The sequence below is a fragment of the Bos taurus genome, chromosome 2 (genome assembly GCF_002263795.3).
Source record: "Bos taurus isolate L1 Dominette 01449 registration number 42190680 breed Hereford chromosome 2, ARS-UCD2.0, whole genome shotgun sequence".
In the NCBI taxonomy this organism is placed as follows: Eukaryota; Metazoa; Chordata; class Mammalia; order Artiodactyla; family Bovidae; genus Bos; species Bos taurus.
This window is the reverse complement of record NC_037329.1, coordinates 103,352,029-103,496,207: the sequence shown is the minus strand read 5'-3', so window position 1 is coordinate 103,496,207 and position 144,179 is coordinate 103,352,029. Positions and strand designations below refer to the sequence as shown.

Below are 144,179 nucleotides of genomic sequence, written 5' to 3'. Positions count from 1 at the left end.
AAGGGGTCATATGTAATAAAACCCCTGTTGCCCCATCTGATAAACTGAGAAGGGCAATAAATGTGACTTTTCTAATTTTAACTACAGTATAATTATAGGATAAAATGAGTTGTGGGTCCAATTTCTTCTTTGGGACTTTTGTTCTAGACATGTTTTCCTTAAGAAACTTGGGAACAAAGGGTGCCCGTGAACTAATGTGAACGCAGATTCTGATGAGTGTAGAAGGCCATGCTTGGGTTAGCCAGTGATAAAGAGACCAACCACACGTCCTGTTGTAGCAACATCACTGCTACTACTACTTGGTACCCAGACGGTGCCAGCCTGATGGGTATGTGATGGCAAAGTCAGTGGTTCAGACACCCTGTGCTCACTGAGCACATGTGCTCAGTCGTGTCTGACTTTGCGATTCCATGGACTGTAGCCCGCCAGGCTCCTCTGTCCATGGAATTTTCCAAGCAAGAATACTGGAGTGGGTTGCCATTTCATTCTCCAGGGGATCTTCCTGACCTAGGGATTGAACCCATGTCTTTTGCGGCTCCTGATTTGGCAGACAGTTCTTTACACACTGCGCCACCTGGGAAGCCCACTGAGACTCCACATATATCCCCATATATGTTGTGGGTAAAGGCTGACTATGGCTGATAGAGTCTGAGACTTTCTGCTTCCAAACTGCAATGTTTAGAGTGCTGACTGCCCTGTGGTAGACCTGCTCAACTTTTCTTCAGCTTTTTATAAATTGCTATTCCAAATTTTTCAGAACTTGAGAAAGGGAGGTTTGAAATGTGTGTGGAAAAAAATGACTACTGGGTGATGTACATCCATCACCTTATTTTGTAGAATGACAGTGCTACAAAATAATAAGCAAAGGTTATAAACTCTGCTCTGGAAATGGAACAGGTCCTGTGTTTTAAGTGACTGTTCTAGAACAAATAGAAAGAATTTCTGCCTGGGTACCAGCAGTCTGGTATGCACGTAGAGTAGAACTTTCATGCATCGTTAGCAAATAAAAATAGAGGACCAAAAAATAAAGTTACCTGACATGGTGCCTAGCTACTTGTAGAATCCTAATCAGTGTTTCTTGGATACATGGTAGAGTAGATGGCTGGATGGAAGGAAAGAAGAGAGAAAGAAAGAAACGATTACCCTCACCCCAACAGTTTGGGAGTCAACATTTTCATTACTATCTAGAATAAATATTTGCCTTGGAAATCAAAGGGAGAGGTTGTGAGAAGGGACAACTGTCCTTCTCCAAAATCCTGTTTCTCTCCATGTTCACTAACCCCAAATAAGAGGGTGCCTGGGGTGGATGGGTTCAGGATAAGGACAACTTGGGGGAACGGTAACTTATAGAAAATGTTCTGAAGGAAAGGGCTTGAGGTTTGGAATTTGGATCTCAGATATTTCTACCTCTCTCTAAGTAGTAGAGCGACAGATTCCACTTTGTTTGCAAATTCTAGCACATGAAGGGCAGAATCTTCAAGAATGGGAAGCCACTTAAACAGCATAAGCTGTTCAAAACCTATTAGAATGAGGGCGAAGGACTGGGAGATAGTATTTGAGGATAGTATTTGAATAGGACTCTGAAGAATAAATTGGGAGTCTGCCACTCAGACAGGAGGGCAAGGGACATTACCGATGGAGAGCTATATATGCAAACACACAGAGGCATAAATGATGGGTCAGGTGTAGAAAATAACGAGCCCATTTGTCCTTTCAGAATTTGGGATGATGGCACAGAAGCTAAGACTGAAAAGAAGCTGTAGCCTGTGAAGGGTTATGCATGCTAAGCTAAGGAGGCTGGAGTTAATCCTGTAAGTAATAGAAGAGAGAGATGTTCAAAACTTAGATGCTTTTTAAGAAATAAGAAATGACTTTGCATCATGTACAAGCTGTAAAAGCATTTCTTCTTGAAAGAAATTGAAATGGTCTATCACCGCTAGAACCACTCATCATAATTCTTTGAGATCAGAATAATTTATATTCTCAGCAACTATGTTATGCTTAGAGAAATATTTCTATTTCTCCTTAAAACATAGTGGAGGAGAGATGCTATCTCATAAAATTGGGAGTTAATTTCTGAGATATTCAAAGCTGTGGAAAAGTCTAGCTTCAATAAGATGGTAACAGATTTCTCATGACATCTCTGAATATTGCACTAAGAAGTATGCATGTGTCTTTCTACCTATATCCAGTCCAGTCACTGTAGTACTCCAAGTTAGAGATGAACCTTTTGCTCAAAAGAAAAATATAGAGGAGATACTTGAGGTCTTAGTATCACTGAATAAATTGTGCATACTATCGGCTTCCCAGGTCGTGCCAGTGGTAAAGAATCTGTCTGCCAAAGCAGCAGATGCAAGAGACCTGATTTCAATCCCTGGGTTGGGAAGATCCTCTGAAGAAAGAAATGGCAACCCACTCCAGTATTCTTGCCTGGAAAAATCTCATGCTTAAAGGATCCTGGTGGGTTATAGGCCATGGGGTTACAAAGAGTCAGACATGACTGAGCACTTGTTGGCAGCAGCATGGACTAATTTTACTCTTACTAATGCTTCATGTTCAACTCTATAGAGATTATAAAAGGACTCTGCAGAAAGACCTTAAGAAGTTCACATATGTAGTATTTGTACTTAATAAACTTCTCAGTATCTTTAAGATAATAAACAAAAATTTGCCTTGTTTATTAATGTGTGTGCGTGTGTGTTAGTTGCTCAGTCATGTCCGCCTCTTTGCAACCCCATGGACTGTAACTGTAGCCTGCCAAGCTCCTCTCTCCATGAGATTTCCCAGGCAAGAATACTGGAGTGGGTTGCCATTCCCTTCTCCAGGGGATCTTCCCAACCTAGGTATCAAACCCCAGTCTCCCACGCTGCAGGCAGATTCTTTACCATCTGAGCCACCAGGGAAGCCCTGTCTTTTAATAGTTGATCATTAATGTGGCTGTAGATTACAAATTATCAATGATCCAAAAGTAGTTTCAATTGTTTTTTAGAATGTCTGTTGTTTTTCAGATCCTTGAATTTCCTAGAACTCTAGAGCTTTTTCCCCAGAGATCTTACAAAGGCCCTATATCTAAATATCAATCAGAACACAGAAATTACTCTAGATGTTTCCAAAAGAGGAGTTTAATACAGTGAATCGCCACACTGTATATGGAAGCTCACAGAAGGCAAGTAAAGGATGGTGACAAAACCAGAGGTTAGAAAAGCAGTAGCCACAATCGCTAGAAGGAGAAAGGGAGATATCAGTGTTACTGAAGTTCCGAAGCCAAGTCCCAGTGCCCAGTGGGACCATGGTGGGGAACTCAATGGAAGCTAGCGCCATAGAAGAGACAAAGAAGAGACAGATACGTTGCTCAAAGCAGAGAGAGAAGAGAATATCTTATTTTCTCCCTTTCTCCTAATCTCCAGTCTCTTACTTGTGTTTTCTATCAGCTAAATCTCTTCCAGTCGCAGAGTGCAAAGGAATCTGAGAAGTGGAACTCCCTCCAGTATGTAGAAGGGCAGGGAATATATTTGAAAACAAAACACACAAATGACTGGAGAAAGGCACTAATATTTAAGCAATATGTCAGTCGTGGGCTCAATCAGAAAGCCTGAACTCAGAGAAAAACTCATAAATAGGTAGAGAAGAAGAATCTTGTTTTCACAGTTTCCCATAACCACTGATAATGATAAAATTCTGATGTCTTTTAAAGAAAGGGAAAAAAATGCTGATAATCTCATAAAAGGAGAGCATGGTGGGCATCCAAATAATGAGGGAATTTTTGGAATGAGCACTTCCATTGGCGCTTTCTTGGGTTACCCTATCCGGCTATCAGCATGTTGCCAACTGAGAGAAGTATTATGTGCAACACCAGATGTGATCCAAAGCCAAGCAAAACTGACCTTCCCTGGGGCTCCATACTTCCTACCGTCAAGTCTGCCATTCCTGGGTTGCTTCATAACTTATTGGAAATACCATTCTATGGGGCTGGTCTCAGAAAAATGTTGCTTTCTGGGATGTTGTATCATCATTCTCTTTCCAGTCAAAATTGGTCTCTTATGTTAAGAATAAACCACAATTTCCTATTAATTATTCTTCAGCTTATGTGAAGATGCTATGCACCATAAAAATAATAACAATGGTGGCTAACTTTGAGAAGTGCTTCAAAGAATACCACTGACATCATGAGTTCATTCCACAAGTCAAAATCTCCCAGCTGCTCAATTTTCTTTTTTTCTTTTTCTGATTTTTTTTTAAATTATAAAGCTATTTTATTTATTTATTTTCATTTTTATTAATTTTTATTGAAGTGTAGTTGCTTTACAATGTGGTGTTAGTTTCTTGATTGAATCTGTTATAGGTATACATATATGTCCGTTTTTTCCTATTTCCTTCGCATTTAGGTCACCATAGAGCATTGAGTGGTGTGCTCAATGTGTGTGCTCAAAAACAGAGTGATAAAAATCACAAATGCACAACTAACTACAGTTCTGTAACTACACTGTTAGCCACATTTGACATGATTCTGAGGGAGCCAGACTTACAAGTCCCCTTCTCCCGCAACTGAATGAAAAACAAAGTCAGCATCTTTTAAACCAGTGGCCACATAGTAAAAACTGTACATTGTTGTCCATTCATTTAAAAAGCAAAGTCACTAGGATGGTATAAAAGTGATAACCAGTGCCTTTGTAACTGATGATGAACACTTGTTCTCTAAGGTTGAGAATTATCTCCCCTCTCTCTGCATAACCAGGGATAAGATGCAGAAAACCAGGAGGAGGTAGGGCCAGGCCCCAGCGGGGACCCCAGCGCTGCGGGCTTTATTGTTGGCACTCTTCCCAGAGTGCTCAGCACATTATATTCACACTCCAAGGGACATTAGTTATCTATTTTATAGGTAATTAGATAGATGATAATTATTTATAGATAATTAGATAGATAGTAATTATCTATAGATAATTAGATAGATAGTAATTATCTATAAATAATTAGATGATAGTAATTATCTATAGATAATTAGATAGATAGTAATTATCTATAGATAATTAGATAGATAGTAATTATCTATTGATAATTATCTATAGATAATGATAGATACATATAATTATCTATAATTATAGATAATAACTAATTAACCATTTGTTATCTATTTTATACATAGCAATATATATGTCAGTCCCAATCTACCAATGCATCCCACCCCTCTTACCCTCCTTGGCAATCATCACTTGTTATCTATATCTGTGACTCTATTTCTGCATTGCAAATAAGCTCATCTCTACCATTTTTCTGATTCCACATTTAAGAAATACCATACACCATTTGTTGTTCTCTTTCTGACTTACTGCACTCTGTACGACAGCCTCTAGGTCCACCTGTGTTTCTGCAAATGGCACTTTTCTTCCTTTTCACGGCTGAGTAATATTTTGTTGTATATGTGTGTTACATTTTCTTTATCCATTCCTCTGTTGATGGATATTTAGGTTTTTTCCATGTCTTGGCTATTGTAAATAGTGCTGCAACGAACATTGGAGTGCATGCATCCTTTCGAATTATGATTTCTCCTAAGAGTGAGATTGCTGGGTCATATTGTAGCTCCATTTTCAGTTTTTAAGGTACCTCCATACTGTTCTCCACAGTGACTGCACCAATTTACATTCCCACCAATAGTATACATTTTCTCCGCACATTCTCCAGCATTTATTTTTGTAGAGTGTTTGATGATGGCCTTTCTGACTGGTGTGAGGTGATACCTTATTGTAGCTTTGATTTGCATTTCTCTAATAATTAGTGATGTTGATCATCTCTTCATGTGTTTGTCGGCCATCTGTATGTGTTCTTTGGAAAAATGTCTATTTAGGTCTTCTGCCCATTTTTTGATTACTTTTTTTCACCAACACAATATAAACCTCATTTGAAGTAATACAAATATAATACAAACCTAATTTGATTATCATTATCACGATATACACAGTGTGGAAGACACATACTTGGTGGTCATGAAGTATTCTCTACTTGCCTAGAGTATAACGAAAATAATAGTATGGAATCTTAATGTCCACAGCTGTCACAGGACATCCCTGGAGAGACTGTGACACTTCCAGAGAAGGTGCTGATGATAAAAATGTGCTTGAAGCATATCTTCTGCCTGAACAAGTTTCATGATTAACTTCACAGAAGCCTAAAATGTTTTACAATGGTAAAAAAGGGGAAATTCTTGAAGAATTCAAGACACTCAACCATTCATTCACAAAATAACAGTTACAGTTAACATTTCAGTTCAGTTCAATTCAATCGCTCAGCCGTGTCCTACTCTTCGCGACCCCATGAACCATAGCACACCAGGCCTCCCTGTCCATCACCAAGTCCCAGAGTCTGCTCAAACTCATCTCCACTGAGTCAGTGATACCATCCAACCATCTCATCCTCCGTTGTCCCCTTCTCCTCCTGTCTTCAATCTTTCCCAGAATCAGGGTCTTTTCCAATGAGTCAGCATCAGATGGCCAAAACACTGGAGCTTCAGCTTCAACATCAGTCCCTCCAATGAACACTCAGGACTGATCTCCTTTAGGATGGACTGGTTGGATCTCCTTGCAGTCCAAGGGACTCTCAAGAGTCTTATACAACACACAGTTTAAAAGCATCAATTCTTCAGCACTCAGCTTTCTTTATAGTCCAACTCTCACATTCATACATGACCACTGGAAAACCATAGCCTTGACCAGATGGACCTTTGTTGGCAAAGCAGTGTCTCTGCTTTTGAATATGCTATCTGGGTTGGTCATAACTTTCCTTCCAAAGAGTAAGTGTATTTTAATTTCATGGCTGCAATCACCATCTGCAGTGATTTTGGAGCCCAGAAAAATAAAGTCTGACACTGTTTCCACTGTTTCCCCATCTCTTTCCCATGAAGATGGGACCAGATGCCATGATCTTAGTTTTCTGAATGTTGAGCTTTAAGCCAACATTTTTATTCTCTTCTTTCACTTTCATCAAGAGGCTCTTTAGCTCTTCTTGGCTTTCTGCCATAAGGGTGGTGTCATCTGCATATCTGAGGTTATTGATATTTCTCCCAGCAATTTTGATTTTAGCTTGTGCTTCTTCCAGCCCAGCGTTTCTCATGATGTACTCTGCATGTAAGTTAAATAAGCAGGGTGACAATATACAGCCTTGACGTACTCCTTTTTCTATTTGGAACCAGTCTGTTGTTCCATGTCCAGTTCTAACTGTTGCTTCCTGACCTGCATACAGATTTCTCAAGAGGCAGGTCAGGCGGTCTGGTATTCCCATCTCTTTCAGAATTTTCCACAGTTTGTTGTGATCCACACTGTCAAAGTCTTTGGCATAGTCAACAAAGCAGAAATAGATGTTTTTCTGGAATTCTCTTGCTTTTTCGATGATCCAGCAGATGTTGGCAATTTGATCTCTGGTTCCTCTGCCTTTCCTAAAACCAGCTTGAACATCAGGAAGTTCACGGTTCACATATTGCTGAAGCCTGGCTTGGAGAATTTTAAGCATTACTTCGCTAGCGTGTGAGATGAGTGCAATTGTGCAGTAGTTTAAGCATTCTTTGGCATTGCCTTTCTTTGGGATTGGAATGAAAACTGACCTTTTCCAGTCCTGTGGCCACTGCTGAGTTTTCCAAATTTGCTGGTATATTGAGTGCAGCACTTTCACAGCATCATCTTTTATGATTGGAAATAGCTCAACTGGAATTCCATCACCTCCACTAGCTTTGTTCATAGTGATGCTTCCTAAGGCCCACTTGACTTCACAATCCAGGATGTCTGGCTGTAAGTGAGTGATCACACCATCATGATTATCTGGGTCATGAAGATCTGTTTTGTATAGTTGTTCCCTGTATTCGTGTCACCTCCTCTTAATATCTTCTGCTTCTGTTAGGTCCCTACCATTTCTGTCCTTATTGAGACCATCTTTGCATGAAATGTTCCCTTGGTATCTCTAATTTTCTTAAAGACATCTCTAGTCTTTCCCATTCTATTGTTTTCTTTTATTTCTTTGCACTGGTTACTGAGGAAGGCTTTCTTATCTCTCCTTGTTATTCTTTGGAACTTTGCATTCAAATGGGTATATCTTTCCTTTTCTCCTTTGCTTTTCCCTTCTCTCCTTTCCACAGTTATTTGTAAGGCCTCCCCAGACAGCCATTTTGCTTTTTTGCATTTCTTTTTCTTGGGGACGTTCTGCAGACTAAGAACTGCTGTATACACCGCACATCAGTTAACTTTTAAACCTTACAGCAACTCTATCATTTTCATTTTAAAGAAACGAGGAAACCAAGGCAATAAAAGACAAATTTTCTTTCTTTTTTTCTTTTGACCGTGCTGTGCAGCTTATAAAATTTCAGTTCCCTGACCAGGGATCAAACTTGCACCCTTGGTAGTGAAAGTACAGATCCCTAACCACTGGGATGCCAAGGAATTCCCTAGATTAATTTTCTAATCCTAGGAAATAAAAACTTGCCCTAGGATCACACAACCAGTGTCAGATACAGGAATGAACCCAGGAAGACTGGTCCCAGAGTCCATACCATTAAATAGTCTGCTGCTGCTAAGTCACCTCAGTCGTGTCCGACTCTGTGTGACCCCATAGACGGCAGCCCACCAGGCTCCCCCGTCCCTGGGATTCTCCAGGCAAGAACACTGGAGTGGGTTGCCATTTCCTTCTCCAATGCATGAAAGTGAAAAGTGAAAGTGAAGTCCCTCAGTCATGTCCGACCCTCAGCGACGCCATGGACTGCAGCCTTCCAGACTCCTCCATCCATGGGATTTTCCAGGCAAGAGTACTGGAGTGGGGTGCCATTGCCTTCTCCGATTAAATAGTCTACTCTACGCCTATTTCTTCTAAATGGTTATTACGTTGTTTTGGCCAGCTTATTAGGGCACTTTCAGAGAGTATTTGCCTGAAAGCTTTGACCTGAAGTTTTGCCTGATGACCTGAAATTGATTTAGATATTACAATTGTAGATTACATTGCTGCATGCAAACCTCCTTCTATCCTATAGGGATTATCTTTGCTCAGTAGTCCTTATGGATTTCTCAGGACCAAACTAGGGGAAGAACTATGTTGTTGACTTCTAAAAACACCTGGAATTAGCTTTCAGCCATATAAGCTAGTTGCTATAGATTGTTGTAAACAATTTACCTTAATCAAGCTTAAGGGCTTTTGTGGACAGGAATCTTACTCAAGCTGCCAAAACTGGAGAAAGCCAAGCTGAAATGGTGATGCTGACCTATAAGTTAACTAAAATGTTTATCTGAGGAGTCAGTCCACACATCCTGATGGATTTCTTCAGCTCATTCTGTGACTCCAAGGTCAACCACATGAGCCATTCTACTGCATTACAAATGAGAAAATAACTCTAAACTTGCTGCAACCATATGCTTTCAGCTCACATGAGAACTTGCTCAATAAATAAGAATATTACTTAGTTAATACTCTGTCTGTGTATATTGCTTACTCATCTACCCCCTAAAAATTATTTTTTTAGAATTACAGGGATAGATCAAGGTAAGATCTGGCTCATTCTTGCTTCATAAAAGGTACACAGGGGTGACATTATGTTACTAACTATCAAGATGTTCTGCCAAGAGCAGACCTAAAGGAAGCATTTTACTACAAGCTAATTAGTTATTTTCTAGTTCTAAGGACTCACAAAAATCATAAAACAATAATTCTCTGGCCACTTCCTGTTCTGAAGTGGTCTCACTAGTTTCTCTTCTCAAAGCAATCACAAAAAGGGAACTCCACATTTAATAAAAAGGGAGACATTCTAAGTATGCCAGGAATTGTTAGGGCTAAGCATTAGTTTTTATGATGCAATGGAACTCAAATTACATGGCAATGTGATTCTTACAGTGTCAACTGTCTTGTTGAAGGCTGTAACAGTTTTCTATGGGTATACACTAAACTACTCCAAAATATAGAGGGTTAAACAATGATAACATTTATTTTGCTCACCAATCTGCAATGTAGGCAGAGCTCAATAAGGATAGCTCATCTCTGCTCCACTTGACATTAGCCTCCTCAGAGGCAAGGGGGCTTGGAATCATCTGAAGACTCATTGAGTCACATAAGTGGTGATTGATGAGAGCTGTCAGCCTAGCTATTAACTAGAATTTTAACCAAGACACCTACACGTGGCTTCTTCATGTGGCCTGGACTTCCTCAAGACAAGGTGGTTGATTCCAAACAGGCAAGTGCCCTGAGCCAGAGAGAGATAGCAGACAGAGGCTGGATTTCCTTCTCTGTCCTAACCTTGGAAGTCATGCAATGTAACATCCATCACATTCTACTGACTGAGGCAGTTAGAAAGATGCATCTAGGTTCAGGGGGAAAAAGTAGGTCCCACCTCTGAAAGGGGGAATGCCAATGCCCCAGTGTAAGAAGAGCACATGGAATGGAACATACATTGGCAGCAGTCTTTGGAAAAAATAAACCACAAAGGCCTACTAGTTTTTTTGCTCTTTTTTTGAGTCCGCCCAATCAGAGCAATGCCACTCTCAGGAAGACTTGCTTCACAGTTTCTACTGCTTTGAGGATGCCCATCAAAGTCTTTTTTCTTCTCCTTTCTGGATTCAAAGAGAAGATTAAGTCTTTTTCTCTTCCTCTAACATTGGCAAAACTCCATATAAAATATTTGAAAGACTGTAGGGAATATGTTTGGCAGCTATTTGTATTATAGATAAAACCTTATTTTATGTCTGTGGTCTTTAAGATAATTTTTGTAATGAACTAAAGCGGAAATATGAAGCATTATATGGAGGGTTATATAAATTTATAATAAAGGTTATAAATTTTAATATGATTCATTAGCTTTATAATATTGTGAAAATTATATTACAAAACACAATTGCTGGATGCCTATGCTTTCTTGTTTGGAAATATGGCTATTATCCTTTTCCTCATATCTTTGGAATGTTGAAAATATGATAAAGTTAAAAGAAAACCTTTGCAACTAGAGGATAATCATTTTATCTTTAAATTTGCAGGTGATAAATCAGATTCTACCATAGTCAACATTTGTTGACAATATACACCAACTAAGATGATTTGATGAGATTCAGTGTATTGACAGTCGATTCCCAAAAAGCACAAGAACCCCAACAATGCAGTCATCCATAGAGGATTGGTCCCAGAACCCCCATCAGTTCAGTTCAGTTCAGTCGCTCAGTCGTGTCCAACTCTTTGCGACCCCCTGAACCACAGCATGCCAGGCCTCCCTGTCCATCACCAACTCCCGGAGTCCATCCAAACCCATTTCCATTGAGTCAGTGAGGCCATCCAACCATCTCATCGCTACCAAAAATCCATGTATGCTCAAATTCATTTCAGTCAGCCCTCCATACCTACAGGTTCTGAATCTGTGGATTCAATCAATCCTGGATTTCATCCATATAGATGTGGAACCCACTGGTAAAGAGGGTTGACTGTATTTCAAATCAATACTGTGTTTATTTGAAGATAGGATAATTACAAAGCTTCCATGCCTTTTGTAAATATTTTGCTTCTATCTAGATTTCACTGATTGAGCTATATCATTTTCTATCAAATATTCTGAATTAAGAGGAAAAAAATTCATGGAATGTTTTAAGAAGATGAGGTGACTCACACAAGAGTAAATCCAACTGAAGAAACCATTGTCTACTCTTAATTCAGAAACCATTACTTAGTGGAAGAAAAAAAAAAATCTATTAAAAAGGAGGGTCATTAATTCTAACACCTAAGCAGAGAACCTCAAAAAAAAAAAAAAAAAAAGAAAGAAAGCAACAACATTTTCGATTTATGGGTATAATTCTATACAACTTCTGACAATAGTAAAATTCTATCATATTCTTTAAATTGGTAATTTTGTAAAGAAAGAAAGAAAAAGTAGAAATTTCTCTAATTTGCTGCATTGGGGGAAAATGCTGCTTGTTTTAAAGAAAACATGCTCTGAACATTTGTTGACAAGACCCAAAGGAGGTTTTTTGTCGAGGTTACTTTGTTTTTGTAGTGTCTGTACTTTTGTCTTTGTAGTGTCTGTACTTTCAAAAATTCCCCTGGTAACTGAATTTTAAAGACTATTGCTCAAACCTGGTAGATCTGAGGCAAATTGTTTATGAGAGTGTTGTGAAAATAAGAAGACTTGAATAAAGCCATCTTTAAAATTAGCAGCTATGAATTGGAGTGGTTGGAAATTAGAAAAAAAAATTATTCAGCATAGCCAAAATTGTTAGTGAGTCAAGATAATTTTTGCAAGTAGGTGTCTGAATTTGCAGGAAGGAGTGAAAGAATAAACAACTGAGGGGCTCAATTATTACAAATTAATGCAAAATAAATAGCCCGACTGGAATAACCATTACCCACCCACATACTTGCACATATTAGTAATGGGACTTCTGTCAATACCAACCTATAAGTCATTTTTACTCTTTTACAGTTGAACTTTGTCCATGAAGGAATAGGAAGCAGGCCATAAAATAATAACTTAGGACTCCATGTTTCAAATATTGTTTTAATCTCATATATATGTATATATATATATATTTTTCCCCCCCAGGATTGAATCCGTGTTTCAAGAAATCGTTCCACCTAAGCATTTAGCTAAACTAATAGAATGGCTATGATCTTTAAAGAAAGAAAAGAGAGATAAGGAAGAAGGGAGGACATAGAATAACAGTGAAATGAAGGAAGGCCAAAAAGAGAGAGAGAGAATGATTAGGAAATACAGAGGAGAAGAAACAAAAAAAAAAAGGAAAAAGGAAGAAGCAAAAAATAAGGATACATGAGTCATACACTGGCCCACTGCAGCCCACACCTGCTGCTGCTGCTGCTGCTAAGTCGCTTCAGTCGTGTCCGACTCTGTGTGACCCCATAGACGGCAGCCCACCAGGCTCCCCCATCCCTGGGATTCTCCAGGCAAGAACACTGGAGTAGGTTGCCATTTCCTTCTCCAATGCATGAAAGTGAAAAGTGAAAGAAGTCGCTCAGTCGTGTCCGACTCTTAGTGACCCCATGGCCTGCGGCCTACCAGGCTCCTCCGTCCATGGGATTTTCCAGGCAAGAGTACTGGAGTGGGGTGCCATCGCCTTCTCCGCGGCCCACAGCTAGATCCAGCCTATTTCCTGTGTGTGTTCTTTTTCTTTTGTATCTTCCCTAGATAACATGTGACAACGGACATAATTGTGTGTTCCAATAAGATTTTATTTATGAGCACAAGTTTCTATATAACCAGTAAAGTTTTATGTATGGACACACCAATTTTATGTATCATAAAACATTGTTCTTCTTTTGATTTTTCTCCAACCATTTACAAAAATGTAAAAGCTATTCTAGGGTGGTTTTTGTGATGCAAATAGAGAGAGTAGTTGTGGCAGAGACTCTATAGCCATTAAAGACTAAAATAATCATTACGTGGTCCTCACAAAAAAAGTTTGCAGACCCCTATAAATATTTATTAAATATAGACTGTGTACTCAGCACAACCCTCTATTCTAAGGAGGATACAAAAGAAAAAGAACAAAGATATGATTTCCATCCTTTGGGACTTACAGGCTAGTTGAAGAAGGGGAAATGGATCAAACAGTTGCCCTGGTAGTTGATTTTTAGGGAAAACAAAAATGGCATTTATGTATGGTTTATTTCTTCTTATTCACACTAAACTTGATACCTCATAAACACAGTATTAGAACGCAGGCATTTAGAATACAATTGCATCCTTAAAACCCCTATTTATATCCTTAACTTCTAGTTTAACATTATCAGCTACCTTTTTAACAAACATACAGAATTCAACAAACATGTAACACACAAAAGCACAACAGACGTACAAAATACCACCCAAGTTTGTACTTGAATTGACAGTCTAGCAAAACCAGTGTCTCAGTGGGACAATTCTAAAAGAGAGGAAGGTTTTGGCAAAAGATGTATGTGAACATCTGAGGATTAAACATGACTCTTATGTTGGGTTGCTGATTCAAAGGGGACAATATGGGTCACTCTCACTTTCACTTTTCACTTTCATGCATTGGAGAAGGAAATGGCAACCCACTCCAGTGTTCTTGCCTGGAGAATCCCAGGGACAGGGGAGCCTGGTGGGCTGCTGTCTATGGGATCCCACAGAGTCGGACACGACTGAATCGACTTAGCAGCAGCAGCATCACTGGGCTAAAAAAGAAATAAAATGCCCTAATGCTCTCCTTAAGTATTTTCTTTAAAAGTGGCAAATTTTCCATACTCAACAGTTGCACTGTCTGATACAGTAGCCATTGACCATGTGTGGTTACTGAGCGCTTGACATAGGCTAGTCCAATTTGAGATGTGTTGTAATTATAATACATATCCCATGTCAAAGACCTATTATGAAAAAAAAAGAATAAAAAGTATCTAATTAGTATGTTTTTCTAGATCTTGATTACATGCTAAAATAATATTCTGGATATATTTGGTTAGAGTTAATATTTTATTCAAATTAATTTTGCCTATTTTTTAGACTTTTAAAAATGTAGATACCACAAAATTTTAAATTACCTCTGTGCTTGCATTGGACAGAGATGCTTTAACATGTTGATTGACCGAAAAGATCTGTGTGAAAGAGGTAGATGCATGGCTCATTCCCTCAACTCTGTTTTTTTTCAAATGTCATCTAATTAAAAAGGTCACTAAATGTCAACTGTTGTTGTCATTTAGTCACTAAATCATGTCTAACTCTTTTGCAGCCCCATGGACTGTAGCCTTCTAGGGTCCCTTGTCCGTGGGATTTCCCAGGCAAGAATAAGAATGGTTTGGCATTTTCTATTCCAGGGCATCTTCCTGATCCAGGGATGGAACCTGCGTCTCCTGCACTGGCAGGCAGGTTCTTTACCACTGTGTCACCAGGGAAGACTCTAATATCAATTACAATTCCTAAATTCCTGACCTCCTTACCCGGCTCTATCTCCTTTCAGTTATATTGTTTCTGGTCTCTTCCCCTTGCCTCTACTTCTATAAGGCAGAACTATATCTGTTTTTCCTCACTGATGCACCCTTAGCGCATAGAACAGTGCCTGGTACCTAGTAAACAAAATTTTTTAATACGATGAATGAATGAAAAATATTCTAGTGAAATATCTAGTATGGAAGGCCTTTAGGTAAGGTTGTCAAAGGTGGTGCTTTTTAAAAAAATATTTTTCACCCCTTACCAGAGGTTTTATTTTGTTTATTTATTCTTACTTTTTAGCCAGGCCTTCAGGCATGCAGGATCTTATTTCCCTGACCAGGGATCAAACCTGCGCCCCCTGCAGTGAAAGTATGGAGTCCTAACCACTGGCCCACCAGGAAGTCCCTGGTGGTACTTTTTAAATCTGCTCTCCTATAAGCTTATGGCCTCCAATTTACACCCAGCTATATGCCTTCCTCCTCTGCCCCTGATGCTGAGAGCTCACTGTTCTTCACTTCTGGCTTCTAGGCCAGCTCAGAGATTTAGGGTTGAGGGTACAAGAGATGGGATTTTGACCCTGGAGGAATATTACTGAGCTTCTCCCATGCAGATGAATTGATACATAACATCTTAATAAAGTATTTCTTTGAGGCAATGTACATGCCCTTATTTAACTGGATTAAAGCAAATATGACTGATAAAGTTTGAATTGAAAAGTATTCTCAGCAGAAGCTCTGACGAAATGGTATGTAAAACACAGCTGAGAGCTGAATTAATAGCATCAAATACACAATAATGCAAACCATAAGTTGGGCCATGGGTTATAACACATCAAGCTTTTCCTATTGGGGAATAAAAAAGACTATGGCTCTGAAAATGGCCCAAATCATACAGCAGTCCTTGATTTTATCAAAAGCTCATCAAATTCCATATTGTTTTTATATTTCTGCTTAATTTTTAATATGTTGATGGCAGTTTAGTCACTAAGTCATGTCTGACTCTTTTGCAGCCCCATGGACTATATAGCCTGCCAGGCTCCTCTGTCCTTGGGATTTTCCAGGGAAGAATACTGGAGTGGGCTGCCATTTCCTTCTCCATTAAATCATGTCTAAATCATATCTAAATGGAGATTGCTCCTGTCTAGAAAGAGCTATTGTATCTGCTCATTTATTATATCAAAGTTGCTAATATCTATGCTACCTTTTCCCCCCATTTTACCAGGAAGAGAAATGGTTTCATTTTGGCATAATCTTTACACTAAGCCTACTATTTAGTTTCTCATTGTAAAACTTACATCCAAGTAGAGCTGTCAACTCTTATCATATGACCTAAGAGTTGAACTTGTTGTCTAGTAATATTTCCCCAAAGGAATTTCCAGACTTTGTGGATGATATCCTCACCATTAGAGAGTCATTCCTTTATTTATGCTGTATAATCTGGGACAAGACATTTTTATCTTAGAAGTCTTCATTAAAAGTCATTATTCTGTGAAATGCAACACATGCTTAAGGCATTATTAGAGATTTATACCTTAGCATTAAATTAGTGTGGGCTTCCTGGTGGCTCAGTGGTAAAGATCTGTCTGCAATGCAGGAGACCTGGGTTTGATCCCTGGGTTGGGAAGATCCCCTGGAGGAGAATGTGGCCACCCACTCCAGTACTCCTGTCTGGAGAATACTATGGACAGAGGAGCCTGGCAGGCTATAGTCCATAGAATCACACAGGACACAACTGAAGTGACTAAGCAGCATCAGCAGCAGCATAAATTAGTGTATCAAATTGTTTCTCTATTTAATTGCCAGTTGACATTGGTGTTCTGAGAGAATGGGGCATATGAGATGAAAACTGATTCCCATCAGGAGATGGGAGAAAGTGCTATATTTTAGAGTATTGAACTTAATCCCAACTAGAGAGGATTCCTTGGAGAATGAAATAAAAGACTTTGGTCAGTCATGAGGAAACTGGGGACCAGAAAAAGGGAAAGAGATCAGGATGATCAAGTAGAACTGGGAGATAGGAAGGGGCTGTGTAGAAACTGCAGTTAGTGCTCCATGGCCCCTTTACTCTCTCTTGCATATGTGCATGCATGCTAAGTTACTTCAGTTGGTTCTGACTCTTTGCGACACTATGGATGACAGCCTGCCACGCTCCTCTGTCCATGGGATTCTCCAGGCAAGAATACTGGAGTGGGTTGCCATGCCCTCCTCCAGGGGATCTTCCCGATTCAGGGATCAAGCCCACGTTTCTTAGGACTCTTGCACTGGCAGGGGTTTCTTTACCACTAGTGCCAGCTGGGAAGCCCTTACTCTCTCTTACTCATCTCTAATATTGGTCAAAATGCTTCTTTTTATTTCAAATTACTGCTTACTCAATGATCTGGTTGAAACCAAAAGGTACACTTAAACACCGGAAAATTTGAGGAGCATTTAATTAAAACCATTTTTTTGCAAAGGTGTATTCCGGGTTTAAGGGAAGTTAGAAGGCGTGGTACAGCACCTTGGAACTAGCAACAGAAGGGAACTGTGACCAATCCTAGGTCTGAAAAAGCAAAGGGAGAGAAAGAGTATTAGAACTCAGATACAAAACTAGACGGAGAGGTTCCCCAACATGAACTGTGGCCTTTGGGAGAGGAACAAAGCCAGCCCTCAGCAACCCGGCAGACAAGAAGTTGGGAGGATAAATACAGGACGTCACACTCCTTTCATCCTCCAATTTCCTACTGTGGCCTCCACTGGCCAGATCCAACCTTTAACAGGAAGTCCTGTTGCAAGGGAGCCTTACCTATTTTTAACAAGACAAGAGAAAGAAACTGCTTTGGTCACCTTTTTATAGAATATTATATTTTTAATAAACTATTCTTTGTTTCAAAGTGAATTCATGCTTCCCTCATCCTCTCCGTTGTTAGTCAAGGCTTCAGAGTTTTTACTGGCACTAAATTTTGGGTTGAAAATAATGCATCGTATTGAAATCAATGGAGTGCAAATGTAAAGTGCCCCTAACTTATAACAGATTTTTTCAGTTGTTGCAACTGTATTCAATCAGTTGTACCCAAGCAGCTGAACTAAACTATTCTAAGTCAAAGCCAAAAAAATGACAGGCTCATGAAAAAATTATTTTGGAAGCTGGAAATATTTGTCTTGGTATCACACTCTTAAAGTTACTTTGGTGGTATCACACTCTTAATGTTACTTGAAAATTTTGTACATGGAGACAGACGTAGGATACCCACATGCACAGACAAACAGACACATACTCCTATAGCCAGCAAGCTAACTGGTGCTCAGTTTAGCTACACAGTTCACAGCTAAATGAAAAAAAATGAAAAAAAAAAAAAAAAAAAAACCACTGTTGTCATGCACAGATAGATAGATGAACAATTGGGATGATGACTATATGCCAACAACCTAGGGATGATAAAAGAGCTGAAATGAGTGACAAATAAAAGAATATAATATAGAACTTAGAGGCCTTAAAAATTAAAATCCATGCCTTGCATAGGAAAGAATCATTCAAAGATTCACTCTTTTCAAAGTTCCAAGCCAAAGTTCACTACTTTGCCAATTCCAACAGTTCTCGTAAAACAAATGCATCAATTAATCAATAATTTCCTGGAAGTAGTGGTTGTTTTGAGTTTGGGGGACTTATTTGCCTATTTATTTATCAGTCTTTGCCTATTATAGCAAACATGTTTTTTCTTAACCAAAGAACTTGAAACGGAAAGAACAAAGTCAAAGCAGTAGTAGATGATGAGTATGGGTTTTTCAGAAAGGCTTTGCTTTCATTCCTGAAAGAAAAGAAAATGACCATGAGATTAGCTCTTCAATAGTTCACAGAAATTGCAACTGCTTTCTGTCTTTGATGCCAACACTAAAGCTTCAGAGGCTTTGCAGCTCCTATGTTTTGAGCACTGGTAACCTAACAATCCAATATAGAAGATAATAAGTCTCTATCTCTTTATTTGCCTCAGCTTAATGACAGCAAAGCAAAGACAGCTAATTTTTCACCCACTGAATATTTATCACCCCCAAAGCCACTGTTCTCACTGAAAAATTATCAGATGTTAATTAAAATAATGGAATTCCCCCCCAAAAAAGGAATTTCCTTTTTAAAAAAATGTAGCAATTTAGGAATTATAAATTCCTACTTTACCACCTTTGATTACCATTTATATCTAAGATACTGTTACTTCTGTATATACGAGAATGCACATATGGGTTGTTAAGAATGGTGGCCTTTCTAATTGCTAAATCCTCATAATGCACCAGTTATGACATATTTAGAATATTATGCACTTTTTATATCAGACAGCAAAACCCCATGCCATCAATAAACTAAATACAAAACTTATGGAAGATGAGGAATAGAACCGTTTCATATCTCCTCCCACTCCACACCACATTTTATGAAAATGATTCAATGTTTATGATCAATGGCAACTGATTTTTCATATTATTTTTCTCTCTTAAGAATCAATTTTTACATTTATGCTAGGTTTTATAAGCCTATTAATTATTTAGATAGCAAACATGTTTTCTGGTCTTGGTATCACCCAGAATCTTTTTAATTCCTAATCTTCCCCCTTTTTAAAGTTACATTTTATATCTTTGTGTTGATTCATTTCTTGATAGGATGGGGAAATACAGGAAGGTCACTTGGGTAACACACAGGAGAAGAAACCAGGTTTGGGAGGCCTGAAACTTTAGTAATTTTAGGAATTCTATCTATTAAGAAAAACACACAGTTATGAATGCTCATTTTATGGTATGTAATTGTAACTTGATAAAAAAAATTAGGTATGAAAATAAACTTTTACTCAGGATGAGAAATAAATTGCAAAATCTTAAAGTATGAACAAATACTACAAATGGCATAAAATCCAGAAAATAACACAGCATTGATATTAATTGACTGCTACAGTACATATTTTTCTACATATTTTTAATCACATCTTCTTTATTCACCTCGTCATGACAATTTTTTAATATCATTTTTATATGGAGAGGCAAAAGGAAATTCCTAGAGCATAACTGACCAAATTTTCCTTCAGATTACTGATAGTTTCAAAAATTACTTTTAATTTTATAACTTGTTATTGATAGTGTGACATAATCTTTTTTGCATCCTTGTCATATTTGGGAAAATCACTATCTGGTTTCTTTTATATAGAGCAGAGTAGTAGTTGATATATTTGCAGACTCACCTCAGCTTGAACATTTCAAACTCTGTTCTCCACCACTCAATCACGTTAGGGGTTGGGGTCCATCCCATGAGGACATAATCTCTGCCTTTGCATCTCAATGTCAGGATACCTTTAACTCTCTACTTAAAGAATTTCATCTTTAAAATTCAGAAATTTTATGCTTATGCCTATGTGTGGGTTTATTAAACAATATGCCTGGTATTTTGTTAGCCTTCTTGTTATAAATACCAAATCTTTATTGACTCAGATCTGTGAGTTTTTCTCATCAACTCCTGAAAATTCCCACACATACACTGAACCACTCAGATCTCTCTTCCAGGTCAGTTGTCCCTTCTTTCTTCATATTTATTTTTTCAATCTTCTCTCTGTGCTGGGAGAATTCCTGAGTTGTTTTCCAATTTATTGGCTTTTATTCCTGCCATTATGTTTTTAACAATAAAATTAATGATATATTTTATAAAATTTTTTTGTTGCACTGTCCATTTTATCGGGGATTTTGTCAAAGACTGCATAAATCCCAGCAAAAGTCTTTCAGGTGAGAGTAACAAAGTAAAACTTAGATTTTTTTGCTTTCTTGTATTTGCTGTTGTTGCTTTCTGTAGTCATTTTAAAAGATCAGCCTTCTGAGGAAATAAAGAGTGTATTTCCTTGGTAACTTAGATGATAAAGAATCTGCCTGCAATGCGGAAGACCTGGGTTTGATCCCTGGGTCGGGAAGAACCCCTGGACAAGGGCCTGACAACCCACTCCAGTATTCTTGCCTGGACAATTCCATGGACAGAGGAATCCAGTGGGCTATAGTCCATGGGGTCACAGAGTCAGCCACAACTGAGTGACTAAGCGCATACACCGAGTTAGAAGGCATCACCCTTGATTTGAAGTCTCTTCTTAGTAATTGTGGCAGTCTACCGTGGTCTCATTCAACTACTGGCAATAGCTAATCCTTTAGCTATTACAGAATCCTCCTTCTTCGTTGAATACAATAAAAAGTAAACATTTGGTCCTCCTCCCTACTTCCTGGCACACAGGTCCTAAAACCCTTGTGATCTCCAGTGATAAAAGTATGTTCCATATGCTAATGAGAAGATCTGTGGCGGGGGAGGTATCAGTAGCTGGGAACCCTTAGATACATTCTGGTCGCCAGAAAACTCAAAATTAAAGGGTTGGAACTTTCCTTCCTACCCCTATACCTCCAGGAAGAAGAAAAGGGTTGTAGGGGGAACTAAATCACTAATGGCCAGTGATTTTTTCCCTGGTGGTAAGCATCACTATGAACAAAGCTAGTGGAGGTGATGGAATTCCAGTGGGGCTATTTCCAATCCTAAAAGATGATGCTGTTAAAGTGCTGCACTCAATATGACAGCAAATTTGGAAAACTCAGCAGTGGCCACAGGACTGGAAAAGGTCAGTTTTCATTCCAATCCCAAAGAAAGGCAATGCCAAAGAATGCTCAAATGACCACACAATTGCACTCATCTCACACGCTAGTAAAGTAATGCTCAAAGTTCTCCAAGCCAGGCTTCAGCAATACGTGAACCATGAACTTCCAGATGCTGAAGCTGGTTTTAGAAAAAGCAGAGGAACCAGAGATCAAATTGCCAATATCCATTGGATCATTGAAAAAGCAAGAGAGTTCCAGGAAAATGTCTACTTCTGCTTTATTGACTATGCCAAAGGCTTTGACTGTGTAGATCACAATAAACTGTGGAAAATTCTGAAAGAGATGGTCATACCAGACCACCTGACCTGCCTCTTGAGAAATCTGTATTCAGGTCAGGAAACAACAGTTAGAATTGTACATGGAACAACAGACTGGTTCGAAATTGGGAAAGGAGTACGTTAGGGCTGTATATTGTCACCCTGCTTATTTAACTTATATGTAGAGTACATCATGAGAAACACTGGGCTGGATGAAGCACAAGCTGAAATCAAAATCACCAGGAGAAATATCAATAACCTCAGATATAAAGATAACACCACCCTTTGGCCAAAGTGAAGAAAAACTAAAGACCTCTTGATGAAAATGAAAGAGGAGAGTGAAAAAGTTGGCTTAAAGCTCAACATTCAGAAAATGAAGATCATGGCATCTGGTCCCATCACTTCATGGCAAATGGATGGGGAAACACTGGAAACAGTGGCTGACTTTATTTTTGTGGGCTCCAAAATCACTGCAGATGGTGACTGCAGCCATGAAATTAAAAGACGCTTACTCTTTGGAAGGAAAGTTATGACCAACCTAGATAGCATATTGAAAAGCAGAGACATTACTTTACCAACAAAGGGCCATCTAGTCAAGGTTATGGTTTTTCCAGTGGTCATGTATGGATGTGAGAGTTGGACTATAAAGGAAGCTGAGTGCTGAAGAATTGATGCTTTTGAACTGTGGTGTTGGAGAAGACTCTTGAGAGTCCCTTGGACTGCACGGAGATCCAATCAGTCCATCCTAAAGAAAATCAGTCCTAAATATTCATTGGAAGGACTAATGTTGAAGCTGAAGCTCCAATACTTTGGCCACCTGATGCGAGGAACAGACTCATTTGAAAAGACCCTGATGCTGGGAAAGATTGAAGGCAGGAGGAGAAAGGGACAACAGAGGATGAGATGGCTGGATGGCATCACTGACTCAATGGATATGAGTTTGAGTAAACTCTGGGAGTTGGTGATGGACAGGGAAGCCTGGTGTGCTGCAGTCCATGGGGTTGCAAAGAGCTGAACATGACTGAGCAACTGAACTGACTGACTGACTGGCTAGTGATTTAATCAGGTATAGCTCTGTAATGAAACTTCCATATAAAGCTCTAAACAATGGGTTTGAGGGAGCTTCCAAATTGCCAAACACATCCCCATACCACGAAGGCGGTGCCTCCCCAATCCATGGAAGGAGAAGCTACTTCATTCATTATCCCTCTAGACCCCACTCTATGCACCTCTTTATCTGGCTGGTCATTTATATCCTTTTTCATAAATAGATACACCTAAGTCAAATGTTTCCCTGAGTTTTGTGAGCTGTTCTAGTGAATTATCAAAATACTTCTTATCTTTTCCTGCATTATAGAATATTTGAAATAAAATAAAAAATACCCATTTCTTTACTTTACTACTAAGTATTAAGAGCGTATCTGTCAAGTTGTCTCAGTCCAAAACTATTTTCAGAAGTAAGCTCTCTGAAAAGCAGTTGTGATAATCTCTAGGTTTGTAGCCAAATCAATTTGTGGGTAACCTGGGGACCTGTGCTGTGGCTGGCATCTAAATGCGGGTACCTTGTAGACAGACCACTTGAACCTGTAGGTAGTTAGTAGCAGAAATGAATTAATTGTGGGACACACAGTTGGTGTCAGAATTAGTTGGTGTCAGGAGGAAGAAACACCTGACAATGCCCCATCCCAGAAAAGTATACTACTAGAATGAAAGCCATTTCCTATGTTCTTTGTGTCACAAGTATATTCATTTCTTGAGTCTCAGCTTAACTTATATGTGCATTTCTCTTAAGTGCATCAGTGCTTAACTTTGCTTCCAACTCCTGCCCCAGGAGACTTGGGAAGGCCAGTTACCTCATGGGTGGTAACTTAACCCAATAAACAGAGTAGGAAGAAAGTTACCTGTCCAAGGGAAACAACAAAGTAAATTACCAAACAGAGTCATGTATTTAAAATGTCTTAGTGGGGTTCACTTACTTAGGTCATTGCTCTCTTCAGTCCTTTAGTTATATGTAATTTACCTGTTTGACTTGGTCACTGACCAACTGCCCAAATCTTAATAGTATAACCACTTTTCAGTTGACAACTTCAGGATTTTATAGATTATCTTTACAAATAATGATAATCCTAACAGGAATGCCTTTACTGTTCAATTGTTTAGCAAAGTGTTGGGTGTATGCTTCAGATAAACATTCTATCTTTTGGGGGGACCTGTCATTCTAATCTCTAGTCTGAAGTGAAGAGGTCAATTTTTTGTTACTTGTTTTTAATGAACTGGGCCTTTTGTCATAAGATGTTTTTTCAGAATCTATTGACACTTCAATGTCAAATAGTTTGTCTTTGATCTATTGATTAAAAATTTTATTAACCTAGATAATATTGAAACAGGCTTTCAGATTAAGAATAAATCTTACTTGCTTATGGCATAATGCTGTTTTAGCATAATACTAAAACAAATTGCTATTGTCAACTAAAAATTGGCACTTGCCAAGAGCATTGCCAGTGACTAGACAACAACAAGAAGGACATTTGCCATCTGTCTGCACTGCTGCAGCAGCTGACCTTGGACACTCCCTTAAAGGAATTCAGGGTGGAGAGTGAGGCACTCTGTTCTCCAGAGAAAGTGGTGAAACAGGTCTTTAGATAGTTGGGTATTTTTAGGAACTGATTTCATAATCCCAGTCTTTGCATATACTCATATCTAGAAAAGCACTACATCCCTTCATCAAAGCCTTGTGTAACTCAATGAATCTATGAGCCTTGCCCTGCAGGGCCATCTGAGATGGACAGATCTTGGTGGAGAATTTTGACAAAATGTGGTCCCCTGGAGAAGGGCAAACCACTTCAGCATTCTTGCCTTGAGAACCCCACAAATGGTATACAAAGGCAAAAAGATATGACACTGGAAGATGAGCCCACCCAGTCAGGTGTTCAATATACTCCTGGAGAAGAAAGGAGAAACAGCTCCAGAAAGAAAGAAGAGGCTGGGCCAAAGCAGAAAGAACACTCAGCTGTGGATGTATCTGGCAGTGAAAGTAAATTCTGATGCTGTAAAGTACAATATTATATAGGAACCTGGAATTTAGGTCCATGAATCAAGGTAAATTGGACATGGTCAGTCAGGACACAGAAAGAATGAATATTGACATTTTAGGAATCAGTGAACTAAAGTCGAGGGGAATGGGTGAATTTAATTCAGATGGCCATCATATCTACCACTGTGGGCAAGAATCCCTTAGAAAAAATGGAGTAACCCTCATAGTCAACAAAAGAGTCTGAAATGCAGTACTTGGATGCAAGCTCAAAAATGACGGAATGCTCTTTGTTCATTTTGAAGCAAACCATTCAACATCTGAATAATCCAAGGCTATGCCCCAACCACTAATGCCAAAGAAGCTGAAGGTGAACAGTTTAATGAAGACCAGCAAGACCTTCTAAAACTAACACCAAAAAAAAAAAAAAGTCTTTTTCATCATAGGGGATTGGAATAAAAAAGTAGGATAATCAAGATATATCTAGTGTAACAGACAAGTTTGGGCTTGGAGTACAAAATGAAACAGGGCAAAAGCTAACAGAGTTTTGCCAAGATAACGCACTAGGCATAGAAAATATCTGCTTCCAACAACACAGGAGACAGCTCTACACAAGGACAGCACCAGATGGTCAATATCAAAATCAGATTGATTATATTCTTTGCAGCCAAAGATGGAGAAGAAGCTCTATAAAATGAACAAAAACAAGACGAGGAGCTGACTATGATTCTGATCATGAGCTCCTTATTGCAAAATTCAGACTTAAATTGAAGAAAATAGGGGAAAACACTTGACCATTCAGGTATCAGTCAGTCAGTTCAGTCACTCAATCATGTCTGACTCTTTGTGATCCCAAAGAGTGCTGGACTGCAGCACGCTAGGCCTCCCTGTCCATCACCAACTCTCAGAGTTTACTCAAACTCATGTCCATTGAGTTGGTGATTCAGGTATGATCCATTCAGTTACGATCTACATCAATCGTATATAATCTATATACGATTATACAGTGGAATAATAATCTACGATAATAATAATAAAATAATAATAATAATAATAAATTATTATTTATAATAAATATATTATATATTTATATATAATATATAAATTTATATATATAATAAATAAATTATTTATTATTTATAAATTATAAATAAATAATAAAATAATAATAAAATAATAATAAAAATAATAATCTACGATTATACAGTGGAAGTGATGAAGAGATTCAAGGGATTAGATCTGGTAAACAGTGAGTGAAGAACTATAGACAGAGGTTCATAACATTGTTCAGGAAGGTGATCAAAACCATCCCCAAAAGAAATGCAAAAAGGCAAAGTGGTTGTCTGCGGAGGCCTTACATGTAGCTGAGAAAAGAAGAGAAGTAAAAGGCAAAGGAAAAAGGGAAATATATACCCAATTGAATGCAGAGTTCCAGAGAATAGCAAGGAGAGATAAGAAAGCCTTTTTAAGTGAACAATGCAAAGAAATAGAGGAAAACAACAGAATGGGAAATATTAGCAATCTCTTCAAGAAAATTAGAGATACCAGGGAATATTTCATACACAGATGGGCAAAATAAAGGACAGAAATGGTATGGACCTAACAGAAGCAGAAGATATTAAGAAGAGGTGGCAAGAATACACAGATGAACAAACAAAACAAATTGTTTGTTACAAAGAAGAAGATATCATTATTACCATTTTTTTTTAAAGGATGCCTTGGTAAAAAAGATCTTCATGACCCAGATAATCATGATAGTGTGATCACTTACCTAGAACCAGACATCCTAGAGTTTGAAGTCAAGTGGGCTTTAGGAAGCATTACAATGAACAAAGCTAATGGAGGTGATGGAATTCCAACGGAGCCAATTCAAATCCTAAAAGATGATGTGGTGAAAGTGCTGCACTCAATATGCCAGAAAATTTAGAAAACTCAGCAGTGGCCACAGGACTGGAAAAGGTAAGTTTTCATTCCAATTCCCAAAAAAAGGCAATGCCAAAGATTGTCAAACTACCATACAATTGTGCTCATTCCACATACTAGCAAGGTAATGCACAAAATTCTCAAAGCTAGGCTTCAAGAGTACGTAAATTGAGAACTTCCAGATGTTCAAACTGGGTTTGGAATAGGCAGAGGAACAAGAGACCAAATTGCCAACATCCACTGGGTCATAGAAAAAGCAAGAGAATTCCAGAAAAATATCTACTTCTGCTTCACTGAATATGCTAAAATCTTGGACTATGTGGATCACAACAAACTGTGGAAAATTCTTAGAGACAGGAATACCAGACTACCTTACCTGTCTCCTGAGAAACCTTTATGTAGGTCAAGAAGCAACAGTTAGAAAATTACATGGAGCAATGGACTGGTTCAAAATTTGGAAAGGGGTACATCAAGGCTGTATTTTGTCACCCTGTTTGTTTAAATTATATGCAGAGTACATCATGCAAATGCCAGGCTGGATGAAGCACAAGCTGGAATCAAGATTGCCGGGAGAAATACAAACAACCTCAGATACGACACCACCCTCATGGCAGAAAGAGAAGAGGAACTAGAGGGCCTGTTGATGAAGGTGAAAGAGGAGAGTTAAAAAGGTGGCTTAAAACTCAATATTCAAAAAACGAAGATCATGGCATCCAGTCCCATCACTTCATGGCAAATAGATGGGGAAACAATGGCAGATTTTATTTTCTTAGACTCAAAAATCACTGCAGACAGTGACTGCAGCCATGAAATTAAAAGATATTTGGTCCTTGGGGAAAAAAAGCTATGATAAACCTAGACAGAATAATAAAAAGTAGAGATATCACTTAGCCAACAGAGGTCCATATAGTCGAAGCTATAGTTTTTCCAGTAGGATATGGATGGGAGAGTTGGACCATAAAGAAGACTGAGCACTGAAGAATTGATGCTTTCACATTGTGGTGCTGGAGAAGACTCTTGAGAGTTTCTGGGATAGCAAGGAGATCAAACCAGTCAATCCTAAAGGGAATCAATTCTGAATATTCATTGGAAGGACTGATGCTGAAGCTGAAGCTCCAATCCTTTGGCCACCTTATGCGAAGAGCTGACTCATTGGAAAAGACCCTGATGCTGGGAAAGTTTGAGGGCGGAGGAGAAAAGGGTGACAAAATATCAGATGGTTGGATGAGATCACCAGCTCAATGGACATGAGTTGAGCAAACTCCAGGAGATAGTGATGGACAGGGAAGCCTGGCATGTTGCAGTTCATGGGGCTACAAAGAGTCTGACACAACTTAGCAACTGAACAACAACAAAAATCCCTTCATGGTGACATCAGATCCTTTTGACTAGCAGAAAACCTTTTATAAAATTAATGCTTGATAGCACTGAACTCCCCTTTCACCAAAATCTTTTGTATTGACCTTCCCCCACTGCCTCTCTGAAGCATTCTCTCAGAGCTATCTGAGGTGCTGTCTCCCAGGCTGCAGTCCTCATTTTGCCCCAAAGAAAGTTTAACTCACAACTCTCACTTTGTGCATCCTTATAGTCGACATTACGATTTGTAAAGTTTTGCATTGTATTCACAAGTAAAATTTGGCTCGTTGTTGATTTTTTTTTAGCTCTTCATTAGGTTTTGATATACAGAGATCTGATGGTTGCATAAGATGGATCAGTACACTTTTTCTCTCTTTTCCTGCATTACAGAATATTTTCAATAAAATGGAAATTGCCCTTCTCTTTGTTAAGTTTTAAGGACTCATCTATCAAATTTTCCTAGTTGACACTTTTTTAGAAATAAGCTTTCTAACAAACAGTATTTACTTTTTTATAAGTCTATAAGGAATACATGTCCATTTATGTTAAGCTCTGAAAAAATTAAAAACATAGCTCATCATAAAGAAGTTTATAGTATCATTTTATCATCACATTTAAGAGTGTATATTAACTGTTTGCCTATTATTTTATTGGCCCACAATTGTCCAGTATTTATCTTCTTGTCATTGACAATGTTCACCTGTGCTCTTTAGGCAAATACATAAACACAGAGCCTTGACTTGACTGTTTTGTTACCTGATTTCTTTCTCTCACTAAACCTAGCAGTATACTGTGAAAATCTTTCTGTGTCAGTAAAAGTTTCTAATAATATCATTTTTAATGGCTACCACTTTTTGTGGGGCATTGTAATTTATTTAATCAATGGTGAAGAACGAACTTTTAGACCTTTGGACCTTATCTTTTATGATCATTGTCTAACAAGAACATCTTTTCTCAGAATCATTCCCTCCTTTGGACAGCTGAATGCACTTCCCTATCTAACCTGTTATTTATCTCTGTTTACAAGCCTTCTTACAAAAGCAGGAAGAGGTTTATCCATTGTTGTGGGTTAAAAAGGCTTTCATCAGAAATTTCAAGTGTACCTGTTGAAATGATTCATTAGGAGAAGAAAGAAAAGGAAAGGGAGGGAGGGATTAAGGGAGGGAAAGAGAAAAGAAGAGAGAAAAGAGGAAACTCAGAAAAACGTGCACGTCTTTCTCAGATTTGGTGGCCCATTAGCTTGTGGACTAGGACCTAGGACAGGAACTCCGAGCCAAAAGCCATTAGTCCCAAGAGCTCTCTTCAGTTAGGGAGAATTCCTTTTCTCCTTGGTGAGGTAACCAGCCAGCTGAAGCAGTGCTTCCCTTTTCTAACTGGCATAACTACCCTCATTAGAAGCCAGCTAAAGGAGCTCTGGCTTTTTGCCTAGGAATGGCCATCTATATCAAGTGTGAGCTCAGATAACTTGCTCTGAGCAAACAAATATGGACATGTTTTCCTTATAGAATCATGCTCTGTGTGTGCTATGGCCACTGTCACGGATATGTGTACTTCAAAGACCTCCCATAGCCCTCCTCCTCCTTTTCATCTAACTCGTGTGCCTCTGAGATATGAAGTACTTGTGAGATTTATCCCTTTGCTTGTACATCTGACTTCTTAATCAGTTAACCAAGCAATGGTTGTTTGGCCCATCATTCAACCCAATCTATCTGCATAGCATCTCTCAAGAATTCTATTCAGTTTGAACATGTGGCCTCAGCAATGATCCAGTTTCCTCTGCATTTTCATGGGAATTTGGAGAAAGAGGGATCCAAACATATGAGCTCAAAATGCCACCTTGAAATGGAAGCACTGTATTTTTCTTCTATAAAAAAAAGCTTGAATAATATGTTTTACAAGCTAAAAAACTATTCTCTGAAAAATAAAGATTTCTCCTACATTTTTCTCCTTGCCTGTTGGAATTGATTACATACAAAGCTCTGACACTTCATTGTTTGAAAGCAAGATGGAGGGTACTCGCTATACTGAAAGGTGATCAGAGACTGTGATCTTTGTACCTCTAGTACCTCTCATAAAATAGACGCGTCATAATTACTCTTTGATGAATAGAAGGAAAAGCTGTGCAGACAACTGCTTCTCTAGCACTAGATAACATGCAGAGTTGATGACAACCCCAATAAACATTGGAACAGAATGACCACATGTAGCACTACCATATCCTTTCCAAAGGTGAGAAGAAAAAGTAATATTCTTCAATTACACGGGCAGGAAGTGGAAAACCATTAATCCCACGTGGGACACAGGGTCATAACGATAAAATACATCACAGTAGATTTCATAAAAACCAGAACATAGCACATTTTCTCATTCTCCTCTACTTGAAATGTGAAAAAGACAATGTAATAGTAGGGAAGGAGGGAAGAAGGCAATTATTTTAAGTTGATTTACTTTCCCTGGATCTATGAGAAACATATTTTGGAATTCTCACTAAAAGACTTCAGGTCCTTAGATTTGAAGTTATATGAGTTCAGGAAATTGATATTTTGCCAGGAATTTAAAGATTGCTTACTTTATTAGGTAAGAACATAATTTCTGAATTTTCTAATGCTTTTGGAACATGAGTTTCTTTAAGAATCTAAAATGTGAAGACTATTTTTTCTATTTCAGAACACTTAAAATGCAGGAGTAGAGTTTGTAAATGAAGCTGCTAATATTCGTCTAAAGTAGCTTTTAAAAAAATCAATAATAGAGTACTGCCAATTGTCTTACGTTTGAAAGAGCTGGAAAACTAGGAAAATAAATTCTTTGTTACAAGAAAGAAGATATCATTATTACCATTTTTTTTTTAAAGGCTGCCTTGGTAAAAACAACTAAGATGGATTTCCCTAGAGGTCCATTGGTTAAGAATGCACCTGCCAAGGCAGGGGACACAGTTTCATTCTCTGGACCATGAAAGTCCACACTCCACAGGACAACTAAGCCCGCACACCACAGCTACTGAGCCTGAGTATCCTAGAGCCTATGCTCTGGAATAAGAGAAGCCACTGAAACAAAAAGTCTGTGCACCGCAACTAGAGGGGCCCCCGCTTGCTACAACCAGCAAAAGCCTCCTGACAGCAACAAAAACCCAGTGCAGCCAAAAATAAATACAATTTTTTTAAAAAAAGTAATGATATGATGTGATACTTTTTAATGAAAAAAATTCCTTTCTTTTGACAACTAAGTATTGAGGGTCTAGGATATGGCAGATACTGTTCTAGATGTTAGGGATCAACAGCAAACAAAAATATTCCTTAGAATCATGGCATAACATTGTAGTGGGTAGAGGAGAAAGTAAAGAAATTAATAAGGAAAACATTTAGTGTATCTTATGGTGATAAGTACATGGAGAAAACTAAACAGGTGAGGGAAATGAAGAGTTCAGAGGTGGGTGGTGAGGACTGTATTAGTTTCCAGAGCTGTTATAACACATAACCATAACCTGCTGCTGCTGCTGCTAAGTCGCTTCAGTTATGTCCTACTCTGTGCGACCGCATAGACGGCAGCCCACCAGGCTCTGCCGTCCCTGGGATTCTCCAGGCAAGAACACTGGAGTGGGTTGCCATTTCCTTCTCCATTGAGTGAAAGTGAAAAGTGAAAGTGAAGTCACTCAGTCGCGACTCACTCGTGGCGACCCCATGGACTGTAGCCCACCAGGCTCCTCCATCCATGGGATTTTCTAGGCAAGAGTACTGGAGTGGCTTGCCATTGCCTTCTCCATAACCATAACCTAGGTGGCTTAAAATAACATGAATTGTTTCTCTTACAGTTCTGGAGTTCAGAGGTCCAAAATGGACTCCACTGTGCTAAAATTAAGATGTTCCTTCTGAAGGCTCTTGGGCAGAATCTGTTTTCTTGTCTATTCCAGCATCTATAGACTGCCTTCATTCCTTGGCTTGTGGCCTCCCTCCAGCAATCATGTCACACCCTCCGCTGCTTCAGTCATTCCCCACTCCTCTGACTCTCACCCTCCAGCTCCCGGTTTTAAGAACCCTTGGGATTATATTCAATCAAATCGATCTTGTGCTCAGTCGTGTCTGACTCTTGGTGACCCTATGGACTGTAACCCACCAGGCTCTTCTGTACATGGGGTTTTTCAGTCAAGATACTGCAGCGACTTGCCATTTCCTTCTCCAGGGAATCTTCCTGACCCAAGGATTGAACTTGAGTCTCCTGCATCTCCTGCACTGCAGGCGGGTTCTTTACCTGCTGAGCCAGCACTGGGACCACCCAAATACTCAAGGAAAATCTCCTTGATACGTTCCTTAACAGGCTATGGATTCCAGGTAACTAGCATTGACTAATCAACATTGGTCAAGGCTAAAACTAAGATTTTCATCCACTCCTCCTGCTGTAGACAACCCAAGTCACTGTAATGCCCTTTGGCAGCCATAAACACTCAGCACTGTGCACAGTCTTACTGGGAATGACTGCTCTAGGGGCTTAGACATCTTGTTTCTATAAAAGATGGATGTGAAGCCAGTGCTATGGAAATCTAATGTATCCTACTGACTTTTGGCATTTTTAAGAAAATGATAGATTTGACATTAAAAATACAACTTCTGAGGTCCTAAAAGAACTACACTCTCCTGAAAAAAATCATGCAGGCTCTACATGGTCAAAGAACCTCCCCCCTCCCAAGGTACCTGCAGCCCCATATTCCAAGACTAATATGCTGCATAGTAAAGCAGTGAGAATGGCTTTTGAGCTTTTAATTCTGTGTAAACATTTTGAACCTTGGGCTTTTAGTTCACAAGGACAATGACATTTATTGTAGAATTCAATGTTTCTAGATTCAATATCTAAGTATTTGCATGTAAAAGAGGGCTTTGTTGGGACTTCCTTGGTGGTCCAGCTATTAAGCCTCAGGCCCAGGTTTGATCCCTGGCCAGGGAACTAGATAACTGACCATCTTATCTGTCTTCTGAGAAACCTGTATGTGGGTCAAGAAGCTACAGTTAGGACCCTGTATGGAACAACTGATTGGTTCAAGATTGAGAAAGGAGTAACAACAGGGCTGTCTGCTGTCACCCTGTTTGTTTAACCTATACTGAGTACATCATGAGAAATGCCAGGGTGGATGAGTTATAAGCTGGAATCAAGATAAGCAGGAGAAACTTCAACAACCTCAGAGATGCGGATGATACCATTCTTATGTCAGAAACCCAAGAGGAACTAAAGAGCCTCTTGATAAAAGTGAAAGAGGAGAGTGAAAAAGTTGGCTTAAAACTCAACATTCAGAAAACTAAGACCATGGCATCTGGTCCCATCACTTCATGGCAAATAGACGGGGAAACAATGGAAACTGACAGACTTTATTTTTTGGGGTTCCAAAATCACTGCAGATGGTGACTGCGGCCATGAAATTAAAAGACGCTTGCTCCTTGGAAGAAAAGCTATGACCAACCTAGACAGCATATTAAAAAGCAGAGATATTACTTTGCCAACAAAGGTCCATCTAGTCAAGGCTATGGTTTTTCGAGTAGTCACGTATGGATGTGAGAGTTGTACTATAAAGAAAGCTGAGCACTGAAGAACTGATGCTTTTGAACTGTGGTATTGGAGAAAACTCTTGAGAGTCCCTTGGACTGCAAGGAAATCTAACCAGTCCATCCTAAAAGAGATCAGTCCTGGGTGTTCATTGGAAGGATTGATGTTGAAGCCGAAACTCTAATACTCTGGCCACCTGATTCAAAGAGGTGACTCATTGGAAAAGACTCTGATGCTGGGAAAGATTGAGGGCAGGAGGAGAAGGGGATGGCAGAGGATGAGATAGTTGGATGGCATCAACGACTTGATGGACATGAGTTTGAATAAGCTCCAGGAGTTGGTGATGGACAGAGAAGCCAGGTGTGCTACAGTCCACGGGGTTGCAAAGAGTTGGACACAACTGAGTGACTGAACTGAACTGAAGATCATGACACTTGTTCCCCTTCAGTTCAGTTCAGTTCAGTCGCTCAGTCATGTCCAACTCTTTGCGACCCCGTGAACCGCAGCACACCAGGCCTCCCTGTCCATTATCAATTCCCGGAGTTCACCCAAACCCATGTCCATTGAGTCAGTGATGCCATCCAACCATCTCATCCTCTGTCCTGCTTTTTAATATGCTGTCTAGGTTGGTCATAACTCTCCTTCCAAGGAGTAAGCGTCTTTTAATTTCATGGCTGCAGTCACCATCTGCAGTGATTTGGAGCCCAGAAAAATAAAGTCTGCCACTGTTTCCACTGTTTCCCCATCTATTTCCCATGAAGTGATGGGACCAGATGCCATGATCTTAGTTTTCTGAATGTTGAGCTTTAAGCCAACTTTTTCACTCTCCTCTTTCAGTTTCATCATAGGCTCTTTAGTTCTTCTTAACTTTCTGCCATAAGGGTGGTGTCATCTGCATATCTGAGGTTATTGATATTTCTCCCAGCAGTCTTGATTCTAGCTTGTGCTTCATCCAGCCCAGCATTTCTCATGAAGTACTCTGCATATAAGTTAAATAAGCAGGGTGACAATATACAGCCTTGACGTACTCCTTTTCCTATTTGGAACCAATCTGTTGTTCCATTTCCAGTTCTAACTGTTTCTTCCTGACCTGCATACAAGGTTCTTGTCCCCCTTACTTCATGGCAAATAGAAGGGGAAAAGGTGGAAGTAGTGACAGATTACCTCTTCTTGGGCTCTAAAATCACTTCAGATGGTGACTGCCGCCACGAAATTAGAAGATGATTGCTTCCTGGCAGGAAAGCTATGACAAACCTAGACAGTGTGCTGAAAAGCAAAGACATTATTCTGCTGACAAAAGTTCATATAGTCAAGGCTATGGTTTTCCCAGTGGTCAGGTACGGTTGTAATTGCTGATTGTAAAGAAGGCAGAGAGCAAAAGAATTGATACCTTTGAACTGTGGTGCCGGAGAAGACTCCTGAGGGTTCCTTGGACAGCAAGGAGATCAAGCCAGTCAATATCAAGGGAAATCAACCCTGTATACTTGTTGGAAAGACTGATGTTGAAGCTGATGCTCCAGTATTTTGCTCATCTGATGCAGACAGCCGACTCATTGGAAAAGTCCCTGATGCTGAGAAAGATTGAGGGCAGAAGGAGCAAAGGGCATCAGAGGATAAGAAGGGTGGATGTCATCACCGACACAATGCACATGAACTTAGGCGGAACTCTGGGAAATGGCGAGGGACGGGGAGGTCTGGCATGCTGTAGTCCATGGGGCCGCAAAGAGTCAGACATGAATGGGCAACTGAAGAACAACAACAGGGAACTGGACGCTGTATGCTGCATCTAAGATCCCATACACAGCAGTGAAGATCCTGTCCGCTGCAACTAAGCCCCGCTGCAGCCAAATAAATAAATGAATATTTTTTAAAATAAAAGAGGGCTTTGTTTATGGGCTTTATAACTTCTTTCTAGAATTGTGATCATTGAAAGGATATTATACTTACATTTGGGAAATCTTTAAATGGTTGGAATTTTACTAGCAGAATTTCTATGCATTTTATTAATGGGGTATATTTATATTATTTGATCTCTGAAAGATTATTTTGAATGACTGCAGATATTCATGTGGGTTGGGAAGGAGAATAACTGAACACTGAACCTTGGATACAAACTGGCTTTATAGTTAACTGAATTAATGCATTCTTTGATTCACTTCAGAGCTTTCTGGGTCCTCAAACTACCTTGCCTACTGAAGGTCCCAAAGGGATTTTCAATGGAAGGGAAACTAGTATTGGGGATGGCCCTATAAAGAGAAAGCTGGACAGCGGCTGCCCATGGGTTTAATGGTTAATTCAGTTCGTGAAGAGACCTAGGAACCAGAGAACATGAGGTAGGAACTTTCTCCACATTCCTGACATTTCCTTCCAGATGAAAGCTGTTCCACTAGCTATGACAGTCCTGGCCTTTCACCCTCCTCACTCTAGCCCACAGAGGAAAAGTGACTTACCCAACGGATACATTTGAAAAGAATAAATTGGGTACATTCACTGGCCAACCTACTCACAGTGCACACTGCCTGGACCCAGGACTGGGTTGAAAGGCTCCCCAATTCTATGGGTTCATATTCGGAAATCCGACTGGCTCTAATGCCAACTGACAGCCCCCATGGGTAATAAAAGTGGTATCTGGGTTCCTTATTATTTGCCTTATTTCTCAATTGCCACAGAAAATAAAGAATGAATGATATTTACTAAGCCCCAGAAAGATCATATCAATCCAAAAAGAGGCATCCATTCTGCTAGAGTTTCAAATTATTAGATTAGGAGCCTGAAATCGCTGGTAGACATCTTATCACTGTAATCGCTGGTAGACATCTTATCACTGTATTTGGGGTGGGCAGTGGGGGCGGCCGGGGTGCAGTCCTTCCTGAAAACAAGCCAATGAGAAGAATACAGAGCCAGGGGTATTGGAACGAGACCATGTCCTGATGACACACATTGATCATCTGTGTCCAGCTGTATCTGATGCCTGTGAACTCTGCCCTTATAAGAGCCAACACATTCCCTCTTTTTCTCAGGCCAGTTACAGTTAGATTTTGGACTCTTGCGCTGAAGCTGACCAATATTGTTTAAGGATGAGCTGTTTTTCTTACATCTTAGTCACGAAAACATCTGCTTCTTAATCTGTTTCTAAACTGGATAAAATGTAAATTTCAAAGTTGCAAATCATTAGCTTGAGTTGAAAATATTGGGCTGGCAGACGAAGTTAGTAGCTGCTCCCAACCTTATCCCTTTCAGAGATGCTCTTGTCAGATACCTGGAGCGTACAGGTGGCAAGTATGACTGAGGAATAGAATGTAACTTTCCAAAATAAAAGGGCTGCTTGCTGGTTAACTACATTATGTTATACTTTCTGTTTGGGTTTTCTTGTTGCTATTTTTAGCTTTTGTAGTAAGTTAATTTTCTTCACACATGAATATATGTGTGCTTAGTTGCTCAGTCGTGTCCGACTCTTGCCACTCCATAGACTGTAGCCCGCCAGGCTCCTCTGTCCATGGAATCTTCCAGGCAAGAATACTGGAGTGGGTTGCCATTTCCTTCTCCAACATATATTTGATTTTCAAATGTCTCGTGGCAATAGCTTTAGTAGCTCACATTTGAAAGTTTGGAAAGAGTGGCACTTCTCATTCAGGGAATGTTAATGGAAATTAAAAGATATGTGATAAATTAAATATGCTTCCTTAAAGAAGATGTCAGAAGTAAAGGCACATTAATTAGAAATTAACAGCATAGAGAATTTAAAACATTTCATGTTTGTCTTATTAACATTTTAGGAGTACAAATATGCCTGTCATCATAAAAGAATTTCCTCAGGACTCCCTTATCAAGACTCAATTGTAAAGCTGAGACAATTGCTCTAGGGCAAAAAAAAAAAAAAAAAAAATCATGTCCAACAGGATAGGGTGGGAATTCTACTAGAAATGTTCTCCACTAGGATGAGAGCCACTGGGTTGTATCTCTGAAATGGGATACTCACTGTGGTGTATAATTTGTTGATCACAAGGGAAGAAGTCAACAGGGCTTAAGAGACCAACAGGAAATCTAAACAGACAATTCAGTTCACTGTGAAACCAGTTGCTTCATGGTTGGTATGTCTAGACTGAATCCATACACAATCATACATCAGAACAGGAAGAATTTACCAAGAAATGGGGGTGAGGAATAGGTTACACTTATGACTGAATTTATGAGGAGAAACCATGTGTAAATTGAACAACCCCTCGAGTTAATTTTTTATGTGCTTTTATAGGCTTTCTTTCTTTTATGTCTAGTAAATTCTTTAGGTTATTTACACACTGTTGACTCTACCTCTGAAAATCACTGTCAAAATTGAATGGTGCCTCCTTCGATTCCAGCTCCTGGTGCTTTATCTACTGACCCGTCAAACGTCCTGTGGGCCTCACTCATGCCAGGTTTCCTGTTGTCCCCTCTGTCAGGCCTCAGAGGCCCCTTCCCACACCTCCTTCCCAACACCTACTTCAGATGCCATTCCCTCTGGATACAACTCCTGTCTCCTGCTTACCCATTACATTCTGCTTGTTCACTGACTGTTTCCATGACGTCCATCAGCACCATACACACTTTATGGGAACTTCCATGGCAGTTCAGTGGACTTCCAGAAGTCCAGAAGACTCTGGGATTCTACTGCAGAGGGCACAGGTTCAAACCTTAGTCAGGAAACCAAGATTCTGCAGGTCATGCAGATGGGCAATAATAATAATAAATTTAAATACAACTACACTTTATTGATAACTGCAGCTTCATACACGGTTTGGAAGTTGAGTAGTATTTGTACTCTGTGTTCTTCTTCAATATTTTGTTGTCATTTAAAGTCTAATGTAAGGCATTAGATTCTAAAATTATTTTGTTTATATCCAAATAATAACCTACTAGGGTTTTGAATGAAATTGTGTTGAATCTGTGGACAATACTGAGAAGAATGAACATCTTAAAAATAATGGCTCTACCTATTAATAAATGTGGAATATATCTGCATTAAAAAAATGAATGACTTCACTTCATTAATTTTGGCAAAACCTCTTCATAAATATGTGTAGTAAGATGCTTTTTATAGAAATGATGCCATCTCAATCTTAAAGTGAAATGGAAAATTAATCTACTGAAGTAATACAAGTTAAGAAATATATCTCTTATTCCTTATTCTAAAAAAAAAAAAAAAATGGAACTCATGTAAAACAAGAAAAAGCTAAGTAAAATGACATAATTTACTCTTGGGAAACAGTATAGCTAATTTGTGCTCTATTTATACCTACTGAGGCAAAATTTTAAATATTAAATAACTTTAAAAGTTGGCTTCCCTAAATACTCAGAAAAATAAAGGCTTTTACTGACTGTAAAAATGAGACAGCAAGTTTGACAGCTTTTTAGTTTTTTAACTATATGTCTATCATATGTGACTTGATATGTTATAGTAGATATTTCTTTCATAAAATTCATGCATAGTGTTGACACTGGGACTTTTTTTCCTACACAGTCCATAATTTTTACAACTTTTACTTTTAATTACAATGAATATGACCTATTTTAAAGAGAATGCTTTACATTTCTTTTTTACCTAAAGAAAATGCTGTATAATCTTTCAATGCTATAAACTCTCACAAAGGCCTTGCAGGCCAGGCAACTCAACATACTCCTAAGGGGGATGCAGTATTAGGAAACACTGGACATTTTGTTCTGTTTCTTTATTCAATAAATTAAACTGAGTGCCTATCTTGTGTAAATCAGTGTCATCTTCATTGTTATTTCCACATGATTATATTAGACTTTCTTGACTGCAAGCAGCAGCAATAAATCAAGTTGACTGCTGTAGGTAAAAGGGAATGTTTTGGAAGAATATCAAAGTTTCTTAGAATCAGCATGAAACTAGACAACTGGGTTTAGGGCCAGACTCTTCTCTGAGCTCCAGATCTGTAACACCTACAACTAGATTCCAGGAAGACATTTTAGGATCACTCCCTCCCCTTTCTAGATGAACTTCTCTCCTTCTGTAACTCTCCATTGTCCTTCGTATAATCAAGTACACTCAGAGAGGCCTCCGTCACCTTAGCCAATCTTAAGTGTGTGGCCTGTTCTAACTCCGCCTTTCCTACCTCTCACTCACCACCCAATCCCCTCTAATCTGGTCCTTGTCTACTTCATCAGCATCCTTTCATGCCAAGTTCTCTCTTGAATGCCATGCTTGAGATTCCCAACTGGTTAGCCAAGACTCAAAGCACTTCCACAAACTGATGGCACATATACCAAGATATCGAGGTCTCAGAGGCACAGGCTGGTCCACTGACTGTCATGTCCAGTGATGTGAAAAATACCAGGAAGCATTGCTCTACTCCAGCTATGCTGATCCCCTTCCAATCCCACAAATGCATTAGCTTCTCCTCCCCTTCAGGGCTTTTATTAGTGATGTTTCCACTGCCTGGAATACAATGCACCAACTCTTCACTTAGCTCAGCCTTTGAGATTTAACTTTTACATCAGTTCTTCTAGGCCTTCCCTGAATGCCCACATTTGGTTAGGACACCCTAACATTCAGTGCCAAAGAGCTTTCTACTCTGCCTTTTGAAATATTTGTGGCACTTAAAATTACTTTCATCAATGTCTGACTCTCCCACTTGATGTCTAGTGGAGCAGAGACCCAGTCTGGTTCACTACTAGAACCCTAGCAGCAATTTATTTGAATAATTTATTGAATGGACAGTCAATAAAATTTTTGTGGCTGAATGATTGTTAGCAATCTTAGGTAAATAAAAATAAGAGCAACTACTGTCTTATGTAAATAAAATTTAGGTAAATAAAAATAAAAGCACTCACTGTCTTATGTATGGGCTCTTTTAAAACTGTTTTATAATTAAAATCTTTTCTTATTTGGAAATATTTTAAAAAGTGAAGCACTTAAAGCAAGAAAATCAATATCATGCTCGTTAGCCCAACACACTCTGGAAGATCAGGAATGAGATTTCGGCTTTCCCACCTCTCTCCTGTGTTGATTAGAAGACATCTGAGAAAGCTTTGGGCACATCTCTGACTTTTTAAGACTGAAATTCTGTAGGGTGATTAGAACTCTATTTGCAGAAAACATACATGACTGCCACAATCAAAGATAGAGTTTGTGGTAGCATGATGTATCAGCCTAACCCATTTTAACAATTCCCACATGCTCATATCTCTTCCTGCTGGTCTGTCAAAAATTTCAAGCATTAAGAGAGACTTGGTTATAAAAATTCTTGGTTATCTGTCATCAACTTTGCATTTAGATTTGAAAATATATCCCCAAATGGGTTGAATAACCAGATGGGGGGATCCTTTCACAATGTATACAGATATCAAATCACCACAATGCACACTTTAAATATCTTAAAATATTGTCAACTATGCCATCATGAAGCTGAAATGTAAAATAAATAAATGTGATGAGAGAAAACTTCCTTGGAAAAAAGAAAGAAGAAAAAGATGGAAGGAAGGAAAGAAAGAGAGGGAGAAAGAAAAAATACACCCATAAAGATAAGGAAAAGTTTAAAAGATGCTCTACTATTGTGATGGTTAAACAAAGTCTTTTTACAGTTTTGTGAAGTTTCTGGCTCTTCAAGTGGATATTTTTGGAACAATTCCTCATAATTTGCAGAGGTAACTAACAGAAGGAAAACACTTCTGGTAAGAAATATAAGGAGGTAAATATAGCAGCCATGTGTAATTCTGAATTCTTTTCAATACATCGTGTGACATTTGTGATTATAAATTGATCACAAACGAGCCTTGGTATGAAAAATGTACTATTATGTAATGCAGACATGCTATTCAGAGCAATATGCCAGATGGAAATGTGAGTGCTTTAACTGGAAAGTGAGTTATTTGGTCTTTCCATTTTGTGTAAATCTTCAAAGCATAAATTAAAAGCAGAAGATGAATTGTATGGATTCAGGATCTGAAGACCTCTACTATACTCTGTAAATCTTTCAGCAGCATGGAAGACAGCATTTTCGACCGGCCAGACGCACACTCTTATCTCTTCCCTAAGGTTGTTGTTCTACTTTGAGATGACAGGGATAAAAAAAAATGTACCCTGAAATGGGTGTTTCCCACTCTAAATATTCAATATGAATCCTATGGCCAGACAGGGCTTATTTTCATTTCTTTTTGCAATGCCCTGTGTCCTGCATCATCTTGAAAGCTTTTTCATTCAGAAAATATTTCAGTCTTTCATGGTTCTGCTGTGTCTATATGAAAGAGAACTCAGGACTCACCAAAATGACTCATAAATGGCCACTTGAACTGTATTTATTTTCAAATCGCCTGAATAATTTGTGTAATTTATGTTGCTACACGTGGAGAAGAGGAACTGAGAAGCTAATTTTTTAGAAAGCTGTATTCCTCCATAAACATCAAGATAATACTCAGAATGTCTTTATAAGCAATATAATAAATTAAAAGATGAATATTTAATATATAAGCAGAAACAAAAATTCACACTTACATCATTGCCATCTACCTCAATGAATAAAAGAACTACAGATCATGAAACTGAAATGTCAAGATGACAAAACATCCAAAGGGAAGCAGCTCATCGGCCAAGAGTATAAATTATTTCTACCCTAAATATCAACATGGGAAACCATACAGCTATTTTAAATTTGAGAAGAGGAAAGAATTTTCAAGTAGCATATGTGACAGTGACAATGGAAAATATTGTCTATGCTGCCTTGTCCTTCCATAACCCATCTACCAGTAATTGCCAGAATAACCTTCCTAAAAACCATAGGTCTGAACACATTGCACCTCAGGTTAAAAACACTCAAACAGTTAAAAAAAAAAAAAACACTTTTTCTAGATATATGTATTGAAATCAATATAGATAAATTGATATTATGACCTGATTTGTTTCAAAATAACCTAGGGGCCTGTGAAGGGAGGGAAGGAGTGGAGGCATTGATGGATTCAGATTGGCCATGAGTTGATCATTGTTGAAGATGGGTTCAAGGGGTTCAGTATCAGATTTTTCTCTATTTTATAAAGTTGAACAAAAGAGACTCAATATTAACTTTCAAATCTTCTTATAAATTGGGCCTAGTGATTTACTTTTCAGGTTTATAGTCAATTTTGCAAGCATCCAAAGCCGTATCAAATCATTGTTGAACTGTTGTCCCTGAGCTTGTGTGTGTGCGCAGTCACTTCAGTCGTGACCAACCACAATCCTCTGTCCGTGGGATTCTTCAGGCAAGAATACCGGGGTGGGTTGCCATGCTCTCCTCCAGGGGAACTTCCCGACCCATGGATGAAACCCGAGTCTCCTACATCTTCTGGGTTGCAGGTGGATTCTTTACCCACTGAGACACCTGGGAAGTCCATCCCTGAGCTTCCCAGGAAAGCTTCCCTGAGCACCTCCCTTTTCTCAAATCACTGACTTTATTCAAGCTGTTTTTCATTCCTGAAATGCTCTTCTCTCTTAACTTTACTTGTTGGATTCCATTTTCTGAGTCTGAGTTCCTTCTTCTGTAAAATGGTGGGGTTGGACCAGATAACTTCCAAAGTTTCTTCCATCTTATAATTATTGAGCTAGGTTGACCACTCACTTCTAAGGAAAAAGATCTACTTAGGAACAAAGTCTATAAACAGGGGACCCCACCAGACATAGTCTGAGTTAAGATTTAAGTACAGCAAGATCACATTGTTGAGGGGATTCTGATTAAATTAGGTTTCCTTCCCTTTTGTATGTTTCACTCTTCCTGACTTCTTGGAAACATGATCCCAAAAGAAAGCTATTCTAAATAATCTCTACCATCTACTTAGCCATAGATTAGATGAGTACATGGAGCAAATGTGCCTTAGAAAGAGGGGGTAGTTAGAGACTGAGAATAGATCTTAGAACTGGTTGTAGGAATTTGGCTAAAGAGTGAGACTATGAGACACGAAAAGGAAGGATGACTACATTGGTCTGGCTTTCCACATACCATATGAGCACTAGTCCCCTTATTTCAAATGACATAGAGGAAACATTTTTGCTTCACACATTTCCATTATTAAATTAATATTTGAAGGCTAAAAACTCCTAGAAGCCATTGACTTTAACAAAAGAGAAATTTTATTTTTTTCTTTCTTTAATAAATATTCTGATTATAAAAGTTATAAACCTTTTAATTGTTGTAATTTATAGTCATTAGAGAAAATTCCCTTTTATAATTACTCTTTTCCAAAATGTCCTTAGAGATTAAACCAAATGACTTTTTGACATGCACCTCTGTCTCTCTTTGAGAGCACCACCTCTCCTTATCCACCCACCAGGGTGAACCCCAACAACAGGCATGTTTGTGCACCATGAGCCTGTCTGATGCTCAACACAGTTGACTGGACCAGAAGGTAAAGATTCTCTCCACCAGGATTCTATAATTTGGAACTAAAATTAATTAATTAATATGGATGGTTAATATGGAAATATTAAATCTCTGTTAGAACTCTTTTGGTTGATAGTGCCAGAAATGAAATTTTAAATGTGCTTTAAAAATACAAATAATTTATTGGGCTCATTAATTTAAAATGGAGAAGTAGGATTGTTCCTGATGCACTGGATTCATCATGCAGAGGAATGATGTTATTACATGACTGGTTTTAAGTGCTCAGATGACATCTTCAGGGCTGAATCAATCCATTTCTGAGTTCATTTTCTTGGGGTTGTTTTCATTCAGAGGCAGCATCATCCTCTACAGAGGAAATCATCCACCATTAGCTTCACACCTATAATCCACCACTTTAGCAATTCCCTAAAGGAAGCATCAGAAGCTTCCCAAATGGCTCACACAGTAAAGAATCCACCTTCAATGCAGGAGACCTGGGTTCCATCTCTGAATTGGGAAGAGCCCCTGGAGGAGAGCATGACAACCCACTCCAGTATTCTTGCCTGGAGAATCCCCTTGGACAGAGAATTATGGTGGGCTACACATGGGATTGCAAAGAGCTGGACATGACTGAGTGGCTAAGCACAAAGGAAGAACAACTATTAGTTAATTCTACAGAAATTCTTAGGAAAGATTTTGATTGGCCTAGTTTGGATTGTGAGTCCTTGAACCAATAGCAAAGTAGCTAGAACATGCTCTCATTACCCAGACACAAGTCAAAATCCTACCCTTGAGGTGAGCCATGCCCGAAGATTAGGGGCTGAAACTGGAGAAGGAATGCTTCTTCAGAGGAAAATTGAGGTGCTTTATTACGTTATGGGGTCATATATTAGGGGGGGAAAAGGGTGAGCATTGATTGGTTAATTGGTTGCTGGTTAACTGATCTGTGGATTGATCATCTAGGAGCACTCTTGGATTGGTCAGTTCTTGGATGGGAAGTATATAAATGCAAAGTTGTCCACAGAATGGACTGACTGGGAAGTTATAAACCCAGACTTTTTTTTTTAAATCTCAATGACTGTGATGCTTTCCCATTGTTCTGACTGAAGGTTGAGCCTTAAATCATTTGCTGTTGTTCATCTTAGCTTGGTTTATGTTGGAAGGGCATGACTAAGGTACTTGAGCCAATCAAATGATGATGAAAAAATATACACCAGGTTCCTCCCTAGTCAAGCTAAATATTCAAACTCAGTTTAGCAAGTTCCCTGGAGTGAGCCCAATGCGTCAGAAACAATCCTGCTTCTCCAGTGGAGCCTGAGGGCCTATTGGTCCAGTGTGCGTTGTTTGGTTTGTTTGCCTATTGCTATGGTCTGAATGTCTATATTTCCCCAAAACTTGTATGTTGACATCCTAATGCCAAATGTGATGGTATGGGGCCTTTGAAAGGTGACTAGGTCATTAATGCCCTTATAAAAGAAAACTTAGAGGGCTTGCCAGCCCCTTCCACCATGTAAGGACACAACAAGGAGGCAAGTCTGCATTCCAGAAGGCGCCTTCATCAGAACCCAATCACGATGCCACTCTGATCTTAGACTTCTAGCTTCCAGAACTGTGAGAAAGGAATTCTTTTGTTTATAAGTCATCCAGGCTGTGGTATTTTGTTATAGCAGCCTTAATGGACTAGACACCGGTTCACTTATCCTTGAACAAAATAAAATTACACAGACCTGGTATTTGCCAAAAGGCTGAATGTATGGCTTGTCTCTAATCTCAGTCACTGTCCAAAGAAGCAGATATCATCAGTTTCTCACTTCCCAAAATAAAAGCTTCATATCGGCAAATTTGAAATAATTGAGAATGAATAGATTTACCCTCTTTATCAATTATAAAAATTCTATTTAATTCAATACAAGTCAGCTTTCATCTCTTTTATAAATCTTCCCTAAATCATTTTGCCTAGTTCAGTTTCCTTCCACTTCTTTTTCCTTCCATCTTCCATGCCTTCAGCAGTAACAATAAGTGCTACTCACTGAGCAATTAGGGTTTCCCAAGTGGCTCAGTGGTAAAGAACATGCTTGCCAATGCAGGAGACGCAGATTTGATCCGTGGGTCAGGCAGATCCTCTGGAGGAAATGGCAATCCACTCCAGTATTCTTGCCTGGAAAATTCCATATACAGAGGAGATTTGTGGGCTATAGCCCATACTGTCACAAAGAGCTGGACACAACTGAGTGACTAAACCACCACCATCACCACCAACAGAAAACTAATGCAGGGACTTCCTTATTTTTGATGTCAAAAAATTCTATTAGAGGGACTTCCCTGGCAGTCCCATGGTTAAGACTTCATCTTCCAATGCAGGGGATGCTGGTTGGATCACTGGTCAGGGAGCTAAAATCTTACAAGCCTTGGGTGGCAAAAGCTGAAAAGTAAAACAAAAGCAGTGTTGTAACAAATTCAATAAATAAAGACTTTAAATCTGCATAAAAAGAACTTAAAAATAACTAACGCAGATTTTTATTGATTGACCCACATGAAATTGACAATATTGTCTATTTTTGCTCTATAGAAATAATGATTTCATTTGGTTCAGCCTAATATTATTTGGGTGTGTTCCACTTAATATTATTTGGTTGATGAGTTCTTACATCCTTGACATCTTAGGAAAACTGCAGAAACAAATGTTCACAGACTTTACTCACTCCTTTGTTCTTTACTCCCCCAAATGCACACACCAAAAAATGGATAGATGTTGATCATTGCTTGAGTTCTATACTAGAGAAAATGTCTCCTATGCTTAATCGTTGTTGTTTCTAACTGTTACCTAGTGGCTGTTCTCAAATGTGATCTTAAAGTGTTTGAGGTCAGAAAGCATATCTTTATTACCCATACAATTTTTTGTACATACTCTGTTAACAAACAATACAACATTAAGGTTGACAATGATGGCTTTTGACATGTAAATATTATCTGATTCAGTTATGAAGAGTGATAGACAGGGCTTTGTTTTGCTATGACCACTGGGGAGAGAGAAACTGTTTTACAGTTTAGACCACAGATTGAGACTTTTGACCTTTTTTTCTTCAAAATGAAAGAGCAATAGAGGAGTGTAGAAGTTCCCATGCACAGAAACAAGATGCTGATGATTGACCGGAGAATTCAACAAGTCATCCTTTCAAAACAGCTCATGAAAGCATTTGAGAACAAAAATGGGTAGAGGAATCTTCACTGGCATAAAAGAATCCAACAATCTATTACTCAGCCATAAAAAAGAACAAAATTGTGCCATTTGCAGAGACATGGATGGACTTAGAGAATATCATATGGAGTGAGATGAGTCAGAAAGAATAATATCATATATTACCAAATTAATATGGAACCTACAAAAATGGTATAGATGATCTTGTTAGCAAAGCAGAAATAAGAGACAAGATGTAGGGAACAAATGTATGGATACCAAGGGGCAGAGGGGAGGGGGATGAATTGGAAGACTGGGATTGACATATATACACTATTGATACAATGTATTAAATAGATAACTAATGAGAATCTACTGCATAGTACAGGGAACTCTACTCAGTGCTCTATGGTGACCTAAATGGAAAGGAAATCCAAAAAAGAGGGAATATATGTATACATACAACTGATTTCTTTTGCTGTACAGGAGAAACTAAAACAACATTGTAAAGCAACTATGCTTCAATAAAAGAAAAAAAATTTTTTTTAAAGAAGAAAAAAAAAGACCCCAGAGATCATGCTTTCACTACAAAACATGTATTTTCCTTTACCATTTATATATGTAACCCAAAAGACACAAAAGTGAATTCAGTGTAAGTAGGTACAATGTTTTGATTCCACAGAGAGGGTGCTGAGACAGAGTAAAGACTGAACAGCTCCTCCTAGTTGTCATTGAGAGTGTGGCATTTATTAACATATCAGGAAATATGTTTCTAGTGAAGGCTAACTCTAAGATGGAATAAAGAACTTAGTCATGCGTCCTGACCATTGTTGCCTCAAGGATTGTAACTCAGTGTTGCTTCATCTATCCAGATAAGAAACTGTGATTAATTATAAATGATGGCTGATTCACTAGAATGAATGCTTCCAAATTGTTAGGACCACATTTCCAAGTCAATACGATCCATTTTGGGGGCAGCTTTTGTTATTGAGTTTCCTCTTATAAATTTTAGAATCAGGCAAGTAATTTCAAAAAGATGATTTGTGAAATAAATGATCCTTCATTACTTCATTACTGTTGAAGGAGTAATATTTTCAGAACTAGCTAAGGAACACTAATAGACTAAGACCCTTCATATACACAAGGATCCCTTTAAAATAATTTTTGAAAAGAGATATGGTTCTCAACACCTTAATTTGTAAAGAAATTATTTCAAATGGTCCCCTTCTTCCTTATTTTAAATGTTTCTGGTTCTCTTCTATTATTATTAGCAGAAGTGTGCTGAATAGTCTTCGTATATTTTATTAGCTAATAAAAAAACTTTGAAAGGGCTTGCATGTTTCAGTACCTCTCATAGAATATTAGAACTGAAAGAGAATTTGGAAATCAAGTTCAATATAGCCCAGTACAATACAGCCATCAATGAGTCTGCTACAAGTACCATAATCAAGTGATTATCTAGTCTTTGATTACTGCAGTCTGTTTCAGTCTTGGATAGCTCTATTAGGAAGTTTGTCTTTATGTTGAAATAAAATCTACCTCTATAATTTCTCTCTATTGCCATAAAAGTCAAATTGTACTTAAGATTGTAGCTGTTTTGTTCTTATCTTGCTAGTTATTATTTAATTACAGGTCTTTATCTGATCACAATGAAAATTCTGCTAACATACTCATTCTATCAAACTACATTGTACCTCAATATGTATTTCCATTGAAGCAATTTCCACAAGTAGGATTTTAATTTCAAATGGCATGATCTTAAACTTTGTCTCAATGGGCACTTCATTACTGAAATTCACTCAAAGCCATTTCTGAAGTGTCTTCTAAAACACTCACATGAACTCATACTATGACAATGAATTAAAGCTCCTTTGAGGTTGTGTTTTTTTTAATTCCTCTAAATAGAAATGTTAAAGCTCAAATGTCAAAGGAAGCAATAGTAATACTCACACAGTTAATATCAAAGGTAAATGTTAAACATGCATGCATTTCTTTGCAAAGAGCATCTGCAAAGGTAGAACCATGAAACATTTCATTATACACAAATCTGCTTGAAAAGTTGTATCAAATTATTTTACATGCCATATCTTGGCATTCTTTAAGATTTAAAATTTTTTTTTCAAAGGTTTATTTCTAGAGAACATAGCTATTAATGATTATGATAATAGTTTAAGAAAGGGGACATCTTGGGGACTTCCCTGGTGGTCCAGTGGCCAAGACTCTGAGATCCCAATGCAGGAGGCCTGAGTTCAATCCCTGGCTGGGGAACTATATCCCACATACACGAAAATAAATAAATAAAAAGGGGACATCTTTACTCAGTACCTGATAAGTTTCCATAAGCACAGTCCTGGTAACTCTCTGAGCTTTTTCTGATTTTGTCTCTCCTCTGGAGAAGTAAAATGACTTACTGAATTTGTAAATATGTAAGAATAACCAGACAAGGCTGCACTCTTTTCTCTCCCCTACGGATGGAGCTTGGCCATTGAAATTTTTGTTTCTTCTCTGTTCCTCCGTGCAGTTGGCCTTTCTCAGGCTGTCACATGCCCTGCGTGGGTCATTCCAGTCCAATGGGACCTATAATAGACAGATGAGACTCCCTAATTCAGGGCACAGTTAGCAGGCTTACCTTACTCTCATGCTGAATCACTTCCTTCAGCTTTGCCCCTATCAGTCATCTATTTAGAACTCAAGCAGGGAAGAAATGGATTTATGAGCTGCACTTCCTACCTCCAGGGATCCCAAATGTGGGACATCATGAAGTAGAGCAACAAAGATCTTTGGATTACTTAAACAGAGAGAAAAAACAATATGTTTATTCTTACAAGAAGTAAAGCTTTAGCTCCTGTGTGTGCTAAGTCACTTCAGTCATGTCTGACTCTTTGCAACCCCGTGGATTGTAGCCCACCAGGCTCCCCTGTCCATGGGATTCTCCAGGCAAGAATATTGGAGTGGGTTACCATGCCCTTCTCCAGAGGATCTTCCCAACCTAGGGATCGAACCTGGGTCTCTTATGTCTCCTGCATTGGCAGGCAGATTCTTTACCACTAGCACCACCTGGGAAGCCTTCCTTAGTAACAAAAGCAAGTTGACAGTCTTCCCTGGTGGTCCAGCAATTAAAAATCCACCTGCCAATGAAGGAGACATGGGTTCGATCTCAGGCCAGGAAGATCCCACATGCTACAGGACAACTAAGGCCTCGAGCCACAGCTATTTTGCTGCTACAAAGATGATTAAAGAATAAAGGAGTGTATTTTTCCTGCAATAGTTCCAGGTCAAAGGTCCAGGTCAGTGGAAAAACTATGTTCACTATGATTCACTAAGACATTTTTATCATTTTCTTGGTAAAATCTGGGTGCTTTCCATGCCTGCATTTCAGCTGGTGGGAAGGAATAAAAAAATTTGGGACAGGCACGTTGAATGAATAAAATCCCAGACCCAGAGTAGGGAGACATCACTTCTCACATTCCACTGGTGAGAACTATTTCCACTGTGATGCCTAGCAGCTAGAGGGGCTGTAAAATGTGATCTAGTTGTCCACAGTGGGACTAACTGTGGAAGAAGAAAATGGATATGGCTGGACAACCAGCAGTCTCCACCATACACCTTCAAGAACTCCACAGGATAGAAATAAAACAGCTTCTGCTGGGGCTAAAGTCAGTGCCCCAAATCAAAGAGTATATAGTGTTATTGGGCAGAAAAGAATTGGTGTAAACTTCTTTCAGTGGGCTATCATGATATGAAAATGCAATGCAAGAGACACGGGTTCAATCCCTAAATCAGGAAAAGCTCCTGGAGAAGGGAATGGTTACCCACTACAGTATTCTTGCATGGAGAATCCCCATGGACAGAGGAGCCTGCTGGGCTATGGTCCATGGGGTTGAGAGCAAAACCACTCTTTGGGCTTCCCAATCCACGTGCAGTGCAGGAGACCCAGATTTGATCTCTGGGTTAGGAAGCTCCCCTGGAGAAGGCAATGGCTGCCCATTCCAGAATTTTTGCCTGGAAAATCCTTATGGACAGAGGGGCCTGGCAGGCTACAGTCCATGGGGTCGCAAAGAGTCGGACACAACTGAGCAACTCAGCACATGGAAAAGAGTATATGTATAATCAAAATGAGGAGAAGAAAAATAGCAGGTTGGCCCAGAATACTCAGAGACCTATAATTATTACAATTGTCAGTAATAATCATCATTTTCCTGGTGGTTTTCTCACTTGCACGTGGAGATAAGCACCATTATTAGTAACAACTTCACAGAGAACACATTTATATCATCTTATTTATGTACTACTTACATAAAATGATAATAGATCCCATAATTACCTGCCAGGTAGTTTAAAAACCATTTAGTTCAATACCTAGAGACACTGTGGTTATAATATTTGTTTCCTGTGGTATCTTTCTCCCTGTGGATTCAAGCTGAAACTTTCCTTCAACTTCATAATTTGATATCACTTCCCAAGAGAAATAAAATTTGTTCTCAAAGAATAGACTGGTACAAAAGGATATAGTAAGCTAAAAGGAAATATTAAAACAATAGTTAAAAGTTATATAAAAAAGATCTCAAAAGTAATACTTCTATTGGGCACAAAATAAGAGACACGAAACTGTCTAAAAATTCCAAGTTATATTTGAAGCAAGATGTTGGCTTAAAAATCAACATTCAAAAAACTAAGATCATGGCGTCCAGTCCCATCACTTCATGGCAAATAAAGGGTGAAACAAAAGAAAGAGTGGCAGACATTTTCCTGAGCTCCTAAATCACTGCAGTTGGTGACTGCAGCCATGAAATTAAAAGATGCTTGCTCCTTGGAAGAAAAGTGATGACCAATCTCGACAGCATATTAAAAAGCAGACATTACTTTGCCAAAAAGGTCTGTCTAGTCATAGCTATGGTTTTTCCGGTGGTCATGTATGGATGTGAGAGTTGGACTATGAAGAAAGCTGAGTGCCGAAGAATTGATGCTTTGAGCTGTGGTATTGGAAGAGACTCTTGAGAGTCCCTTGGACTGCAAGGAGATCCAACCAGTCCATCCTAAAGGAAATCAATCCTGAATATTCATTGGAAGGACTGATGCTGAAGCTGAAGCTCCAATCCTTTGGCTACCTGATGAGAAAAACTGACTCACTGGAAAAGACCCTGATGTTGCAAAAGATTGAAGGCGGGAAGAAAAGGGGATGACAGAGGATGAGATGGTTGGATGGCATCACCAAGTGCATGGACATGAGTTTGAGTAAGTTCTGGGGGTTGGTGATGGACAGGGAGGCCTGGCGTGCTGCAGTCCATGGGGTCGCAAAGAAGCAGACACGACTGAGAGACTGAACTGAACTGAAGATCTCAAAGAACAGGATTTGTCATGTTGTTGATTAGTATCTTTAAAACCTTGAAAACTGAATGGAATTCTTACTTCCAGGTAAAAAAGAGTGCTGTTGTTGTTTAGTTGCTCAGTTGTATCTGACTGTTGTGACTCCATGGACTGGACTGGACTAGGCTCTTCTGTCCACGGGGATTTTCCAGGCAAGAATACTAGAGTGGGTTGCCATTTTCTCATCCAGGGGACCTTCCCAACCCAGGGGTCGAACCCCCATCTTCTGCAAGTCTCTTGCATTGCAGATGGGTTCTTTATTGTTGAGCCACTAGGCAGCCAAGATAGAGTACTAGAGACTAAACTTTTTATCTCACTTGAAACAACCAAAGAGAGGGAGGGAGGAAGGAGAGAGAAACACAGAAACAGAGACAGAGAAACAAAGACGGAGAAGTCTCTAGAAAAAGCATATAAAACCATGGTCTTCAAGGCACTGAACATCAGGCAACAAAGGACAGTTATCTTTTAGAGACACACAAAAAATTTGATAAACTGTACTTAACCAAAATAGAAAACTCTGCATTTCCGAGCAGCTTCCCAGGTGGCTCAGTGGTAAAGAATCCTCCTGCCAAGCAGGAGACACGAGTTCGATCTCTGTGGCAGGAGGATCCCTTGGAGGAGGAAATAGCAACCCTGTCCAGTATTCTTGCCTGGAAAATTCCATGGACAGAAGATCCCGGCTGGCTACAGTCCATGAGGTCTCAAAGAGTGGGACATGACTGAGTACTCACACATGCAGGAATGTGTGACAAAAGACATTATTAGGGAAAAAAAGACAAGCTACACACTGTGAGATATATAAAATAACTACCTAATAAACAACTTGCATCTAGAATATACAGCATTTTCAAAAAACTCAATACAAAATAAATACCCAATGAAAAACAAGCAAAAGACTCAAACAGCCACTTTACAAGAGGAGACGCACAAATAGCAAAACACACATGAAAAGAGGCTCAACGTTACTCATCATTAAGGAAATGCAAATGAAAACCACAGAAAAAGGAATTACACACCTGGTACTATGACTAAAATGAAAAACACTGATTAAACTAAGTGTTGACAGGATGTTACGAAACTGGACTCCTCGGACATTGCAGGTAGGGAGGAAATGGGACAGCTTGTTAGGATAACTATTCTGTATATTCTCAAAATGTTAAAAAATACACTTATGGTATGATCCAACTATTCCACTCCTAGACATTTACCCAAGAGAAAAGAAAGTATATGTCCAAAGACTCATACATAATTTCTACTGTACTTTTGTTTCTAGTCACTAGAAACTACTCAAATGCCCATCAGCAGATGAATGGATAAACATATTGTGGGATATCGAATGGAATACCACTCAGTAACAAAAAGACTGAACTACTGATACATGTAACAGTGTGGGTGAATCTCAAAATAATTACACGGCTTGAAATTCAAATGATTATATGCTGTGTGGTTCCAATTATATAAAAATCTAGAAAATGCAAATTAATCCTTAGTGACAGAAAACAGATGAGTGGTTGCCTAGGAATAGGTAAATCAGGAGGGTGAGATTGCCATGGGGTGCAAGGAAACTTTGGGGGGTGATGGATATTGTTCACTGTCTTAACTGTGGTAATCATTTCTTGAGTGTGTGTATATATATATTAACATTTATCAAACTGTATACTTGTTTGCACAGTTCATTATATGTCAACTATAGCTCAATGAAGCTGTTTAAAAAATTGGAAGGGAACATTTTAAAGAAAACAATATATCCATATCCATGTTTTTACATTTTTAAAATTGCCTTTTATGTTGGGAACAACTAGAATCACAATTTGCTAAACTTTTCAAATTAATTCTCTAAGTTGTAACTTTAAACAATTTTCATTAGTCTTTAATTAAAAACCAAATTTTAAAAAGAGCAATTAAAGGACAAGGATTTTCATGAGTAAAGGAAAATACTTTTGAATTTGATATATTGTGTACCTATATTGAAAAACTCAGTTCTTAAGAGAGGTTAAAAAAAATCAGAACTTGATATTCTAATGATAATTCTATACTAACTCTGTGTTGTTCTTCTAAACTGAGATGGTTAAAAATTTGGGTCTATAAATATCTGTATTATTTTACTTCAAAATAATGAGCAAACTTTCCTTGACTTTACAGGCTCTCAGCTAAATATTTCAGTATCTAAAATGAATAAAAAATAAAACTTGTATTTTTACATATGTAAAAAACATATAAAAATCTTTAACTTTTACCTACATGACATTGTAGATTTATGATGGACTTTTAAAAATATTTTGGATTCCTGATTCCTACTTCTTTTCATGAACCAAATACTTGGTGGACAAATCAAATTATTTCCAAGGTAGTTAAGAGTTTAAAAGTAGTTAAAACACACACTGCATGTGTGTATGCTTAGTCACTTAGGTCATGTCAGACTCTGTGTGACCCCATGGACTGTAACCCACCAGGTTCCTCTGTCTGTAAGATTCTCCAGGCAAGACTACTAGAGTGGGTTGCCATGCCATCCTTCAGGGGATGGTCCTGACCAAGTGATTGAATCCGCATCTCTTAGGTCTCCTGCATTGGCAGGTGGGTTCTTTACCACTAGGACACTTGGGAAACCCAAGACCGTATTATATACTCACAAATAAAATCCTGGTTTCTTTTTTTTGTCATGTTACCATCACTAGGTCATTTTCTCCTGTCATCAGAGTATTTTACTCTGAGAAATTTACAGTGTTCAATATATGCTGGACATATATTCAGCAAAGAGAATGAGAAAAAGAGAGAGAGAGCTATTCAAGACATTGAAATACAAGGGCAAATCACTGAGTAATGACAGTTGCTAAGTCTGGAAAATAATTCATGTGTCCCAAATCTATTTTGCTACAATTTACAACTAAAATCATAGCTTATGTGAACTGTTCATGTCACAGTTAAGATTGTTAGAATCTAGACTGTCAGGGGTTCAACTGGAAAAAATTCAAATGATTTCCAAGGAAAGCCTTTGGTGAAGACATGGTTAAAAGGGTGTTGGCACAGTTGAGGGATGGAGAAGGAAGGATGTTGAGACTCCCAGGGACCAGCAAGGTAGGAAGTTTTATTGCATCTAGGGCTGCCATTCAGAAAACTAAGACCATGGTATCTGGTCCCATCATTTCATGGGAAATAGATGGGGAAACAGTGGAAACAGTGTTAGACTTTATTTTGGGGGGCTCCAAAATCACTGCAGATGGTGACTGCAGCCATGAAATTAAAAGATGCTTACTCCTTGGAAGAAAAGTTATGACCAACCTAGATAGCATATTAAAAAGCAGAGACATTACTTTGCCAACAAAGGTTCATCTAGTCAAGGCTATGGTTTTTCCAGTGGTCATGTATGAATGTGAGAGTTGGACTGTGAAGAAAGCTAAGCACTGAAGAATTGATGCTTTTGAACTGTGGTGCTGGAGAAGACTCTTGAGAGTCCCTTGGACAGCAAGAAGATCCAACCAGTCCATCCTAAAGGAGACCAGTCCTGGGTCATTGGAAGGACTGATGTTGAGGCTGAAACTCCAATACTTTGGCCACCTCATGCGAAGAGTTGACTCATTGGAAAATCCCTCCTGATGCTGGGAGGGATTGGGGGCAGGAGGAGAAGGGGACCACAGAGGATGAGATGGCTGGATGACATCACCAACTCGATGCACATGAGTTTGGGTGAACTCCGGGAGTTGGTGATGGACAGGGAGGCCTGGCGTGCTGTGGTTCACGGGGTCGCAAAGAGTCGGACACGACTGAGCGACTGAACTGAACTGAACTGAGGGCTGCCATTGTTGGAGGGTGCATGGGAGAGCTGGCGCTTCAGAGAACAGCCTGGCAACAGCCACTGATCCAGAATTATGTTCCTCCCCACTTCTTTTTAGTTATTATTCCCACACCCATGAAAAAAAATCAAATCTAATTTAAATTCTACCTGATGAAATATATTAACAAGTAAGGAATAAGATTTAAACAGGTAGGATTGAGTTGGCTTTATTTTTTTCTTTTTACTCCCTACTCCCCTAGCCCGCCAACGACGGAATTTTCACCCTCTTGGGGGCAATGTTGCTCCCACTGAGCACGCATGTTCTACAGAGAGGCAGCGGCCACCAGAACTGTGGCCCTAAAGCTTGGCTTCAGAGGAAACACCTTGACCTTTTTGGCTCCCTACCCTGCAGCAGGCAGAGGAGTCTGCCATACAGGACAGGGTGTCAGATGTGGGAGAAGAGCAAGGCAGTGAAGAACAGAGCATGAAGATCTGAGGGAACAAAAAGAGTAACCCCCAGATAATTTTTCCAGATTTCTTATAACTTAATTATAAGTTATAATTAAGGGGCAAAAATCTGTTTGGGGAAAGCCTTGAATGGCTTAGAAAGAACATGAATTTTGTGTAAAGAAGATGTTAAGTTTCAGCTTTGTTCCTCTTTCACTGAAGAGGCTTAAGGACTACCTTTAAACATTCTGAGTCTCTGAGAGTAAACTGGGGCTCTGGATATCTACTTCTGGCAGTTGCTTTGAGGATAAACTAAAATAACATACTCAGAGCACTTACTAATGTGACCGTCTGGATAAATAATCACTAACTGTGAATTTGAAAGTTTTGCATCTGCCCTTCTTTCTTTTCATTCATAAGTGCCAAGACAAAGACTCTGGCCCACCAAACCTGCAGTCTATAGAAGGGTCAGAGGTATTAATCAAAATGCCAAAACACATTCAAGTTGTTTGAAGGAGGGCTTTTTGCATGCTTAGTTGCTCAGTCATATCTGACTCTTTGCGACCCCAAGGACTATAGCCCTCCAGGCTCCTCTGTCCATGGAATTGTCCAGGCAAGGATACTGGAGTGGGTTGCCATTTCCTCCTCTAGGGGATCTTCCAGATATAGGTATTGAACCTGTGTCTCTTGCATCTCCTGCATTGGCAGGCCGATTCTTTATCACTGAACCACTTGGGAAATCAATTTGAAGGAAACTGGTTCACAAAAGAATGGCCTTGGTTAATACTGCTATCACCTACATCTTCACTAGCAATCTGCTTAGATAATCAAGCCCAAATTCCCCAAAGTTGCTCCTCCCAAAAGGCAGATCTTTCTTTAGTGGCCAAAGGTTTTAGAAGAAACCTGAAATGCTCATAAATATAGGTTCAAAGGAACCTCTTCTGAAAATATATATATTTATATTATCTCAACCTGGGATGTTAAATCTCCTTTAAATTATAGCATATTTATCTAGAACTGGCCTCACAGAAACTTTCCAGAAGAGTAAATTTCTGAAGCAGTGCTTATTCTGGCAACAAAAGAGAAATTAGCATTAACTAATCTTGCTGCATGTATCCTTTAGTCAGCCATTTATTTTTTATTGAGTACCAGACCTTGTGCCATAATATTTAAGCTTTAGACTATCTTTGTATTGTCTGACAGTGACCAATGATCTTATTTGACCAAGTGTTTTGAAACTTTTTGACAAACTACCCAAATATGAAATTTTAATTTAGTTTCTTTTGAACTCCAGCTAACTTTGGAGTTCATTAAGGGAGCCCTTAAGATATCTCAAGAGGAATATTTGATTAGTTTTATTTGATATGTTGAATTACATGGGAAGTATTGCCAAAGGAGTGATAAGTTTTCTAAGATTATACTATATGGGTAAATGTTACTACTATAGATCTTCTAGAAATCAAAGTTTCTGAATTATAGATGTTTCCTGGTATAACCTATCAGCTATAATTCTGATTATTTCACAGCAACTTGATTAAGCTTCTTTGTCAACACATTGTGATCAAATGTTTAACCTTGCCTTTTCAGTCTTTAATAGACAGGAAATGGCAACCCACTCCAGTGTTCTTGCCTGGAGAATCCCAGGGATGGGGGAGCCTGGTGGGCTGCCGTCTATGGGGTCGCACAGAGTCGGACACGACTGAAGCGACTTAGCAGCAGCAGCAGCAGCAAGCTGATGCTTTGCAAAAGGACTTCAAGAATATTCATGGGAAGAACTTTTAAATAAACATAGATCAGATTATACCGCTGAACTTGGTAAGAAATTTTTAGCACACTGGTAAGGGAAGCACATCTTCCCTCTCATTGACAGCCATTATGGGCTCTGAGGCTGTCTGCAGCAGTCAACAGAGTGGCAAAACAATCTTACAGTGACACTCACACCTGAAGGGAAAGGGGATTTTGACTGTGCTATATGCTAGTATGGGTGTCTCTGGTGGCTCAGAAGGGAAAGAATCTGCCTGCAATGTGGGAGACCTGGGTTTGATCCCTGGGTCCAGAAGGTCCCCTGGAGGAGGGCATGGCATCCCACTCCATTATTCTTGCCTGGAGAATCCCCATAGACAGAGAAGCCTGGCAGGCTACAGTCCATGGGGTTGTAGAGTTGGACACAACTGGGCAAGCACAGCACATATGCTAGTATTCAGGAATGAACAATGAAAGAAGAACTGTTAACTGCTTAATTAAGAGTTATGAGGTACTGGCTTTGGAAAAATCTGGTCTTCATAAAACATAATGAAAGTCTTAAAAGAGAAAAAGAAAGAATGGCCTTGGATACAACAGAGAAAACTGCTAGCATGTCTGTGTGACACCTACTGAATGCATTAGTCTCATGTTGAAAAAGTCATCCACAAAATCTTTTAGTCAATTGCTTTGCCCAGATTTTTATTCCAGAAGGAGATCATTAAGTGATACCACAATTTCTACAAGGCTGGTGATTCAGAAAGCTTCATTTGTTTGTTTCTAAGTTTTGTATCCTCATCTGTACCAATAAGAGGATAAGAGTACATATCCAGAGGGTGGTTGATGGTTGAACGAAAAAATGCATTGTTGTTGTTTTCTTGCAAAGTCATGTCTGACTTTTTGTGATCCCATGGACTGCAGCATGCCAGGTTTCCCTGTCTGTCACTCTATCCTGGAGTTTGCTCAAATTCATGCCCATTGAGTCAGTATGCTATCTAAATATCTCCTCCTCTGCTGCCCTTGGATCCTTTTGCCTTTACTCTTTCCCAGCATCAGGGTCTTTTCCAATGAGTCAGCTCTTTGCATCAGGTGGCCAAAGTATTGGAGCTTCAGTTTCAGCATCATCCTTCCAATGCAAATTCAGGGTTGATTTCTTTTAGGACTGATTCCAGCTTGTAATTCATCCAGTCTGGCATTTCGCATGATGTACTCTGGACATAAGTTAAATAAGCAGGATGACAATATACAGTCATATCATACCTCCTTCCCAATTTTGAACCAGTCAGTTGTTCCATGTTAGGTTCTTACTGTTGCTTCTTAATCCACATACAGGTTTCTCTGGGGACAGGTAAGGTTGTCTGATTTTCTCATTCTTTTAGGAATGTTCCACAGTTTGTCGTGACCCACACATGAAAAAATGCATTAAACTATTTAGTACTGAGTCTGGCTCAGAGAAAGTGTTTAATAAAGTCTGGCAGTTTAAATGAATTTCTCTTAATTCTCTTCAGATACTCATGTCATTATGAACATGTTCACTACATGCTTAAGCTTACCTTAGTTTTTCATGTTTACTATGAAACATTACTATTACTGTGAAAACATAGTAATAATTTGAAATATCCATTTCATTTCAGTAAAATTTTCACAACTAATGAGAGAATATATTAAATTTATCAAGAAAATGGTTCAGCACAAATTTAGGAATAGTAATAATTATCCTTCCATTGCTGTAATTCAGGTGAATAAGTCCTTAATTTTTAATAACTAATTTAATCCATAAAAAAAGTGTCTATTGACCACCTATATCACAAAAGTCTATTGTTGGTATAAAAATTTATCCAAGAGATAAAGTTTATGGTTGTTTTTAAGCATCTGAGGCAACTTTAAAAATTAGCTGCACAAAGCTTCCCTGGTGGTAGAGGTGGTAGAGTGGTTAAGAATACATCTTGTGAGGCAAGGGATGCTGGTTTGATCCCTGGTCTGGGAAGATACCACATGCCATGAAGCAGCTAAGGCGTGTGCCATGACTACTGAGCCCACGTGCTACAACTACTGAGGCCGGTGCACTTAGAGCCTGTGCTCCACAGTAAGAGAAGCCAACCCACCGAGAAGCCCACACACCACCATGAAGAGTGGCCCCTGCTCGCCGCAGCTAGAGAAAGCCCATGTGCAGCAACGAAGACCCACCAGGGCCAAAAAACAAATAAATGAATGAATAAATAAATAAAATTAGCTTCATATAAGATGCTTAGGAGACTTCCCTGGGTGGCGCTAGTGATAAAGAACCCACTTGCCAATGCAGTAGACAAGAGGTGCAGGTTGATCCCTGGATCGGGAAGATCCCCTGGAGGAGGGCATGGCAGTATTCTTGTCTGGAGAATCCCATGGACAGAGGGGCCTGGTGGGCTACAGTCCATAGGGGTGCAAAGAGTTGGACACAACTGAAGTGACTTAGCATGCAAGATACTTAAAGTATGGAATGTAAGAAAGATAAAAAATAAGTAATACCAAAAATCTTTCTAATAATTTTTTCAGCCTTTCAAAACAAACCTTTAAAGCCACCTACATAAAATAAAGCAGAATTGGAAAAAAGGAGCAACAGCACACAAAAATAAATATTTTCCAAGAAACTGCTACCTATCCTAGAAAGCTGAAATGTTCTGTAATAGAGTTCTGGGTGAGTGGTCTAGCCACCGAGTAGTTGGCTCCATGCTACTGAATGAATAAGACATCTTTGCAAAGCCTTTTGGGAGGTACATCACTCTAGTGAGGAAAAGGGCACTCCTGTTAAGCAACAAAGGGCACCGATTAAGGCTCTTAAAAGTGCTGATTAAACAATAAAGTAACTTAAAATACAAACAGAATGCTGAGTAAGTGAAAACCGACTAGCTTTCAAGGCATAAATTAATGTCCTTATCAAGTATTTCCACCCCACCCACCCCTCGCCCCTCCACAGTTGCAAGGCCCTGTCAGTTCTAGACAAATTGTCCAGACATTCCACCCATGGGGCTGCCCATGGGGCAGTTTATTTTTCCTTCTCACACCTGTGCTTAATGAGTAGCAGTTTTGCAAACTCAACTGTTTTCAAGAGAAGATGTGAAGGACTTATGCCCCAAAAATAAAATCAAGTTAAGAAACAAAACCTACCCAGAGAAGACTGTGAAACAGTAAAAGACACTACAGGCTCTTAAGGCAGAAAATTCCAAAGGTCACCTAATCAATGGCCTCCCCTCTAACAGAACTGAAAGAGATTAAGAACAGGATAAAAGCCAAAGGTTTTCAGGAAAAACAGCCCACCTTCATTTAAATGTAACCCTTGGGGTCAAGAAGTTATTTCTTATCAGGGATAAGATTTTGTTTTTCAACAGGAAAGGGATTTGACTAGGATGGGTATTGTCTGTCCTGTGTGTATTCCCGTTAAAGAAGTCATTTTTCACTTAGGAAAAAACTGCCTTTTAAAACTATTCCTTAAATTGTTTAATTTCAGTCTTCTCTAAATGACTGGCTCTGATCAATTCCTTTTGTGCTTAACCATAATGTTCAACTCAAATGAAGTCAATTCACTTCAGATTTCCATAATTGCCCATGTTCCTCATTAGCCTTCTTCAATAATAAAATATCCAAATGATACCCCCAACACACAAATATTTGTGTTCCTTTTTGTTACTGAACATGTAATTTGACCTAAGTTCTGAGAAAATCTTATCTCTATGGCAAGTCCAAGAAGAAGCCAGGCACAGTTGTCAATGAATATATGTTCTGTCTCTACCACACACATGACATCACACCAGTACTAGGTTTGGTAACAGGTTGCTGGTGTAGAAGAAAGAATCTACTACTGTATTAATGGCAAATTTCCTATTAGAAAAATGAAGAAATGAGGCTAGCTTGTATATGCTGCTGCCACTTGAGTGCAAATGTCCTTGAAACAAAATCAGAAGACGGTACAAGTAAAAATGATTAAAGATATCCTATGTTTTAATTGATATTTTAAAAACAACTTCGTTGGGGTATAATTTATATACCAGGGCTTCCCACATGACTCAGTGGTAAAGAGTCCACCTGCCAAGGCAGGAGATGAGGGTTTGATCACTGGGTCAGGAAGAATCCCTGAGGAAGGAAAAGGCTACCCACTCCAGTGTTCTTGCCTGGGAAATCCTATGGACAGAGGAGCCAGGAAGGCGCCAGTATATGGGGTCACGAAAGAATCAGACACGACTTAGCAACTAAACAATAATCAACTCACATATCATAAAATTTACCCATTTTAAGTTTACAACGTGGTGAATTTCAGTAACTTCATCAAGTTGTGCAGCCATCACTACATTCTCATTTTAGAACATTCCTTTCCATCACCCCTTCAAGATGCCTTATGCCCATTTACAGCTGATTCCCATTCCCAGCCCCAGTGCCAGCCACCTATCAATCTACTTTCTATCTCTTTTTGTCACATTTCCCTCTCCAATTCGAGATGAGAAAAAGAAATCCAAAGATATGTTCTATAAATAGGAGGACACTGTTTGCTGAAGAAACAGTCCTTGTCAAAATAAACTTCAGAATTCTTACGGGAGTGCAAGAGAACCTTGGACACCAGGCGTGGCTAGTTTGATCAGGGTTAGAATGGAGAGATTTAATTATCTCTCCAGCTAGAGATAACAGACTTACACAATTACAAGGGACTCTGATAATGAAAGAATACTACAGCAAGCCTTACTGTCTTAACTAAGAAAATGCTTCTGTCTCCAAGGTTAAAAAAAAAAAAATCCACTTTTAAGTAAAAGGGTAAACTGTCAACCATTTCTATAACATTCAGTCAGAATATTGTGTATTTTTGCTTGTAAGACTTTACAAATATACCATATCCTTAAGCAGATTATATTTCAACAGACTGAAATATCAGTTTCTTCTGAAATGTAAGTCACTTAGGCTATTTCCTCCAAGCTCTCATGTGTATATTATTCTTATGTATTTTGAGTACAGTAAATATGTCAAACTATTATGGTTTTGGTTGGCAAAATACTTTTTAACCACCGATTTCCTTCCCCCAGAATCTGTATATTTTAAGAAAGCATTAGCTTCAAGTTTATCTTATTTACATCCTGATTTCCAGGTACCCTTCCCTCTGGAAGGAACATCGGCTTCCCAGAAATTTACAGGGGCCCTTTTATGTGTGAAAGAGAAAACTGCTTTGTCAAGTGATGATGAGAAATTGAAAAAACAAACAAACAAAAAAAAAAAACTCTAACCCAGACAGGACTCTAAATTTGGGGAAATTTGTGGCACTCTTTCAACTTGCAAAATTGGTCACAAAGTTGCCTTAGGAAGTTTTACACTTCTTGTAGGAAACTGATATTTGCTGTTTTTTCCCCTTTAAGTCCCTGTGTTAATGAAAACAAATGTTAGTTTTATGCCTTTGATGTTCGGCATTTTATAGACCAGAGTTCGAATTACCTATGGCAGTTACCAAAGGCGAAACTTTTTCTCTAAGTATGTGCAGAAAAAGACAAACCTGCTTGCACCCTTCATAGATTCTCAAAGCCAAGGGGAGGTCTGCACTACTAACAAAACTAGCGAGGCAAAACTTTGAGTTTAGATCTTTCAGGAGTTGCTCAAGAAAGTTGAAGACTCCTTTTGAAGATCTTTAAAAACCAAGTGTGACTTGTGTTTCTCTGTAAAAAGAACTGATGTGATGAGTTGCTAAATGCTAGCGACTTCTCAGATTCCCTTTCTACTCATGCCTTTAGAGGGAAAGACTGGGAAATCTTAAATGGGAACTTTCCACATTTCTTAGACTAAGTAACACTTGGAAAAAAAAAAAAGTCTGGCAGCGGGGCTGGGGGAGGGGAATTCTATGATGAAACCTATGTCTACCAAATGAAAATGCCAAATAAAAGCAAGGAAGCTACTGTAAGAAGGAAAGACTGGAACTGGTCTTTTCTCAACTTTTAATGACTCAACGATTTCTGTTCTGTGTAACGGTGAACATGGGCAAGGACATTACGATCTTTCTCTCTCCCAGGTAGGTCCAACTTTACAGTTTTCAGCAGTCATCCCATCCCCAGGACAAGAAGACTTTCTTGCATATTTGGGGAAGAAAAAAAAAAAAAGGGAAACGGCTGCTCTGTCCTTTCCAAAGAAATCTCGTTCTCCGAGTTTCCGTCTAGATCCGCCCCGCGGAATTCCTGGTACATAGTAGAAGCTCATTAAAGGGATCCTTTCTCCCTTCCGCCCTCCGTTGCCTTCCTCCCTTCCCACCCCTCACCCTCAGTTAAAACGTCCTCAGAACCAGCAGATACTGCGTTTAGAAAGGCGGAAGACTTGAACAGGAAGCTGTGAAGGCAAAGTGAGTCCCCAGTCATTGCACAGACCCAAGAGAGGGAACCGCAGGAAAGCCAGCCAGCCGCTCCCCGGGACGGCAAAGTCTACATTCCTACAGCTGCAAGGTGGTGGCTACTTTATGGTTTTTCCTCCCCGTCGAAGTACACTCCAGTGAGCGGAGATTTCCCCCCTACCCCCAGCGATGACGCAATCTGAACTCCCCCCTACCCCCCCCCCAATAAAATATTTAAAAAGGGAAGCGGCGGGGGGCGGGGGGGAGAGGGAGGATGGACTTGCTATCCCTTGGCTACACGGGACTCCAGCCCCTCCCTTTCCTCCCAGACTACCCGTTTCCAGACGCTTCCCATCCCTCCCCTTCTGCCCCCCAAAAGTTTGACGACCGCAAAGGAAACCGAAAAAAGTTCTCTTGTCCCAATCCTGGCGGGCGATCAGCATCTCTTTTGTTCAAGGCGAACCCACAGTTCCCCTGACGTCACCCGGAGCCTGGGCCAATGGGCGCGCGGTCGGCGGCGGCCGCGGCCGCAGGAGGGTGGGAGGGGGTCCGGCCGGTCCCTCCTCCCCGGCGCCCTGGGCCTCGCGGGGGGCGGGAAGGGACCGTCCCATATAAACCCTGGTTCTCGGGGCTCGGCCGCTCGCGCCGGCTGCGCTTTGCAAGGGGAGGAGGGGGAGCCCTAGTCGCGAGCGGGGACGAGGGGACCTGCAGCCACAACTTCTTTCGTCCTCTCCTTCCCCTCTGTCCCTCTACCCTTCCCCTTCCCCATCATCCAGCCCTGACTCTCTTGGAGGTACTGGAAGGGGACTCCGCCCGCAGGTTGCGAAGGGAACCAAACTTAAGCGGCAAGTTGCCTCACCGTCTCAAGATGCTCGGGGGTCCGGGGCCCGGGCTGCTGCTGCTGCTGGCCGTCCTGTCCCTGGGGACAGCGGTACCCTCCGCGGGAGCCTCGAAGAGCAGGAGACAGGCGCAGCAGATCGTTCAGCCCCAGTCCCCGCTGACTGTCAGTCAGAGCAAACGTGAGTACTGACCCCAGTGGGCTGGAACAGGCTGCCTCAGGACGGGGCCAGAAAACCAACCAAAGTTGTGATTTAAGTTTTGTGCGCGCGCGCGCGCGTGGCGTGTGTATACTCCTAAATGAGAGGGGTGCATTAAAGACTGGCTTTGAGCAGGCTGGTTTTGTGGGCTTAGGTAAGATAAGGCGTTGGAAGGCGGAGCTCAGCGATGCCCAGCAGTGCTGATACCGACTCAGGTCATCCTCCTTTGAATTAACCAAAACTCGTTTTTAAAGAGAAAAATGATGCACCCCTTTAAACTTTTATTTTTGGGATTAGTGTGGTCCTTACGCTTATTTTCTTTGTTACTAAGTAATCGGTTAAATACTTTCAAAATGGGGATGAGGGGAGAGTAGCTGAATAATTGTGCTGTGCCTACTTTGAATGAGATGTAATTGCTTCAAAATGCTTTCTCAGGATGCTTCTCCAAGAACAGAGATTGGAATTCCTCTTCCAGTTTCTCAAAGACACACCCTCCCTTTTCCTTGGCTAATGGAAACTGCTTAGCATTGCCCTTCTTGACTTATTACCCCCAAAGAGCGCTGAAATTCCTTGCACATTTTAAAATGTAATTCCCAGTTATCTGCTTTTCAAAATGTTTCCATTCCTTTGGTGCAGACCCATGGCCAGATGGAAATGACATCATTGTATAACATTTAACTCAGTCAAAAGAAAAACAAAAGGAATACCTAAATATCTACGTGTGCAAATGTGTGGTTAACTCTTTAGATATCTAGTTGCTTTTAATTCTTCTGATGCTCTGATGATTAACTTTTTTCCCCTTCGTTTGTTGCTTAGGCTCATCAATTTAGTCATGCAAGAAAATTCCATACTTTGGAAAAAGGAAGGATCCAAATTTAATGACTTTTTTCTTCATTTCTTACAGCTGGTTGTTATGACAATGGAAAGCACTATCAGATAAACCAACAATGGGAGCGCACCTACCTGGGCAGCGCCTTGGTCTGTACCTGTTATGGAGGGAGCCGGGGCTTTAATTGTGAGAGCAAGCCTGAACGTAAGTGATGGGGAGCCTGCCTAATTCTTAGTATCTTCTACTTATTATAGTTATTAGAATCTAATAGATAGAGAAGTAGGGCTTGTTGATTAAATTTAGGATTAGTAGTAAAATTACATATTCCATTTCCCTAATAGAATTATCTTTAAAAAATGTTTAATAACTGCTTATATTTGCTTTTCAAATTATATTGTTCTTTTTACCTTTAAAATAAAAGAACAAATATATCCCAAAGTAGTTTCTAGGGTCTTCTTTCTGTTTTACTTTCCCAAAACGTTTGATGAAAAACATGAATGAAAAAAAAAAAAAAAAGAAAAACATGAATGATGTGTCTTCTCCCTTCAAAGAAAAAGAATTGCTTATAAAATTCTAATTTATTAGAAAGTAATTCCAAATTTTAGACTGTAAGATTATGGGGCAGAAAGCACTTTGGGCAGTACATTATCAAGCGATTTGTCAGCTGCAGTTCAACGTAAAACCACTGACTACTTCAAAGTTCTCATTCCTTTATGACTCTTGATCTATTTCTTGTAAATTATGGCAACTCCTGCAGAGAACCACTGATGAGGCCAAAATGGAAATAGTAGGATTGACAAGGGCCAGTACTGGGGTGGGGGTGGGAGCTCAGATTGTTCAAGTGGACCTTGGTTTGATTTTCTGCCAGAGAGAGGAATCTAAAGTCCTTCCTTCACAATCTAGCTGGTCCTAAGGTTGTGCTTTATAGCTTTTTCCTAAGTGCCTGAGAATCCTTTCCAATGGAAATTCGTCACCAGAAAATTAGAAAACTTGTCAAAGGTTGAAAACTGAGGCTTTGTTAGACCCTAGGGTAAAATTGAGATCTCCTACTTCAAGTTTTAAAAACTTTCCACTGTCCCTTGCTACTCACAGAATAGAAAAGAAAGGTTTTCCCTTGGATGAGAGGAGTGGAATAGAAACGGTTTTCCCTATTAAGGTTCACATGGACTTTCAATCTTCCCTCAGCTGAAGAGACTTGCTTTGACAAGTACACTGGGAACACTTACCGGGTGGGTGACACTTATGAGCGCCCTAAGGACTCCATGATCTGGGACTGTACCTGCATCGGCGCTGGGCGAGGAAGAATAAGCTGCACCATTGCAAGTAAGAATGGCCTTCTGTCTAGGACCTGAGATAACAGTGTGAGCTTTTCCATTCCCATCACTGTCACTTTCTGTTATCCATGACCGGATATTCCTAATGTGGGGATTTATCCCAGGTGAGCAGACACCCTTCTATGGCCACACAGCTGATTCCTGTGCCTCTGTAAGGTGGCTCTGAGCACAGGTGGAGGCAGTGTTCAGTCTGTTTGCATTTATGAGAGACAGAGAGAGTGTGTGTGTGTGTGTGTGTGTGTGTACACATATGTATGTAGCCTAACCAAGCAAATCTCTTGGGTTCCATCCCATTCTTAGAGGAGTTGCCCATTTTATGTTATCTGGGCATCTTCAAGCCAGACTGCTCATGTGGTGATCTGCAGTGATTGGAAAGATGGTCAAGAAGAATGAATTAGCCGTTGTGTGCTCTGCTAGTCTTGTTAGCAATGTACACACTGCTTGGATCTCACAGAAACAGTCTGGTTTCTTTGTAACCAGTAGTTTATAACCAGGAAGCAGAGCTCTCTATTCCTAGGAATAATGTGGAATGAATTTTCCAAGGTACTTAGGGATCTGGACTTACTCTCAGCAATTCTAGTTTAGCTAAGTCAAACTTTCCAGTATGATTCATTGGGTTACCAATAGCTTCTATTAACACAGCATTTAGTGTTTTTTAATCCATCGTTGTATAAGTCTCTTAAAGGCTCAGTCCAAAAGACAAATCAGACTTCCCTGGCGATCTAGTGGTAAAGACTCTGCGCTTCCACTGCCGGGGGTGGAGGTTCAATGTCCGGTCAGGGAACTAAGTGGCACTCCCCCAAAAAAGCATGATGTACAGCCTTCTGGAAAAGACAAATCAGTCTCTTGTGAATAAGCCCAATCAGCCTGTCCTCCGTTTAATGTTAGAGTTTATCCAAGATTATTGGTATATGTTAAGAGTCAGTGTTCCGTAGTGTTTACATAATGTTTACATAGTGGACAGTTTAACCTTTGTATGTGCCCTTGTGTTTAACCAGATTTCCACACTTGCTATGTATACATCTATTTGCTTTCCATCAAAAAGACATTTGTATCCTAGGGTGAAATACGGACTCTCCGCATCCTGAAAGCTGGAATTCTAGGTCTAGTGTGCCTTTTGCATTGAATTAGTCTCAGGCTAAACCCACTATGTGTGTGTGGAGGCCATGCCTGGCAGCCTTTCTTTTCTACTTTAGAACTCAATTTCCTGTGATCTCTCTGGGGATCCAGGATTTATGACTCCTTTCTTTGCTATTCAGATTTCCTCTGTGGTTTACCATTGTGCTTAAACCAGACATTCAATTGAAGGACCCCAAATGACCAGACCTGTTAACTTTTCCCTTGTCCCCGATGGGAAAGCTGCTCTCTTTGGCTAACCAAAGGGGTTGGAATATGAGACTTTTTCTGTTTTAAAACTATTTTCTGTCCCACTGTCTGTAACATTTGCTTTTTATCTTGAACAGACCGCTGCCATGAAGGGGGGCAGTCCTACAAGATTGGTGACACCTGGAGGAGACCACACGAAACTGGTGGTTACATGTTAGAGTGTGTGTGTCTGGGTAATGGCAAAGGAGAATGGACCTGCAAGCCCATAGGTGTGTGACTTGGGGATACATGGGGGTGGGATACACAGTCAAAATGCTGGGTTCAGTCAAAATTGACATGACAGGATACCTGCCTTCCAATAAAAAAGATAAGAGACTGAGAATTTTATTTAAAATAATCAAATGTGTAATCCATAGTCTTCTTCAAGGAATCAGTTCAAATTCCCAACCATGTATAGAAGTCTTAGGGATTCCCAGGTGGCGCCCTGGTAAAGAATCCGCATGACAATGTAGGAGATGCAAGAGATCTGGGTTTGATTCCTGGATCTGGAAGAAGGAAATGGCAACTCAAACAGTATCCATTATCCTTGCCTGGAAAATTCTGGGGACAGAGAATGCTGGTAGACTGCATACAGTCCATGGGCTGGAAAAAAGTCGGACACGACTGACCATACATGTATCAATAGAAGTCTTAATTTTTTTTCAAAGCTTAAGATAGAGTTGAAAGATTTAGGAAGAAGTCATTTGTTTTCTCTAAGATCTGTTCTCAGATTTCTCCTTGGTCAAGATGTAAATTTTTTAAAGGTAAAAAAAAAATGAGACTTTTAACATCTTTCTTTATTGGAACGTGGCAGATATAAACACCATATGGTGTGTGTTTTATCATCTCTTGGTCATTTTTTGTCAAAATTGCTGTTTCCTTTGGTGTCGATCTTCAGCTGAACTCTATAGATACAAATCTAAGAGTTTCTGGCTATAAATTTTATTCTGATTGTTCTCTAATACAGAGGTTTTTTCTTTGTGTTGCCTCTATATTTACAGAAATCCAAATTTTAAATAGCTTTCTTGTCATTTTATGCAGGCATTCATAATTGGTCATTTTTAATTAAGATTGGAATTTTGCATATTTAGTCTCAATATGCAAGAGATTCATAGATCCACAGGAGGCACATAGATCCTTTTTGCTCAAAATACTGGTGTGAAGAACGGTGCTAGCTGAAAATGTCCAATCCATGTACTTACTAGGAGAACAGAATTTCTGCCTGCCAACTTGGCTAGAGCCTCCTTTCACTTCGGTTACTTGTTCTGTGCTTAGTTACAGGGCGTGCCTTTCTTTTTGAAGAGAGTACCACTTAAAAAAATGTGGTTGGGTTTTTGCTTACACAATATACTTAAAATTACAGGGAGACAGCACAATTTGAAATAACTCCTTTTTTTTTTTTTCTGTTTTTCCTTCCAATTTCCCTACAGCTGAGAAGTGTTTTGATCAAGCTGCTGGTACTTCCTACGTTGTCGGGGAGACCTGGGAAAAGCCTTATCAAGGCTGGATGATGGTGGACTGCACTTGCCTGGGAGAAGGCAGCGGACGTATCACTTGCACCTCCAGAAGTACGTTTTAGATCTGTATGTTAAAGATGAGGCCAGGCATTGTATTCTGGATTCCTAGAGAGAATTGTCGTACGATATCACATACAACATCTGTTCCTCCAACATGCTAACATTTGGATGTCAAGAAAGATTTTGTAACCAACTTATTCTACTTCGTCAAAGAAGACTAAATTAAAATAAAACAGCTTAGTTCAATAAGGTCTTAGGTTATCAGCTACTGAGAAAGAACCTTAATGTTCATTTCAGTGCCAAATGTGTTGCAGACCCAAAGATAAGTTGCAAATGTTTCATCTAAGTGATCACTGAGATATTTTCTAAGTAGCAAGGAAATCTTTAAAATAATAGGCACATGCATCTTTGGGCATGTGAATGCTCTTGACATAGAGAGGAGCAAAGCTCTAAAGTTTTGGGCTTCCTTCTATGCTTGACATTTAAGGCATATACATTAGCAAAATTGATAAAAATAAAAGGTACTTATCCCATAGGTTAAATTATGTTTAACCCCTATTCCGGGGTTAAGGACAGTGTCTCTGTAGGTTTATTAGTGCTGTGAAGAAGCTAAACTTTGAAAGTTTCTGAAAGAAACACTGTTATCTCTGTAGCTCCTTCTAAGATTGCCCCGAGGCCTTACTTTTTGCCTTAGGGATTCAATGCTCCTTTTTTGAAATGTCAAACTATAAAGTTTGTGGAAGCAAAACAGCTATCAACTATCAGTGTTATACATTTAAAATCAAATCTAAATATTTTGAACATGTCTTATCTAGCTGGAAGTTTTAACCATCTCATCATGTTCACCATCCAAATTTGAATTCCTTCAAACAAAAAATAATCTCTCTTAAATAGTGATAGCAATTTAAACTAAATGTTTTTGAGCACCTTGCCAGTTCTCTTGCATTTAACATTTTATTATGATTATCAGACTTTCAAGACCTCGGCGGCAGTGTTTTAGTTTAAGACAAGTTAGATGTTTGACTCAAACTCTTATCTAGTATTTAAAGCTCTTCTAATAACAAGTTGGGAAAAGCTTCTCAAAGAAAAGTCATTTCTTCCATGAAATTTTTTAAGTCCCTACTTTATTCAAGATGGTGTAGGGATGCAAAAATGAACTGGACATTAGCCGACTTGTCAAAGAGAACTTAGTAAGTAGGTCAGGATGATGAGAAAGGCTTATATATATCATCTTCTACAAAGCACAGAATTAAACACTTTGAGACAGATACTGAAATAGTACTATGGAGGTTCAGGGGAAGACAACACTTGGTTGGAGATTTGGGAAAAAGTGTCACCAGCAATGCTATCTTTTATTCAGACTTCTGCTGTGGTGGGAGATCAATATGTGTCTGTATTTGTCTGAACTTAACATGAACTAATTATTTTTTATCTAACCCAGTGTAGTTCTGTTTCACAAACCAATCAAATCCTCTCTATCACATTACAGCATATGGACAAAGCTGGATTATAATTGAAACAGTTTATTTGCCAGATAATCATAGACTGATGGTAATTTAGTTACAAATTATCATTTTATTTTCTTGTCTGTCTAATCCCATGGACAGAGGAGCCTAGCGGGCTACAGTCCATAGGGTCACAAGAGTCAGACGTGACTAAATGAACTTAAACAAACATTATTTTATATTAATAATCTCACTTTCCCATCAAAGAGTTAACACCATGAGCAATTCAAGAGATGCCATTTTGTTAGTAATGTTAAATAGGTTTGTATTTGGTAGCGGGTGGGGTGGAACCAGGGGAGAGAATATTTTAGTTAGAGAAGTTGGTGGTGCCTTGAATTGTTTTACATAACAAATGAAAAAACAGATGCTGCTATCTTTTAATAGCTCCTTTGGGGCAGTTAGTTGAGACCCTATGAGACCTACTTGCCTCCCTATTGTTTCTAGTTTTCTAAAGAAAATCCCCTATGATAAGGTAGGTTGTAAATAGTCATGACTCAAAGCCAGGAGAGCCAGAGAAGGATACAGAGGGAAGACTAGAAAGCCAGGGGATGAATTTGGTCAAATAAACAATGTGAAAAAATGTAATGAATGAAAGATTTTTATCAAATTTAATGAACTGAATGACTAAATGAAAATTTGATGAGTGAAAAATAGCATTCTGGCAAACAGATGAGTGGAATTAGACTACATTCATATCGCTTCCTTCACACTGATTTAAATACAATCACATCTTTCAGAAGTTTACCACCCATGGTACCACAGCTGAATATAAAGGTATCACCCAAAAACAGCTTACCAAACTTGAAGCAACTGTATTCTCCTTTTTAAAAAAAAACTTTTTATTGGAGTATAGTTAACAGTATTGTCAGAGAAGGCAATGGCACCCCACTCCAGTACTCTTGCCTGGAAAATCCCATGGATGGAGGAGCCTGGTAGGCTGCAGTCCATGGGGTCACTAAGAGTCGGATACTACTGAGCGACTTCACTTTCACTTTTCACTTTCATGCACTGGAGAAGGAAATGGCAACCCACTCCAGTGTTCTTGCCTGGAGAATCCCAGGGACGGGGGAGCTTGGTGGGCTGCCGTCTATGGGGTCGCACAGAGTCGGACACGACTGAAGTGACTTAGCAGTAGCAGTGACAGTATTGTGTTAGTTTTGGGTGTACAGCAAAGTGAATCAGTTTTAGATTGTTTATTTATATCATTTAGCTCAGTCGAAAGAATCTGCCTGCAATGCAGGAGACGCAGGTTCGATTCCTGGGTTGGGGATATTGGAGAAGGGTATGGCTACCCCCTCCATTATTCTTGCCTGGAGAATCCCATGGACAGAAGAACGTGGCAGGCTATAGTCCTTGGGGTCATAAGAGTTGGACACAACTTAGCGACTAAACCACCACCATTACAGACTTATTACAGAGTATTGAGTAGAGTGCCCTGTGCTATACAGTAGGTCCTTATTAGAAGCAACTCTATTTTTATTTTAGGTTTGCATCAAGCACTTGCCAAGCTCAAGCTGATTTACATGTTTTAACGCTCCCTTTCTGACACAGACAGATGCAACGATCAGGACACTAGGACATCCTATAGAATTGGGGATACCTGGAGCAAGAAGGACAACCGGGGGAACCTGCTCCAGTGCATCTGCACGGGCAATGGCCGTGGCGAGTGGAAGTGTGAGAGGCATACATCCCTGCAGACCACATCTGCAGGTGAGGCACGGGGCCCCGGGGACCCAAACGGGGGCACCTTGCACTAAGCATTTCCGCAAAGCCATCTTTCCCTTGGTGTGCCCTTGAAGGATGATGTGGCTATGAAGCTGAGTTCCTTTGCAGACTGTTAGTTAAAACTTTGTTTACTATCAAGTTTTTTAAACTTAAATAAAAATGAAACTAAAATGGATCTTGGGGGAAAAAAACTAATTTTAGTTCCAAGAGGTTAAACTGGTGGGCAAGAAAAATTACTAATATCATGAAACCTACATGATTTATATACAAAGATATAAATAAATATACTGAGATCTGTAGATCGATACACATGTGAATATTCATATATATACCCTTGTATATGTATGTTGAATATCTAAAGTACATTTTAATGGAAATGAGAAACTTTTGCTGAGTTACATGATCCCTTGATTCTTCTGCTGGGAAGAGGGGGAAAAGTACATTTGTTCTTTCTCAGCATGGCATATATCTCCTTACCCTGACATTCTATTCTTTTTGTTGTGAAAACAATCCTCTATGTGTGGTTTCCATGCTCCAGCAAACTCTGTTGCATTCCATAAAATAATGCACAGTCATTTTCTTCATGTGTTGGGTTTCACATTTGAAAAATTCAGAGGAGTCCTAGACATGGGAAGGAATGACATAATAATATAAGCTTTTTTAAAAAAATAAGTTTTAATTATTTCTAGTACAAGACTAGGATCTTTGCATTATAGCTTGTTTTGTAAGAATCTAAAGAAACAAAGAGGGCAGTCAAGAATGGGTACTTCTGTTATTATTCTTGCTCTATTTTGTCAAGTTTTCACTATACAATGCACTAGCATTATTGTTTAGTCTTTCATCTAGGTCATTTAGCAAAAAGTATTAATTACTTACTTGGATTTGCCTCCTTTTGATGAGTGTTCATCTTGCCATGAGCACTTCAGAAGGAGAACAAGATTGGATTTGATAACATTTTTTGTTATTTGATTACTTTCAGTAAAATTGCTGCTAACCTAAAAAAGAAACAATTACTAATCTCAGCTTACTGAAACAGTTTAAATTAAAAAGAGTAGAGGTTAATGGGGAGTAAGCATTCATTGATTGCTATCTATTTTTATTAGTATTACTAATATTAATACTGAAATGGCTCTGTTCAAAAAAGTCTGAGAGACATGGGGTTAAACCAATAAAAACTTTCTTCTATAGGAGCTTAATATTCCTTTGCATTGTGACTCTCCCAAGTGGGGTGTATGAAAACAGATGCCATATTCCCCTGATATGTGTGACCTTGGGACCATTGCCTATGAAGTATTTGGGTTCCATTGTTACTCTGAAAGGAAAAATGTCTTAAGAGGATTGCCTTAGAGAGATGCTGAATTCAGTCTACCAGTCATTCTAGCTTCAGTTCTAATTCTGCTCCTCCTTGGGCCTGACCCCCAAGAGAACAGATTTCTATGTGTAAAGAAAAGATCAGCATATTCTGTTGTCTTACTCTGAAATGAAAGCTGTCTTAAGAGGATTGACTGATTTTAGGGAAAAAACCACAACAGAATTCCCAAATAATCTTTGGAGACACGAAATGTGGAAGGTGGAGGGCTAGTGAATAGGAAATCCAATATGGGTGCCCAGGGCATGGTCTGAGGAGCTCAGAGTTACATCGATGGCGAGAGGTCTGCTGCAGAGCTGCAGAGACTTCTCAAAATAATATCAGGAAGAGAGATGCCCAGATATTTTGGGCTAGTGGGAACTGCTAAGAGATGGTGAGACAGACCATTACAGGCCAAGGGAAAAGCCTGGGGACAGCTCAGGGTACAGGAAGGGATAATGAGAAGCTCAGTGCAGATGAGGCATAGAACAAAGGGTAAAGTGGTCTGAACTGAATGAAATGGAAAGAATGAAGTGAGCTGATCAGAGGTTAGGTGTAGAGGACTGTAAAGTCATGGGCTTTGGCTCGCTGAAATGAGTAAGCAGTCGTTGGAGGTACCTGCTCTGTGGAGTGGCAGAATAATGTCGGTGATTTGGAAATACACTCTTGGTAGCTCCAGGTAAGCTGGAAGGTAGAGAACACTGGGTAGCCTCTTATGGATTATTTCTTAGGCTGAGTGCCAAAGCTAATGCAAAGAGGGAGGGGCATTTCTTTCCAATCCCAGCTCAGTAAGAAGACAGATTGTAGAGTCATCTGGATGAGACCTTGAAGATTCTGGAAAAGTACTCCAGGAAGTAGCTTTCCCTTAACCAGCTCTGTGACTTTTCTTTCTCATGTCCTCAGGATCTGGCTCCTTCACTGATGTCCGAACGGCCATCTACCAGCCCCAGCCTCATCCTCAGCCGCCTCCGTATGGTCACTGTGTCACAGACAGCGGTGTGGTTTACTCTGTGGGGATGCAGTGGCTGAAGACACAAGGGAATAAGCAAATGCTTTGCACTTGCCTGGGCAACGGAGTCAGCTGCCAAGAGACAGGTCTGTGTTATCTTTTTTAAAAAGGGGACCAATGACTTTCTTATTATTTAGACTTTGAAAGGCAATACATTCATTTACCAAAAAATGTAAAACAATAAAACAAGAAAAGTTTATAACCTTACCAGCCTATGATAACAACCATGGTTGGCATTTGATATCTATTTTTTCAGTCTTTTTAATCTATGTGTTTTCTTTCCTGTAGTAAGTATTAAGCTACTGTGTATTTTTTATCTGTCTAAAATGTTACAAGTGGTTACTTTCTGAGTAAACTAATCCGTCCCTATTTAGTACTCTAAATCCCAAAGTTCTGAACCTTTGTGATGTAAACTTCTTTCAACAACCTGGTGCAACTCTTCCGGGCTATAAAAGTGGTAGAAATTGTAGCAATAATAATTGGTGCACTTGACTTTTCCCCTAGTACAGCTTCTTGTATTAATTCTTACAGCATCAACAGAGCCATATATACCCCTGCAGGATCACTTGAGCAGCATCCTTAATTAACCTGTAGTAATATTTTGGGTTGGCCATAGTTCATTCGAGTTTTTCAGTAACACCTTAGAGAAAAACCCGCATGAACTTTTTGGCCAACTCAATAGCTTTGCAAATGGGGAACTGAGGCATGGCTGCTGAGGTGGTAACAATGGATGTCAGAAGAAGAACTCGGGTGTTGTTCTACCCACAAAAAAAATGTGGCTTTCTGAGTAAGGTATTTTGATAACACTATGATCTGGTTAATACTTATAGCTAGTCATATTCATAGTACTTTTTCCCCCCTTTGAGGACACAAGGTCAGCCTCAGTTAAGTGGAAAATAAGGAACAATAGTGGGAGACAAGTGCAACTCTGTTTCCTGAGACCCTTTTGGTTATGCTTGTAGCTGTAACCCAGACTTATGGTGGCAATTCCAACGGAGAGCCGTGCGTCCTCCCGTTCACCTACAACGGTAAGACTTTCTACTCCTGCACGACCGAAGGGCGGCAGGACGGACACCTCTGGTGCAGCACAACTTCCAATTATGAGCAAGACCAGAAATATTCTTTCTGTACAGACCATACTGGTGAGTATCCCAGGGGAAAACACAACAGTGAGAAAACCCCATTTCTCATGCTCTGTTTTTATTGGCCAGCAAGCTGGGCGTTCCTTTCAAGGCTACACTTGAGAAGTACCACCTTTGTGTTATCTGGACCCAAGGGACATGGATGGAACTAACTTTACAGTTAAAGATCCTCCCAAGTTTCCCAGTCGTCTTGGGAAATGACACCAAGGGGAAAGCCCTCCAGTGCGTTTATTTTTGACACATTGGGATCATTATGTGATTAAAGATGCTTGTATGGGAAAATCAGTAGGCACTCCCCCAGGCTGAAGACTACATAGAAGGCAGGCCTGAGTGCTCTTGCTTTTGTTTTGGCTAAAACCATGATTTTTTCAAAGCGACTATTTAATCTTTTTCTTTTTGGCTGGAAAAATGAGAGCAAAATTGGATTTAAATCTGCTTGAAAGGTGAAGGTGAATACACTAAGGAGGCTTAGAACTGTATTATTAGACATCTTTTATTCTGAGACACACTCTGAGTTAGTTGCAGAAACTTGGCTAGTCTAGTCGCAGTAATTCCCCACTGTACATTGGGAAGCTCAGTTGCAATCTTTTTCTTCTGACATGTGTGTTGTGTTGGACAGTTTTGGTTCAGACTCGAGGTGGAAATTCCAATGGTGCCTTGTGCCACTTTCCTTTCCTGTACAACAACCACAACTACACGGACTGTACTTCTGAGGGCAGGAGGGACAACATGAAATGGTGTGGGACCACGCAGAACTATGACGCTGACCAGAAGTTTGGATTCTGCCCCATGGCTGGTAAGACGAAGCCCTTGTAGGCAGTCGTTTGTGGTGTAAGACCGAAGAATAATGTTTGGCTTACTTCTGTTTCACGCATTAAGACTTAATTTTTAGACAGCAGAAAACGTCATGATCTAAATGTAATCAAATATTTAAGAATTATATAATTATTCATATGATTTATAAGAATTATATAATTATTTAAAAGTATAAGAATTATATAATTGTTTATATGATTTTAAAATCCCACTGTTATAAAATCCCACTATTATATATGTAGGGGTCTGCCCTGGTGGCTCAGGTTAAAGCCTCTGCCTGCAATTTGGGAGACCTGGGTTTGATCCCTGGGTCCGGAAGATCCCCTAGAGAAGGAAATGGCAACCCACTCCAGTATTCTTGCCTGGAGAATCCCATGGACGGAGCAGCCTGGTGGGCTACAGTCCACGGGGTCACAAAGAGTCGGACACGACTGAGTGACTTCACTTTCTGGCTTCCCTGGTGGCTCAGACTGTAAAGCGTCTGTCTGCAATGCAGGAGACCTGGGTTTGATCCGTGGGTTGGGAAGATGCCCTGGAGAAGGAAATGGCAGCCCACTCCAGTATTCTTGTCTGGAAAATCCCATGGACGGTGGAGCCTGGAAGGCTACTGTCCATGGGGTCACAAAGAGTTGGACATGACTGAGCGACTTCACTTCACTTTATATGATTTTAAAATCCCACTATTATAAAGTCCAAAAACATGTAAATACAATAAAAATACTTTTAAAAAGTCTGGAAATACACTTTTTTTTTTTTAAACAGGTGTGTCTTTTGTAAAAAGCACACAGCTGAGTAGCTGAAAACATGCAAGTGACTGCCGCAGTCACAGACCTGCAGTATTTACATACAGCTTTAGAATAAGGTCTATCACTTATTAAACACCAAAAGGACCCAGACTCTGTATTTTCCAATCAGTAGGGATCTTGTTTTAAAAGGCCATGCTCTAGTTTGTGTGAATGAAGAAAGGAGAACCAATACCTTTTGTTTTCAAATTTTGAGAGCCACTAGACTACAGTTGATTTTCTGATAGTAGAATTAAGAATCCATGTGCTGCAGTCAAGTGTGAATATGAGGCAATGAAACATCAGAAGGAAACTATTAATACTTAGGCTTACTTTTATTCCTCTCATTTCAGCAAAAGAAAATTTGGATTTAGAAGGAAAACACATATTAACTTAAAATTCTATACCCATACACATTGTTTCCCTTTGATCTAGAATAAACTGAAACTAGAAAAAATGTTATGGGACAGTAGTCAAATCCAGTTTTCTAGAACATTGCAAACCCCTTGAATGGGTAGGCATAATTGTGGTTAACATCCCTTAACCATACTGTAATTTTTCCTTACAACAAACCTCATCTTCGGACTATGTTTTCTCTCTCTGGTAGTCAGAGCTCAGTGAATTTTTGAGGCACAGAAGACTTCCAAGAGAGTTCTTAGGATCACCAAACCAGACTGATAATATTGCATACATTTTAGCCCTTGTGATCATTTATACAGTAATGCATTTCCCTTCTGTTTCCAAACAGCCCACGAGGAAATCTGTACAACCAACGAAGGGGTCATGTATCGCATTGGAGACCAGTGGGACAAACAGCATGATATGGGCCACATGATGAGATGCACATGTGTTGGAAATGGTCGTGGAGAATGGACATGTGTCGCCTACTCTCAGCTCCGAGGTATGTGCACTTGTTAATGAAAATAGCTGAGAGGACAGAGAATACAGAGAAGCAGACTTCTTCGTGAAAACTTGTGCTTTACCAAAAGCAGGAGAAGAAGTATGCAATGCCACTCCATTAGCCTACTGTGTTGGATAGGTTTTGCATGTTAGACAGCCAGTTAAGAAAATCTGGCAGAGCATTTCTAAGATTCTGAAATATTCCCAGGATGTAAGTACTTAGGCTGAGCCAAAAAGATGACTTCAGAGAATAGAACATGATCACTTGATATCACTTGATCCTTTTAGCTTAAGGAAATGGCAGCCCACTCCAGTGGTATTGCCTGGAAAATCCCATGTACGGAGGAGCTTGGTAGGCTACAGTCCATGGGATTACAAAGAGTCAGACACGACTGAGCAACTCAAGTTTCTTTCTTTATGCTGTTGGATTCTTGTCTAGAAAAGACTGGTCAATTTTTGTAAAGAAAAGAGACCGTGCTATTCTAAAATCAGATCTTGGCAGATCTCCTTTAATTCAAGGAGACAAAGACAGAAAGACCAATTTCTTTTGTTCACTCGAGTTTTTCCCCTTTGGACCCTGGTGTATGATATAAGGGTTGTTGATCTATTAAAACTATTTTAGTGTTTCTATTTCTTTGGTTTGAAAAATAAGACTTAGGTAGAGCTCTGGGTTGATAAATAGTCCATGTAGCCTCTCTGTTGACATTGGCCTGGACTTGTTCTCCTTTTATGGGGCCCGATGGATGACACAATCCAGGTCTAATACATATGATGTTGCAGAGCTGCAAAGGACACTAGGAAGGCATCCAGACCAAGCCCTCATTTTACAGAGGAAGGAACTGAGGCCCAGAGAGGGAAGTAATTTCTTAGGATCTCAGCAAGTTAACAACAGAGTTGGCCTGATTTTGTTGTTGTTGTTAACTTTCCAAATGTCATTTATGGTATTTTATTTACACATTCCAAGTATCTCCCTAGCCCTGCTATTCCAGAGATGAGACCATCGCATCATGCTGGGTATCATATTAGAATGTTTAATCTGCCTCCTATTTATTGTAACAAGCAGAGATCTAAAGGTCATTTTGAACCCAGCAAGAACTTGTTCCGAAAGTTAAAATTTGTTGTATATACTTGTATCTCTAATCTGTACAAGTTTATAAGAGAGAATTTTTTTTTTTTTTTGCAAGAAGTGTAGTACTGACTAAGCTTTGGAAAAAAATGTTTATTCTATGCCAGTAGAAAAGTTATTTTAGTGGAAGATGTTGCTAATTAAGTGGAGGGAATTATATGCTTCGAAAAGTGTAGCTTCTTTTATTTCATCAGTGAAACTTAAAAGTTCTCCACCCATCCCACTGTTTCCTAAACAGATCAGTGCATCGTCGACGGCATCACTTACAATGTGAATGACACATTCCACAAACGTCATGAAGAGGGACACATGCTGAATTGTACCTGCTTCGGTCAGGGCCGGGGTCGGTGGAAGTGCGATCCTGTTGGTAAGTAGCCTTGTGTCTCTAGCTGGATTTAAACACTGAGTATAGCTAGCAAGTTTCAGATAAGGAGAGTTCTTTGATATTACTTGATTGAAACTGGCTCTAGACTTTGATCATGGCCTGCAGAGAGCTTGGCAAAGTCTTTTCTCTAATCATGGATCAATATCTAAACTTGAGAGTGGTAGTCAATTTATTTTTGCTGAATTTGGTAACACATGAAGGTTTCCTTTAGTTGAAACAAATCTGTTTTTTGGTTCTGAATCATAAAGATAATTCATGTCTGAAAGAGAACTTTCCTTTGCTGACTGTGCAATAATGTGGACAAATGATTATGCCAGTAAATATCTCCTTCCCAAATTCCTTATTTTTCTTAGCTACCCTTTTAATAGATCTAAGCAAATAGTGAGGGTTGGGCCTTAAAAGAGCTCTGTTACCAGCTTTAAGGTAATCCATTAATATTCCTTTACTCAAAGAGACATATTGCTCACCCAGAAAACAAACTGATCAGATGAGTTTTTTTGACCTGCAATTGTCAAAGCTGTGAGAGGCCTGAAAGGCTTTCTTAGAAGCTGCTCAGCAAGTTATTCACTAGTTGAAATTTAGCTCAGTTCATTTATATGTAAAATTAAGTCATCCACATTTTGAAGACATGTATAAAGTGGTATTTTATCTTTGCTCTTCAAATGGTAAACTGTTTGCATTAAGATGGGTAAAATATAAAATTAATTTATTTTTCTCAAATTAAGATTCAGGTTGTCAGTATATACTGAAATCTAAATCTTAACATTTTTATTTAGAAATGTTATTCTTTTAGAAAGCTAATTATTCCTCCTAATGGGTACTTTTTGACCATTAACTGTCCAGTAAGGTATAAGATACGAACAAAACATTTTTGAACTGCTATATTTGTAAGGACAGTTGCAAGTTTTTATTAAAACTAAGAATCTGTGCACTAGCACACCAAATTCACATTTGTCACTTTAAGTTTTGAAGACTGCTTAATAGTCTACTTGTGTATGTTTCAGATCAATGTCAGGATTCAGAAACCCGCACCTTTTATCAAATTGGAGACTCATGGGAGAAGTATTTGCAGGGAGTCCGGTACCAGTGCTACTGCTATGGCCGTGGCATTGGGGAGTGGGCCTGCCAGCCCTTACAGACCTATCCAGGTAAGTAGCTTTATGCCACTGTATTATAAAATACACGGCAACATCAGTGTTTATTAACACTCTGAGGCCGAAATTGGTATCTCCTCCTTTTCCTATCTTTTTCTCATTTCACTGTCTAGTCATTAATCGAATATTTTTTACTTAAATGGTTTTCCTTTCTCCCTAGTCAAGTAGGAGTAGAAGGCTGTGAAAAAGTGCCTGCATGTAAATTTGTTTCTTAACATTGTAGAACATTCCATTAGGTTAAAACACTGGCTAAATTTCATTTCTCATCTGTACCTGTAAGTAGAAACCATGGAGTAACCGATGCTGGGAGTAAAGGTCAGGATTTTATGTTATGTTTCTTAACAGAAAGATTGCATGGAGAAATTGCATGAAATGTATACACATTCATTCATGTGTATCATACACATGATATGTATTCATTCAGTGTTTCATCCAGGCCCTTTTTTTGTCAGAATGTTCATGTGTTTGATCTTTTGGAGTCTGGAACAAAATATCCTGGGTCCAGAGTTGAGTAACTTGGTCAGTTCTCTGCCCAGGCTGTTCAAATACTCAAAAATGTTTATTACTGGATTTTTTTCAGGTCACAGGACATAATGCCTAGCTGGAGGTGTTATTCATTTTTTAAAAAATTGAATTTAATTTTTGCTGAGTGATGAGTTAACAGTAAGATGGGTTGAATTCTGAAACTAATTTTTAGGCATCGTGGACTTCCTGATAGCCCAGCGACTAAGATTCTGCCCTTCCACTGCAGGGGGCATGGGTTTGATCCCTAGACAGAGAAGTTCCACATGCCTTGTGGTGTGACCAAAAAATAAAAGTAATTTTTAGGCATCAGTTACTTAAGCAATATCTGAGATCAAAGTCTCTTGACTCTCTGCTAAGTTAAGATGTGGCCTATATTCAGAAATAGAGAGATCGTCAGGACATTGGAACCTACCTATGACAGAAATCAAGATTCAGTTAACTAAATCCTTTTTTAATGTGATAAGAGATTTACTGTCATAAAGAAAAAGATATGGAACAACTTGGCCAAAAACAGTGTTTGCCAAGACATGGATCCAGGTTTGTACATGCTGCTAAGTAGATACAAGTCAAGCTTCATTCATTATTTCCTCAGCTGTAAGACAGGAAGATTTTAGCTGATTACCTTTAAGTTCCTTCCAGCACCAACAAACTAATAATCTGTGATCCTAAAAACTGTTCATATATACCCTTTCTGAACTTAGAAGAGCCCCTCCTCTCCCCTGGCTTCAGGCGCTGTCTGGGCTACTGAAGATGACTTTGCTTAACAGGTTCTCATCAGCATAGATTGACCTGGCTCTTAAACTATATTTTGTGGTAGATTTGTGTGTAGGAATCACTTAAAATAATTTTTTTTGTTCAATAATTTTTAAAGCTCTGCAGAATTACTGTAAGTTCAGAAAGTATATAACTGAAGCTTTTTTTTTTTTAATGATACAACCAAAGGATCAGATCAGATCAGTCGCTCAGTCGTGTCCAACTCTTTGCGACCCCATGAATCGCAGCATGCCAGGCCTCCCTGTTCATCACCAACTCCTGGAGTTCACTCAGACTCACGTCCATCGAGTCAGCGACATTTCTAAAAAATCTCTTACTGTCTATTTATGGTTCCACATATGGTGTGGTGGTCTTGAAAGTGATTTCCTTCTTGGTGAATTAGAGAGAACTTTTTTTGCTCTCTCTTTTAAAGTAAGCCTGTTCACATAACAGCTTGCTGGAAGCCTGTAGGTTGACACGCCAGAGATGAAATCTAAACGGGAGGGAATCCTCCTGTGTTGGACTTTTATGTTTTGACCTTGTTTCTACTCTTCATAACAGAAGAGCCCATTGAGCATAGAGGCGATTTCAGCAGAGAGGAGATTGGCCTCAGTACACAGTCTGGGTCTTATCTGTGTGTTTGGTTTACTCAATGGTTCCTGCCTGGCTTGTGGGGCTTTCAGAGTGTGGGAAGGATGATGGAACAACAGATCACCAGTCCGTTGTCTCTGAGCCTTGCCCTGTTTGTTCCTCCTACAGAGGATTCAGTAGAGTTGTTCAAACTAACAGAAGATAAGAGGCATTTGGTTTGTCAATAAACAACCAGGAAAGCACAGATCTCAGCAAACTAAATAAAGAAAAAAAGGGCTGAGTTGCAAATGCATGAATGTTTAACTTCTCCAGGGTCACCATTACTGGAAATTATTCATTTGGGCCTTATTTCAAACTGGCTTTGAAAGTATAGACATTTTGTCATATCTCTTCATAACTATTTCATAATTAGTATGATTATATTGAATAAGAGAGGGAGTCAAGTTTTCACAATGGTGTGAGTCATTGCTCAGGTTACTTTACAAAGTTTTACCAATGAACCAATATCAAAAGGATTATCAAAATGCTAAGTCTAAATAATGTAAATGATGTCAGAATTTTCAAATTTCTTGTCTTCTAATCATATGTGGAAAAAGTGGCATAGAGTGATAGCTGGAATTTAATTGACCTTACAAATCATGGATAATTTTTTACTCTCTGAACAAAATTGTGCTAAATGCAAGATATCTTATTACTGTTTAGGGTAGTTCCCTTAAAGGTGAGCTATGGTACAAGGCTAACATTGAAAACATAGGGTTTCAAACCAGCACTTGAAATTTTAGAGGAAACCTTATGTTGTTTTGCTCCATCACTGAGTAAAAACCTCTGAGTCGCCTGTTTCTTTTTCCTCCCCTTTTCTTCACTATCCTCCTCCTTGTGGACATAGCAGCATGATTAAGCTTAAAGCTAGGCAGTAAAGGTCACTTATGTTATCTAAAATTTAATTTTGATAAACATGTAACCATCATAATTTTCTTAAGATTTATTTTTAATTGGAGGATAATTGCTTTATAGTATTGTTTCTGCCATACATCAACATGAATCAGCCATAATCATCATGATCTTTTTTTAAAATTTAAGACTATTTTTAAGCAGTTTTAGGTTCACAGCAAGATCAAAAGGAAGGTACAGAGATTTCCTGTGTTTCCTCTGCTCCCACACAGCACAACATCCTCTAATATCAACATCCCCACCAGAGTGGTACGTTTGTTACAATCAATGAACCTACTATTGGCATTTAATCATCCGAAGTCCTTGGTTAGCTTTAGGAATGACTCTTGGTGGTGTACATTCATGGCATCATAAACTTTTTTCTCTCAAAATCATGGTTGTTAAACTAAAATACATATCAGGCATCTCTTTACATGAGGAAATTATGGTAGGATTTCTTTTAAGGATCAATATTTAAATAGCCTTATACCAATTATTGTAATATAAAAATGTGATAGTTCTATATTTACTGATTATGGGAGTAAATAATCACATCTCTAAAATTTTACCTCAATGTTTGTTTTTAAAAATGTATTTATATTCATATATATATAATGGTGAAGGAGTGATTCAAAGAGGGTTGTGGAATTGACTTCTGCCAGTTAATTAAAACAAATACCCTGCCATGGTCTATGAAATATACACTTTAGAATTAAAAATTGAGAATTTTATTAATTTTGGTTTTTGTACAGCTTACAAATATGTGTATTAGATGAAATTAAGATTTAAAGAATGTTTATTAGTCTTGAGCCAAACTTTGAATTATTCTCATCATGGAAGCGAGTATATTATTCTAGAACTTTTGAGTCTGTCCAGATATGCAAGTTGTATATTTGTTCTGCTAGAGAAAACTTTATTTTCAAATAAAATTTAATAGTGAGGATAATAATTAAGTTTGAAAATTCAATATTTTTTCTACGACCTTATGGAAAACTTAAATCTGTTAATAATCTGCTGAACTGCTCTAGCTAACATGCAAAATTTTGCTCTGTTTAACAGAATGTCAGTTAGAAATTCTTGGAAACATTATTACAAGGAACTTTATTTCTAATAAGTTGAACATTGAGTGACATCATAAAAAAGACAGTATTTAATAGTGTTCTGTTCTGCAGGCATAAATTTTCCATTTATTTAATAATTATCCTAAATAGAATCTATCCTATTAAGAAATTGATTCTACTTCTCTTGTTTTGCCTTAAAAAAAAGCAGAAGAACCAAAACCACACACTAAATTTGTTGATAATAGTTTTACACATTAAAGATGTGGAAATATTAAATTTAGTATACACTTCAAAATGTCATTTTATTGGTAACTACTTTTGAAAAAATATAATTTTGATCTCAGCAATTTGATCAATCAATGGAATGATTTTAGAGCAAACTTATTGAATAAAAATAAAACATTTTCTGAAACTGATAGGATATTAGACTGAGAGGATGAGGAATAAAATTGAGTCTTTAATTATTACCTTTGTCTGTTTGTCTAAGATTCTACCCCATTTAGAAATGTGTTTGTTTTACATCATGTCATATGGCCTTTGGAATGTTTTTTCTTTCTTGATGGTAGATTTGTCCTTGATGAAAAGCTCCACAAGCTAGAATTTCCTTCAAAGACGTTTAGTATAAGTAAATGAAGTTTGTATTCTGTATTACATTATTTGTGTTAGAGTGGTTCCACAGTTTTCTCACAATTCTTTGAAAAAGGAGAAGAAAGCAAACTAAGTGGCATTTAAAAATTTATTTTATTTGCTTATAAATAAGTTTGAGTTGCATTTTTCATGTGAAAGACAAGAAGCTATCTGCTAAAAAAGAATTTGTCTCATAGAGAACAGACCTGTGGTTGACAAAAGGAAGGGCATAGGGAAGGCATGGAGTGGGAGTGAAGGGTCAGCAGGCGCAAACTATCATACACGAAATGCATGAGCCACAAGATCCTACTGTTTAGCACAGAGAACAATATTCAATATCCTGTAATAAACCATAATGGAAAGGAATATAAAAAAGAATATATATATGTGTGTGTGTGTATGTATAACTGAATCACATAGCTGTACAGCAGAGATTAACACAATATTGTTATTTGACAGTGATTAATTAAGAAAAAAAGGATTTGTCTCATTGATTTCCAATGTCAATATGTAAAAAATTAACTCCAGATAATTTTTATTGTGCTCCCATTTACTCATAAGCAAAACTGTCTTTACTGATGGCCATCCATGTGCACTAAATTTTAAGTTGAAGTAAGGGAATCCTCAGGATCACCAACTCTCATATTTTCATTTTCAGATACAAGTGGTCCTGTCCAAGTAATCATCACTGAGACCCCAAGTCAACCCAACTCTCACCCCATCCAATGGAGCGCACCAGAATCATCTCACATTTCCAAGTACATTCTCAGATGGAAACCTGTGAGTATCCTGCTCAGAAACCTTGGATATTGAAGCTCTTGATTAATAGATTCTGGGGACTTCCTGGTGGTCCAGTGACTAAGACTTCCTGCTCCCAATTCAGGAGACTCCTGTTCAGTCCCTGGGCAGGGAACTAGATACTGCATGTCATATCTAAGTTTGCGTGCCCAACTAAAAGATGCCACGTGCTACAACTAAGACTAGGTGCAGTGAAATAAAGAAAAGTAAATAATCGAATATTTTTTTTAAAGGAGAAGGAAATGAACAGATTCTGAAAATGTGTTTCAGTTTTTGAGCCAGTAGATCTGACGAACTATTCACTTGGCATTATATTTGTTTAGTGACCAAACAATATGTGGTCAATCTAATTCACATATAGACTTAGCTGTCTTTTGGTATTTAGGAGAACTTAACTCTTCATGTTAGAAACATCTTGTTTGTGAGTAGAAATGATAATGCTTAAAATTATTCTTACCCAGCACGGGAAGAGAATCTAAAGTTTTTAAAAGTCTTGCAACTCCATCAAAGGGAAAGAAAACTACTGGCATCATTTTCCATGATTTGTAAAACAAAATAGCTAAATTAATATCTTTCTTTTTTAATTCACTTTTTAAGTGATTGTTTCTTCTTTTTTTTTGACCATGCCGCATGGCCTGAGGGATCGTAGTTTCCCAACCAGGTGTTGAACCTGGGCCATGACAGTGAACACCCCAAGTCTTAAACACTAGACCTCCAGGGAATTTCCATGATCATTTCATAAAACCTTACTTTCTAATCTTTGCAGTTATTTGGATAGAAGGGAGAGATGATGAGAGAAAAGTATAGATGAAGGATAGTTAGTGTATTTAATGAATGACTTTGTGACTCCCCACTAATCATCTAGAAATTGAAGAAACCTCACTAAGGAGGATATTGATCTATTAAGACTCACTAGGGAGGATATTGATCTATTATGTTGTAGTTTCTCTTACCCTCTCAAGCCTGCCCTTACATCTCTCCAAAATGTATGACATTAATTTGAGAAACTATTTAAGCACAGGAGAAAAATGCCCATTTTAAATCACAGCTATTGGTTTCTAGGAACTAAAAAAGCAAAGTAAAATAAAACATTTGACCAACTCATGCAATTGTATTCAATTCTTTTTGAAAAATTCAAGCTGTTGAAATCATTCTTTTTCTTCTCTCACCCATTTTTTGTTAATGTCCACAGTATATGTAGTAGCTATTTGCAGAACTTTTTGTCTAATGATGTTAGTCGATGGGATGAATATATTTCCCCTCTAACACTTTCTTGTCTCTCATTTCTCTTCATCGATTTTATTTAATTTAAACTTAACTTTGAAGTATTTGTGAGACCACAGTAATAAGGGATAATTGCACATAGGCATAAAATGTATATCAGGGCTTCCCAGGTGATGCTACTGGTAAAGAACCCACCTGCCAATAAAGGAGACTTAAGAGATGTGGGTTTGATCCCTGGGTCGGGAAGATCCCCTGGAGGAGGGCATGACAACCCACTCCAGTATTCTTGTCTGAAGAATGCCATGGACAGATGCCTGGTGTGCTACAATTCATAGGGTCACACAGAGTTAGACAGGACTGAAGCGACTTAGCACATATAAAATGTGTATAAGTTAGAAAGTCTCCAAAGAGTGGAGGTTATTTCTTTGAGATTTTTTAACACTTTTAGGTTTTTCTTTAATATTTGTCACCTGATAGTTTATTCTTGAGTATTTTCTTCTAATAACAAACCAAAAATTACACATTGAGCGAAAGGCTTACTATTAAATCTGAGCTAATTATAATGACTAATTTTAATGTTTTTCACAAGGTGTTTAAATTTAGAGAGTACCAGGATCACTTTCATTTATTTAAAAATTATAAAGGGACACGAGTATCTGAATTATTGAGGAACTGGTTGATTGGATAATTTTGTAAAATCACTGGCTATTAAAAATGTATTTTGACTTATATTAGTGTAGAATATTTATACTTAAAATGGTCTCAACTTGTTTGAAGTAAGGGTGTTTCTTTTTTACACATTTTATTGCCATAAATTTTGTGATCCATGATATTAATAAATTCGGACAGGATGTGAAAATATAAACTGGAGACAAAGATTAAATAAACTGAGAGCACATTCTTCTGCAGTCTTGCCCAAAGTTGGCTAACCACTTTTGATGGAGTAGTTCATATCCAAGAATGAGTCATAAAACCAGAGCAGCGTTAAGCCTCGTATGTGATGGTCCCGGGAACTGAGTCATGAAAGAATATTATGCCTTTGCTCTGTAAGAAACTTGGTTTGTATCCCACTAAATAAATATAGACTATAAAGCCTTTTCCCACTTCAAAGAGGAATATATCCCAGTTCACTGCGGAAATTTAAAAATTGGGAAAGGCAAAACTTGGGTTGCTGTTATTAAACTGAATAGTTAATCTGGCAAAAAGGAAGGTGCCCAGGGCCTCCCTTTGTGTAATCTTGGGCATGTCACATACTCTGTTTCTTCATCTGTAAAATCAGGACAATAATACTACTAACTTGGAGGAGGTAAGAGATAAACCTTAAATAAGAGAATGGAAGGAAAACAGCATGGAGCATGGAACATAGTAAACCATCAGTAAATATTAGCTGTAATAACCATTATTATTAACATTAACAAATTCTGCTGCAGGTTTCTATTCTGATCCCAATTTTCCGTGATATCCCCCTCAAATGGAGCTTCATAGACTCCTCGTTCTTCTTTGAAAAATGCTCCACATCCTTTCCCAGCATTCATCTTTGTAAATTCTTGTGTGATTTTTTTTTTTTTTCACTTAAATTTTTAGAAAAATTCTCCAAACCGCTGGAAGGAAGCTACCATTCCTGGCCACTTAAACTCCTACACCATCAAAGGCCTGAGGCCAGGTGTGGTATACGAGGGCCAGCTTATCAGCGTCCAGCACTATGGCCAAAGAGAGGTGACGCGCTTCGACTTTACCACCACCAGCACGAGCCCAGCGGTGACCAGTATGTACCCCAGTGGCCCGTCCATCTGTGCCTGCCTTTCTCAGACCTGGGCTCCCCAGAGGAAGTGCTTTCCTTCTCGATTCATCTTCTTCCGTGGATGAATATGAATACTCACATTTTATTTTTTTTTGTTGTGCTGGTCTTCACTGCTGCACTGACGTTCTCTAGTTGCAGTGAACTGGGGCTACTTTTTGTTGCAGTGTGGGCTTCCATTCTGGTGGCTTCTCTTGTTGAGCATGGGCGCATGGGCTTCAGTAGCTGTGGTGCATGGGCTGAGTTGCCCTGTAACATGTGGGATCTTAGTTCCTGGACGCAGGGATCAAGCCTGTGTCCGCTGCACTGGCAGGTGGATTCTTAACCACTGGGACTAATGGGGAAGTCCGGCAACTACATTTTTTTTTTTTAATGGTATTTTACAGATGGTGGTAGTAAGTTTTATCCGTGGCTGAAGGCTCTTTGTCCTCTCTGTGACTCTAGGCAACACTGTGACGGGAGAGACCACACCCTTGTCTCCTGTTGTGGCCACCTCTGAGTCGGTGACTGAAATCACAGCCAGCAGCTTTGTGGTTTCCTGGGTCTCGGCTTCGGACACTGTGTCTGGATTCCGGGTGGAGTATGAGCTGAGTGAAGAGGGAGATGAACCACAGTACCTGGGTGAGCTCGATGTGTTGATGACCAGCTGCTGGCAGATTCTGCTGGGGGTGGGGCTGGGCGGGGGGGCATCCACGCAGGTGGCCTGGGAAGTTTGGAACTAGTTGGCCCTCCAGTGTGAGGATGGAAAACAACTGACCCTTTTTAGAACCAACCTGGGTGTTTCCTAAACCATGCTCACTTTCCTGGTCCCTGGTGGGAGCTGTGTTATGTGTTAGCCTGGGCACAGGTCCACATAACAATAGTGTGTTCTTCCTGGAAGTAATTGCCAGCATGGGGACTGTTAGCTTTGGGAGAGACACAGTACCCTTATTCATGCTTTTCAGATTCTCATGTGTAACAGACTTTTAAAAACTTTATTGTGGAGAAATATACACACTGAAAAGTACACAAATCATAAACATAGAACTCAGTGAATTTTTATAAAAAGAACACACCCACGTGACCAGGACCCAGATCAAGAAAAAGAACATCCCTCCTCCCCCATCATCCCTCACCCATAACCACTACTTAGACTTCTAACTACAGAGGACAACGTTTACAAATTTGGGGGTGGTTTAAAATTATATATCCTTAGAGAAAATATTTGAGAAAGGGGGAAAAAAATTATCTCATAGTGCACTGATAATTACTGACTATACATTAGTATATTTCTTTATAGTTTTCTTCATTCATTCCCCCCACCCCCATGAATATATAGTTTTAAAACTATCCTTCTCAAAGGTTATGGAGTCATTAGAGGGATTGGTATCCTCTGATAGTAACCTTTCCCTTTTATTTCAAAGATCTTCCCAGCACAGCCACTTCCGTGAACATCCCTGACCTGCTTCCCGGCCGAAAATACACTGTGAATGTTTACGAGATATCCGAGGAAGGAGAGCAGAATTTGATCCTGTCTACCTCACAGACCACAGGTATGTGTGGAGTGAAAAGACTTTTTTTCCCCCTGTGAAACAGACCTGTAGCAGTATTTGCTGCTTTTCTCATTTCTTCCTTTCTTTGTTAGCACCTGACGCCCCTCCTGACCCTACCGTGGACCAAGTTGATGACACTTCCATTGTCGTTCGCTGGAGCAGACCCAGGGCGCCCATCACAGGTCAGCTTAGCTGCCTCTTCTTGGCTCCTATGTTAATCTTGTTGCCCTAAGAGGTGAGGGAGTGGATTCTGATCTATGAGCAGGCAAATCACTTATATATCTCTACTGTAATTACTGGACCACAGTGTAGATATATGTGTGTCTGTACAGCCTTACCTTCTTATGAATAATTTCCTCTTAAATATGTCTTAATTAACCTGTTTCACACAAACATGCACACACACAATCACACAGGCACAAACCTCGAAATCCAGCTCATGGATTTATTAAACAAGGCATTCCCATGATAGAAGAGGGGTAATTCTTCTGAAAACCTCACTCTGAGACTTATTCTTAGAGGCAGCCAAGATGCCTTATTAGCTCATTAGGTGATTTAACTGTTTCTGAAGTTCTTAAAAGACATAGACAGGCTAGACAACTCTGGCTCAGAGTGGTTCCTTGATTGCTCCCATCATCTAGAGCTCAAAGAAAAAGAAATCGATTTAACATGAATATTTTCACCTCCTGGCTTCTCTAATAGACATTTATTAAGGATCTCGGTCTTTGAGGATGATTTTTATTATTAAAAAGCTTTGCATGACTATTCTTATTTAATCTTTGGACTGAACAGTCCTTATAAGAAGTAGCACTATTGAATGAGTCCAGAAGAATTGCTCACTCTTCAAGAGTGATCTACCAAGATGCTAAGGGCTATTAGGAAAGGGGAATTTATGCCTTTTGAAACCTGTGTTTCATCAGTGTGTTTTACTGTTTTTCTCCTGAATCTGCAGGATACAGAATCGTCTATTCCCCATCCGTAGAGGGCAGTAGCACAGAACTCAATCTTCCTGAAACGGCCAACTCTGTCACTCTCAGTGACTTGCAACCTGGCGTTCAGTATAACATCACCATCTATGCTGTGGAAGAAAATCAAGAAAGTACTCCCGTCTTCATCCAGCAAGAAACCACTGGAGTCCCACGTTCAGGTAACCTAAAGCTGCTTCTTGTGCTGTCTTACCTTTTAAGGCTTAAGAAAGTTACATCTTGAACCTCCCTTTTGCCAGAGGAACAAAACCAACCTTGGCTTGTGTTCACTCCATGAGCCTACTAGGGACAATCAGACGTGTAAGATCAAAGAATAATTGTCTCTTTGGGGGGTTTATTTTGTCTCTGTCTACGGTTCCTATATGCAAGTCATCCTATAGATTACTCTATCCCTGAACTTATGAAATTTAGCTGAAATGTTCTCACTGTAAAGTAACTAATACAAGCTGGCTATTGGCTTTCCTGATTAAAAATTGACAGCATAAAGCTTTCATATTTTCCCCAAGAAACCTAAGGGGTAGTTCATCTGTTGCTCTTAAGTATTAAAAAAAAGATTCATTAAAGTAAAAACCACATTTTTTTCTGTTGTCACAAGAGTTTGCTTAGGGGTTTTGGGGGGTATGTGTATTTTAAACCCCCCATTAGGACACTTCATTTGATGGAAACTCATCTGCTTACATTCACATTTTACATAATAGTTTTAAATGTCAAATGTAAGCAAGATGACTAAACCATGAAAATATAACCCCAAAAATGTGTTCTTAGATTTAAAGAGAAAACAGCTTTGCTCTGAAGAGAGGGGCTCTATGAATTGCCTTATACACATTTGGCAAACTGGTTTTTTAAAAATAATCCTCAGCAGGAATTGCGAATGACCGCTTGGCTCTTGTCTGTTAGATAAAGTTCCCCCTCCCAGGGACCTGCAGTTTGTGGAGGTGACAGATGTGAAGATCACCATCATGTGGACACCCCCAGAGAGTCCAGTAACCGGTTACCGTGTGGATGTGATCCCCGTCAACCTGCCTGGGGAGCATGGGCAGAGGCTGCCCGTCAGCAGGAACACCTTTGCGGAAGTCACCGGGCTGTCCCCTGGGGTCACTTATCACTTCAAAGTCTTCGCCGTGAACCAGGGGAGGGAGAGCAAGCCTCTGACGGCACAGCAGGCAACCAGTAGGTTTGGGGTCCTTTATCTCTACCCTCCCTTTCCACTTGTGATCAATGGGCAGCACTCCATTCACTCCTGGGTTCACAATTAGAAACAGGAACATACTCAGAGAACAGGAAATGTATAGCCTCCATAGAGGCTAAATGGTAATCCATTTCCCAAATACATGGGGACATGACATGAAAGGAGCAAAACTTAGCCTAATTTTCCTTGCTAATGGAGACATGGATTGAAAATTTGAGTACTATTTGTGTAACTAAATATACCTAAGTCAGACTTCAAGTATAGTCTCCTAATTCTTTTATAGCAAAATTATTTATAAATAGTAATTACTAAAACATTCAATGTGTATTAAGCACCAGGTCATATGCTCAGTTCTTTATTATCCTCATATTTAATCCTCATTTTGAGTTAATAAGGAAGGTCTTATTATTATCCCTACGGGATACATGAAGAGACTGAAGCTTATAAAAAACGCTGCAACTTGTAAAGTAACAGAGCTGAGAAATGATGGAGTGGGGATCCACATAGACCTATGTCTTTTTGACTCCAAAGCCCATGCTTTGTTGTTATACTTGACTACCTCTTAAACATTTCCTCCCTCTGAAAAGTGTTTTAAATTATTGTAGGGAAGTTGCCAGTTATCACACTCAAGAAGAAAACCAACAATTTATGTGATTCTTTGTGCTAGAGCAAACTCACAAGGGTCTTGCCATGAATCTGAGGTTCTGAGTATATGTTATCATTTTTGTCTCATCTGAATCAGGTGAAAGTTACTTTTATTATTCAAGCAAAGGATTAGTCATTGAATAAATGCAGAAAACGTCACTGTGCTCCACGTGGAACTTTCTTCTTACCCTCATTTTAATGGGTTTATTTCTGTTTTCTTCACCTATTTGGCTCAGAGCAGAACAAACTATAGCTTCATAAGTACTGGCTTTTGTTTTTAAATACCATCTCTGCAATGTTAGTGTAATTTCTGAGGGTAATGGGAAAATCATGCTGGAAAATTATAAACTTTCCACAGGATCAAAGTCAGGCAAACACAGTGAGTGATTTCTCATGACTGACAAGAGTTTTGTGAAGTTCTCTGTAGCACTCAGTCTCTTCTTCGTGGCTCAGTATTTCCAAGGTTCTGATCTTTGTTTCAACCTTGAGAAGACAGAACTTAGAAAATTCAGTCAAGCTTTAGGATTTCAGTATGATAATTCTGAAGTGCAGCTATTTCTTGACATGTTTCATCTCTTTTTCTAGAATTGGATGCTCCCACCAACCTCCAGTTTATCAATGAAACTGATACCACGGTTATAGTGACCTGGACTCCACCTCGCGCCCGGATAGTTGGGTACCGACTGACCGTGGGCCTGACCCGGGGAGGCCAGCCCAAGCAGTACAACGTGGGGCCCGCAGCCTCGCAGTACCCACTGAGGAACCTGCAGCCTGGCTCTGAGTATGCTGTAAGCCTCGTAGCCGTGAAGGGCAATCAGCAGAGCCCCAGAGTCACCGGAGTCTTCACCACTCGTAAGTCAACATTTAAATGTCTTTTCTTGGTGATGTCTCATCTGTATTTACATTCTCTCTCCTTCATCCATTTTTTAAGAAGTTAACTTAGGGAATTTCATGGCGGTCCAGTGGTTAAGACTCTCTGCTGTCCCTGCCTAGTTCCCTGGTCAGGGAACTAAGATCCTACAAGCTGTGCAGTGTGGCCAAAAAAGAACAAAGTTAACTTAAAAATTTTGTACAAGTTTTAAATAATTATTTTTAATTTGAAAGAGATATTTAAAGTGGTCCTACTCAAAGTGTGATCCATGGATCCACTGCTGCTCTGTGAGTTGTTTGTTACATGGACTAATGAGCTTATGCCAGAATGGATCAAGGAGCACACTGTTCAGTTAATACTTTTTTGAAGCAAAGTTTTCTTGATGAAGGAAGCAGTGGGTTATATGATATATGTTACCAAGATCCTTATTTCCTCCTAGACCAGTACTTTGAGTAGCATGGTTTAAGACACCCAAGTTATTCGAAAATTGAATGCTACTGAATTAAATGAATTTACTAAATACTAGTTAAGGCAAGAAAAAAATCAGCCATTGTGTCTACATCCTGATACTTTGAGCATCGAACGACAGCATTAAATGTGGAAGAAAAACATCTACCAGTTGAATAGAAACCAACAGGACAAGAAGCTAAGGAAGTAATGAGTGTTGACAACAGCAGATTAAAGTACTTCTGCAGAACAGGATAGCTTTTTTTTTTTTAACTTTTCTTAAATCACTCTCAATTCCGCAGAAGGAAAAATATTGACAGTAATTTTTGGTCATGTCTGTCTTTTGCTCAACACTTTACAGGAAGTGACCTTAAATCTCTTTCATGTCTATATCACAATAGAGGATTGTATTCATGAGTTGATTTCTATTAAATTCGTATTCATGAATTGATTTCTATTAATGCATCTCATTTACATTACAAAGAAATATGAGACCCATAATTTCTAGATAAGCATTAATTGCTGTTTTTAGCTCATTTTGAATTACAGAAGGACCTAACTTAACACTTTTTCAGCATATATTGCAACTGTGAACTAGCTTGCGATTTCCTAAAAGCTTTCCACAAATCTTACTCTAACTTGAAAAATAGATGTTAAAAAGCATTCAAAAAGTGAATATAAGTTTAGTTTATAAATTACTGTGGAATTTATTTCACACAAAGAAAGTGTCTATAAAATTTTCTTTGTAGGAATTCATAATTTACTAAAAATGTATTTCTATTTAAATTGCATGTATAAAGCTTGGCAGTAAATGCTTTTTCCTAAGTAACTACTAGTCATAAACAAGTAAAACGTACTTTTTATCTATAAGCTGACCTTTGAATTTTGCTATTTTATGTTATATGTTACTAAGACTCTAAAATCTATTAACATGAGATCAGTATCTTTGTATTTCTTATAAATACCTGCTTCTTATAGATGACATTCATTGCATTAGAACAGAGAGTTTAGTAGTCTTTTACTGACCACTGTTATCTTTTTTACTTTTTAACATGAAACATATTTTACATAGTTTCCTTTTGTTGGATAAATGCCTATAAAAGAATAAGCATCTTGTTTATTTTATTGGAAAAATAGTTGATTTACAATGTTGGGTTAATATCTGCTGAACAGCAAAATGACTCAGTTATACATATGAAAATATATTCTTTTTCATATCCTTTTCAATTATGATTTGTCACAGGATATTGTGTATAGGTCCCTGTGCTGTACAGTAGGACCTTGTTGTATATCCATCCTATGTATACTAGTTGAACTTTGTAAGCCCAAACTCCCAATCTTTCCTCCCCCACCTCCCCTTCCTTTGGCAGTCGCAAGGGTGTTCTCTGCATTTGTGAGACTTTTTTTTTTGTAGATATGTTCATTTGTGTTTTATTTTAGATTCCACACGTAAGTGATATATGGCATCTGTCCTTCTTTCTGACTTCATTTAGTATGAAAATCTCTAGATCCACCCATGTTACTACAAATGGCATTCATTCTTTTTCATGGCTGAGTAATATTCTATTTTAATGTATGTACTACATCTTTATTCATTCATATGTTGATGGACATTTAGGTTGCTCCTGTGTCTTGGCTGTTGTAAATAGTGCTGCTATAAATCTAGGGATGCATGTATCTTTCAGAATTATAATTTGTCTGTGTATATGTCCAGGAGTGGAATTGCTGGATCACATGGCAACTCTATTTTGAGTTCTTTTGAAAAACCTCCATACTGTTCTCCATAGTGACTGCACCAATTTACATTCCCACAACAGTGTAGGAGTAGGTCCCTTTTCTCCACACCCTCTCCAATGTTTTTTACACTTGATCTTAGCCAAAAGGCCGAGAAGCGATCCCAATGTTTTTTATTTGTAGACTTTATAATGACGGCCATTCGGATTGGTGTGAGGTGGTATCTTATTGTAGTTTTAATTTGCATTTCTCTAAGAAAAAGCATTTTTAATGATACTAACAATAATAAGTGGCATGGGTGGGGCAGTTATTGGCTATTTCAAGTACTTTTGGAGACTTTGATATATTGGACATGTTATTTTATTGTGTACACAGTACATTTATAAAAATAAAATTTTATTTGAGTTAACTGACAAAACTTCTTTTATTAGATAAAAGTTATGCTTTGCATATAGTATGCTTTCAAAAAATATTTGTTGACTAGATGATTGTGAAAACAGCTCAATCAAAGTTAGGTTTAACATTTTTTTCTTTGGCTACACTGTGCAGCATGCACGATCTTAGTTCCCTGACCAGGGGTAGAATCCATGCCTTCTAAACACTGGACCACCTGGGAAGCCTCCCCATACTTTAGATTTAAATAAGCTTCTGTTAGCAGGGAGTTCTGAGGTTGTGAATATCAGCTGGACTTGCATATTTTTGGAATTGCTCTAAGTTTCTGTAGTTTTTTTTACTGTTACCAAACTAAATTCTGGAATAACTTTTCTGGGTTTTATAACTTGTACTAAATTCTTAAGAGCATATGGTGGGGGTAGGAGAGCTGTTTCTGGGGGAAAACCAGCCTACTCCTTTATAAATAGGGCAAATTTTATTTTTTTAACATCCAGGCTGTCCTTCACCTAACAAGACCTGCCAGAATCCATAGCTCATACAGTCACATTCTTTGTTTGCCATCAGTTTGTGGGTTTGTGGTTTGGAGGGTTTCCCGTAATGGTGTTCCCAGGCAGAGAGCATCATCTTAAACTTGGGAACCTTTTAGCTGGCTGGCTCAAGCAATAGAAAACACCCAATCGTAAAGCCCAAGACAGTTGAGAATGTTTTTTTTGAAAAAATTGTGGCTTTCCCAGATGTTCAGTGAAGGAAACTGACTGCTCCCTGAATTGTTTCTTGTGGTCATTAAATTGTCACTCAGGGATGGCCATGGCATTTTGGCAAAGTCAGTGGCAACCAAATAGTGTATGATTTCAGTGAGTCTGGAAAGGCATCATGGGTCACCCATCCTAATTCTCCTGAAAACATCATCCAAATAATAACATACTCATGAAACATGCCTCTAAACCAGTAGAACTTCAGTCCAGCCATTAGAGCAGTCATTACGAAGGAGCCCACACACATATTTTGTTTTTTCAGACAACAGGATTTTAAAAGTAATTTTTTTAAAAGTTGCACATGAAAATCTAGATTGGAAGACAATTGCAGTGCTGGGCCTGAATTTTCCCATGACTGGAGCTGAGTAATAACAGAGTAGTCTTAAAGACTTTTAATATTCATTTGTCTAAGTCTGCAGGATGTCTTTGTCAAATCAACCATTCATAATTTAGAAGAAAAATGCATTTGCTAAGTTTTTTTCTCGGTGGGTACAAAAATTTGGTTGGGATGCAAAGAGGAAGAGATTATGAAGGCCATGTGCCATGGCCACATGCTTGAAAACCTGGAATTTGACTCACCTGATACAAATGCCTTAACGTCTAAGACCTCACCTTTCCCATAGCAGCCAGTTATCAAAATGCTTGTTCCCCTTATTACAAGGTTTAGTTGTTCTGCCAATTATATTTTAAAGAGTTTAAGTTTATGATAAAGTCTGTAAGACTGTTGAAAATGTGTATTTCAACTTTGTGTACACATACTCTTCCTTTTTTTTTTTAAGTATTATTTTCACTAAGAAATAAAAGTGATGTCAGGATCTAGGAGATTTGAAATCAACTTTTCTTATAATACCTAATTCCAGTGGCAGAATGCTAAATTTCTGTACTGTGATTATTCTGAATGAATAATTATATATTTAAAGAAAGACTATTTAGAATTTATAAGTTCATCCATGGTGGCAGATTTTGTTTAACTTTAATATGACATCTCTTTTTGCAACCAAAAATAATTGGCCATCAGCTTGAATGGGAAGGGAGTTTGGGGGACAATGGATGCGTGTATATGTATGGCTGAGTCCCTTTGCTTTCCACCTGAAACTAACAGTATTGTTAGTTAGTTACTCCTATATGAAATAAAAAATAATAATTGGCCATCATTATGGAATGACTCAGCATAATCTATAATTTAACCATTGTTCTCAAAATAATGATTAAGAAGCAGAGTGATAATCAGTTTGTGATGACCAATTTTACATTTTATATGGGATTTTATACTGATGATAGGGAAAGTTGTTGTCATCAAACTCAAATCCCAAACATAATGAAAATACACAGATTACAGAATCCAAGGAGTTGAATGTGTCCTCTGTGGTCATCCAGCTCCTCGTTATTCAAATGTGATTCATGGACCTACGGCATTAGTGTTACAGAAAGGCAAACTACCCAGCCACGTATGCACCTATAGAATCAGATCCTGCATTTAAGCCAGGTCTCAGATGATTTGTGTGGTACATGAAAGATTGAAAGGCACTGATCTACTCCAAATTTTCATGTATGTTAAATGTTACATTTTGGATCGTTAGTTGGCTGAACTGAGGTACCAGATAAAAAACATTTATCTGCATTCTCTGTGATTCTGAGGTTTGAACACATGCTTTTTTGATTCCATTTCACAGTGCAGCCTCTGGGCTCTATCCCACATTACAACACAGAGGTGACTGAGACCACCATTGTGATTACATGGACACCTGCCCCAAGGATTGGCTTTAAGGTAAATTGCAGATGTTCCTAATCTCTAGTGATATAGCCCTGAGGTGCCCTCGTGTTTCTGGATGTGGTTAAAACAGGATGTTTCAAGAATCGGGTGACTTGGGTTTTATCCTGTTTCTGTTCATACCTCTCTGGCCACATTGTCAGGGCATCACAATACTTCTGCCTCCCTGAATTGCTGGAAAGATGAATTGAGGCTGTAAAAGTGCTTTGCAAAGAAGAAAACATTAGTATGAAGCTGTTATTTGTTGTTATCTTATTTTCTCTATCCCTTCCCCCAGGGAATTACATTTAAAGATATATATAGGGAAACCACATTTGTTGTGTTGTTCTAAATAGGTATCAAGTTCACAAAAACCAATTTAGGGAGACCAATTAAACTCAGAATAGCTCAAAAATCACATTTTTATTCAATCAGTTTCATCTCAACTTGTTCAGAGCCCCTTGGGTGAATCTCTTAATAGAAGTTAAGATTAAGCTCTTCCCTATAGATCTGGATACTTGTTTTTTTAAACTAATGGTATTAGGGAAGTGAGGAATACAAATGAATGTATTTAAAAGATTTCCTTTCTTTGGAATTTAGAGTGTGGAGAGAGAAATATTTATTATACTTGAAAATCAAGACTAAATCCTAATAATTGTTTGTTTTAAAATATATACCAAAGACCACTTCTTTTTTGAAATATGCAATAGCATATTGATAATTACACTACTTAAATACAGAGAATCCCTTTTTGAAGATCATCAATGTATCTTTTAAATTTCCCTTAGTAGTGTCATTTGGACTTTCAGAAGCCTTATACCTTACTAAGGCTGCCTGCAGAGTTGAACCCTGATGACACAATATTACCTAGGTTTTTTTAAATTAAATACTAAAAGGGTTGAAAATTCTGGGCATAGTAATCTTAATTCTTCTTTTGTAACATAACAATCTTGCATTTGAAGCTGTGAATATACTTCTTCAAAAGGACTGTTTTTGAAGTACAAAGTGTTACAGGGGCTGGTACCTAAGTTGAATGTTAGTAACTCATTAAAGAGAGAACTCGAGGATTTCTTCCAGCAAAAAGAAAATAAGAAACGAACGGACATGTAGCTGAAAGCCTTTGTGTACTTCTGGTTTGTACCAGGAGGTTGTTTATCAAGCGAAGCAATATGTAATGATGTTTCTCTGGAACCTTCCATTATAAACTACCTTAACTTAGTTTTGGAAGATACTTGCCTTAACTGGCACCCTCCCCACAGTTCTGGGGAATTTCCAGTGAAATTATTTAGTAGAGCTAAAGTAAGGTCCCAACTTATTCCCAACTAAAAGCAGAGTACAGTTCCTGAGGAGTCCACATTATGCAAAGCGTAACCACAAATTCTCAGCAGTAACCCAGCTCTGGAAATATTTGTCCTTGGTGTTGATTTTGTCTTCTTTCTCCTAGCTGGGTGTACGACCAAGCCAGGGAGGAGAAGCACCCCGAGAAGTGACTTCAGAGTCAGGAAGCATCGTGGTGTCTGGCCTGACTCCAGGTGTGGAATACGTTTACACCATCTCTGTCCTCAGAGACGGGCAAGAGAGAGATGCGCCAATTGTGAAGAAAGTGGTGACACGTAAGAGTTCCTTGCCTCTTTTCATATTTTAAACTGTTGGCACTTTTTAAAGGTAACTGATAGAGGTATCGCTTTTTACTTATGATAATGACACAAGGGAAAGATTTCATTCCTACTTATATTATTAGCTATTCTCTAAGTCTGGAGTAGCAAGTTCAACTGATATCATATAATTCATGACATCAGAAGTGTTCTTTCCATATCAAAAGTTATCTGTGAATTGACAACACAGAAAAAAGATTTCAGCAGTGTTGCAAAATTTAAAACAGTAAAAAAAAAGTGCTCTCAGAGAATTGCTATCCATCATGGTTTTACAGTACAGCTTCTTTATTTTTACTGGTAATTGAAGGAAGGGAGAGAGGGAGGGGCGGGGAGGAAGGGAGAGAAGTTCTACAGCTCAAGCACTTTATGCTAGTTTTGTGTACATGTGTGTGTGCATGCTAAGTCACTTCAGTCGTGTCCAGCTCTTTGTGACCCCATGGACCGTAGCCTTCCAGGCTCCTCTGTCCATGCGATTCTCCAGGCAAGAATACTGGAGTGGGTTTGCATGCCCTCCTCCAGGGGATCTTCCTGACCTAGGAGTTGAACCCACATCTCTTACAACAACTGCATTGGCAGGCAGGGTCTTTACTACTAGCACCAGCTGGGAAACTCCATCCGAACTTTAACTTTTAATTAAAATTCTTTTCTGTGTAGCACTGTCCCCACCAACGAACTTGCACCTGGAGGCAAACCCTGACACCGGAGTGCTTACTGTCTCCTGGGAGAGGAGCACCACTCCCGGTAAGCCCGCTATGCGTCAGGACAGAATTCTAAGGGCGATGACAGGTAGAAACGACCTCACTTTTACAGAATGAAAAGACTTGGAAAAAATTAACTTACATCCATTGTCACAAATGTTACAGAACTGGGATTGTAACTTAAGTGTTCAGACTACCTCTCACATTCAGCGTCATGTATTTGGATCTTAATTATTAGTTTTACTTATACTCAATACTGAGAAATTTGGCTAAATGCATTCCATGATTGTTTTTTTAAAGCTTTACATAAAGCTTTTATCTAAACTCGTTCACACATATTTAGACCCATGTTCTGTAGCCTGCCAAGTTCCTCTGTTCATGGAATTTTCCAGGCAAGAATACTGGAGTGGGTTGCCATTTCCTCCAGGAGATCTTCCCGACCCAGGGATTGAACCGGTATCTCCTGCATTTAAGTCTGTTACTTTACCTGCTGAGCCATCAGGGAAGCCCCATACAATCCTAATATGTGTAGAGATATCTATGACAATATTCAAGTATCATTATGGAATGGGGCAATGGCAAGAGAAATTTTAGATATTCCTGATCTTTGTCAAGTCTATGAGAAATGTTAACTAAAATATTTATCATTGGTTATATTGGGGGAATTACTATTGAGATATCAGGATATTCATTATTGGGAAAATTCCAAATTAGAAACAAATGCCAACTAATGTTGATGGCATTAACATTAACTACTATGTGTACTTATTAGATGGCTTTATTTTGCTTATTATTTCACTGTTCTGATTTGTACTCTCATTTTTTAAAAATAGTTCTTACCTTTGCTGGGATACACAGTTGAGGCAATTATCTCTAAATCGGATCAATATGTGCTGTCACACACAATAAAGCTAGCTCAGAATATCCTTTTTAATTCCCTCTGAAGTAAAGTGATTTTGTGAAGTTTTCATTACCTGTAGAAGCATCATTTAAGCCCAAACTACACTATTTCCAGTTGAATCACTCTTAAGTTGAAACTTTTAGGTTGGCAAGTTTCATGCTTGTCAGAAGCTAGATCATTAATATTTAGTCTTAATGGATGGTTTAGTCTGTCCATCTGAATGGTCATTAGCACATGTAATGACCCAAACATTCATTTCCCATCCAGTTGGAATTCCTTGTATATACTACTTTCAGTTCAGTTCAGTTCAGTCTCTCAGTCGTGTCTGACTCTTGGCAACCCCATGAATCGCAGCACGCCAGGCCTCCCTGTCCATCACCAACTCCTGGAGTTCACTCAGACTCACATCCATCGAGTCAGTGATGCCATCTAGCCATCTCATCCTCTGTCGTCCCCTTCTCCTCCTGCCCCCAATTCCTCCCAGCATCAGAGTCTTTTCCAATGAGTCAACTCTTCGCATGAGGTGGTCAAAGTACTGGAATTTCAGCTTTAGCATCATTCCTTCCAAAGTGGTCACCTTATTCCTAATTATAAAATATACCATCATTTTCTCCCTTTTTAGTAAGTTTAACTTAAACATACTTTCTCAGTTTACTCTTTGTCTGTCCCTGTGACTCTCTGGTCATTGCTATTTTAATTTGAATGTCTCTCTCCTCCCCTCAACCCTCTCACTGCCCCACTTCTATGATTTCTGAAGTCTTCAGCAGTTAATACACTATTTTTTTTAATTTGGCCATGCCATGTAGCATATGGGATTTTAATTCCCTGACCAGGTATCAAACCCAAGGCCCTGCATTGAAAGCGCAGAGTCTTAACCACTGAACCACCAGGGAAATCCCAATATACTTTTCCTAGAATAAATAGAGTCACCTTTGTTCTTCACTTTTTCTCCTTTCCTTATTGTTGAATAGTATTAGTCACTCAGTCATGTCTGACTCTTTGCAACCTCATAGACTGTAGCCCGCCAGGCTCATCTGTCCATGGAATTCTCCAGGCAAGAATACTGGAGTGGGTAGCCATTCCCTTCTCCAGGGGATCTTCCCCACCTATAAATCCCCTAGGTTCAGACCTTATTTTAATAAACGAGGAGAACCTATTTTGGGGAGTATGCCTAAGGGTGAGAGCCAGTTCCGTGCTAAGCAGGTATAATAGAATATCCTTCAGCTGTCCTGCAAATGACCCACTAAGGAAAATCAGGGCACACATGGTAGGAGGAACATGGAATGTAAGACAGAAGAGCCTTTGGTAATCATTTTCCCTTTCCAAGGTTGTCTTTAAACTGAGGATATTAATACCTTCCTCAAAGGGTTGTTGTAAATGCTGAATGACAGTTGGTGGAGTCTTCAGCACGTGAATATTGAGTCCTTTCCCCATTCCCCTTCGAGGGTGCATCAGTCTAGTAATTGGCTCTGGGTGGCAAAGGTTCTGGGCAGTAACTTTCTCCTTTTTGTTTTCTGCAGACATTACTGGCTACAGAATCACCACCACCCCAACAAACGGCCAGCAGGGATACTCTCTGGAGGAAGTGGTCCATGCCGATCAGAGTTCCTGCACCTTTGAAAACCTGAGTCCGGGCCTGGAGTACAATGTCAGTGTTTACACTGTCAAAGATGACAAGGAAAGTGTCCCTATCTCTGATACCATCATCCCAGGTAATGGAAAAATCAGCTCTTATCTTCAGAGAGGTAGTTCCAATCAGAGTGGGGATTAACCTCTTCATTCCCAGATGGTTGAGTGTGTCAAAATATGTTTGGGATTTAATTCTGACCTCCCAACCACACTCTCTAGAACCATGACGTCAAAGCCACTATTTGGACAAATGCTTGCTGTTAACACTTGCTTGACTGTCTGTGCTTCACTGGGATGCTTTTTGTCGCGATGGGTATGCAGTGGAGTGGCAACCATGGCATTAACTCTGTACTGTCCGCTCACGTGGAAATATTACTAAAACGATGTCATATGTCTGTACTCAGTACCAACAGGCAAAAAGTAATATGGTAAATGCATCCCATCTGTACATTTTTGCCTGATCTTACAGTCTCCATATGTGAGCACTGAAATAGCTCTTGGTTGACACACACATTCAGTTCTTCATCTTGCTATTTCAAATCCCTCTTTTTTTTTAATTGAAAAAGAAAAAGGAAAAAGAAAGGCCACACTTTTAGGGTGTACTTTCTTGTGGTTGAATGACAACATTGAAGAGACCTGCCTTGGGATAGGTCTATTGTTCGTCCAAAATGAATCATGACGGAATGAAAGCGTTGGACAGATTGTGTTCTTTGCACAATTTGGTAGAATGCTTTTACTAATACTAATTAAATAACTTTGATTATGAAATGAACAAAATATTAACAGTGGCCTTGGACTCAGGCCTGTCTTTCACCTGAATGTGCTTTTGAATGGCACATTTTATACCATACATTCATAATGCATTAGCATTATGGCCCTGATGTTGTCATGAGTTTTTCTATGGGAAAAAAAAGAAAAACTCATCAGTTAATTTTTTGGACCTTTTTCATGCAAGCTTTATTCTCCTACTAAAAAGTTTTAGATTATTTTTTAAACTTTGCTGTTACTTACTATAGATATTATATCTAGGTTCTAAGAATGGTTTTGATATCCCAAACAGGACTATAATCTTTAGACCCTGAGAGGTTCAAACTTTACTGTTTTGGGGATTTTCAAAAAAGAAACAAACCAAAAATCCCTAAAAGAATATTGTAACCTGTTTTATTCTCCCAGGGAAGCAAACTATTCATGGTGCTTAAAAAGTCTTTTCAGATAATTTGGAACAGATTGCATATTACCATCATTGCTTTAACACTATTTTACCACTAGTAACCTGATGTACACTGCTTTATTTTTTCCTCTTTTTTGCCTCTGTTTTCCTTTTGCCCTCCTTTGCTTTGTAACTCAATAGAGGTGCCCCAACTCACTGACCTAAGCTTTGTTGATATAACTGATTCAAGCATCGGCCTGAGGTGGACCCCGCTAAACTCTTCCACCATTATTGGGTACCGCATCACAGTAGTTGCGGCAGGAGAAGGTATCCCTATTTTTGAAGATTTTGTGGACTCCTCAGTAGGATACTACACAGTCACAGGGCTGGAGCCCGGCATTGACTATGACATCAGCGTTATCACTCTCATTAATGGCGGAGAGAGTGCCCCTACTACACTGACACAACAAACGGGTGAATTTTGAAAACTTCTGTGTTTAAGACATGGATGGTGTTGCATGCTGTCCCCAGTCACTCTGGTTAAATTTGGATGTTTCAGGGGAAAACCCAGCAATTTCCCAAAGATTAAGAGAGGGTAGATCAGGGGGTAAGGAGTGGAAGGCATATGCTTCACTGATTGGATGAAGACATATGCCGTAGTCTTAAGTACATTTTCACTGAAGCCATGAATATGAATTTGTATAAAGCTAGAGAAATATAGATACCTAATCTATCAAATTGCAGACCTGGAATTTTTTAAAAAAATCTAACATTTATACCAAATTGTATCAAGAGCACCAGTTAATAAGAAGAAATGTACTTCCAAAATGTACCATTAGACTCTTCCTTCTACTCTTTCATAAACTCTACCATCTTGTTTGTGAGTGTCTAAAAACTAATTGAAATTTAGGTTAGAGTGGAAGGAGGGTTTTTTTGTGGTAGGAGAAAAAGAGACTTTGGTACATTCTAGGTTTTAATGCCATGATAAGGTGAAGAAACTCCTCTTTAACCACAGACTGGGGACCAGCATGCAACATTATAAAGGTTCTCTGCCCTGCATGGTAAGAAACATGCTGAGAACCCATTTGCATGAACCCTTCTCACTCGTGAGTAGATTCACTGATGGAATTGTAGCTGTGGCGTAGCTGTAGTCAGTCCTTCAGGGGGACATTTAGGGCCCTTCTGTCTTGTCTGTGTGCATGTGTTTCTTTGGAAAGTATCGCTATGTTTCTCTTTGCTGTGTGGCAACTTAAGCCTCTTCAGCCTGGGATCAAATAATCATCAGTGGTATTAATCATGTACCTTGATTTTATGTATTTGAAAGTGAATTAAAATTTTTCTTTAAAATATATGGACGGCAGAAAGGTTAAAGGGGCCTAACAGTACTGGGTGTAGTGTTTTATTTTTAACAGTAGTTCACTATGACTTTAGATTAGATGAGACTATTTGCATGATGGTGACTCATTTCCTTTATGCATGAAATACTGGTTTTTACCTTTCCAGCTATCCTTGTTAAGCTTTATTTTTTAAGTGACATTAACTGAATCTTCCCTCTTATTTGAAACCAGCTGTCCCTCCTCCCACTGATTTGCGATTTACCAATGTTGGTCCTGACACAATGCGTGTCACCTGGGCTCCACCCTCATCCATTGAACTGACCAACCTCCTGGTACGCTACTCGCCTGTGAAAAATGAGGAGGATGTTGCCGAGCTGTCCATTTCTCCTTCAGACAACGCAGTGGTCTTAACAAGTAAGCATTCAAGTGTATTTGTTCAATAAATACTAGGCTAGCGCATAAGGAAAAGAATTTTGTGTTCTCGGGTAGGAGCAACAGAGATTAAGACAGATAAAACAGAACTACAAACTAGATTCCAAATCTAATGCACAGCTCTGTAATTCTGAAAGATGTTACATTTGTTGTTATTTTAATATATCTTTGATATCTACAACTTTTTAAAAATCAGTGGAGAAATACCAACTGTGAAGTTCAAAGACTTCAAACAAGTTCTGCTTCCAAATAAGCACATTAAAAACAAATGTGTGCCAAGAGACGTTACATGACTAAATCTCAGTGTTTAGTGAGAGAAAAAAATGAGGATTGAAGCTAGTGTCATGGCATCTGTTTTATTCTCATTTAAGTGTCAGCAGGTAATCTGTTTGGTATTTGAAACTTAGAAACAGTGACTGGTCACTCAGGGTAGATCAGGATTTTATTTTGAAGAAGGAGCCAGAAGTTTAATTTGTACTTCAAAAAGAATCTGTTAGCAGGATTTCTCTGAAGGCGGAGGACTTTTGAAAATAACTGACACTAAAATAAACAGCCACAGTTTATGGAAATTGTTTCTTTCTAGTTCCTACCCTTTTGAAATTGATATTTTTTATTAAAGAAAATAAAAGGAGACTGCTACATGTTGCTTTTCACATAAATATTGCTTCTCATTATTTTTGCTATAATAGTAAAATACACATATAAGAACAGCAAACATTTTTACATAAGGGAACACTAGCTCACACTTAGGTACACTACCTAATGATGGGCTGAAGACATCCTCTATCTTTCAGACGTATTTTAGAGAATGAAATACAAAGAAAAAGCAACTCAGCATGACCATAGTCCTGGTTTCTCATTTTGTGGCTGAGGGTGAGAAATCCTTATGTCTGCCTTTCAGTGGGGCTATGATTCTGTTCTGGAGCATTCTGGAATCAGTAGTTACAGCATTACCCATACACAAGACTCTGCTTCAGGAGCACTGTCTGTCCCACATTAGCCACAGACCTGGCACGTGTTCAAATGTTCTAAGGTCTTATTCTAGATCCAGTTCTAGATCTCAAGGTAGCCATTTTCCCCCAGAGAAGCCTTTAATTATCCTGATTATACAGTTGAAGCAACTGAGGTCTCCAGGGGCCAAGTCCATTGCCCCTGGCCAAGCAGGAAGGAGGAAACGGGAGTCCAAACATCCTGTTTCCTAGTCTCGTGATTTTTCACAACTTTCAGGGTCCCCTGCAGAAGGGGAGATGGTGTAGCGGGAAAAGGGTCTTGTGAATAGGAATTCAAAGGTTAGAAACCTTACTCTGTATCTTTTTCGTGCCTCAGAATGAAAGGAGACCCAGGAATGTATATTCAACTCAAATATTCTGTGTGTGTGTGCTTCAGTTGCTCAGTTATGTTTGGCTTTGTAACTCCATGGACTGTAGCCCTCCAGACTCCTCTGTCCATGGGATTTTCCCAGGCAAGAATTCTGGAGTGGGTTGCCATTTCCTACTCCAGGGGATCTTCCTGACCCAGAAATCAAATCCATGTCTTGTCCATCTCCTGCACTGCAGGCAGATTCTTTACCAGTGAGCCACCTGGGAAGCCCCTTAAATTTTCTGTTCTTACCTTAATATGGCAGAATCCATCACTCTTGATATTAAATATGACTCTTTTCAAGTAAACGTTAATTGTTAAGGCCATTGGTCTTGGCTTGGGTCATCTCCTGCGTCATCTTGGGCACATATATCAGAAAAGATAACTTCTCTGTGCCTTATTTTTCTCATTTGTCATCTGGGGATAATTGTAAACCAAACTTTTGGAGGTAATGGATATGTTCATTGTCTTGAATGTGGTGATGGTTTCAGAAGTCTATACGATTGTCAAAATCCGTCAAATTAGACAATTTAAATATTGGCAGTTTATTGTTTGGCAACAAACCAGTTTTCAAAAGTTGCAGTCCACCTCCTTGTGTTGTTGTGAGGAGTAGAAATGATATCTGCAGCGCCATAGTCATGATCACGTGCCCTCAACAGACGCGCTGTTAAGTGAGTGACAGAAATATTACTGTGCTGCAGAAGCTCCAGCTTATTTTGGATGCAGCTGAGTCACACCCACAGAAGTGGAGTTGAGGGAAAGGCTTGAAGATGCTACAGGGTAGGGCGGCCCTTCCTCATCACTGCCGACAGCCCCTCTCCAGGTAGCAATGTTCACTTCAGTGTAAATAGGCTCTAGAACTGGACTCTTGGATATTTTATTAGTTGAAATTGTACCAAGGGTGCTTCAGGTTTTCATTCTTTCAAACACAGTATAAAAATAATTCTCATCTGTCTTTTCAGATCTCCTGCCCGGCACCGAGTATTTAGTCAGCGTCTCCAGTGTTTACGAGCAGCATGAGAGCATACCTCTTAGAGGAAGACAGAAAACCGGTGAGTCACGTGGGTGACACGCTTATAGAGTGGCTTTCACCTACCAGTTTTGAAGAGCAAGATTTGGTGCTGCTTCTAGCACTACATCTCCATTTTTGGAGGGAGCGGCCATTATCTTTAACCACTGGTCTTAAAAATTAACACACCTTATGGGGATGTAAATGGGTACAGCCACTGTGGAAAACAGTGAGGAGATTCCTTAGAAAACTGAAAATTAAGTTACCATATGATCCAGTAATCCCACTCCTGAGCATATACACAGCCAAACTATAATTCAAAAGGACACACACAACCCTATGTTCATAGTGGCACTGTTTACAATAGCCAAGATATGGAAATAGCCTAAATGACCATCGACAGATGAATGGCTAAAGAAGATGTGGTACATATATTTATTGGAATACTACTCAGTCATTTTAAAACAATGAAATAATAATGCCATTTGTATTATACAAACAATGTTTTATCTTGATTTTGCCAGAAGTTATATCATAACTTTCCTCTTTATCTCTTCTTCCCCTGGATGGGAAAAACAGCTCTTGACTCCCCAAGTGGCATTGACTTTTCTGATATCACTGCCAACTCTTTCACTGTCCATTGGATTGCTCCACGAGCCACCATCACTGGCTACAGGATCCGCCATCATCCTGAAAACATGGGTGGAAGACCTCGGGAAGATCGAGTGCCCCCCTCTCGGAATTCCATCACCCTCACCAACCTGAACCCAGGCACAGAATATGTGGTCAGCATTGTTGCTCTTAATAGCAAAGAGGAAAGTCTGCCCTTGGTTGGCCAACAATCAACAGGTAACTTGTTTTCCCATCTGCAAAGAAACGCAGAGGACTTTTCCTATGCAGGCAATAGCTCTGTGACACAGCTTTGTGTTGTCTAAGTCATCATATCTTAAACAAAATAGATTACGGTTATGAGATAACTTCTTTATTCCAAGAAATTTCTTACTTGAATTAGGTGTATGTGCATTTTTAAGAACTAAAGTTTTATTCGAAAAGTTGAAAATGTTCTGTTTCAAAGTTCTGTTAAAAACAAAATCATTTTAATATAACATTATAAATTGTTCTTAGGCTATAGATGCTTAAGTGCTTAGGGAAGAAATATCATTTCTGTACTTCAATCTCAAATGGATTAACAAAAAGTCACAGAGGCAAGGAAATGTGGCAAATATCACCAAATAGCAAATACCTAAAGACAGGAAATATGGGTGTTCATTATATTATTTTTATAACTTTTACTTTGTTCCAAAATTTTTTCAAAATAAGAAGTTGAGGGGAAAACTCTTCAATAAACTTGAAATAATCATCTTGCCACGATTTGAATTGTCTCCTTGACCCCTAACCTAGCGTTGTTCATAATTTTTAATTTTGCTGATTTTGTATAGCATTTACATTATTATATGGAGGACACACAAAAGCAGTGTTCCAGAGAGTGAACAAAAGGTGGATCGGGGCATCCTTTGAAAGTTACGGATGTAAAAACTTTCCCTTGTGTTTCTAGTTTCTGATGTTCCAAGGGACCTGGAAGTCATTGCTGCAACCCCCACTAGCCTGCTGATCAGCTGGGATGCGCCTGCCGTCACAGTGAGATACTACAGGATCACCTATGGAGAAACAGGTGCGTTAGGGAAGGGCTTCTTCACACCCGATCGAGTCTTCTGTCATGGGTAACCTTAAAGCCCAGTATTGGATGCCTAATTAAAGAAACTTTGGCAAGTCCATTCAGTGGAGCCTTGATTTTTCTTAAGAGTGTGTAGGAAATATGTATGATATAACTTGGCAAAATCAAGATAAAACGTTGTTTGTATAATACTAGAGGGGAACAGTAGAGCTGAGGAAGAAGGATTGTAAATTCACAACTATATTATCAGTGGTGAAATGATAAGTAATTTGTTTTTCTCTTCCTTTTACTTTCCTGTATTTTCAAGACTTTATTTAACATGAATGTATTTCATTAAGATTTTGGAAAAGGACCCCAGTATATGAAATCTTTTATATATATATATAAAATTTGTTTGTGGCTCTGCTGGGTCCTTGTTGCTGCACAGGCCTTTTTCTAGTTGCGGTACACGGGCTTCTCCTTGCAGTGGCTTCTCTTGCTGAAGAGCACAAGCCCTAGAGCACAGGCTCAGTAGTTGTGGTGCACGGCATGTGGTCTATGGCATGTGGGATTTTTCCAGGGATGTGGGTTCAGGGATCGACCCACATCTCCTGCCTTGGCAGGCAGATATTTTTTTACCACTGAGCCACCAGGGAAGCCCAATATGGGCAGTCTTGAGTTGAGGACTTACCTTCTTTTCCCTTCTAATTTTAACCTACCACATGTTAAAGCTGCAAGGTTAAAGTAGCATTTTAACTGCAATTTTTCTCTCAATTTTTACACACTCAAGGCTTACTACATACATAAATAAATATACTTTTCTGTTCAGGATCTGTTAATAGCACTCTTTAAAAGTGAATAAGCAAAGGCGTAACTTACCTGCTGCTCTCAATATGTTAATTCAGTAACTCAGCAATCCCCAAGTGTCTGTCAGTCCCTCACACTTTGAACTAACCCCGTTTCAAACAGGAGGAAGTAGCCCTGTCCAGGAGTTCACCGTGCCTGGGAGCAAGTCTACAGCTACCATCAGTGGTCTTAAACCTGGAGTGGACTACACCATCACTGTCTATGCTGTCACCGGCCGTGGGGACAGCCCGGCAAGCAGCAAGCCCGTTTCCATCAATTACCGAACAGGTACTTATCTTCCTCTTGGATGACCCAAGCTTGTTTACTCAAAAAATTTTTACAGTGTTCTCCCAAAGTATTTTCCTCATTGTGGAACCGATTTTCTTTTGTAAAAAAGATGAAGCAGCAGCTACAGAGTTTTGAGCCAGATATATAAGAAGCACCCTAAGGGCAGGGATTTTTGTCTGTTTTGTTGATTGCTGTATTTCATGTGCCTGTAATACAGACAGGCACAGAGGATGTTCAGTAAATACTTGTTAATGAATGAGTGGATGAGCTGATAAGATAAGGAGACGAGCCTCTATAGGAAATACAATTTCTTTGTGAATGAAACAGTCATATTGAAAATAGGCAATGTATCAAGATCCAAGCACCAGCTCTCAAAAGTTCTCTCTGCATCTGCAAAATAAACATCTGAGAGTCATTAGTAGTAGTAAGAGATTATTCTGTCTGTACAGAACTGGAGACAAAGACTAGTCTAGTCTTGTCCCTAGGAGCTGGGGCTTCATTGGTTTCTCTTGGTTTTTATTTGTAGAAATTGACAAACCATCCCAGATGCAAGTGACTGATGTCCAAGACAACAGCATTAGTGTCAGGTGGCTGCCTTCAAGTTCCCCTGTTACTGGTTACAGAGTGACCACTGCTCCTAAAAATGGCCCAGGACCATCGAAAACGAAAACTGTAGGTCCAGGTAAGAAGAGCCAACATCTCACATACATCAGGATAAACAGAGGAGGACCACATGATATGTTTCTGTAAATAAATGACCAGCTGGCTCTGAGTACTACACTGTTTCATATCACGTGTCAAAGTTTCCCTTTTTGTGAATTTGGGGCTCAAGGTTGTTACCAACTCCCTATACAGTAGAAGTTTTAGGAGGAGTGCATTTCTGTTTTTATATGTGTAGTAGTGTTTGATGGTGTGCACATCTTAAATTATTAGATTTCATCTTTGTGTTTTTGTTTATTATGCACATTAAGAAAAGACAGATGGGCCTAGCTGACTTTTAAAGATTCTTTTACCTCTTGTTTCTGTTTTCATATAAAATCATTGTGAAATTAAGATCTTTAGGCGATATCTTAAAGTCCAGTTAGTTTTCATTTTTTCAAGAGCAGCATCATTCATTGTTGGCACCATCATATTCAGTTTTAGAGTTTAGCCTTTGATGTACTTCACTCCAATATGGTAATTTGTATTAGCAATGAACATGTTTGTCCAGGAGGAAATCCATGTGTGAGTTCTCTAATGTTTTCATGATAATTCTGCAAATGAAAATTCCTGGCCACCACACGTGTATTACGATTTCTGAAAGTCCTTGGTTGTCATAATGAATGACATGGAAGCTGCATTTGCTTTTCACTCCCTTTGCAGATCAAACAGAAATGACAATTGAAGGCTTGCAGCCCACAGTGGAGTATGTGGTCAGTGTCTATGCTCAGAATCAAAACGGAGAGAGTCAGCCTCTGGTTCAGACAGCGGTAACCAGTACGTAACCAGTGTCTGTTTCCCATGTTCAAAGTCAAACTTTGTTCTTAGGTGTCTGGATACCTAGTTTGTATCTTGAGCTGAGCCCATTGCAAACACTTTTCCTTCTTAGTGATGAACATACAGGGAAAGAAGTTGGGGAACTACCATACTTAGTTGTGCTATGCTTTGAATTGCTTTTGCTCAAATGGCCTCAGCAAAATCTTATTAGCCTATAGCAAATCTATAAAATGTTGTGCTTGCACCTCCTTTTCGACAGCTGGATGGTAAAGTTGATTGAAGCGTGCCACATGAAGCTATTATGTTTGGAGCATTTGTGTGGCTGGTCCAATGTTTAAATACTCAATGGGTGGGTGGGAGGTAGTTAAAGATTATAACAATCTGAATCTAACATTTAAAATCAACTTTACCACTTCCAAGTATAAAAAAATCCAGGTCTGTGAGACTAACATCACATTGCCAAAACAAATCTTGGTAGAATATCCTAAAATGTATATAAATAAATCCTTATTTGGGGACATTTTGCAGGGTATCTATGCATCTCACGTACACCTATGTTTTAGTAAGTGATGCGACATTAAATATTTTCTGAACCAAAAAGCCTTAAGCAAGGGTCAAGTAATTTTCTATTTAATAGTGGGTTAATTGGAATTTAATTCATCAAAGAAAAAATGGTATCTGCAGAACTGCTTTGCATGTTATCAAAATGCTTATTTCACAACTTGCTTTTCACATAACCTCTTACCATTAATTTGCCTAACAGACATTGATCGCCCTAAAGGACTGGCATTCACTGATGTGGATGTCGATTCCATCAAAATTGCTTGGGAAAGCCCACAGGGGCAAGTTTCCAGGTACAGGGTGACCTACTCGAGCCCTGAGGATGGAATCCATGAGCTATTCCCTGCACCTGATGGTGAAGAAGAGACTGCAGAGCTGCAAGGCCTCAGGCCGGGTTCTGAGTACACAGTCAGTGTGGTTGCCTTGCACGATGATATGGAGAGCCAGCCCCTGATTGGAACCCAGTCCACAGGTATATCGTTCATCGCACCACTGGGTGCTCATGGGAGCAGTGGCTTTATGCCCTGCTGAGTGCATCACACTTTTATCAGGCTATTGATTCCCATGTAAGGGGGTACCCAGAAACACAGCCTCTTTATTAGGAAAGCCCCTCTTTAAAGGGGAACAGTAATAAGCAGTGAAGTGTAGGTGACATAGAGAAATTCTAATAATAGGAAATTTTGGAGTGGCTTGGCTTACCTCCAAGGCCATAAAGCAAGACATTTGAAGTTAACATGAAAATTGTGGATTATTTCTTGTCTCCCTGTGGTTATGCTCACTGTGTATAAAAGAAAGAAATCTGGCATCTTAGAGCCTACTCTCAGAAAAGAACCCAAACTGAGCCATTTCATAGTAGCAGGATTCTGAGAAAACATGGGTAAGCCCTTCCTTCTCTGGTTAGAGGTCACATGCTCAGTGTATAATTTTGCTTAAAGGCCTAAGAATCAGATGCATAGGAAAGAGTTGGTAGGGCAGATGCTTTCCACCATGCTTTATCTTCTTGTGCTTTGTCTCTGAAGCAGCGTGGGATGCTAAAGATGTCCCCTTGTGACAGCGTAAAACCTGGAGGTGACAATCCGTATTATTGCTCTTTGCTTCTCTTTTCTGCTTCTCTTGTGAGCCAATTTTCTTCCTATGCTGCACCATGGAGAATACTTCAGATTTAGCAGTGATGGGGTCCAAATAAAGACAATAAAAACATAATTCTATCTTTGGAATGGAATACTCTGTGAAATGGTTTTCTGTACAAAGATAATTTTTGTCAGAAAGGGGCTGCTGCTCATCTTCCCTTAGAAATGGAAAATCAATCCTAATGGTCAATAAACCAATGTGACTTTTTTTTTTTAATTTGTTAAGGGAAAGAAGAAAAAAAAAAACCAAACTACTAAAACCTAAATTCTCTTAGACTGTTGGCATTTACCCAGATGTTTCCAGTGATCCTGAGCATTGCTGGATTAAAAAGCACTTTATTTTTCAGCAAGCATTTTCTTCATTTTGCATCCCCTTTTGTACTTTTCTATACTGAATCTTTGCTTGACTGGGGTACCTACCAAACCAAACAAGCACAACCTATGTACTCGTTGGAATTCACTTTATTTCCCCCTTTCCCCCATTTATATAAGATCAACTCTAACCGATAACCATCCCAACAGCCATTCCTGCACCAACCAACCTGAAGTTTACTCAGGTGACACCAACCAGCCTGACTGCCCAGTGGACGGCACCCAATGTTCAGCTCACTGGGTATCGAGTGCGGGTGACCCCGAAGGAGAAGACCGGACCGATGAAAGAAATCAACCTTGCTCCTGATAGCTCATCCGTGGTTGTATCAGGACTCATGGTAAGAAGTGTGTTTTTCACTGGAGTAAAGTATTAGGTCATCTCTTACACAGTTGACAGTGGTGGAAAAAAATGTCATAAGAAATCTGTGTTCTTTGCTGTCAGATTAATTTTGTCATAATTTTGTGTCAAGTAGAATGAAGCTTTTCCAGATGACAGGATTTTATGAGGAGCACTGGATGTTGCATAGCTCTTACATGTATTCTGTTTATTTTAAAATAGTGTGTGTGTGTGTGGTGGGGGGAGCAATTTATATAGCCATAGGCTGAATGCATAAATCCATCTTATTTTTGGCTTTTCTGAATGTTATTACCCTTGCAAGAAATACTCTCCAATTTTTACCAACACAGCCTAATACTACCTTCCTGAAGTCATTTTTAACCTCTAGAGGTACATGCAAAGAGCTAGCCAGGTACCTAGGAAACTAGTGTACTTCTTAACATAAGGCCAATTTCAGGAGAAACTACAGAAAGAGGGTTCAGAGATAAGACTATTCTCTTTCTCTCTATGATCAGACAAATTCATGGTTTGCACCTTTCAAGTCACAAAGGAGAAAACAGGCCAATAGCATTTTCCTCATTTTGTGTCAGCTGAGTGGAAATAACTGAATTATAGCTTACTTGGGCTTAACCCTAAATACATTTTTAAAGTCATGTAGTTAAATATGTTGTTGATCATCTGCAGATTAAGCTAAGAATGTCTGTGGTTTTCGCTAGCTTTGTCTTTTTCTTTTCTAACCATTGCATTTTTTTGAATGCTGGAGTGAAAATTCCCGGGCTTCAGAATATCTCATTGCTGAAGCTTACCGTGCCCTTCTTTCTAGGTTGCCACCAAATATGAAGTGAGTGTCTATGCTCTTAAGGACACTTTGACAAGCAGACCGGCTCAGGGAGTCGTTACAACTCTGGAGAGTGAGTAATCAAACTTTTTAGTGTTGATTAACATTCTTTATAAACAAAAATTAAAGAATGGCAAATGCTTTCTAGATCACTAAGTTAACAATGGATTGATTCCCGATTTGGAAATTGATTAGCTTACCTATCTTTTTGAGTTACTTCTGTGGCCCTCTCTAGAAAGTGGTGTACTGGCACATACATAGAATCATGGTGTGATAGTGTTAGTGCAATGAACTAGGACTTACACTTAGGTTCTGTTCTACTGGTTAGAATTTGTTTTCATAGAGTGAAGGTTGGGGATGCTGGCATGCCGGCTTCTGTTGTATCTTAACAGTGTCGTGAGTATTAGACAATGGTGGCCCAGATTCTTGTTTTCTGCAATATCAATAACCCACAGTTATTCTCTTTCAGAAATCAAATAAAGTGTCAAAGTTTTCTGATCTACAAAGCAGGGATGGCATCATACCTGTTGAGAAAAAATGTGAATCCTTATAAGAATGACAAAATACTAGCAATGTATTATTATATATTATATACACATGTATAATATATATACCTTCCTTATGTTACTACATATATTTTATATTGTGATAACAATAATTTTAACACTTGCTGAGGTATTTATAGATATCTAAAGCCAGCCTTGGAAAACACTGGCCATATCTCTAAAGCTTTTCATTTCTCAAAAAAACAGATACACGAGGTGAATATTTTCTTTTTTCCTGATTACTGGCAGCTTTTCTCTCTGGTTGCCACAGGAGAAAATCTACACATTATTAGTAATATATAAAAATGGATATATTTGGTATATAAAAAAAATTAGTATCAAAACCTTAACTATATGAGCCAGCCAGGCACTAATACTAATCTATGGCTATCACCCCATGCAGATGTCAGCCCTCCAAGAAGGGCCCGTGTGACAGATGCTACTGAGACCACCATCACCATTAGCTGGAGAACTAAGACTGAGACGATCACCGGCTTCCAAGTTGATGCTATCCCAGCAAATGGCCAGACCCCAATTCAGAGAACCATCAGGCCAGATGTCAGAAGTTACACCATCACAGGTCTGAGAACCCACTCTTCTGACCACATTTGTTAATTGCAATTCACAACATAAATTAGCTTATTAGTTTTTCTACCACTTACACTGATTAAATTTATCTTCAGTGTTTTATGATAACCCAGCTCTATTGTTTACAACCTGTTTTCATCCTGTGATCAAAAATTTTGTCCTGTAAATGCCTGGTTTTGCTAATGTTTGCCAGAGAAAGTCCCATTCATCAAATTTGATCTTTCAGCAATGAACCCTTTCTTATGAAAAAAAAAAAAATTATACGAATGCTTGAAATCCAAAAGAAACTCAGAAAGAATGTATAGTTTTTAACATTTATGTAGATTGTAAAGCAAAATTAAATTTAAAAAGGAAACAGTACTATTTCACAGAGATCAAAATTGTTGTCAGAGAATGTTTAATATCTGGGTCAGTTTAGAACTTTTTGAGGTTTAAAGTTCTGATCCCAGTTACCAACCAGTGACCATCAGATTAAAACACAGATAATAGGTCCTCACCCCTATTTATCACCAAAATGGCCACTTTTAACACAGCATTTTTGTATTTTAAAATTTATTTTAGGAATTGTCTTTGTGTGCATCAGTGCCTTTCTTTTGATATATATATATTTCTCATGGACAGTTAACACCCATACCACGCTCTAATTTATTCAGTTTGAACCACTTTAGTGGTTTGTATAAGTAGGCAATGATAGGAGGAATCATGAAAATCACAGATGAGTTTGAAAATTTTCCTAGTTAATGGAGATCAGATAAAAATCATCTCTTTACCAATTTCAGGTTTACAACCTGGTACTGACTACAAGATCCACTTGTACACCTTGAATGACAATGCCCGGAGCTCCCCTGTGGTCATCGATGCCTCCACTGGTAACTACACTTTCTACTGAAGAAATGCCCCTTTATATGTATGTATGATCAGTCATGTGGACTTGAGCAACAAAAATGAGGTTGATACTTCTGTATTAAGATCACAGTGAATCATTTTTACAGTTTATAGAATTCTTAGATTCAAGTCCATTTTTAAAGTCTAGGGAAATGCATAAATGTTTATTTTTACATAAATGTAATTTTGTTTTCTTTTAGCCATTGATGCACCATCCAACCTGCGTTTCCTGGCCACCACACCCAACTCCCTGCTGGTATCATGGCAGCCACCCCGTGCCAGGATTACTGGTTACATCATCAAGTACGAGAAGCCTGGGTCCCCTCCTAGAGAAGTGGTCCCTCGGCCCCGCCCTGGTGTCACAGAAGCTACTATCACTGGTATTGCTGCATCCATGCTACCATTTTCCTTGTTACTCTTTGGGACACACAAAGTGCTTAGCAGACTACAGCTGTGTCTTTGGTGCTCTGCCATCAGATCAAGAAGCCCATTTCTGATAACTTCAGAGGGCATTGTCTACACAGGAGCTGTTAAGCGCAATACATCTCAGAAGTCATGAATTCATGAAAATGCAATAACTTCAGTACTGTCATAATGGTATTCTGGAATCTTTTTATTTGCTGTATGTTTGCCAAACACATATCAGTTCTTCCTAGAAAAAGACATTTTTCAAAGCAAACTACCAAATGCTGACACTGTTCTCTTACTCGGCAACCTAAAGAAAGATAAGCTAGAAGATTTGCCAGAGTGCCACCTCTCATGGCCTTCATTATCCAGTTTCTCAGGATAGTTCTTGAGGCAAATTGATTCTCACTCATACTGGAGAGTGTGCTTGGGATGCGGAATAAGAGATCATAGGCCTCTGGTATCATTTTTGTCCAAGAAATTAAAACTGTGTATATAGGATATCATCTTGACTTAAAATATCCTATAGAACATACAGGTACCAGGAAACACTGCTTTTTTAGAAACTTTGGAGTTAGGAAAACAGAATCAGATATGGAAGGTGTTGATTTGGATACTTCCTACCAGGACCACACAAAGAGTGAACATTCTTTCTGCAGAGCACTGTTCTGTAGTCTGACTTTTCATTGATCCTGCCACTGGGAGTGGTCTGGCCTAGGCACTAAGTAGATTCATGTATGCAGTCTGCACTGATTGCTCCTAAATGTGTATTTCGCTGGCAGTGTACAATGCTGATAGGTTTTATTGAATTCAAAGAGCAGATGAGACAACATGTTACAAGAATACCCCAGAGAAGTTAAAGTGCTTATTCGGGTGTCAGATTTGATAGGAAGATAATTTGCTAAGTGCCCATTGTATACAGAGTATTTGAGTGTTTACAGACGCAAAGCAAAGTCTCCATTGCCTTTCAAGAGGCTGGCGACCAGCTGAAGAGAGGATGCTTGCTTCAAAGATCAACTTCCATTTGATGAGCTGAGCCCACAGATGTAATGTAATGGTTTGTCCTTCCATCAGGTCTGGAACCAGGAACAGAGTACACAATCCAAGTCATTGCCCTCAAGAACAATCAGAAGAGTGAGCCTTTGATTGGGAGGAAAAAGACAGGTAACGAGCACCTTCTGGGTAATGGGGAGCCGGCCATGACAAAACTAATTACAGACGATTTATCTTGCAGTGAAAAAATGCTCCGGGTTTTGATGTATTTCTCATGGAACTCTTTTTCCTCTAACAGCCTAGCATGTATGTTGTGCTTTTTGATAGCAAGAATGGCCTGACCATCTGCAGAGTTCAGTTTTATTTTTTTCCTAGCCAGTCAATATAAAGACCTTTTATTCATCTTTAGAAAGTTCAAACCAGATATTAGAATGTAAAAGCCAAGTTTCGATCATTGCTGTTGGTCTGTATATTCTTTTGGAGTTAAAAGTGTTTTTATAAAAAGAGGGGAGGGAAGAGAAAACTCTTTCTCATTTGTCTTTATTTACTATTTGGTTTCTGAAGCTTGAACTAAATAATGTCTTACTTTTTATCCAATTTCAGTTTAATTTGAATAAAATGCTTTATTTATGCTGATATAATTTTTAAATGAATTTTACGTTATGTGTTTTAACCTATTCTTAACATTTCAAATGATGAAAAACTACTGCACCAAACCTCTGATATTCTCATACTTCAGATGCTGATATAATTAGTCTAGATTCTAGTAATTATAACATGATTCTCAAGTGAGAAAGAGGGGAAAAAAGCCTGCATATTTCAGTTCCATTAGGCTTAATTCGAGCAGAGGCAGCTTTTATGTGGCTTAGCGTTTCAAAGCTTTGTATGATAAATTCATACTAACACTTTTTTTCCTTCTAAACTATAAAGAAAACTTTGAGAAAAATCATAAAGATTTCTTTCTGGGGAAAAAAAGTGTTTTGTGATTTAAAAACTGCTAATTTTTCAGGAGCTTTGATTAGATTGTAAAATTGTTGTTGTTGCCTGAATTGATAATGACTTCCTGAGGCTACTTCTGGGAGCTTAACACGCTTTGCTTTTTTGGCTCTAACCTCTCTTGGCTAGATGAGCTCCCCCAGCTGGTAACCCTTCCACACCCCAATCTTCATGGACCAGAGATCTTGGATGTTCCCTCCACAGTTCAAAAGACCCCTTTCATCACCAACCCTGGGTATGACACTGGAAACGGTATTCAGCTTCCCGGCACTTCTGGTCAGCAGCCCAGTCTTGGGCAACAAATGATCTTTGAGGAGCATGGTTTTAGGCGAACCACACCGCCCACCACGGCCACCCCCGTAAGGCATAGGCCAAGACCGTATCCGCCGAATGTAAATGAGGAGATCCAAATTGGTCATGTCCCCAGGGGAGACGTAGACCATCATCTCTACCCTCACGTTGTGGGACTCAATCCAAATGCTTCTACAGGCCAAGAAGCTCTCTCTCAGACAACCATCTCATGGACCCCATTCCAGGAAAGCTCTGAGTATATCATTTCATGTCATCCAGTTGGCATTGATGAAGAACCCTTACAGGTAACTCCTGTTTCCTTTTACTTCTGGGACACTTGGGGAAGAAGTAAGCTAGGCTACTGAAATGACCAAAGCTCTGATGTCCAGTGACCCTACTTCTAGGACCTCTTAGAAATGTGATGTGCTTAAGTCTTGGTATTTTTTTGATTGGAGTTTAATTGCTTTACAGTGTTGTATTAGTTTTTGCTGTACAGCAAAGTGAATCAGCTATATGTATACATTTATCCCTTAAAGTCCTGATTTTTTTTTTTTTAATCTCAAGATGACTCTACTTTAAGAGATGTACCAGACAGTGTCATTAGCTTTCATTTAGTGGAGAGAATAAAATTACTTCTGTTACTCTCAATTGTTTGAGGTTCCACAGTAATATAGACAAAGAAATGATCTTAGAAGAGAGAGAGAGATCTTGCCTGAATTGACTTTTGTTTAGGAAGGGCTCAAATGCTGTCATTATGGTTTGTCCTTGAAGAATCAAATCCCATTATCTACCATATGTCAAAGGAGAAAGACCTTGGCTGAAGCAGTGCCTATAAGTGACTGATTCGCTCACTGAAATTTCTCTTCTTTAATTTGTTTTGCTGATATCAGTTTTTACTGTTTTCTTAGTTTTAGAAAGTGGCAGAATTTTAAAAACTGAAGACTTATGAGCTTAGAAATAGGAGTTTGAGGATTTGCCCCTCAAACAAAGTGTTTGAAGGACCCCATGTTGGAGTCAGATGCCACTTGGTGGAATGAATGTCCCTCACATAGCACAGTGTCCCCCTTTTATGTGAGGGGGGATGGCCCGGGCTTCCGCTTGCCCAGACTTGCAGCTAAAGTAGAGCGAAAATGAGGCTGTCTCTAGAATTAGTGAGGGTTCCTGGTAACTATGGCGCTCACAGGGTAGATTTGGGGCAGGAAAATATGGCAGATAGAAACGACCCCTCACTTAAGTTCCATTTCACTCCCTGATTGGTTGGGACCTTTGCACTCTCCATTTTTATTTGTCTCCCTTTGCTTGTTTACACAGTAGGGGTTATTGAGAAAAGAATAGGGGAAGTCGTGTCAATTCCTCACTGTAACACTGTCTCCCCCGCTTTGGATGTGCTAATCATTGCAGTTCCGAGTTCCTGGAACCTCTGCTAGTGCCACCTTGACGGGCCTCACCAGAGGGGCCACCTACAACATCATAGTGGAGGCAGTAAAAGACCAGCAGAGGCAGAAGGTTCGCGAGGAGGTGGTTACCGTGGGCAATTCTGGTATGTGAATGTCCAGGTTATTCAGGCACACTGTGGACCAGCCCAGTGATGCTTCTTCAAGCGACTGTTCTTTTCCTGTTTTTGTCTTTTGACTTTGGGAAATAATTCCATGAAGAAAATGAGCAACTTTAAATTCCATCCTTTTTCCCTCAAAGTAGCCTGGTATGTTTGTAAAATAAATAAGAAAGAGTCTCAAACATGATTGGGTGATAGGCCTGGAAGGGACTTCAAATATTGTTTAGTCCAGCACTCTTGAGTTCCAGCTGTAAGTACCGGGTGTGACACAGGACACAAGTCTCCAGATCTCTATTTCCAGACCCTCTTCATCTTACTAGGTTGCTGCTCCTGAGTAATGTTTAAGTACTGAAATGATTGAAAGTGAAAGTGTTACTCACTTCAGTCATGTCTGACTCTTTGCAAGTCCATGGGCTGTAGCCCGCCTGGCTCCTCTGTCCGTGGAATTCTCCAGGCAAGCATACTGGAGTGGGTTTCCATTCCCTTCTCCAGGGGATCTTCCCAACCCAGGGATTGAACCTGGGACCCAGGTCTCCCATATTGCAGGCAGATTCTTTACCATCTGAGCTACCAGGGAAGTCCTGGTGATTACCTGTAAAGGAAATTCCTTATCTGCGTATATATATCAGTGCCTGCTGGGTTTTGTTCCTGATGTAAAATGCTACCAACATAGCCCATTTCTGTCCAAAGAGCTCCCTTATTCCCACATTATTTCATGATTGTGTGTATATGCTCAGTTACTCACCTGTCTCTGACTCTTTGTGACCCCATGGACTGTAGTCCATCAAGCTCCTCTGTCCATGGGATTTCCCAGGCAAGAATACTAGGGGCTCTGACTCAGGGATTGATTGAACCTGCATCTCATGTGTTGGCAGGCAGATTCTAGCTGATATTTCATGATTATAGAGGCCCGAACCTGCAATAGAGGTTAAATGGTCATTGACTCTTCTTTATAGCACCTGTATATTTGTTTGTTTTCGTTTTTTGGCCGTGCCTTGTGGCTTGCAAGATCTTAGTTCCCTGACCAGGGACTGAACCCAGGCCATGGCAGTGGAAGTGCCAAGGCCTAACTACTGGACTACTGGGGATCCCTAGAAAGTCCTTTTAAACCAGTAGTGTATCAGCTAGCTTTTCAAACTTCGACAGCTAAAGATTCACCAGAAACATGAAATAGAGAAATAATCAGAACCATGAATCTTCCCACCGGAGAGTTCTCTATTTCCTAACCCTAAATTCTATCTGCCCAGTGATAGGTTTTATTCCTATGGCCAGATACTTAACCTCAGCCTTCTTTCTCATTTGATAGATCACTGTGTTCTTTTACATATAAACTCCTCTGAATTAGCAGTTGAATTTTTTTTGGGGGGGGTCATGGATCATTTTATGCTTATTGAATTATATATCCATTTAATGCACACCTTTTGCTTCGTGTGGTTTTGCAAGTAGAATGCCACATGAAAGGAATTTTCAAGAGCACAAAGGACTTTGTGCTTTTTCCTCATCGTTTTTTAAAAAGATTCCATCTCCAAAACTTTACTTCTGGTTATTTTTAGGAGGGTTATTGAAAACCTCTTAGTTTAAGTTCCTTCCATTTTTCCTTCCGACTCATTACCAACAGTAATATTCTGCATTCTAGCCAGGTTCTCCCAGCTCTGAGACATTACAGATGTCTTAGTTTTAACAAAACTCTTATTTTCTTCCAGTTTGATCCCTTTCAAAATATTAGGCACTTCAAATATTATTGCTTTTGAGTTTTTTGTTTTTGCACTGTGAAAAGAAATGTACGCAGTGGTATTCAAAGTCACAGAAGTTAGTTTATTTAATTTTTAGAGACTGAATTGAAGCATGCTTTATTTGCATAGATTATTTTAAAATCAGCTTTCACAAAACATAAAAGACTGGATCTTAGACAACATGAAGAGATTCCATTAGTGATTCCTAAGTCACTGATATTCCACTACTTCCTTTTACTTGGAACAGTTGGGTTTATTGATAAAAGTAAAGCAGTCTGACCATTATGACAATAATGTACAAAATCTAGGCTTTTTGCACGATTATGCAAAACATGCAGTGAAAGTGACTATCACATTTATGTGATTACATTTTAATGGTATATAAAATTGCTATGACTTTTGCATTAAAAGCAAAAGGCGCCCTCTAATAATTACTCTTTATTTGGTGAGCATGTTCTAAGTGTTGGCAATAGGCCAACACCTGGAATTCATGATCGCATGTGATCTTCACAAGATCCTCAGCAGGAGGAAGTATTTTTATTATTATCCCCACATTACCAAGGAAGGAAAAAAGGCAGAGAAACATTATATTACTAGCTTAAGGTCACTCAGATACTGATGGAGAGGAATTTCCAGCATTTGCACCCCATGAAGTTCTTAATTGCCTCACGATCTGTTCCATGTTCTATGAATTATATTTACCAGAAATGATGTAGTTTTTTTTTTTTTTTTAGAACTGAGGGCAAAAATGAAAGATGGACTCCTTTTAAGAGGCTGTTGCAAGTGTTGACCAGCAAAATCTAAGCATTGTTCATTAGAGCAGCTGATGCACTGATGGAACACATGAGTGCTTCTTAATGCTGCTGGGATTTTTGGTTTAGAATAAGTCATCATATACGATAATTTGGTTTTCTTCTTATGGTCCAGAGCTATAATAAAATGTCTTTTTTCCTTCTCTCTTTCTTCCTGTAGTTGACCAGGGCCTGAGTCAGCCCACAGATGACTCCTGCTTCGACCCCTACACGGTCTCCCATTATGCCATTGGAGAGGAGTGGGAGCGATTGTCTGATTCTGGCTTTAAACTCTCGTGCCAGTGCTTAGGCTTTGGCAGTGGTCATTTCAGATGCGATTCATCTAGTGAGTAGCTTGCTTTGTCCATCTCTTGCAGTTCCACGCAATCGCACAGAGTGCCAGGAAGCATGTTTGGCAGACAAGCCTCTTCCAAACATGAAGCAAATGAAGGGACATTGCTTGACTCAAAGTAACATTTTGCATCATATAAAAATGATGGGAAATTTTACTTGTTGAATATGGCTTCATCTCAAAGGTTGTATTTCAATATGACTATTAAACATTAATTTGCAATGGTAATATGATTTTTTAAGTTTTCTTGTTAAAATAAATGAATAAAGTCAGGCTTAATGAGTCAAGTCTAATGAAGGGTAGCAGAGACACAAAGAAACCTCAAATCTCTGAATCTTTAGTGTTTAGCATGGTAAGAGATGAACATTTATACTCACAAACACTCTGTTTCAGTTCAAACCAAATACACACATATCATAGTATATACACACACTTAACTCTTTCACATCTCCTGTACACAGATATCATACATACACATACACACATTGGATAGCTTGAACCTTGCCAAGTAATCTAGAGAGTAAAGATTATCCATTTGTAGATAGTCAAGAATCAACTTCAGTTGAAAAATATTTGATTTTTAATTAAAAGAGATTTTAATATTTTAAAATATGTTTTAGTTAAAATAATCCTAGGAATTGCTTATCATGCTTTGAGATTTAGTATTAGCATTTATGTCTTTGTTTTTAGGAGATGTGATTATTATTGAAAACTGGTTTATTTTTATAGGTTTTAACCATTATGCCTTATAACAAGCCTCCTACATACACATACAAAAATTGTATTCTGGAAAATACAACATAATAGACTTTTTAAAGATTTTCAGAGTATTTTACTTATGTATTTGAAACAGTTTAATTCAAACTGAAATATAAAAACAACTAATTTTTTCAATGCAGAACTACTATGCTTGACCGTTTGAAAATGGAAAGAGCTGTATAAGTGTCGTACTGCTGTTTAGGAGTTGGAAGCTTTAACACTTGGTATCAATTAGGTGGTTTTTAATTTCTGAAACTGAATTGTTTTTAAGTCTGTGTATTTATTACCTATGTAAGTACTTAGGCACAGTTATGAGAGTAGAGCTGTAAGCTGATTGATGTGATTCTTTGGCTCAACTTCCATATTTTTTTCCTTGATGTCATAATTATTGAATAACATTTTTAAAGTTTTAGGAATGACTGACTTGTTGATAAAATAGAAGTTGTGTATGTTATACAAACTTCTGAAGTTTGTTTTTAGTATAAACTTTGAAGATTAAAAAGTCATCTTTTATGTATAGAAGTTAAAGAATATATAACTGAATTTTAGATATTCCTCGGAACCAGTTTTATTTGTAGGAATGACAACCATTGATTTATCATTACTTTTGTTTTTATTTTGATATTTAGGTTTATTCTTTCACTTTTCATATTTATAAGAAGCCAACCGATCTTTGTTTTTTGGTTAATTGAACTTTGCACCCAGGATCTCTGCGAAAGTGACTTTTCATCTATGATCTATTCCTAAAAACCTACTCAAATCCTAGTTTAGCCTTCCCAATTTTAAATCTTAATAGGGAGAAGTCAAATGAAGGTCGTTGACTATTCTCGTGAAATGATTATGATGGAATAAATTGGTTCTTAAGATGTCTGAGAAAATGTTAAGCTGCAAAGATAATATTTTAAAATCCAACCAAAAAAGTGGCTTGTCAGAGGAATCGTGGCCTTCAACTTTCCTTACTACTCCTTCCAGATACAGGGCTTTGAAAATTCGGGGGCATGTCCCCTTTCACTCAGCATCGTATGAGTCAGAAATGCCAATAACTCCTTGCCTCTGATTTTCCCCACCTCCCAGAATGGTGCCATGACAATGGAGTGAACTACAAGATTGGAGAGAAGTGGGATCGTCAGGGAGAGAATGGCCAGATGATGAGCTGCACGTGTCTTGGAAATGGAAAAGGAGAATTCAAGTGTGATCCTCGTACGTTGCCACAGATCATTTTTAGTGCCTATTGAATACTCCTGCTTTTCATTACTAAGCTGTAACTCTCATCCCTGGAAATGATTGACTTTAGATCTTCTTGAGGAGTGAACAGTGGGTTTGTTAATCTTTTGATTTGGCAAAGCAGAGATAGGCTTCAAAAATGAGCCATGATTTAATGTTATCGTAGGGCGCTTTAGCACTTCTCCGACCGGAGTATTTTGACTATAATCTGCAGTGAAATGTTACAAGAAAGCTTTATAAGTCTTTGGATTCAACTTTTAAAATATGCTCTCTGTCTTGGCATTGAACTTTTTCTAGTTCATTATATCTGGTCTTTGGAAATACTGCCCTAAGATCTGTACAGCAGTACCTCTTGTACGGATGATTCCTATTAACATGTGGAATGTGGGCTGTGATGATACAAACTTAGGAAAAAAACAGAACCCACCTTCATAGAAGGATCAAGTCTGTATTATTGTTATCGGTCTGTAAACACTTCTGACTTGTGTGTCTGTGTAGATGAGGCCACGTGCTATGACGATGGGAAGACTTACCACGTGGGAGAACAGTGGCAGAAGGAATATCTTGGTGCCATTTGCTCCTGCACATGCTTTGGAGGCCAGCGGGTAAGACCAGATAGTCCAGGCTCCTTGCTATTTAGATGAGGGGGGAGGTTTCTGTGCTAATGATTAAGAGTTACCCTTCCTATGGGTGCCCATTTCCTGTTGGCACATAAGACTACCGCATACCCCTTTCCAGTTCTCCCCTTTCTTGGCAACCTCAGCCTCTCCCCCACACCTTCTATTCTCAGACTGCCTCCGTTCTTCAGCAACTAAAGTGTTAAATGTTTGGGGAGCACTAGGCCTCCTGCTCCATTCTGATGGGCAGATGCCCTGTGACACTGCTGTTAAATATTCTGAATAATACCCAGATCTTAGAAAATATCACTTCTTTATATCCTCCCTTAATCCCAAATAGATGCCTACCATAGGTCGGGTGTTGTGCTCAGGAATATGGGACAAATAAAAAGAGTAAAAGATGGTCCTGGATCTTAACAACACAGTTGGAGGCATTAAATTAAATTAGCATACACTGAAAGTCAGGCTAAGTAAGTCAGGTTCTGAGTGGGTCTGACAAATCCAACTCCCAGGTAGGCCGATGTCAGCAGGCAAGGTTTAGTGGAAAAGAGAATCATGAACTGGCTGGGGTTTAGGATGAGCAAATTGTGGTTGAGGCAGCAGGGAAGCAGAGAGAGCACACCTCCTGGGATGGCAAGGAGCTGGCACAGATGGGCTCTGGGGAAATCACCCTCTGCCTGTTGTCAGTGGTAAGACATTGAATCGGAAGAAGTGGGGGCCACTTACGGAGGGCCTTGCAAGGCCATTATTTATGCCAGTACTTCTCAACCATTTCTAATCTGTCTTACTTCAGTATAACAAAAAAGTCCTGTTCTTTCCTCTAATCCAAAGTCCTGTTCTTTCCTCTAATCTTCGAAATCTCAAAATAAAATGCCTTTGTAACTCACATAAAAGCAATGGAACATAACATTGCTTTATTTTCAATGAAAACATACCCTCCCCAATAGCTTTTTCAAATTCTGGTACCTCAAGAACATGCTCACACTCCTGGGTAGGACTCACCAGTTGATGCCTTTGGTATTAGCCAGTTGCAGGTGCCCAAGAAGAAAGGGAACGTGATGGAAGATGGGTTTCTTTTTTTTTTTTTTTTAGGAAAATTAAACTGGCAGCAGGGAAGGGTCATCAGGAGTCTGGCTGAGGGCAGCCCCGGAAGCTACTCTGATCTTATCCCACCACTTGTAGTTGGGTAGAGGGGAAGTTTCAGTCTCTTATTAACATGTATAAAGATCACAGAACCTAGTCATTTCTAGTCATGTGCTCATTGTATAAATGGGTGCTGGTGAGTGAATTTGTTGTGCAGTTTTGGTCTCACCTTAGACTCTGCCTCTTGATTTATGCACATAAAATCTTTCATGTGTGACACCTGTTCTAAAGCAAAGTGCTAAATGAAACACTAGAGACAGGACTGGGTACTATTACATCATTTATATGAAAGCAAGATTCATTGATTCTATAATACGTATTTACCTGAATTGTCTTGGTAATGTATTATGGGAATATGCTTTTAAATGGAAAAATACTTCTGAAATATTTAACTGGCAATATAAAAAAGAAAGTGATCGTATTATTTAGGTTTCTTTGGGTTATAAGAAAAAAAGCCCAACTCAGGTTAATTTAGGCAAAAGGCAGCTCACTTGACTGGAAAGTCCCAGGACCTTCCAGTGAAAGAACATGACTGGTATTCACCCAGCTGGGTGGCAAGTCACTGTGGGATTTTCAGGCTCCTCATAGCCAGTCATTTATCTGGGTCTCTTTACCCTTACCTGTAAAATAAGGGTGTCTGTCCAAGTGATCTTACGTCCTTTTTAAAAGCCCTGCTGCTGCTGCTGCTGCTAAGTCGCTTCAGTCGTGTCTGACTCTGTGCGACCCCATAGATGGCAGCCCACCAGGCTCCCCCATCCCTGGGATTCTCCAGGCAAGAACACTGGAGTGGGTTGCCATTTCCTTCTCCAATGCATGAAAGTGAAAAGTGAAATTGCTCAGTCGTGTCCGACTCTTCACGACCCTATGGACTGCAGCCCACCAGGCTCCTCTGTCCATGGGATTTTCCAGGCAAGAGTACTGGAGTGGGTTTAAAAGCCCTAGGACTCTAGGAAAACCTCTCCCTTCATCTAGTGTGGAAAGCTTATTAAGAAAGGAGTGGAATGAGCCTTACCAGATGGTTCCCAGGTGGTGCTAATGGTAAAGAGCCCACCTACCAATGCAGGAGACATGAGAGACATGGATTCGATCTCTGGGTTGGGAAGATCCCCTGGAGAAGGAAATGGCAGTCTACACCGGTATTCTTGCCTGGAGAATCCCATGGACAGAGGAGCCTGGTGGCTGTAGTCCATAGGGTCACAAAGAGTCTGAAGTGACCTAGCATACATGGGAGTTTACAGGACATTTCAAGAAAAAGGAAAAGCATAAACAAAGGCAGCTGTACAATCGTGAGAAGCTAGCCAGAATGTATTCTCTGAGTTATAAATGCATGAAATCATCACCAACACTTCCTTTGTGATAAATTGCGTGTATTCTGCCAGCTTGAGCACTGAAATTCTTCTTCGACACAAGCACTAAATTGCAATCTTCTTGTGTTATCCTAAACCTCTTCTAAATGCCTCTGCTCTCAGGGCTGGCGCTGTGACAACTGCCGCAGACCTGGGGCTGAACCCGGTAACGAAGGCTCCACTGCCCACTCCTACAACCAGTATTCCCAGAGATACCATCAGAGAACAAACACTGTAAGTACATTGGCGCCCTGCACGTTTCTCCTTAAAAGGCGATTAGGCATGTAGTAGGGAGTCTCTTTCCCTACTATTTCCCTACTATTCAGAAGAAAGAAGTACCTTTCTTCTGAATGAACCACATTTTTCAAAGCTCTTTTAAATGACCTAAGAGGAGAATACTGTATCCTATAATATAATGTGGGTTCTCTTGAGCATCTCCTATTGCCCAGTGTATAGCTCAAGTGCTTAAAGCTAGAAGTATTCTCCCATCTATAAGTAATTGTCAGAGAAGCCACCCTTCCCCTTTTTTCTTCTGTAGGCTTTACAGTATTTGCTGTTGATTTTTCTTCTCTCTTCTATTTTCACAGAATGTCAACTGCCCAATTGAGTGCTTCATGCCTTTGGATGTACAGGCTGACAGAGAAGATTCCCGAGAGTAATATTTCCAACCCAGAGAAACAAGCGTGGATCTCTGCCAAGGTCCATCCAAACTGGAGTGGTGTTCGCAGACCCCATGTTAGTGTGTTCCTTTCTTAAGCCCTTTGCTCTGGAGTAACTTCTCCAGCTTCAGCTCAACTCACAGCTTCTCCAAGCATCACCCTGGGAGTGTTTTCAGACTTTTCTCATACATGGGAGCAGTAGGTTATCTATTCTTCAAAATATTCCATGCCAATCAGTATTTTAAATGAAGTGATTCTAACTTGTGATTTGGATTGGGATCCATAGGGAAGCACATGCACCAACCAAGATACAAAATGTCTTGAAATGATATTACCAAAATTTTAAGTAGGAAAGTTACCTGAACACTTCTGCTTCCACTTAACTGACTGGCCCGCAATATTGTAGGAACAGCATGTCCTTTGTACTGTGGTATTCAGAACAGCCACAGTACTCACTTTTTCCAAATGATTCTAGTAATTGCCTAGAAATATCTTTTTCTTACCTGTTATTTATCAATTTTTCCCAGTATTTTTATATGGAAAAAAAATTGTACTGAAGATACTTAGTATGCAGTTGATAAGAGGAATCTGGTCTAATTATGGTTGGTGATTATTTTTTATACTGTATGTGCCAAAGCTTTACTACTGTGGAAAGACAACTGTTTAATAAAAGATTTACATTCCATCACTTGAATATTGTGTCTTCTTTTTTACATAAAGAAATTGGCGAGAGGTGGGGTGGGAGGGCCGGATTTCCCTGGTGGTCTAGTGGCCAAGAATCTGCCTTCCAATGCACGGGAGACAGGTTTGATCCCTGGGTGGGAAACTAAGAGGCCACGTGCCACGGGGCAACTAAGCCCCTGTGCCGAAACAAAAGATCCTGCTGCTGCAACCAAGACCCGATGCAGCCGAAAAGAAAGAACTTCAGGGGGAAGATAAAGATTCCTCCTAAATGTTTTTTTTTCTTTGTTACTCAGCAAACATTTGAAAACTTATGTACATGGCTCTAAATTTTGGTGATCTAAGGTGCCTCGTAGAGAAGGCGATGGCACCCCACTCCAGCACTCTTGCCTGGAAAATCCCATGGATGGAGGAGCCTGGTAGGCTGCAGTCCATGGGGTCGCTAAGAGTTGGACACGACTGAGCAATTTCACTTTCACTTTTCACTTTCCTGCATTGGAGAAGGAAATGGCAACCCACTCCAGTGTTCTTGCCTGGAGAATCCCAGGGATGGGGGAGCCTGGTGGGCTGCCGTCTATGGGGTTGCACAGAGTCAGACACGACTGAAGCGACTTAGCAAGCAAGCAAGCAAGGTGCCTCATCAGAGAAGGCAATGGCACCCCATTCCAGTACTCTTGCCTGGAAAATCCTATGGGCGGAGGAGCCTGGTAGGCTGCAGTCCATGGGGTCGCTAAGAGTCGGACACGACTGAAGTGACTTAGCAGCAGCAGCAGCAAGGTGCCTCGTTAGCACAGTAGGTAGTGCGTCCGTCTCATAGATTCTGGTGATTTAAATACACGATTTGCTAAGTCTGTCAGTCCCTAAACCCAGATTCGGTCTTGTCATTTTATCTCTTCCAGATAATTTTATATTTTCCACTTTACCACATTTAGGTGGATTCAAATACTTATTTAACTTGCTAGTTAGCTCCTCAGAAGTATAATCGAAATAACCTTTTCACTATTCTTTTCTAACCATTATAATTCTCTCCTCTTTCCCACTTCCTTTCTTCGCTTCATTAAATAAACATCTGTTCAAAGAGGGAATATAAGGGAAAGAAAAAGATGACTGAGGTGTTCAAACTACTTAAATCATATGGCCAAGAGGAGTCTAATCTTAGGGAAGCACTGTGGTGTAATAACCTCAATCCAACTTGCCTTAATTACTGCTAGCTGACCCTGAAGTGCCCAGATGAAGAGTTTGCATAGTCCTGGTCTGGAAAGGCTGTTTCTTTTCAGTTTAACTTTGAGGAACCACAAAACTTTTGAGATTATATCTAGCATCTAGAATAGTAAAACAGCAGCACTGGAAATAAATTAGTAAATAGTAAAAGATTAGTAATTCATAATATACAAGACATGGAAAATACTTTTTAATACATCATTGTGCAATGAAAGAAAGTATTTCAAGAAACACCTGGCAATGAATATTAAGACTAAATTCAGAAAGAGATTTTCTTAGGGTTCATTTGTTTAAAAAACCAAAACCTCATGCTGGAACAGGTTTATAGTATAGTTTACAAAGTTCCTTGCCATTTAGCATCTCATTTGGGAGAGGTCTTATGGTCTAATTTTACAGAGACTACAGCTCAGATGAGTCCTAAACAGGACACAGACCCCACACTTCTGTTAACATCACTAAATGTACAGCTTTGTCAAGCTAGTAGTTACCAAGATAGCTGCACTGTACATGTGAAAGATAAGAAAAATCATTTAGGAAGAAGAGATTACAGTGATATTAAATGACTGTCCCACATAATGTGAGTCATCAGTGCTTATGGAGAGAGGATGTGACCCAGAACAAATCTACTCACGGTGTAAGGGGAAACCCTACTGTAGACTTGCTAAAGAGAAAGTGGCTGTTGCCTCCATCTTTAAGGTGAAGAGGCCCACTAGTGAAAGTCTGCACCTCAGCTCCATCCTGTTGAAAAATTTTGCATTTAAAAACATAAGGAGGAGGGTTCCCTAGTCCAGTGGTTGAGAATCTGCCTTGCAAAGCAGGGTACATGGGTTTGATCCCTGGTCCAGGAAGATCCCACATACTGCAGAACAAGGAAGTCCCCACGCCACAACTACTGAGCCTGTGAACTACAACTGCTGAAGCCCATGCACCCTAAAGTCCGTGCTCCACAAGGAAAGCCACCCCAGAGAGAAGCCCAAGCACCTCAACTAGAGAGTAGCCCCCCACTCTCTGCAACTAGAAAGACTGAGTGCAGACAAATAAATTACTTAAAAAAAAAAAAAGGATGGACTTCCCTACCTGTGCAGTGGGTAAGACTCCACACTCCCACTGCAGGAGGTGCAGGTTCAATCCCTGGCCAGGGAACTAAGATCTGATATGCCACTTGGCATGGTCAAAAAAAAAAAAAAGAACGAGTTGAGACTGACTTGGCTTTAAACTACTTATCTAATCACAAGCCTAAAACTATTTTCCCCAATGTGCATTTAGGTAAATCCAACTGGAATATATTAATTAAATGCACAGTGAGCCTGTCAACAACTTGCACACTGAAATATAAAACCTGCAAGTTTCACATTTAAGATTAAAAAAAAGTACCACCTTTCCAAAATGCCTGCTAGAGTCTCAAAAGCAATATACCAAACTTACAAATGAAGTTATTTCAATAGTCCATTCTGAAAAGAAAAACATCTATTTCTGCTTTATTGACTATGCCAAAGCCTTTGACTGTGCGGATCACAATAAAGTGTGGAAAATTCTGAAAGAGATGGGAATACCAGACCACCTGACCTGCCTCTTGAGAAATCTGTATGCAGGTCAAGAAGCAAGAGTTAGAACTGGACATGGAACAACAGACTGGTTCCAAATAGGAAAAGGAGTATGTCAAGGCTGTGTATTGTCACCCTGCTTATTTAACTTCTGTGCAGAGTACATCATGAGAAACGTTGGACTGGAAGAAACACAAGCTGGAATCAAGACTGCTGGAAGAAATATCAATAACCTCAGATATGCAGATGACACCACCCTTACGGCAGAAAGTGAAGAGGAACTCAAAAGCCTCTTGATGAAAGTGAAAGTGCAGAGTGAAAAAGTTGGTTTAAAGCTCAACATTCAGAAAATGAAGATCATGGCATCCAGTCCCATCACTTCAGGGGAAATAGATGGGAAAACAGTGGAAATAGATGGGGAAACAGTGGAAACAGTGTCAGACTTTATTTTTGGGGGCTCCAAAATCACGGCAGATGGTGACTGCAGCCATGAAATTAAAAGACGCTTACTCCTTGGAAGGAAAGTTATGACCAACCTAGATAGCATATTCAAAAGCAGAGACATTACTTTGCCAACAAAGGTCTGTCTAGTCAAGGCTATGGTTTTTCCAGTGGTCATGTATGGATGTGAGAGTTGGACTGTGAAGAAGGCTGAGCGCCGAAGAATTGATGCTTTTGAACTGTGGTGTTGGAGAAGACTCTTGAGAGTCCCTTGGACTGCAAGGAGATCCAACCAGTCCATTCTGAAGAGATCAGCCCCGAGATTTCTTTGGAAGGAATGATGCTAAAGCTGAAACTCCAAGTACTTTGGCCACCCATGCGAAGAGTTGACTCATTGGAAACGACTCTGATGCTGGGAGGGATTGGGGGCAGGAGGAGAAGGGGACGACAGAGGATGAGATGGCTGAATGGCATCACTGACTCGATGGATGTGAGTCTGAGTGAACTCCGGGAGTTGGTGATGGACAGGGAGGCCTGGTGTGCTGCGATTCATGGGGTCGCAAAGAGTCGGACACGACTGAGCGACTGAACTGAACTACATTTAGATAATTAGAACAAATTAAACAAAATCAGTGGCCTTTTATGTGTTGATATCACAATGCAAAATGGTAAAACTTTCTTGTTTACTGCTTCTCAGCAAAATCATTCAAACATGAGCATTTCAGTTTTTACTGACTCATGTTACTGTTGTCTCTGAGAACAGTCTTAAGCAGGCCAGATTGCTGCTGCTGCTGTTGCTAAGTCACTTCAGTCGTGTCCAACTCTGTGCGACCCCAGAGACAGCAGCCCACCAGGCTCCCCCGTCCCTGGGATTCTCCAGGCAAGAACACTGGAATGGTTTGCCATTTCCTTCTCCAACACATGAAAGTGAAAAGTGAAAGTGAAGTCGCTCAGTCGTGTCCGACTCCTAGCGACCCCATGGACTGCAGCCTACCAGGCTTATCCATCCATGGGATTTGCCAGGCAAGAGTACTGGAGTGGGTTGCCATTGCCTTCTCAAGCAGTCCAGATTGAAAAGGCATAATTAAAACACCGATCTGGATATAGGTAAGACATTGGCAATTCAAGCAAAATTAGATAAAGTTGTAAACATATGAGCCTTAAAAAAGAAAAATTGCGGTTTTGAAGTTACACTTTGTCTTGCTGCAGTTGATTTGTAAGAAAACTTATTACGTATTTTTGTTGTTTTCAGCTTTCATGACCTGAGTGAACTATGCAAGTTAATGGGTATTAAAATATCGCTACATTCCTTGGTGGCTCAGACAGAAATAATCTGCCTGCAATGCAGGAGACCTGGGTTCAAACCCTGCATTGGGAAGATCGCCTTGAGAAGGAAATGGCAACCCATTCCAGTATTCTTGCCTGGAAATTGCACGGACAGAGGAGCCTGGTGGGCTACGTCCATGGGGACGCAAAGATTCAGATATGACTGAGTGACTAACACTGATGACATAAGCCTATAAGGCAGATATTCTGTGGAGGTGAATACAGAAATGATCAGGTGGAAATTACAAGTACAGGAAATGACTTTTCCGTTTAATTATATTTCCACTGAAAATTCTATTCCATTTCTAGTTGTATGAAACTCATTAAAGTGATTAAGAAACAAAACATCAGCACATTTAAGTGCTGAAATTGCTTCCCATTCAGTAAACTCCCATTACTGTGGTAGGAAAAGTGGCAAGTTCCAATTAAAAAAACCCATTTTCAGTAGATACATTTCAACCATTAAAAAAAAGATCACTCTTGGGACTTCTCATGTTTGGGGACATTTAAAGATAACCATGTAGACTGATAAAGCAGGTACAGCACAAAAATGACCTTGCCCTAGATTTTTCAGACTAAGAAAGTTATTTTTAAAGAGTATATATGGCAGTAATATTGGAGATGGAAGTTATTATCATTGCCATATCTTCCTATTTCGTATCTTCATTAAAATAAAAGAGATTCAATTTAAATTGCAAACAAAAATCTATATAAATTACAGAGGAAGTGAAGAGAATACTGTAAGTAATAAAATAGCAAGAGAAATGATGCTTCAGCTGAAAGCCCCAAATGGGAAATTCATTTTTTAACATTCCTCAGTAAAGTTAGGTATGAGATATTAAAGCATGTTTTACATTTCCTTGAATCCTCTTTACTTACTCTTTAGAGATTAAAAGTTTTAGCAATCTTAGGAGCCAAATCTATCCTAAAATGGCTCTTGTGTGGAGCCTCCAAAGGCCTGAGTTATTAACTTTGTTTGGAGATGGCCAGCATAGGGTGATTGTCAGCACCCTGTATGGGCTGGGGCTGGAATCACCCATCCTGCAGCCTGACCATCCCAGCAGGCTGCCCTTAGGCAAAAAACATCACAGGCCAAGGATGTGTCCAGGTAGCTCTTTGCATCACATTACTTCAGAAGTCATCGTTTAGTTCCAGAAAGAAACACTGTCTCTGCCAGGAGACTGCTGGACAGGATTTTACAATGAAACCTGCTGTGCTGTATAATTCTGCATTAGCTGTAATATGTGGAGCCAAGTGCTGATCATGTCACTTTGGTGGAGAAATTGGAACCCTTACATACACTGCTCGTAGAAAAGTAAAAATGGTGCAGCTGCTGTGGAAAACAGTTTGGTGGTTCCTTAAAAGGCTAATCATCGGACTTTTCTGATGGTCCAGTGGTTAAGAATCCTCCTGCCAATCCAGGGGACATGAGTGTGATCCCTGGTCTGGAAAGATTCCAAATGCCGTGGGGCAACAAAAACCATGCACCACGACCACTGAGCCACCAGGCCCTAGAGCCTGTGCTCTGCAACAAGAGAAGCCACCACCATGAGAAGCTCATGCACTACAACTAGAGGAAGCCCTCACATAGGAACAAAGACCCAGCCAAAAAGAAATTAATTCATTAGAAAAAAAAAGCTAACCTTTGGGTTATCACATGACCCAGCATTTCTACTCCCATGTATATACCCAAGAGAACTGAAAACATGTGTTCACATAAAAACTTGTACACAAATGTTCACCATTTTTCTTCCAAACAGTGGAAACAACTCAAATGTCTATCAACTGATAAATGAATAAACATGTGGTATATTCAAATAATGGAATATTATTTGATCATAAAAAGGAATGAAGCACTCATACATGCTATGTCATGAACCTTGGAAACATGCTAAATGAAAGAAGTCAGGCACAAAAGACCACACGATGTATATGGCTCCATTTATACACAATGTCCAGAATAGGGAAACTAATAGAGACAGAGAATATACTAATGGTTACCAGAGAGAACAGAAAATAGCTGGCAATCAGAATGTGCCTTCTTTTTGGGGTGATGGAAATGTTCTACAATTAAATAGTGGTTGATGGCTCTACAACTTTATGAATATACTAAAAATCACTGATTTTCAGTTTTAAAAGATGATAAATTTTATATGTGCATTTTATTTCAATGGAAAAAACGGCACTTTAGTTACAGAAAGCCTCCATAATATCCTGTTGCTTACTGGTAATGTAAGGCTGTCACTCCAAAATCACATCCCTGCCCCTCTCTCAAATGGAGACCGATTACTTTTATCTAAGTTTCAGAAGGAAGCTGCAAAGAGAAGAAACAAGAACTGTTTAGAATCACCTAGGCCCAAGATGTTGACATAGCTGACTTCCACTAGCCCAGGAGTCTTGTAATATGCTCATTGTAATATATTAGCATATGCTGACACAACCACTAGCACCCATATAGATTGAGGTGTTGCACTGGTCTCCAGATCCAAACCACAGCCTTGTCCTTGAATCAGTTCAGTTCTGTCACTCAGTTGTGTCCAACTCTTTGTGACCCTGTGGACTGCAGCACACCAGGCCTCCCTGTCCACCATCAACTCCCAGAGTTTACTCAACCTCATGTCCATTGAGTTGGTGATGCTATTCAACCATCTCATCCTCTGTCATCGCCTTCAATCATTCCCAGCATCAGGGTCTTTTCCAATGAGTCAGTTCTTTGCATCGGGTGGCTAAAGTATTGGAGTTTCAGCTTCAACATCAGTCTTTCCAATGAATATCCAGGATTGATCTCCTTTAGGATGGACTGGTTGGATCTCCTTGTAGTTCAAGGGACTCTCAAGAGTCTTCTCCAACACTGCAGTTCAAAAGCCTCAATTCTTCGGGGCTCAGCTTTCTTTACAGTGCAACTCTCACATCCATACATGATTAGTAGAAAAACCATAGCTTTGACTAGACAGACCTTTGTTGGCAAAGTAATGTCTCTGCTTTTTAATATGCTATCTAGGTTGGTCATAACTTTTCTTCCAAGGAGTAAGCATCTTTTAATTTCATGGCTGCAATCACCATCTGCAGTGATTTTGGAGCCCCCCAAAATAAAGTCTGCCACTGTTTCCCCATCTGTTTGCCATGAAGTGATGGGACCTCTGGTCCATCATCTTGGTTTTCTGAATGTTGAGCTTTAAGCCAACTCTTTCACTCTCCTCTTTCACTTTCATCAAGCGGCTCTTTAGTTCTTCACTTTTTGCCCTAAAGGCGGTATTATCTGCATATCTGAGGTTACTGATATTTCTCCCAGCAATCTTGATTCCAGCTTGTGCTTCATCCAGCCCAGCGTTTCTCATGATGTACTCTGCATATAAGTTAAATAAGCAGAGTGATAATATACAGCCTTGACATACTCCTTTCCCTATTTGGAACCAGTCTGTTGTTCTGTGTCCAGTTCTAACCTTCGCTTCCTGACCTGCATACAGATTTCTCAAGAGGCAGGTCAGGAGGTCAGGTGGCTCAGCTGGTAAAGAATCTGCCTGCAGTGCAGGAGACCTGGGTTTGATCCCTGGGTTTGGAGGATCCCCTGGGGAATGGAATGGCTATCCACCCCAGTATTTGGGCCTGCAGAATTCCATAAACCAGTGTTGTCCTTGGATAACTCATGAATATTCCTCCCCCTCTTTCCAATTCCCTCCCTTTTACCTTGAACCTTCTATATATTTGGTGTCTCTACCTGAACTGGAACAAGAAGTTGATCTGCAAACTAGGTTCCTACTTCTCCATTCTTTGGCCATTGAATAAAGTTTGTGCTGTTTTAATCTCAGCATCAGTTTGTGCTACTCGCTGCATGAATCCCATCAGAGAAAGAACATCTCTGACCCAGGTGAGGGGTCATGGCCTGGGCTAGGACCCTGGTACAGGTCTAGCCAACCAATTTGGTAGCTGTAAAGAAGTGGGGTTTGGGAAAATAGAGTAGATGAAAGACTGAAGGAACTCAGAAACTTTCTGGCTACCAGTTCAAAAACTGAGGCAAAATCCAATCTCCATACATTAATATCATCTTCCATTAACTTTTATGCCCCATACACATAAAAGCATAATGAAAGCAATACGTAGCTTTTTTTATGAATAGTATTTATCACACCCCAGGTGGTGTTCTAAGTGCTCTTAAACATTTTGCTCCATTTACTCCTTAGGGCAACCCTAAGAGTTGTGTACTGCAACATCACTTTACAAGTAGAAAGTTAGGGGAAGTCTAGGTGAATCACCTAACATCACACAGCTTGTCAGTAACAAAGCTGGAACTTGAACCTGATAAACTAGCCCTGGATTGTGTGCTAATAATGAGGAGCTATTCAGCCTCTCTCAGAGCAAATCCATCTCCATTTCATAGCTGAGAAAACAAAATTCCAAGAGGCTGGTGACTTAGTGGTAAAGAATCTGCCTGCTAATGTAGAAGACATGGGGTTGACCCCTGGGTTGGGAAGATCTCCTGGAGGAGGAAATGGCAACCCACTCCAGTATTCTTGCCTGAAAAACCCCATGGACAGAAGAGTCTGCTGGGTCACAGTCCTTGGGATCACAAAGATTCGGACATGACTGAGCAACTAACACAAGGCAAGTGCCCAAGATCACCAAACTGATGAGTATCAAAACAGGTAGTGATGATCATAAACGACCCAAAGGTGGTTTCCTAGAAGGAAAGCAAGGAACGTGATCAAGAGCAGGTGTGGTGAGGAGGGGGACTGGCAGGGGAACTGCTGGCAAAATTCTTTTTCACCTCATTGATGGTGATGTATGTGTTTATTTAAAAATGATTCTTGGCAATTCCCTGGTGATCCAGTAGTTAAGAGAACTTTTCGCCTTCGCTGCTGGAGCCCATATTCAATTCCTGGCCAGGGCACTAAGATCTTACAAGCCACACAGCATGGCCAAAAAACAAAGATTCTTCAAGCTACAGATGTTTAACGCACTTTCCACACAGGCATGGTTTATTACATTTATTTTTTAAAGTAAATTTGTGCCTA

The 144,179-nt window shown here is 39.3% G+C and overlaps 1 protein-coding gene and 1 non-coding gene across 13 annotated transcripts; both read left to right on the top strand.

The window, feature by feature from the left end:
• Positions 1 to 65,455: 65,455 nt before the first annotated feature.
• FN1 (fibronectin 1) lies at positions 65,456 to 134,648 on the top strand. Of its 12 annotated transcripts, none has more exons than XM_005202779.5 (46): positions 65,456 to 65,836; positions 66,759 to 66,887; positions 67,869 to 68,006; positions 69,481 to 69,612; positions 70,813 to 70,950; positions 73,956 to 74,114; positions 76,381 to 76,572; positions 77,449 to 77,628; positions 78,248 to 78,424; positions 79,975 to 80,127; positions 81,491 to 81,619; positions 82,642 to 82,785; positions 87,937 to 88,058; positions 90,885 to 91,065; positions 91,543 to 91,719; positions 92,502 to 92,630; positions 92,723 to 92,812; positions 93,583 to 93,777; positions 94,514 to 94,786; positions 96,036 to 96,302; positions 101,324 to 101,418; positions 102,845 to 103,013; positions 103,710 to 103,796; positions 106,175 to 106,366; positions 107,635 to 107,907; positions 109,002 to 109,184; positions 111,524 to 111,613; positions 112,150 to 112,419; positions 113,126 to 113,242; positions 114,194 to 114,358; positions 114,885 to 115,040; positions 115,721 to 115,834; positions 116,598 to 116,867; positions 118,048 to 118,235; positions 119,058 to 119,145; positions 120,021 to 120,197; positions 120,985 to 121,074; positions 121,291 to 121,470; positions 122,570 to 122,659; positions 123,974 to 124,080; positions 125,177 to 125,315; positions 128,036 to 128,200; positions 130,040 to 130,165; positions 130,688 to 130,794; positions 133,419 to 133,529; positions 133,883 to 134,648. In XM_005202779.5, the coding sequence occupies exons 1-46, from the start codon at positions 65,686 to 65,688 to the stop codon at positions 133,952 to 133,954; spliced, it is 7,077 nt and encodes a 2,358-aa protein (XP_005202836.1). In that variant the 5' UTR covers positions 65,456 to 65,685; the 3' UTR covers positions 133,955 to 134,648. The 12 variants fall into 12 exon arrangements, with proteins under 12 accessions (XP_005202836.1, XP_005202832.1, XP_005202834.1 ...); XM_005202775.5 differs by having other exon boundaries at positions 123,689 to 124,080; XM_005202777.5 differs by having other exon boundaries at positions 123,614 to 124,080.
• On the top strand, positions 77,086 to 77,167 carry MIR2285L (microRNA mir-2285l). The gene has a single exon (NR_107738.1). It is a non-coding gene; the product is annotated as a microRNA mir-2285l (primary transcript).
• Positions 134,649 to 144,179: the final 9,531 nt, after the last annotated feature.

What these genes read in the sequence shown, in the direction of transcription:
- FN1 (XM_005202777.5), top strand. Translation starts at nt 65,686, where the DNA reads ATGCTCGGGGGTCCGGGGCCCGGGCTGCTGCTGCTGCTGGCCGTCCTG. An exon ending in CGCCTACTCTCAGCTCCGAG is followed by an intron (nt 80,128 to 81,490) that starts GTATGTGCACTT and finishes TTTCCTAAACAG; the next exon opens with ATCAGTGCATCGTCGACGGC. An exon ending in TTGATGAAGAACCCTTACAG is followed by an intron (nt 124,081 to 125,176) that starts GTAACTCCTGTT and finishes TAATCATTGCAG; the next exon opens with TTCCGAGTTCCTGGAACCTC.